General features: G+C 44.3%; 1 protein-coding gene across 1 annotated transcript; it reads left to right on the top strand.

The window, feature by feature from the left end:
- The first annotated feature begins 39,875 nt into the window (after positions 1-39,875).
- ETV4 (ETS variant transcription factor 4) lies at positions 39,876-117,008 on the top strand. Its single transcript, XM_082271379.1, has 13 exons — positions 39,876-40,070; positions 40,348-40,437; positions 40,523-40,613; positions 42,549-42,596; positions 77,849-77,902; positions 94,181-94,307; positions 95,531-95,689; positions 96,619-96,872; positions 107,372-107,428; positions 109,798-109,866; positions 112,437-112,609; positions 114,609-114,710; positions 116,696-117,008. The coding sequence occupies exons 2-13, from the start codon at positions 40,381-40,383 to the stop codon at positions 116,915-116,917; spliced, it is 1,413 nt and encodes a 470-aa protein (XP_082127505.1). The 5' UTR covers positions 39,876-40,070; positions 40,348-40,380; the 3' UTR covers positions 116,918-117,008.
- The last annotated feature ends 27,171 nt before the right edge of the window (positions 117,009-144,179 follow it).

Raw genomic sequence — 144,179 nt, forward strand, 5'->3', positions numbered from 1 at the left:
CCCGTTTTCATCTTTGATATGGATCCACCAGGTCTGGCCTGATCGATCTGGGCGGCGAACCTCCACTCGGTCCAGGTAGATGGACCGTCCATAGTTCCACTGAGTCTTGACCGATGAGAAGTTCTTCCAGAAATCTATCCTGGTGGAATTTCTGTGGGGCTTAGGGACAAACAGGAAGTCCCATATGGCTTCATCACACCAGGACTCTCTTTTTGCTTCAATCTCCAACATGACCTCCTGAGGAGCATAAGGGTAATCATACCTGTATTCCATAGCAACTTTTCTTTGCAGCCACCGCTGCATCCTTGCGAACCTGGGAAGGGCTTTTTGATTCCCTCTCCCAGCTGAAGAAATGGGGGTCTCTTCGCGCCTGATGGGAGAATCATAGGCCTCATTTTGGTCCAGAGCCCGGACATAGATCTTGGGTGGGGTTAAATCCGGAAACCGAGTGGCATAGGCCTCACAGAACCCCAGACTCTTGGCACACTCTCCCCGCACCACAGAGTCCCTAGTCTCTTCATCTGGCATTTCTAACACATCAGGACAAGGTGGACTGCTCTGTTCCTCAGACCCCCAGTCCCACTCATTTTTATCTTCTGATTTCCAGACATCAATACCTTCTTCTAAGGACCCAAATCTATTCTAGAAACTAGGAGACCCCAGATCGATGACCCCGGCTTCTTCCTCACTTCTTACGCTCACTTTAGCAGCCCTGGTCACCTCTGGCCATCTTTTCTCCTCAAGTTAAATGGGAGCAGACTTTGCTTCTACTGCTGCAGTTTTCAATGCATCAGGTGGCCACTCCCCGGCCTGCACTACCTGCATGCACCCTGGCTCTGACATTCGGGTCTCCTTCCACAAGCACACTGGACCACTGTCAGGTTGCATGGCCTCCAGCTGCATCATTACTCTGAACACTCCTCTCCCACAACCCTGGAGAGGCCCCAATTCCAAAGCTGACAAGGCCCTAGTGACTCCGGTCTCCCACGACATTCACAACCTTCTGGGCCGACCTTCACTCCTCTCTGCCCGCAGCAGCAGATGGCCAAAATGCCCACACTGGCTCCACGCTTTCACCCGCATAGTCACACTCAAACACTGGGGACATACCAGGCCTAAGTGCTCCACACCTCCTCCGGTGCCTAATGCAAGTCTTCCATCGGGCACCATCCGCACTCCTGTATCCCACAGGATGAATGTCTTTGGCTCTCCGGTCTACTCCCGGGTCTGCCCAGCAGGTTCTCCACCAACAGGTGAAGACATCGCTGGTGCCCTCTGACTCTCTCTCAATTAGCTGGGACTGCTGAATAACTGAATGCGGCAAGGCCACTATTTCACCTTGAATATGCAGTGAAGAAGTATTAGATAAGCTGTACTGTACTGTAGAACACTCTTCAGGGCCCTTCCTGGTACCCCCTTTGTCCCTATTTTTCAGGGTTCTCTACACAGCACCCCCTTTACTATTACTCTCTGTGTGAGCTGGCTCCCTGATCCCCTATCTTCATTGGAGTGGTCCCCCTTCCTGGGCAGACCCTTCGGCAAATCTCCTGGTACTCACGGACACTGTTTTTCCCGAGAGACTCTGCCAGCAGCTCCACCATCAGCTTCACTGGAACCTCTGCAGCTCAGCTCCACACCTGGTTCACTAGGCCGACTGCCTTAAACCACCTTCCTCATACTCAGCAGGAGGAGAGACAGCCGTCAGCCTCCTCCTGGGACTCTGCTTCACACCAAAAACGCCCTGTCACATGTCCCCACAGCTTTTATGAACAATCCCAGGATGTATTGCAAGAATGCTCTCCCACTGGGACTCCCACAAAAGCCAATGTGTCACTGGCTGGGTTTCCTCCACTGTCCAACAAGCTCCCCCATTGGATGCAGTGGGGACACTCCCTCAGACCCTAGTGAATTACACCTGGAAACATGTAACAGGCAACCTAATAGATTAGGCTCCCCTGATAAGCAGAAGGAGCAATCAATGCATTTACCTAGCACCTACCTACCTAGGAGGGTGCTACATATATATAAGTTAGGGATGGGAGAAGGAAATAGTGGGATACTCCAGATTAACTATGCACAAGACGTTGGAGGACATCAATCTCTTGATACAGCCAGGCTGTTGATCCACTTTGCCACTTAGGTGGATTTAGGGTTAAGTCTCTTTCCAGATGACTTGATGAACTAAAGTTATCTTCAGGACACTCTCCTAGTATCCTTTTTTGACCATTGACACCAGTGCACTGACTATCCTACTCTGGAGTGGCCCCCCTCAGGTCAGGCCCCTTGACATGATCCCCTGTACTCACGATACTGTTTTTCTAGGGTCTCCAGTGTCTCCCCCTCAGTCAGCTTTTTACTGGACCTCTGGGTTAAGCTCCGTTCCTCTGGCCCTCAGCATGACCTCCTGATGCTACCTGCCACTGCTACAGAGGAGGAGGCAGCCGCCACCCTCCCTCCGGTACTCTACTCACCAGCCAAAGACCCCACAGCACATGTGCTCCTGGCTTTTATACAGTATCCCAGAATGCACTGAGACAGCCTGTCCTTGCCAATCACCAGGACTGTATCAAAGCCTATGTATCCATTGGTCAGGTTTCCTCCCACTGTCCAACATGCCTCCCTATTAGACCAGTGTGAAACACACTCTAGACATAATGAATCACATACTGAGCACACTGAGCAGACCTCACTCACAGATCCTGCTCTCTGGTAGGCAGAAAGCAATATAGATTAATTTGCCTGCTGCTCCTCTGATAGGCAGACAGAGCCAAAAACTATACTCTCTCACTAGCACCTACCTAGGAGGGTGCTACATTTACAAAAGGTGAACTTTAACCCCCCACAGTCAAGAAAGTAGTGAGAGTGTCCTGACTGCTTAGGATTGTGTACCTGGTTATGACAGCCCCTTGTGATTAGCCTCTGCATTGTTTGTAAATAGGATTCTTTTTCTAATGCCTCGTACACACGCAACGATTATCGGCCGACCGATCCGCCGTCTTTTGTCCAGTGTTGTTGTGTTGAAATGTGCTCTAGACTGCACACAAATTTTATCGGCCAACAAAAACCAACTTCAGAAGTGATGTCATGTTCTGGTTTACTTTCCGTGTGTTTTTTCTACTCTGAGCATGCCCAGTCTTGCTCATCAGATTTTTGTCTGCCGAAATCTGTACTGACTGACGGAAAATCGGCCGTTCTGTTGACGGCCAACAAAAATTTTATAGCATGCACACAAGATTTTGTTCGGCCGAAAAGTCGCAGTCGGTTGTCGGGAAGCATCATACTAACAAGCCGAAAATTCACGGCCAACTATCGATGCGTGTTTACGAGGCATCATTATTAAATGCCTTATCACCACTATCTAGTGCATTTTGCTGTTTTTCTTTAACTGCTAGCCGACCGCCCCACGCAGATATACTGCAGCAGGCTAGCTTGGCTGCTCCTAATACCCTCATTAGGCAGCGGGGAAGCCGATCCACAGGACCGGTGGCCTTGATTGCTGCCGGGCACCCGCGATCGTTCCCCGTGGAGATAGAACGAACAGCAGACTGTTGTTCTCTCTGCAATGAACACAGAACCCCTGTGTTCCTCCTATTTAGGATCACAGGTCTCTGTGTTGTTTGCACAAGACCATCCCCACATACAGTTAGTAAACGCTCCTCTAGGCTACACTTAACCCTTTGATCATCCCTGAGTTAACCCCTTTCCTTGCCAGTGTGATTATTACAATAACGGTGCATATTTTTAGCACTGATTACTGTAGTAATGTCACTGGTCCCTCCAAAAGTGTCAAAAATTTCAGTTAGGGGTCCGATCTGTCCACCGCAATGTCGCAGTCCCGCTACAAATTGCAGATTGCCGCCATTACTAGTAAAAAATGTAAAAATAAATAAAAAGGACATAAATCTTTCCCCTGGTTTGTAGACGCAATAACTTTTGCGCAAACCAATTAAAATCCGCTTATTGGGATTTTTTTTTTTATTAGCAAAAAAATGTAGCAGAATACAAATTGGCTTAGAAGGATGAAAAAATTTGATTTTTAAATATTCTTTTTGACAATGTTATATAGCAGAAAGTGAAAAATATTGTTGTTTTTTATTTTGTTTTGTTTTTCAGAATTGTTGCTGTTTTTTTTTGTTTGTTTTTTTTTTAAGGCAATAAAAATAAATCGCACAGGTGATCAAATACCACCAAAAAGCTCTATTTGTGGGAAAAAAAGACATCAACTTTATTAGAGTACAGCGTCGCACACCGCACAATTGTCTGTTAAAGTAACGCAGTGCCGAATCAAAAAAATTGCCTGGTAATTAAGGGGGCAAATCCTTCTGGGGCTAAAGTGGTTAAGTTGCAAAAAAATAAATATATATATATATATATATATATATATATATATATATATATATATATATATATTAAACAAAAAGGGGGGGGGGGGTTACAGTGCAGTAAGCATATCTTATATCGAAGAATTCAGTAACCTCAGGCATCCCTGCCCTTGTTGATTACAAACCTGCACTACAAAGTGGAGATTGAGATATTCTAAATAGCTCCCATATCTACAACATCTGAGATACTAAAGAGGTGCAGGCACTTATTAACCCTTACCTATAGGGTTCTTAGTGCGTATATATTGCCATACATATTCCTGCTGGCCAGGTTATTAATAAAAAAGGACATGGATGCCTGAAGTTACAGTATTTTCTGCTCACTGTGCTTTAACCCCCTTGTATTTTATTTATTTAGGCGTCTTGTTTGGGAACACACCTGGTTGCATGCACAGATGGTTTATGGTGCTATCTACCCTCACAGACTTTGTGTATTTTCCCATTATCGATGTGTAACTCTGGATTTTGATCAATAGCTCATTTCATCTCCAACTTTCTCTGTTTGCCCCATTTTGGCACTATATGTGCAAACTCTTAAGGCCCCTTTCACACATGGGAGTCCGTCGGCGGACTCAGTTTTTCTCAGCGGGGGATCGATCCGCCGATCCCCCGCTGAGCAGGCGGATGGCAGCTCTGTCTCAGCGCTGTGTGCAGAGACAGAGCTGTCAGGTCCCCGCTCTTCTCTATGGGGGAATCGGATGAGAATGGACCGCCTGTCCATTCTCATCCGATCCGCTGGACGGATGGAAAATAGGGTTTCCATCCGTCCAGATTTGACGGACCGGATCGGATGTCAGCGGACATGTCTCCACTGACATACAATGCCCCATAGAGATGCATGGGGCATCGGTTCAGATCCGCCTGAAAAACTGACAGGCAGATCTGAATGGTCTGCTAGTGTGAAAGGGGCCTACAGTGGGGTACACACTAGTAGAAAATCTGCCGAAAATTCACGTCCGAGGTAAAATCGTACGATTTTCGGCTAGTGTGTAAACAACTTTCAGCAACCGATGCCGACATTTTCAACGAAAAACAACGGAAGGACAAACACCAAAATTTTTATCGTCTGTCCCCAGACGACCAATTTTCGTTTAACCACCTGCCGCCCGCGCTATAGCCGATAGACGGCTACAGCGCGGACTCGAATTTCCGGGAGGCCATCTTTAAACGGCCTCCCAGTGACACGCTCCCGCGAGCGCGCATCGGGGAAAATCTGTGTCGGCCGTGTCCCATGATCAGATCGTGGTGAATGGCCAATCACAGCGGCCATTTACCACGTGATCGGACCGTGCAATGAGAGATGATCTCATATGTAAACATATGAGATCATCTCTCATCGCCAGCTCTCCTTCCTCACACAGAGACTGCAGTGTGAGGAAGAGGAGAGCAGATCGGCGGTAAGGGGACACAGAGGAATGTAATCAGGGCACTGATCACCAGTGCCCTGATTACACAAGAGAAAAAAAAAATGCCATTACTGCCCACAGTGCCCGCCATCAGTGCCCCCCATCAGTGCCCACACTCAGTGCCCATAGTGCTGCCAGTCAGTGCCCATCAGTGCCTACTCACTATGGGCACTGAGTGTGGGCACTGATGGTGCTGCCCATCAGTGCTCATCAGTACCACCTGTCAGTAACCATCAGTGCCACCCATCAGTGTCCATCAGTGCCGCCTCCCAGTGCCCATCAGTGCCGCCTCTCAGTGCCCATCAGTGCCGCCCGTCAGTGCCGCCTCTCAGTGACCAGCAGTGCCACCTCTCAGTGCCCAGCAGTGCCACCTCTCAGTGCTCATCAGTGCCGCCTATCAGTGCCACCTATCAGTGCTCATCAGTGCGGCATATTAGTACCTCCTCATCAGTGCCACCTCATCAGTGCCCATAAGTGCCACCTCATCAGTGCCCATCAGTGCAGCCTATCAGTGCCCATCAGTGCCGCCTCATCAGTGCACATCAGTGAAGGAGAAAAATGTATTTATTTTCAAAATTTACTCACAGAAAATAAGAAAAAACGTTTTTTTTTTTTCAAAATTTTCTGTCTTTTTTCTTTTTTTTAGTAATAAATAAAAAACCCAGAGATGATTAAATACCACCAAAAGAAAGCTCTATTTGTGTGAAAATAAATGATAAAAATTTCATATGGGTACAGTGTAGCATGACCGCGCAATTGTCATTCAAAGTGTGAGAGCGCTGAAAGCTGAAAATTGGCCTGGGCAGGAAGGGGGTATAAGTGCCCAGTAGGCAAGTGGTTAATGTGTATGCAGTACATCCGCGAAAAATCGGATACGAAAGACCGCGCATGATCTAAAGTTACTGATGACCCAGAAGTCTAGGAACAAATGTCCCAAAAAAAAAAATAAAAAAATATTGGACGAGAAATTTTGTGAACATTATGCACTGTCAACTAAAAACGGTTATGACCACTGAGCAGGAGAGAGAAAAATTGGAGGATATTTTGTCCGATTTTCGTCAAGTGTGTATGAGCCTTAAGAGCCGGTTCACACTTATACGGCTGCGGCGATCGCATGTAATGTCGGAGCGCACTGCTCCTTCATTACATGCGATCGGCTGTGCGGTGCGAGTTTAGCCATACACTTTGTATGGCTAAATTCGCACCGCACCCGCAGCAAACACGCACAGGACCCTTTTTGGCAGCCGCATCAGGATCGGATCGCACAGCGGTTCACACTTGTGCGATCCGATCCTGTGCGACTGTAAAGATAGCACTGCGATATGCGATCAAACTGGGGGTGTCATTAAGATTACATTGACACCCCCAGCGTATCGCATATGGCAGTGTGAACTGCCGGGGGTGCGTTTGCGATGAGGGAACAGGCTGCAGATTCGCAGCCTTCCCGCATCACATAAGTGTGAACCGGGGCTAAGAGTGCACTATAAAACCACATAAGACGTTGTAAAACATGCAAGATAGAGTAGGGACTGGCCAAAGAGAGATCAATTTGATGCAGTTGGCCAGCTGGAACATGTATTGCAATATACACAAACAAAGAATTCCTATTTTATAGAGTAGAGTTTGCTATAGGTAAAGATTAATATGTGGCTACACCTCTTTAGTATCTCAGGTGTTATATATATGGAACTTATTTAGGACTTAAGCACACATCTCTATTTCCACCCTCCTGTACTTTGTAAAACCCAAATTTGTTTTATTTGAAAGCCTGGCATGCTTTGTAAACCGAGTAATATATTAGATATTTGTAACTGCAGCTACTGTTATTTTTGACTTCCTCCTCCTCCCACCCTGGCCTTTTCACCTAGTCTAAGGCCCCTTTCACACACTGTTTTTCTCAGCGGGGGATCGATCCACCGATCCCCCCCGCTGAGCACGAAAATAACAGCTGTTCTCCGCGCTGTGTGCGGAGACACAGCTGTCAGTTCCCCATGCATCTCTATGGGGGAAATCGGATGGGAACGGACCGTCGGTCCGTTCTCATCCGATCCCATGCGATCCGATTAGCTGGACAGATGGAAAATAGGGTTTCCATCCGTCCAGATTTGACGGATCGGATGTCAGCGGACATGTCTCCGCTGACATCTGATCCCCCATAGAGATGCATGGGGGGACCGTTCAGATCTGCCGAAAAAACGGACAGGTGGATCTGAACGGTCCGCCTGTGTGAAAGAGCCCTTAGGGCTCATATACACTTCTGGTTGGAAGGTGGGTAAAAACTCATGATTGAGACATGTTTTTACTGCCTCCCTACTGTTTCTCCTTTAGCTGCAGAGGGTGGAGGTATACACATGCCAAAAAGTATCCCCCCCCCCCCCCCCATCACATTTTGCAGGCAGTACTGCAAACTATTCAACTGCACATGGTGCTACAGGTTTTTAGGGGACATAACCAGCAGTAAAGACAGGCAACATAATGCTGGCTCACTGCTTATCAAATGCCTGCTGAAAAATGATCCACGATGGATTACTCTTCAGTGGGTGCTACCTGTATAAACTTCTATGCTCACCTGTCCCTATTCCTTTCCCAGGATTTCAAACTCTCTTTAGGATTAAATTGGGATTGCAGCCTGAGTCCAGCAGCTGTAGAATATTAAAGAGACCTCACAGCTTATATCTCACTCAACTGTGAAAAGGTGAGTATAGGACTGAGGGCCAAAACTAGGGTGAGGTTTTGAACCTTAAATTTATACTACAGTTTTAGCTGAGCTATGCAGATTCAGTACCATGTAGCTTAGGGTATCCAATCGTGCGGAAAAAATTTGTCATACTGTGTTGACTTTTTTTTACAGGCAAATTACTTGTTGTGTGTATTGTCAGTGTTTCAATATCTTGTTTATTCTTTTTAATTATCGATTGTCTTAGAGTCCATTCACACTAGCGTGACTTGTCAGGCGACCAAGTCGCCTGGCAAGTCGCGATGGGTCGCTCGCCATTGATTAGCACAGGACCCGTTCTAATAGGAGCGACACAAGTCTCTCCGACTTAGAAAAAGGGTCCTGTACTACTTTGGGGCGACCTGGAGGCGACTTGCATTGACTTCAATTATATGAAGTCCGTGCATGTCGCGCCGAGGTCGCGGTGCACGCTATGCACCGTGACTTCACAGGTCGCCCCACAAAATCGTGTCTCGCCAGTCTGAATGGGCGCTTAGTTTTTATTAGTTCTGTCTTTTTTTTTTTTTTTTTTTTTTTTTTTTTTTGTCAGTAAAACATGCAGCCGGAGGTTGGTAACCCTGATGTAGCCCCTCTAGTGATCTCGTCTCCCTCCGTACCCCCCTTGCTAGTCTTTGTGGTTTTGTACATTACACTAACTTTGCAATGAAAGCCTCCACTGACTCTCCAACCAAGTGAATACTTCTAGGCCTCATGCACACTGGACGTTTTTACAGTGGCTTTTTTTTGGCGGTGATGGTTTTTTTTTTTTTTTTTTTCTACAGCCAGTGAACTCAACAGGTTATCCTATATCTCCAACCACACATAGGCTGTTATCAGCTGTTTTTGGCAGTGGCGTTTTCTAGCTGGAAACCCCCCCCCCCCCCCCAAAACTAGTGGGTTTTAGGAGGAGTTTTTCAGCTTTAAAAATAAAGGCTGAAAAACGTGGCTATTCAAGGTTTTTGAGCCATAAGATTTTGTGGGAATATAGTTTTGCTAATAATATAATAAAAAAAATAAAAAAAAAAGCTGCAGCTGAAAAAAAGCTAAAAAAAAAAAAAAAATTATGAAAACCGCTACTGCAAAAAAAGCTGAAAAACCCTTTTCTACTGATGTTTTGATAACATCCAGTGTGCATGAGAACTTTTTTGTTAACCTTTTTAGGACCAGAGGAAATTAAAACCTTTGTGACCATCATTTTGGTATGCAGCCGTTTCCTCAATGATGCATTTTAATTGCATTGCATACCAAAATGATTTGCACACATTGTTTTAATTGCATACGGTCCTTTATCTGGTAACTTTGTTTTTAAAAATGCCCTACATATGGTTTCATAATAAGCAGAGAAAAAGCCAGACAAAAATCCAGATATTTTTACTAAATCCCTGTGTTTTTTTTTTTTTTTTTTTTTTTTTTATTGATTTATTTTTCTGAAATACAGGAACCCTTCTTATGTAAGCTCTAAAGCTGGATACACACTATCCAACGTTTGTGGTTAGATTTCCTTCAGATTTACCTTTTCTATGTAGTGCAAGGGCTGCCAGATTGCATAGAAATTGAAAGTGTTTAGGTTTGACCTCATATTATATGGCTTTGGTAAATCTAAAGGAAAAAAGTCTTCAGGACATCTTATAGTGTGTATGGCCCTTAAGGAGCATTTTCCATGGATTCCTCCTGTATTGAATGGTAATGCCTTGTACACACAATCAGATAATTGGACGACTTATTGTTCGCATTTTGTTGCATGATACTAGTGTCGAATTCAACAATGCGTACCAAATGTATTATTTTTTTTCTTTTTCTGGAAATGCTTCCTGGTTGCGTAGCTATGTATCGGATAGTGCAAAACAAACCATGGCAGCCAGGCTTTTTCCAGGTTATTTTCCTGTTTCTGAACATGCGTGGGCTTTGTCTATCAATTTTAGCGGACGCATACTGTACTGATTACGATTGTTCACTAGGCTATCTTACGACAAAAGGCCTGGAGACAATGGGCTGCATTAGGCGGAAGGCAGGATAGGATGGGAACAATCGCAGGATTACTAAAAGTTGGTATAAGTTCAGGTTATTTGATTGGATTTAGGAAGGGTGGGGCAAGGTGGAGTCACTGGGTTAGTTCAGGGGGTGGTACTAGAGTCCTGGAAGCCAGTTAGAGGCCAGGACAGCTTCTCGTTTGTCTGTTTACATCCGTTTTTCGTCAGTTGTTGTTCGTTTTTCATCCGTTGTCCTCCGTTTTTTTTCGTCCGATCCCTTTTTTTGACGAATGAAAAATAGGTCATTCATCCGTTCCAAAAAACGGACATTGACGGAAGCGGATGAAAATGGATGTTAACTGATGATCATCCGTTATCCGTTTTTACATAGAGATGCACTGATATCCATGTAAAAACGAATGACAACAGATGATCATCCGTTAACATCTGTTTTCATCCGCTTCCGTCAATGTACGTTTTTTGGAACGCATGAATTCCCTTTTTTTTTCATCTGTCAAAAAAAACAGATCAGACAAAAAAGGTCAGTTTCTCATCCGTTTTTGCATTGGTAGTGGATGTAAAAAAAAATTGATACATCTTGATGTAACTGAACTGATGAACTGAACGGACTGTGTGTGAAAGGGGCCTAAGGCCCCTTTCACACTATCTGTCCGTCGGACGCATTCCGTTTTTCTCAGTGGGGGATCGAGCCACCGATCCCCCGCTGAGCAGGAGGATTACAGCTGTGTGCGGAGACACAGCTGTCAGTTCCCCATGCATCTCTATGGGGCAAATCGGATGGGAACGGACCGTCGGTCCATTCTCATCCGATCCGCTGGACGGATGGAAAATAGGGTTTGACGGATCGGATGTCAGCGGACATGTCTCCGCTGACATCCAATCCCCCATAGAGATGCATGGGGAGACCTTTCAGATGCGCCAAAAAAACAGACAGGCGGATCTGAACGGTCCGCTGTGTGAAAGGGGCCTTAGGCCCCTTTCGCACATGCTGTCCGTTTGTCCGTTTTTCATCCATCCGTTGACGAATGAAAAACGGACATCAATGTATCTCTATGTAAAAACGGATGACAACGGATGATCATCAGTTAACATCCGTTTTCATCCGCTTCCGTCAATGTCCGTTTTTTTTGAACGTATGAATGCCCTATTTTTTATCCGTCAAAAAAACGGATCGGATGAAAAACGGATGGAAAACTGATACATTTTGACGTGACTGAACTGATGAACTGAACGGACCGTATGTGTGAAGGGGGCCTTAGGATTACAGCTACAAATTAGTACAGATCCAACTGCAATTAACCCCTTCCCTGCCAGTGTCAGTACATATTTATAGCACTGATTACTGTAGTAATATCACCGGTTTCTACCACCCCCAACACCCCCCCCCCCCCCCACAAAAAATGTCAGGGGTCCAATCTGTCCGCCGCAATCCCGCTAAAAATCGCTGATCACCGCCATTACTAGTCAAAATAAATAAATATAAATAAAAATGACATCTTCCCCTTAGTTTGTAGACACTATAACTTTTGCGCAAACCAATCAAAATAGGCTTATTGGGTTGTTTTTTTTTTTTTTTTTTTTTTTTTTTTACCAAAAATATGTAGCATTATACAAGGAAATTGGGCGGAGAGTAATTTATCTATCAAAGAAAAATGCCGGTACAGTCCCCTGAGAATAAAATGGTAAAAGTAAACCAAGTCTTACAGGTGGACCCTGTGGATGAAGTGGATGGGGATTTTGGTGTGCCCAAGAGTATCACAAAGGAATCGGGGGGCTACACAAACTTCGCTTGTAAGGCCGAACTAAATAATACACCTCAGGAAGTGCCGCCATGGCTAACAGAGGATAGACTTAGAGCTAAACTAGAGAAACTTAACATAAATAAATCCCCGGGACCGGATGGCTTGCACCCAAGGGTTCTAAATGAGCTCAGTCAGGTGATTGCCAGACCATTATTCTTGATCTTTAAGGATAGTTTACAGACAGGTATGGTGCCAGCTGATTGGAAAAAAGCCAACGTGGTACCAATATTTAAAAAGGGGCCGAGATATATCCCGGGTAACTATAGGCCGGTCAGCCTAACATCAGTAGTCTGCAAAATTTTGGAGGGGATGATAAGGGACCACATACAAGACTTTAGTAATGAAAACGGTATTATAAGTAGTAATCAGCATGGATTCATGAAAAATCGTTCATGCCAAACCAATCTATTAACCTTCTATGATGAAGTGAGCTGCCACTTAGATAAAGGTAAGCCTGTGGATGTGGTGTATCTGGACTTTGCAAAGGCCTTTGACACCGTTCCCCACAAACGCTTACTGTACAAACTAAGGAAGGTAGGTATGGACCATAAGGTGAGTACCTGGATAGAGAACTGGCTCCAGGGGAGAGTACAGAGGGTGGTGATTAATGGGGAGTACTCGGATTGGGCGGGTGTGGAAAGTGGGGTCCCCCAGGGTTCTGTCCTGGGACCAATCCTGTTTAATTTATTCATAAATGATCTAGAGGAGGGGATATCTAGTACAATCTCAGTATTTGCAGATGATACTAAATTAGGCATGCCAATATCTTCTATGCAGGATGTGGAAATCTTGCAAGCAGACCTGAACAAAATAACGGGGTGGGCAACTACATGGCAGATGAGATTTAATGTAGAAAAATGTAAAGTAATGCACTTGGGGGCCAGAAACCGGAAAGCAAGCTACTCACTAGGGGGGGAACCTCTGGGTGAGTCTAGGATGGAAAGGGACCTGGGGGTACTGGTAGACAACAGGCTTGGAAGTGGCATGCAATGCCAAGCCGCTGCAAGCAAAGCCAACAGAATACTGGGTTGTATAAAAAAGGGGATTCACTCCAGAAATAAAGAGATTATTCTCCCTCTCTACAAGACTCTGGTCCGGCCACATCTGGAGTATGCTGTCCAGTTCTGGGCACCGGTCCTCAGGAAGGATGTGCTGGAACTGGAGAAAGTCCAGAGAAGGGCAACAAAAATAATTAGGGGAATGGAGGACAGCAGCTATGAGGAAAGACTACAAGCACTGAACCTATTCTCTCTGGAGAAGAGACGCTTGAGGGGGGATATGATATCAATGTACAAATACTGTACTGGTGACCCTAGCATAAGGAACAAACTATTCAGAGTAAGGGAATACAATAAGACACGTGGCCACTCACTAAAACTAGAGGAAAGGCGGTTTAACCTTAAAGTGCGTAAAGGGTTCTTCACTGTAAGAGCGGTAAGGATGTGGAATTCTCTTCCGCAAGCAGTCGTATCAGCGGGGAGCATTGATAGTTTCAAAAAACTATTGGATGGACACCTTAAAGACCACAACATACAGGGGTATAAAATGTACGGTTAAAAGCAAACACACACACATCATAGGTTGAACTGGATGGACTTGTGTCTTTTTTCAGCCTCACTAACTATGTAACTATGTAATTAGATAAAATACAGATTATAAAAATATACATTTTATTGCAAGCAAGATAGTTAAAACATCATACGAGAATGCAGAACTGTATCTAGAAGGTGTAATGCGATGGATCAGAATACAAATTGCCCTAAAATTATTTAAAAATAGATTTTTTTTTTTCTTTTTTTTTTTTTTTTGCGCACAAAATAAAAATCGCAGAGGTGATCAAATACCACCAAAAGTAAGCTCTATTGGAACATAAATTCTATTTGGGTACAGCTTCGCATGACCGCGCAATTGTCAGTTAAAATAACGCAGTGCCGAATCTCAAAAAATGGCCTGGTCATTAAGGGGGAAAGTCTCCCGGTTCAGAAGTGGTTAAATAACACTGTTAGGATAAAAAAAGTTAGATCTTGTCAAGAGGAAAAACCTATAGCAACTGTGGTGACTTCTGTGCAGGGTCAAGATCTAGGCATGGTTTAAAGGCAAAATAGAAAGAGTTTTATACCCTACCATTTGAAACACATTATCCTTTTCCCCCTTTTGTACCCACATTCCCTTGCTTCCTCCCCACTGCAAGCAGCATCTTAACTGATCTAAGCTCCAGTAGATGCTGGTTTTGAACCTAGGATGGGGAATAATGGCGTTTTTACACAGAGTAGGGACTGGCCGGAGATGGATCACTTAATGGCCAGCTTGAACATATATTGCAATATATGCGAAGCAGGAATCCCTGTTTTTATTCAAAGGCTCCACTGAAATATGAGGGGTGTATAGCAGTCTGCAGAGGGGTTATTTGAGAATCTTTCCTGCCACAGAGGTGCTGTGCTCATCTGCCATCATGCAATCTGCATACTTATTCCAGTTCTGTATAACATTAATAATGTAGCACTGCCCCCTAGAGAGCTGCTGAGAATTACTTCTTGGGTTTCCCTGGGTTACCATTAGCAATTGACAGTAGATACATGGCATTAAAAGTTCTTGGCTCAGACAATCGAGTCCAGGGGATTTGGTTTTTGTGTTTTATTTTTTATTTAGAACTGGGAAGGGAGAAGGGATGAGTGGGATACTCCCAACTATAAACTATACACAATTCTGAGGACAACTGACTGTAGAATGCGGCAAGGTCGTTGCTTCACCCTGCCACTGAAGTGAAGATAAATTGACTGTTCCTGTTTTAAGTATTCTCTTCAGGGTTAACAACTTGGTACCCCCTTTACTCTCACTGCCTGTGTGCTGACACCCGTCCACTGACTCTATCCACTGGAGTGGTCCCCTTCCTGGGCAGACCCGTTGGCAAGCTCCCTTGTACTCATGGACACTGTCTTTCCAGAGTTGCTCAGCCTTCACCTCCTCAGTCCACTTCACTGGACCTCAGGCCGACTGCCTGTGACCACCTTCAGAGACAGCCATCACCCTCCTTCTGGGACTTGGCTTCCCGCCCAAAGACCCCCTTGTCACAAGTGCCCTTGACTTTTATAACATATCCCAGAATGCACCACTGCTTGTGCCTAACCCACTGAGATAGTTACAAAAGCCCGTGTCACTGACTGGGTTTCCTCCACTGTCCAACAGGCTCCCTATTGGATGCAGTGGAGACACTCCCTCAGCCCAGATGAATCACACCCTGGACACATGCAACAGGCCTAACTATTTTTTTTGCAAATTTCTTTTATTGATCAAATGTAATACATTCATCACACAAAATATGCATTAGAACACAAGTCCAATATGTAGAGCACATGAAGCATTTGAGGTTAAAGTCAGCAACCACTTCATCAGACCAATAACCTATAATTAGAGCTCCATAACAACGACAAGGTATCAACAGGTGTAACAGTAAATCCCATGATATCAAACCATGGGGCAAATGACATGTAAAAGGAAGTAATGCACACGTATGCAATAGGGATAACCACTTCATAAGACCCAGACAAAAGATGATCAGGTAAAACCCAGAACGAGTAGTTCAGGTAAGGGGGGCGGGTGGGGCAAGGGGAGGGAGACGGGAGGGGGGGGGCACATGAAGGGGTGGGAGGTGTCAGAGGAGCAGAGGAGAGAATGGAGTAGACAGACACAGTAGTGGGTGGCGGTGAGGGGGAAGCTCGGCCAGTAGGAAACGGTTAGAGTCGTCCCGCGCAGGTGACAACAGCACAGATCAGTCCGTGGGTGAACCAGCGTCCCCGCCCAGAGCCATGCCCTCCGCAGACATAATAAGAGTTCCAGCATGCCCAGGTGTTGGGAGTATTGCTCCTTCCTACCTCGAGCCGTAAGAACCAGGTCCTCTAGCTCATTAAGCCATTTGACTCTACGCAGCCAGAGAGAAATCGTAGGGGGAGAAGTGCTCTTCCAACAGAGGGCTATACAGGATTTAGCTGCATCCGACAGGTGCCTGAGCACCGAGCGTTTGTATCGCTTAGGGGCAATGCCAGTGCAGTGCAGCAAGAAGAAGGCCTGGTCATCCGGGATGATGCGTTCCATCATCCTCTGGAGATCCTACGGACCTCCGACCAGAATCCCCGGATCAGGGGGCCGTGCCAGAAAACGTGGGATAGGGTGCCTCTGTCCTGCAGACAACGCCAGCACCTATCAGTCGCCTCCGGGAAGATGCGGCTCAGACAGGCCTAACTATTAATCAGGCTCTCCTGATAAGCAGACAGAGCAACTATACTTTCTCTGCCTAGTACCTACCTAGGAGGGTGCTACAATAATTTAATTGGATTAAAAATAACTGTCACATTTAAAAATAAAAAATTTGGATACTTATCCCAATGTGTAGCTTTGAGAATTGGGCCTTTTGTCTGTTACAACTAAACAGCTGCAGTTGAAGCAAACGTGAACTATTCTTGCAGTTAGACTGAGCCCTGGTTCACACTGGTGCGATTTGTCATGCGATTTGACAGTTTAAAACTGCTCCTGGTGTCAATCAGGACTTAGTGGTGCCAGTTGGTACAAAAGGCAACCTATAGTGAGAAAACACATAGGCTGCAATTGCTAAACTTTAGTTTTTAAAATGCTAGTTGTCTGACTTCTAATATTGATCCAAAGGCTTTAATGCTGACGGAATGCCTAGCTTTTACTGAAACTATGGTGATGGGGGGATGAATGGGAGGTGATTTGCACACTAGTTACCACGCAGCAATGTGGTGGTGTGCTGTATACAAAGGGATGTTTCAACATCTGTCTAACAGCAAGTGCATACGCTTTCCCTAACCAGCTCCAACATACACTGACAACATGGGAGCTGGGAGCCCATCCTTTCATATTGAAGGGACTAGTTTGTTCGTTCTTAGGTTTTTTTTTTTTTTTTTTTTCTCAGGCACCCATCTGCGAAAGGACCTTTACCACGTGGTCAGCTGATCACATGATGTAAACAGAAGGCGGTATCGACTTTATTTCCTCACGCTGTTAGAAACAAGCCGATTACCGGCTTCTGTAAAGGGGACATTGGTCCCACAGAGTGACCAGCAGTGCCCATCAGTGCAGCCTCATCCGCGCACATTAACCACTTGCCTACCGCTCACATGGAGCGTACTGCAGCAAAGTGGCTCGTTATCGTCCAGCGACGTAGGTCTACCACCGCTCTTCCACGATCATCGGCGATCGAGTGTGGAGATCCGCCTGCTTGTGTAAACAAAGCGGGCGGATCTCCTAAGTGACAGGCAGGGACAGATTGCAGGGTTCAGCATAGCTGAACCTTCGATCTGTCCCTGTGTCACTCAGTCACCTCCCCCCACACACGTTAGTAAGCACCAGGCATACATTAACCCCTTGATCACCAATAAAAGTTAACCCCTTCCCTGCCAGTGTCATTTTTACAGTAACAGTGCATATTTATAGCACTGATTACTGTAGTAATGTCACTGGTACCCCCAAAAGTGTCAAATGTCAGGGGTCCGATCTGTCCGCTGCAATGTCGTAGTCCCGCAAAAAAAAAAAAATCGCAGATCGCCGCCATTACTAGTTAAAAAAAAAAAAAACAATAATAAAAATGACATACATTTCCCGTAGTTAGTAGCTGCGATAACTTTTGCGCAAACCAATCAAAATACACTTATTGCGATATTTTTGGGGGAAAAAATAAATGTAGCAGAAAACAAATTGGCCTAAAATGTTAAATTTTGAATTTTACATTTTTTTTGGGGGGGAATTTCATATAAAAAAATGTGAAAAATATTGTTATTTTTTCAAAATTGTCGCTCTTCTTCTTTTTTTTTTTTTTTTTTTTTTATTTGGCAAAAAGTAAAAATCGCACAGGTGATCAAATGCCACCAAAAGAAAGCTCTGTTTGTGGGGAAAAAAAGGACATAAATTTAATTTGGGTACAGCATCGCACGACCGTGCAATTGTCAGTTAACGCAGTGCCGAATCACAAAATATGGCCTGGTCAGGAATGGGGTAAAATCTTCCGGTCTTAAAGCGGTTAGAAAAACGCTCATTGAGAGTTTTTTTTTTTTTTGTCAAAGACATGTAGCTAAATACATTTTGGCCTAAATAAATATATGACAAAAATTGAATATATTGGATATTTTTTAACGGTCAAAGTAGAAAAATATTGTTGTTTTTTTTTCAAAATTGTCGCTTTTTTTTTTTTTTTTTTTTTTTTTTTTTTTATGAGCGAAAAATGAAAAGCGCAGAGGTGATCAAATGCCACTAAAAGAAAGCTCTGTGGGGAAAAAAGGACGTAAATTTAGTATGGGTACGGCGTTGCATGATCGCGCAATTGTCAGTTAAAGTCGCACAATGCCGAATCGCAAAAAAGTGGCCTGGACGTAAAGCAGGAAAATCCTCTGGTCCTAAAGTGGTTAATGAAGGAGGAAAATGACCTGTTTGCAAATTTTATAACAAACTATTTAAACTTTTTTGAAAAAAAACAAAAAAAAAAACTTTTTTCTTTTTTTTGTTTACTAAAAAATAAACCCAGTGGTGATTAAATACCACCAAAAGGAAGCTCTATCTGTGTGGGGAAAATATGATAAAAATTGCATATGGATACAGTGTAGCATGACCACGCAATTGTCATTTAAAGAGTGACAGCACTGAAAATTGGCCTGAAGGGGTATATGTGCCCAGTAATCAAGTAGTTAAGATGCAAACTTGTAGTGATAAATTTGGACTTGCGCGAAACCATGAGATTCGCCTCAAACCCATGGTGGCTCCAAACATTTACGCTTTTCTAGGCACTAGGGTTAAGTTTTTTTTTTTTTTTTTTTTGTGTGAAAATTGGGGACAAAAAGTGGCATTGCGTCATCAAAACATTGGTGACTAGATCATAAAGCAGCTAAAGCTATTGTTACATAGTTACATAGTTACATAGTAGGTGAGGTTGAATAAAGACAATAGTCCATCCAGTTCAACCTGTGTAGGTGTGTGTGACTGTAATCATCTAACATGGCCCTCAATCTCCTGATCCTTGAGATGTAAGTCTAAGAGTCTTTTGAAAGTCACCATACTACCCGCAGAAACCACCTCTTGTGGTAGACAATTCCACAATCTTGTAGCCCTAACAGTAAAGAACCCCCCACGTTGCCTGAGGTTAAAACGCTTCTCCTCTAATCGCATTGTATGTCCTCGAGTCCTCATGCAATTCCTTCGAATGAACAGCTTTTCTTCTAAGCTGAGATCCCCATTAAGATATTTATAAATTGCTATCATGTCCCCTCTCAGACGTCTTTTCTCCAGGGAAAATAAATCGAGCGATTGCAGCCGCTCTTCATAGGTAAGGTCCTCCAACCCCCTAATCAGTTTAGTTGCCCTTCTCTGGACTTTCTCCAGCTCCAACACATCCCTCCTGAGGACTGGCAACCAGAACTGGACAGAATACTCCAGATGCGGTCGGACCAGAGTTTTATAAAGTGGAAGGATTATAGTCTTATCTCTGGAATACATCCCTTTCTTTATGCATGCTAATATTCTGTTGGCTTTGGAAGCTGCCGCTTGGCATTGCATGCTGTTGCCTAATCTATCATCAACTAAGACTCCCAGATCTTTCTCCATTTTTGATTCCCCCAAGGGTTCCCCTCCTAACGTGTATTGTGTTTTTATGTTTTTGGTCCCCAAGTGCAAAACCTTACACTTCTCCACATTAAACCTCATTTGCCATGTCGTTGCCCACTCCGTAATTTTGTCCAGGTCATTCTGTAGGATATCTGCTTCATGCTGTGCAGTTATTGCCCTGGCCAATTTTGTGTCATCTGCAAAAACTGATAACGAACTACTGATCCCTTCCTCAATGCTGTTTATGAATAAATTGAACAAGGTTGGTCCCAGGACTGAGCCCTGGGGCACCCCGCTTACTACCTCAGACCAGTCTGAGTATGCGCTGTTTATTACCACCCTTTGGACACGGCCTTTTAGCCAATTCCGTATCCAAGAGCAAACCCTGCTGTCGATACCTGCAGACCTTATTTTATAAATTAAGCGCTTGTGGGGAACTGTATCAAACGCCTTAGCGAAATCCAAGTACACCACATCCACTGGTCTCCCCCTATCTAGCTCACAGCTCACTTCCTCGTAGAATGCTAAGAGATTGGTTTGACAAGATCGCCCATTTGTAAACCCGTGCTGGTTACTACTGATGATGTTGTTGTCTTTAGCATACTCTACGATATAGTCCCTTATCATCCCCTCCAAAAGTTTACATATTATTGATGTCAGACTGACAGGCCTATAATTTCCCGGGATATGTCTCTGGCCCTTTTTGAATATCGGAATCACGTTAGCCTTCCTCCAATCCCCTGGTACATCTCCTGTCCTAATACTGTCAGCAAAGATCAGGAACAGTGGTCTAGATATAACCATACTGAGTTCCTTGAGCACTCTCGGATGTACGCCATCCGGGCCTGGTGATTTGTTTTTGTTAAGTTTGTCCAGTCTTTCCCTGATTTCCCCCTCTGTTAGCCATAGTGGCAAGTCCTGTGTATTACTACTAACCATACAGTCATGGTCAGTGTACCCTTCCTTTTCCTGCGTAAAGACTGACGAGAAAAAAGAATTCAGCACGGTTGCTTTTTCAGTGTCCTCTGTAACCATCCTCCCATCATCGCTAATTATGTGTGCAATATGCTCTGCCCTAGTTTTTTTGCTGTTGATATATTTAAAGAATTTCTTTGGGTTTTTTTTACTATCCTCCGCTATTTGTCTCTCAAAGTTGATTTTAGCCATCTTGATTTCGTGTTTACACTTCTTATTTTCCTCCTTGTATTGCTGGAAGGCCGATACGGTGCCCTCTGATTTATATTTCTTGAAGGCCAATTTTTTTCCCCTAATAAGTTTTTTAACGCTACGGTTTAGCCAGCCAGGTTTGGCTTTGTCTCTTCTAAATTTATTCCCCATAGGAATGCACTGCAAGATGCCTTTGCTTAATATTGTTCTAAAGCATTCCCATTTTTCCTCTGTGGTCAGTGATCCCAGGGTTTGGTCCCAGTTTACCCTTTCCATCAATGAGTACAATTTTGGAAAGTCTGCCCTTCTGAAGTTTAGGGTTCTTATGTTCCCCACTTGCCTTTTTATATTGTTATTTATACTAAATGTGATCATCCTGTGATCGCTAGAGCCCAGGTTGTCCTGGACTCCTACCTCCGAGATTGTCTGGGTCATTAGTGATCAATAGATCCAGGATAGCATTCTCTCTAGTAGGGGAATCCACCAACTGCGACATGTAGTTATCCTGTAAGGTTTCCGTGAATAGCCGGGCCTTATGCGAGTGTGCAGTCCCCTCTTCCCAGTCAATGTCGGGATAATTGAAGTCCCCCAATATGATGACTGATCCTAGTTTTGCCGCTTTACCTATTAGTGCTAAAAATTCCAGCTCTACCTCCTCCCCTTGGTTAGGTGGCCTATAGCAAACCCCCACAACTACTTTTCCCTTATCTTCTTCCCTATCGAGTTCAACCCACACAGATTCTAAATCCATGCTCATCCCATCCGTAATGTCACTCCTTTCTAGCACCTTTATATTGTTCTTGACATAGAGACATACCCCTCCCCCTCTTTTACCAACCCTGTCCTTCCGGTACACCGAATACCCTTGGATATTGGCCAGCCAGTCATGTGAGGGGTCGAACCAAGTCTCCGTTATTCCCACAAGGTCTATGTCCTCCTCATGTACTAACATGTCCAACTCATCCATCTTATTAGCTAGGCTCCTGGCATTAGCATATACCCCTCTTAGTTTTACGGAAGTTAAACGTGATTGGCGGTTTTGTTTATTTCTGTTTGGTCTGCTGTTCTCCCGCACAGACCCGCCAATTGATGTTGTTGACCTACTGTCGCTATTGACCCTACAACTGCCTTCAGTCCTCTGCTCCCTCCTGACTGATTCTATTTCTGAGCCCTCCCCCCCGTCTCCTAGTTTTGTTGGTACTCGTATCTGGACAGTTCTCTATAAAGCTACCTCTTTTTCATGTAGACTCCATTTTGTACCTTCATATTGTAGCACACTCCTAGGTAGATGCTAGAGAGTGAGTAAAGTTTTTGGCTCAGTCTGCATATCAGAAGAGCAGCAGGTAAATTCTATATTATCTCTGCTTAACAGGGAGCAGGATCTGTGAGTTGGGTCTGCTCAATGTGCTCAGTGTGTGATTCATGTGGTCTTAGGGAGTGTCCCCACTGATCCAATGGGGAGGCACATTGGATGGCCAATGGGTACATAGGCTTTAATATAGCCCCAGGGATTGGCACAGACTGCTGTCTCAGTGCATTGTGGGGTGTAGTATTAAAAGCCAGGAGCACATGTGCTCAAGGTCTTTGGCTGGTGAGCAGAGTCCCAGAAGGAGGGTGGCGGCTGCCTCCTCTTCTGCAGTGGGTGGTGCATGGTCACAGGCAGTTGGCCTGGTTAGCCAGAAGTGACGAGCTAAACTCAGAGGTCCAGGAGAGCTGACTAGGAAGAGTTGAGACACTGGAGAACCTGAAAAGCAGTATCGTGAGTACAGGGGGATCGTGCCTAAGGGCCTGACCAGGAAGGGGCCACTCCGGAGTAGAGTAATCAGAGGACGGGTGTCAGCTGGTGGATAGAAAGGGGGTACTAAGTGAGTGTCCTGAAGATAAGTGCTAAAGAACATTACTTCAAATTCATCTAGTGCCAGGATGAAGCTGCGGCCTTGCTGCATTCTCAGATAGAAGTGCTCAGCATTGTGAATAGTTCAAGTGTTGGAGTATCCCACTCATCCCCTCTCCCATCCCTATCTAAAATGAAATAACAAAAACAACAACCCCTAGACTGTTTATTGACTGAGCCAGAAAGTAAAGTGTTAGGATTCTGCATGCAGTTCCTATCGGTAATCCAGGGGCCCCGAAATCCAGACACCCTCAAGGGAGCAGGGCTACTATATATAAAATATGTATGTGTATATATATATATATATATATATTGCAGTGAACGGCCTACTGATATCAATGTGAATGATGTTTTCACTTTTCTTGGCTCATTAGAAATTGTATCACTGAGCAGTTATAAATCAGAAAATTGCTTGTGGTTGAAACCTAATTTATACATTGTGAGGCACTGGCTGGTAGGGTTGTGGACAATAGATATGACACCCAGGTTTCTCATACACATGGTCAGGAGTTCCAGGGTTGCAGTTGATAGAAAACACTTTTTTTTTTTTTTTTCTCAGAATTCCCAAAAGTTCTATTTGGATCCTGGAGTCCAAAAGCTTTTTAAAGTTTTAGGTGAAATAAAGCTTCTATTCCTAGGTTCACATCTTGCTCATTAGCCAGACTTTATTTGGACTAAGGTCCAAGTTGCAGGAAATCCGAGGCAATTGGCACCTATATACGGAATAGATGCAAGTTTCTTAACACCATAATCTTCCTTTTTGCTTTTGTTTTTGGAAGTGGATATGTACCAAAAAATCACTTACTGACTTTGGTCTACTATAGGCAATTTGTGGTTAGGGTTTTAAAATCCATCAAAGTAGCTGTTAAGCCTCAAAGTTTTTCACCTTAATGCATTAGAGTGAAAAACCTTCTGCGCTGCAGCCTCCCCCCCCCCCCCCCAGACCCCCCTCTTTCTTACCTGACCTCCATTCGATTCAGCGATGTGCACGAGCGCAGCGGCTCCAGCTGCTGTCTCCTCATTGGAAAGATTGATAGCAGCGGGAGCCAATGTAAATCAAATTCAGTGACGTGGGGGGTGGGGCCAAGTCCTGTCTATCAATGGAGCCCGCACAGGTGCTCCCAAGGAAATTTACTTTCCGCGGTGGCACACGATGAAGAGGAAGGGCCTAGAGTGCCAGTGGGGGACAGCAGAAGAGGATCAGGGCTGCTCTGTGCAAAACAATTGCACAGAGCAGGCAAGTATACGCACATTTGTTTTTATTTTATTTTTTTTACAAAGAGGGTTTACAACCCCTTTTGTAATGCCAATGTTTTATTTTGCATAATGGATATATAGTGCTGGATTCTGTGTGTGGGTTTTGGGTATGTGTGTGAATACATGATTATAGAGTGGATGTGTAGTGCTGGACACTGTGTGTGCGTCTTTAGATGTGTAATAAATGTTTGTTTGTTGTATTTTTAGATATGTAGTGCTGGATCATGCATGTGCATGGATATGTTGTGCTGGATTGTGCATGTTTAATCATGGACATGTAGTGTTGAATTTTATTTGTATGTGTGTATGAATGGCTAGGTGCTGTAAGTGTGTGTGTGTGTGCATGAATATGCAGGATTATGTATGCAATATTTTGTGCTGGATTGTATGTGTACCTGGCTGTTAGCATGTAGTTATGTGGTGCTGTACTGTTTGTATGAGAATATATAGGTGTGTGTGTTCTGTGTGAATATATAGTACAGGAGAACTAGAGACCGCAGATGCAGACGTCAACTCTTTACTTCTATGGCAGCTTTTGGAAGTTGGGAGGGATATATTTATTTTTAAATACATAAAACCACACTCGTACCTCCCGACTTTGGAATGTCATAAAAAGGGACACCTTGGGACCGAGGACGTGGCTTGCTCCCCGCAGCATGCAGACAATGAGCAGGCTAAATTGCACTGGATTTTGGGTGTGGCTTAAAATGGTTAAATGTTTTTACTAAAATTGGAAAATCTGGTGCAGCTCTGCATAGAAACCAATCTGCGTCCAATTTTTTTTGTCAGGTTATTTGAACAAGCTGAAGTTAGAAGCTGATTGGCTGCCATGCACAGCTGTACCAGATTTTGCACTCAGTTTTAGTAAATCTACACCAGTGGGCTAACTTTAGGGTCTATGTATAAAAAAATTTCCTTTGTGAATGTATCAGCATTTGCACAAAAATCAAAAATGCCCATGTAGCAGGTGCCTCCCATCTCCCGCACCATGCCAAACTGACCGAGGCTCTCACTGAGGGGGAGAATGCTTGTCAGCCCATGCGGTGGGATTTCTCCCCACCCCTCCTTCTCATTGACACTGGCTCTGTTTGTTCTGCTTCCTCCCCTGCATCCTCGTTGGCAGGGATAAGAGAGCCAATCAGCAGGTAGCATCTGGGTTGTCCCAAATACTATAGGGATCATCACACAGTGTTTAAAACCATATGTGAAAGTTCTTTATGGAAAAAAAACATATAATCTTTAACGAAAAAGAAAAAGGGGCTTGTTCACTGAACTGACTGGCAGTTCGTGAAACACCCAATTTGGGACTTTTAAGGTGAATGGGGTTGGCGCAGACAGATAAGACTCATTTGTATAAAAACATATTTATTGAATTAGGAATAAAATAGGTGCAAACATGTACATTGTAAAGTTGAATGCATACATAGTACATTGAGGAGATAATATCTCGTGAACAGAAGAGGAATGTGTAAACAGTGGGGTCCTACATGTTTCGCCAGATAACTAGCTTCTTCAGGGACCACATGATGTTTCACCTCTTAACACAATTCTATGCATTAACAGAAAAAAAGGGGAGATATTAGTTTGCGACCATAACATACATATAAACAGATTAATTTCAGTTTGAGTTCAACGTATGTACGTATTAAAGTGCTTAACACTTACCAACATACAGAAGTTGGGAGTAAACATTCAACTGTGTTGCACCATAGGTCATGTATACCCAGGAGGTGCTAAGCCATCCTTGGGGTCTCCGGGGGACACTGAGCACAAAATGTCATGGGAAGCCAAGCCAATACTGGACCGGACCAAGACCGAAAGTAATTAAGCAGATATAACTGATCCAGGTATTTGACAAAGAAAACGTCCCAGCCTCTAAAAAGAGAACATGGAGGAATGCTGCTAAATCTGGGTAATATAAACAATAATTGGAAGAGGTGAGGGAGTGAAAAAGCCATGTGAAACCCAAGAAAAATGGGTGGGTGTTTAACCAGGGGAGACCGTTTGGCCATAATATATAACCTGTGCCCAATAAAAAGAAAAGAAAAAAAGAAAAAATGGGGTGACGTGAATTAAAGCTCAGAAAGAAAGGGGTCAGAATGCACCAATTGAGGGAATAAGTTAATAAGTGAATAAGAGCACCAAAAGAAAGAAGATGTATAGTGCCGAGTCCTATAGAGAAAAGGACATATAATCTTTAACGGTTGTGAAAGCATATAGAGACCTCCAATTTATTCAGATAATCTCAAATGGCCAAAGACCAAGCTTCCATCAATATTGGATCTTCAATCTTGCTAATCTTAGACCAATATGTGACGGTGAAATAGAAGAAATAGCCTCTTACCAGATAACACTAAAAAGTGAGCCTTATTGGTGAATAGGCACTTTCCACACGTGAACAAATAAAATCAAGCAAGTGAGGTGACACCTCGGTGGTAGTGCAAACTTCTTACCAGAAGTATGTAGAGGGTAGGCATGAACCACTGTTTATATGGATGCACCAGGTATAGGGATCCAATGGCGGCTTCAATGTGTGGGCTGAATGTTTCTCCACCATAGCCAACTCACCGATGTGGTTGGCGATACTGTACTATGGCAAGTGGAAGGAACTGAGCATAAACAATGGTTCCAAGTGTACTGAACGTGACTGCCTTCAGTGCGGAACACGTGGCGTGACGGCATGGCTGCTCCCCGACGCGTTTCTCCTTATCTGGCTTCAGCTGGGACTGGAGCACTGCAGGCCGTCATGTTTGGTACACTTGGAACCATTGTTTATGCTCCGTTCCTTCCACTTGCAATAGTACAGTATCGCCAACCACATCGGTGAGTTGGATATGGTGGAGTGGAAAAACATTCAGCCCACACATTGAAGCCGCCATTGGATCCCTATACCTGGTGCATCCGTATAAACAACGTGGTTCATGCCTACCCTCTACATACTTCTGGTAAGAAGTTTGCACTACCACCGAGGTGGATTTTATTTGTTCACCTGTGGAAAGTGCCTATTCACCAATAAGGCTCACTGTTTAGTGTCTTATCTGGTAAGAGGCTATTTCTAATCTGGTAAGAGGCTATTTCTACTATTTCACCCTCGCATATCGGTCGAAGATTAGCAGGATTGAAGATCCACTATTGATGGAAGCTTGATCTTTGGCTATTTGAGATTATCTGGATCAATTGGAGGACTTTATATTTTCTCACAACTGTTAAAGATTTTTTTTTTTTTTCATAAAGAACATTCACATATGGTTTTAAACACTGTATGATGATCACTATAGTATTTGGCACAACCCAGATGCTACATGTTTACAATTTATGATTGTGTTGAGCGCACTATATCTTTTATCACAATTATTTTCCCCATTTTCAGTGCTGCTGCACAATTGTATGGTTAGCGCACCCAATTTCTTTTCACAATCTGCAAAGCATTTGGGGCATGTAGTCTTCACCAAAAACGGCTCCATACCCTTATGAGAACAGAACGACACACTCCAGGATTCTCTGGCAAGAGGAGCAAAGGCATCGATCTTGTCTGTTAAAAAGACACACACTGACCCAAGTCAGTGAATCAGCGCTCACTGGACCACTCTGGAGGGGACCACATGACCAGTGGTGCCACAGATGAAATTTCAAATTAAATGTAAATAACATTAAATGGATAAATTAATAAATTAAATAAAAAAAAAAAAAAAGAATGAATTGAGTGACAATGGAAATATTACAGGGCAAACAAGATACAAGAACCTCAAATGTATAGAAGTCCTATTCAATCATGCAATGATCCCGAGTGGATGGATCCTTGCTGATGAAAGAGTACAAAAAGTCCAAATCAGAGTACTGGGGTGACGATTAGACAGGCAGCTCCTCAAGAGGTAGGGATATCCTCCAAATGTGTAACAAAGAAAAAGAACAAGGGCGCCAAGTCATAAAGGTAGATGAACAGCTGTATAATTTAATGTAGTAACTTGCATGTTAAAAACATGTATTCCAATAAGACAGCATGCATGGTGCAAAAGGACAGTCCCCACAGTGGATCCGATGGAAGATGCAAGATGAAGGATAATCGCATCTGGGTCCTGTATAAGGGTGAAGGCAGTCCTGGATACCGGCAATACCGGGTGATGCTGCAAATGGCGTGGGCAGCCTCACCGCAATCCGCCGTTTTTTTTTTCCATCAGTAAGTACAGATTTCGACAGACAAAAATCAGATGAGCAAGACTGGGCATGCTCGGAGAAGAAAAAACACACGGAAAGTTAACCAGCACATGACATCACTTCTGAAGTTGGATGAAATGTGCTCCAGACAGCACACAAATTTTCTCGGCCAACAACAACCAACACGACAACACTGGACAAAAGACGGCCGATCGGTCGGCCAACAATCGTTGCGTGTGTATGAGGCTTAACCTAAAAAATGTTGAGGACAGGCTGGTAATGCGCACTGTTTCAGGGTTCTTGGCAAAGGTGTCCTTGCGATTCCACAGGGCACACAAGATTGTCTTGCCTTCATGCATCTCCCAAAAATCCTAAAAAAGCAGAATTCAACAAATAGAGGTAAGCACTTGTGTTTACCTTATTTGGAGTTGTCAGAAGACATTAGAAAATATAATGCCCTATTTTACATTCTGGTAATAAGCTCTGAAAAACACGATCGCCCGTTGGTTTAAACAGGCAATTATGGAAGCTTACAAAAGATTGAAGGAGTGTCCTTTTTTCCCCAATGGCTCATTCTACGTGGGCGCTTTCAGCTTCCTGGGCGGAGCAAGCTCAAGCAACACCAGAACAAATTTTTCAAGCAGCAACGTGGTCAAGCTACTTTGATTAAGCATTACAGGTTGGACCTTCTCTCAGTGCAGGATCAGGCTTTTGGGAGAGTTTCCTTCAGGTGGTAGTACCTCGGTTTCCAGGAGTCGTCCAGGACGGCAGGGATTCCCTCCCTATATGCTGTTAAACACACACTCGTCCAAGGTTTTAGTTTCAGAGACCGTTCTGGAGAGGTACTCGGGTGGAAGGCTGAGGAAGGGGGATTGGCAGCTGCCCTTTAACCACTTTACCACCGGAGGATTTTGCTGTCTTACGTCCAGGCCACTTTTTGCGATTCGGCACTGTGCGACTTAAACTGACAATTGCGCGGTCGTGCGCCGCCGTACCCAAACGAAATTTACGTCCTTTTTCTTTTTTTTTTTCCCACAAACAGAGCTTTCTTTTGGTGGTATTTGATCACCTGTGTGGTTTTTTTTTTTTTTTTTTTTTTGTGCTATAAACAAAGAGCGTAAATTTTGAAAAAATAACAATATTTTTCACTTTTTTTTTTTTTTTTTTTTTTTTTTTTTTTTTTTATGAAATTCCCCCCAAAAAATGTAAAAATCAAAAATTTTTTTTGGCCAATTTGTTTTCTGCTACCTATGTTTTGGTAAAAAAAAAAAAAATCACAATAAGCTTATTTTGATTGGTTTGCGCAAAAGTTATTGCGTTTACTAACTAAGGGAAAGATTTCTGTCATTTTTGGTGTGGTGTTTTTTTTTTTTTTTTTTCTTTTGCGGGACTGCGACATTGCGGCGGACAGATCGGACCCTTGACTGACATTTTTGATACTTTTGGGGGGGAACCAGTGACATTACTACAGTAATCAGTGTTATACATATGCACTGTTACTGTAAAAATTACACTGGCAGGGAAGGGGTTAATTTTTATTGATCACCGCCGCTCCTCCCCTGGCCCGACTCCCGCTGTGACTGAATACAGCGGGAGCGAGTCTCCGGCGGCACGCGCACGCCGCCCACAATGGGAAGAGTCCAGCGACGTAGGTCTACTTCGCTGGAAGATGACTAACCACTTTGCCGCAGTACAGTCAACGTGACTGGTCGGCGAGTGGTTAAAGACACAAAGGGGTTGTAAACCGCTAATTTTTTTTTTTTTTTGCAAGGTAAAGCCATAATGTGCCATTATGTATGGCATGTTATGTGAAACTTGCCTGCAAATGAAGCATTCCAGCGATGCGATGTCATCGCTGGGGGCCGCTTCCATCTTCACCCGTCTTGCTTCCGGGTTTGTGGACTCCCGCACATGTGCACAGGAGCCGCTGTTTACGGCACAGGGCTCTGAATGGAATGGCCACCTGTGCCGTTCCTTCAGAACGCATGCGCCAGTGATGTCACTGGCTGCATGTACAGTAAATATCTCCTAAACGGTGCATGTTTAGGAGATATTTACCTATAGGAAAGCCTTATTATAAGCTTGTCTATGGGTAAAATGTAATGTTGGAAGTTTACTTCCTATTTAATTCTTTGTGTTTTCTGCCTCCAGAGGTGGAGCCTGTCTCTTCTGTGCTGTCCAGGATGACTCCTTGAAACTGAGTTACTGGTAAGTTTCTCTGGTTTTCATGCAGGAGCCTCTACAATCAGTAGTTGATGGCTGCAATATTGATTCCAGCTGACATGTCCCCTGGACTTTAGCCCATACCTACAGTATGTATGGGCTTTCTCTTTAAAGCCAGTGGACTAGGAGAGCATGCATCAGTGCCCCTGCAGCCCCATGAAACTATTCACCTATAAAGGTGACTATACAACCTCCAAGTGACACTATAAAACAAATATAGGTGCAGCGCTAATGGTATTATAAAACAAAACAAAAATTAAATAAGTTAGTGTATATCCACAGTCCAATAGGTAGATGCTTAATCCATTTGTGATGTATATAGAGTGACAGAACACTCACCAAACGTTTATAAGAAGAATTAGCCGTGAATGTACAAACAATGGAACACCTCGTGTGTTGTAAACAATTCCTGCAGTGTGCTCTCCCTTCACTATACAGATGCACTCACTAAATGCTATGTTGAATCAAGCCTTGCGACATATCCAACCGGAAATGCTACAATTCGCACAAGCTCACCAAAATTGGACAATGGATGATTGGAAAAAACGTTGCTTAGTCTGGTGAGTTTCGATTTCAGCAGCGATATTCAGATGGTAGGGTCAGATTTTGGTTTAACATAAAATCCATGGATCCATCCTGCCTTGTATTAACGGTTCAGGCTGGTGGTGGTAGTGTAATGGTGTGGGGGATATTTTCTTGGTACACTTTGGGCCCCTTAGTACCAATTGAGCATCGTTTAAATGCCACGGCCTACCTGAGTATGGTTGCTGACCATGTCCATCCCTTTATGACTACAGTGTCCCCATCTTCTGATGGCTCCTTCCAGCAGAATAATTCACTATCTCACAAAGCTCAGGTCATCTCACCACTGGTTTCTTGAAAATGACAATGAGGTCACTGTACTCCAATGGCCTCCACAGTCACCAGATCTCATCCAATAGAGCACCTTTGGGATGTGGTGAAATGGGTGATTCACATCACGGATGTGCAGCTGACAAATCTTCAGCAACTGAATGATGCTATCATGTTAATATGGACCAAATCTCTGAGGAATCTTTCCAACACTTTGTTGAATCTATACCATGACGAATTAATATATAATTAAAGGCAAATTTTATTTTTTTGGATAAAGTAGAGGGGGGATAAGAATGGCTGTCAATTTTTATTTGCTGTCTGTTCACTTGTTAAGGAGATTCACCCTCTTTTTGTCCTGTTTACTGTTATCATTGAACGTAAAATGAAAAACCCACATTTTGGGTTGTCCCCAGAAATGTAATAGAGAGGAAATCTTCCAATGGTAGCCTAGGCAAAAAAAGAAAATCTGACAGGGGTTGTAACCCTTGTTCTATCCAAATTGAAAAACAAGTTTTGCCTATAGTTCTACTTTAAGGCAGTTCTGAAGGCAAAAGGAATCCAACCCTGTACTAGGAAGATGTACCTAATAAAGCAGCCGGTGAGTGTATATTTTCTGAAAGCAGACACCCTAGAGAACAAAATAGTGGTAGTTACACTTTTTTGTGTCACACGATATTACCGCAAAGGTTTTTTTTTCGGGGTAAAATTTAAAAGATGAGGATGCACCAAGTAAATAATAATAATACATAGTTATGTTAAGGCTTAAGTTTGCATGCACCTGTGAAATGGCAACAAACCTCAGTACCCAAATTTACTATAGGCGGCGGCAAAAAAATACCCCTGTAGGTCATCCGTTTATTGTTAGAGGAGGTCTGGTGCTAGAAATATTGCTCTCCCTCCAGTGCACGTGGCGATGTGTAATGCAAATAATGTTTTCTCTGTCGCTCATTGACAGACGCAGTCCTCTTGATTAATATCAAATCGGGTTATACTGCCCTCTACAGGAGTAGGACACTAGGCAGAAGGAAAACGTTCTGGCCACACCTTAGGGGCAGTCCCAGAGGGTATATCCTCTCACTTCCTGCTACAGGATGTCAGTTTTTTTCTGTCTAGTTAGGAGTAAGGACCTAAGTTTCTTGCTGGGATCTTTGGTCCTGGCAAGATTTTTTTAGAAATATATTTTTTAAGGCAGCTTTTTTCTCCAGTTGTTCCTGTGAGATCTTCAAGCAAGTATGCTGAAACTGGGCGACGGGCTGGATGTTAGGATCCAGTGGTCACCCCAGTCAGCCTACGAGCGCGTGCAGGCCCTAGCTCTGCGCTGGGTCGGCCGCGACATAGTCCCACTGGATGGGGACTGACCCTGCGAGTTAAACGTCTCGCCTGGACGCCGACGACCAGTTGGAAACTGAGTCACGGCATCCGTATTGGTCCACAGCCCCCCCACCTCGGTGGAGAGGGGTTCTGTCAGGAGTTGGCGCCCGCCTGTTCCGGTATGGTGAGTAAAATGTTCCCCCTGTCGGGTTTGTGGGTGGACGCGGGCCCCTCCCTGGGATGACCGGACCTTTATAATCCTGGATCCCCCCTCTATCCTATAACAGGTGTCGCAGATCCCCCTCTTGAGGGTGATTTAGTGAATAGGAACCAGAAGGCTTGGTTTGGGAGCTGACTATCGGAAGTCCCTGTATGAGGGGCACTGTAAGGGACCATGACTGAAGTCAGTGGCTGGCATTACTATTAGGATGACCATGTAAGAGGGTGATAGCATCTTACCTGATACATAAGGTGCAATACAGGCCAATGCCTGTGCCTGGACTACCGCCATCTGCAGGCCGCCATCCTCCCACAGGCCGTACACCTCCCGCAGGCCGCACAGGCCGATAACTACCTCCCGCAGGCCGCTGCCATCCTCCACAGGCCGCCGCCATTTTCCCGCAGGTCGCGCGGGGCCGCCATCTTGGCGTAGCCTCGTGTCTCCAGCATGGGGGCGGCCATGTTTGAGATGACCAAACACCTCGAGGAGTAATTGGAAGGCGTGTGAAGAGGCGGAGCCGCCTCCTTTACCCAAGAAAGCAAGCCAAAGACTTCCTGTCTGTAACAGACAGTGCTGGGAGCAGGTTGGTAGAAACTTCTGTGCATCAGGTGGTGACCCTTGGGGTCTCTCTCTCTCTCTCTCTCTGGGGTCCAAGCAGGTAACACTGAGGGGCGCTATTGCGCTGGGGGACTAGGAAAAAAAAAATGTTTTTTTCTTTGCAATTATTTTTTTGTTTGCTGGCAAGTGTCTTGTATAATCATGGACCCTGCCACACATGTATCCCCACCTGATCCCCTCGAGGTGGCCGCAGGACCCTCTAGTACCCCACTTGTGATTGATGCATTATCAGCAGTTTTGGAGTCTTTGGTATCCTGGGTGGAGGTAGCCTGTCAGGGACGGGGGTCACGAAAGCGACCCCCGCCTACCCCTATTTCATCTGATACTTCCGATACGGATTCTGAGCTGGTCACTGCAGCCGCAGGTCCCTTTTCTGGGGCTGTTGTCTCAGGTACGGTCTCCTCAGACAGTGAGGAGGACGCTTCTGCCTCCGCCATAGCACAAGAAGCTATCCGTTTGAGGAATCCCTCATTAAAAAGATGGACGGTACCACCAGTGGTGGACTCACCGATTTCCAGACTAAATAAAGCCACTGTTATCCCGTTGGAGGACGCTCCGTCTTTTAGGGATCCGGTGGATCAAAAAGTGGAAGCGGAATTCCGCTCCATTTTTTCCCTGATAGGGTCAACCCTTAGGCCAGTGGTTGCCATTGGTTTAGTTTCACAAACATTGACAGGATGGGTTGGCTAATCTCCCTTTTCAAGGGGATCGCCGGTTTGGGTGAGATTATAAGGATCTCACTGGGGGCAAGAGCACTTTCTTGCCACAGACTGCTAAGGGTAAAGGACCTCATAACAGACGAGGACCTTCCTTTTCTCCTCATAAGAAGTTTTTTTTTTCGTTCCGCTGGGGCGGGTGATTAGGCGAAGCCCTCCAAAGCCCCTTCAGGGGGTCTCAAAAGACGCTGGGCGGGTAAACAAAAGTCCGGCTCAGCCAAGCCTGAAGAGAAGTCCAATACAGCCTGGAGGTGCGCCCCCACCCATCTCTGGGGTGGGGGGACGTCTTCACCGGTTTCCGGATCCATGGCTTTCCAGAATCCCGGACAAAGGGGTTCGCGAGGTCATACGGTCGGGATACAAGATCGAGTTTCGATCACTTCCACCGGTGCGATTCTTCCCTTCCAATATTCGACTATCCCCGGATCGCTTAAAAAGCTTTGCGGGGGGGCAGTAATGGACTTGATGCAACAAGGAGTGGTAGTTCCCGTTCCTTGGACAGTTTCAGGGGTTCTATTCGAACCTGTTCACAATGCCCAGGAAAGAGGGCAAGGTGCGTCCAATTCTGGTCTTGGGAGAGATGGAGTCCATCCGAACAGTAGTGGCCTCCCTGCATTAGGGGGATTTCCTGGCGTCCATAGACATCTAGGATGCCTATCTTCAGATCCCCATCTTCGCAGGACATCAGCGTTTTCTTCGCTTTTCCCAAAGATCATCCCTGGTTCCCACCAGGAGACTGAACTATCTGGGCCTAAAGTTGGATACATCCTTGGCAAGAGTGTTTCTCCCTGCGGAGAAACTCCAGAAGATTCAGTCAACGATTCGGATGTTGCTGTCCGTCAACTGGCTGGGACTGATGGTGGCCTCCTCAGAGGCAGTACCGTTCGCCCAGTCTCATACCCAAATTCTCCAAGAGGAGATTCTTCTCAAATGGAATCGGAATTCCGATTCCCTGGATAATCGGATCCGGTTAAGCGAGCGGACCAGGGAGTCTCTGGTCTGGTGGCTTCGGTCTCCGATGCTCAGCCAGAGGAAGTAATTTCTTCTGATAAACTCCAGGTTACCGATAAATGTGTGGGAATTGAGAGCGATCAGACTTTGTCTGAATTACTGGACCGAGCAGCTCCAGGGCAGCCCGGTTCGGATCCAATCGGACAATGACACGGTCGTGGCTTATGTCAATCACCAAGGGGCACCAAGAGTGCCCTGGTGGCCATAGAAGTGGCCAGCATTCTTCATTGGGCGGAACAGTTGTTCCAGCTCTCTCCGCGGTATTCATTCTGGGGGTGGAAAATTGGCAGGCAGATTATCTCATCCGTCAGATTCTGGATCAAGAGGAATAGTCTCTTCATCCAGAGGTATTTCACCAGCTGTGCCTCCATTGGGGCACCCCAGATGTGGATCTGTTGGCATCTTGGCTCAACAGGAAGGTGCGGAGGTTTGTAGCTTGCGCCCGCGATCCTCTAGCGGACGCAGCAGACGCGCTGATCGCCCCGTGGGGGCAGTATCAGCTACGGTATGCCTTCCATCCTCTCAAATTACTGCCGAAACTTCTTCGCAGGATAGAGATGGAGGGAATTCCAGTTATCCTGGTAACTCCGGACTGACCTCGTCGAGCCTGGTCCGCCGACTTGGTCAGGCTGGTCGCGGACGCTCCTTGGAGACTTCAGCTCAGGAAGGTCTTCCATCTTGCTTTACAATCACTGGCTTTAACGGCCTGGCTATTGAGACTCAGGTGCTGAAGGACAAGGGATTGTCAACTTCAGTTATTCCTACTTTAATTAAAGCAAGGAAAGCGACTTCTAGAAAAGTCTATCATCACACATGGAGGTCTTATATTGCGTGGTGTGAATCCTTTGGATTTCCTCCACGGGCCTATTCGGTGACCCGTATCTTTGCTTTTCTGCAACAAGGAGTTGAGCAGAAGCTGGCCTTGAGTACTATCAAGGGTCAGGTTTCAGCATTAGCAATTTTCTTTCAGAAACCTTTGGCTACCCATTCCTTGGTGCGGAACTTCATCCAGTGCGCGCGCCCTTACCGCCCTGGGATCTTAATTTGGTGTTGCCGGTTCTTCAGAAACCTCCCTTTGAAAATATCAGCGAGATTCCCTTGCTTACTTTATCCCAGAAGGTGGCCTTCTTGGTGGCCATTACTTCTGCACGCAGGGTGTCAGAACTGGCCGCATTATCTTGTCGTTCCCCATATCTGGTGGTTCATAGGGATAAGGTTGCCTGCATCTGCCGCGACTATCTCCAAATGGATCAGACAGACGGTGGTACAGGCTTATTCTATTAAGGGTCGGAATCCTCCGTTCCCTGTTAAGGCGCACTCCACTCGGGCGCTTAGTGCTTCCTGGGCCTTCCGCCATCAGGCGTCAGTGGTCCAGGTTTGCAAGGCGGCTACCTGGTCGTTGGTTCAAACCTTTACAAAATTTTATAAGGTTGATGTGATGGCATCGGTGGATGCCTCTTTTGGCCGCAAGGTTCTGCAGGCCGCAATTTGAGGAGACCGTTGGTCTACCTCGAGGGTTTTTCCTGTTGGGAGTCTCATCTGTTTGACTGATGAGCCTTTAAGACTTCTAGTCGGCACCAGTTGGGCCTTCTTGATTGGTTTTTGATTTCTGTTATCCCACCCCTCATTTGTGGCACTGCTTTGGGACGTCCCGATTTGATATTAATCAAGAGGACTGCGTCTGTCAATGAGCGACAGAGAAAAATGGATTTTTGTAAAATCTTACCGTAAAATCCTTTTCTCTTAAGCTCATTGACAGACGCAGTACCCGCCCCTCTCTGACACTGCTTTGTGACATAACTGACATCCTGTAGCAGGAAGTGAGAGGATATACCCTCTGGGACTGCCCCTAAGGTGTGGCCAGAACATTTTCCTTCTGCCTAGTGTCCTACTCCTGTAAAGGGCAGTATAACCCGATTTGATATTAATCAAGAGGACTGCGTCTGTCAATGAGCTTAAGAGAAAAGGATTTTACGGTAAGATTTTACAAAAATCCATTTTTATGTGTAGCCACCCACAATGAGAGAGTGTGTGTGTGTGTGTGTGTGTGTGTGTGTGTGTGTGTGTGTGTGTGTGTGTGTGTGGGAGCTCAATTTTCCTCCCAAAAAAATTTTTTTTTTTATATATTTGGGTATAACTTCAATTTTTTTTATAATTATTTTTTTTTTTTTTTTTTTTTTTTTTTTAAATGTTTTTTTTTTATTTATTTATTTAGTTAGTTAGTTATTTTTGACAGGTTCTCTTTAATGAGACCCCTAGGGTCTGAAAGATCCCCGGATGTCTCCTCTGTGCTCCACTGAAAGTAATGCAATGCAAATTTCACTGCATTCTTCTCGTCCATACTGGCTGGAGGTAAACTGACAGAGGAACCCGGAAGTAAAGAGTTCACGTTGGCAACAAAAAGGGGAGCAGAGTGGACGTGTGTCAGCTCTGCTCCCTCCCCTCTACCCGGCAGCACCCGCTGTGCTAGTACGGGGCCTGCAAGTGGAGCCCAGGGCTGTAGGTGTGGGGCGGTTGCCAATTACTGGTCGGAGGAAGTATGAAAGCAGTCCGTCACTGGACTGCTTTCCTTGGGCAGTTCTAAACCGGCTTGTCAGACTTTCATACCAGGATTGTGTAACCCCTTTCCGTATGGGGTACGGACCTGGCAGTGAAAGGGTTAAACAGCATGTCGCATTTGGCAGGTGTACTGTGTGCAATGCATGTGACTGTGGTAGTGCAGCATATACAGGGTTAAATCGGGTGGTAGGGAGCTGATGTAACGCCTCCTCCCCACTCAGAGGGCACTGCATGTGTGAATGGGCTCTTAAGGGTCGGCGGGGATAGGGGGGGACGGTGCGGGGATAGTGGGGACGGTGCGGGTCGGCGGGGATAGTGGGGACTGTTCTGTGTGTGTGTGTGTGTGTGTGGCGATTTAAATACTACCAAAAGATCGCTTTATTTATTTGAAGAAGAAAAAAAATTTTCAGTGAAAATTGTATTTTTAACCACTTGCCGACCGCCGCACGACTATATACTGCGGCGGTCAGCCCCTCACAGGCAGAGTGACGTATCAGTACGTCACTAGCCTGGGAGGGTCTGGGGAGCGAGCGCCGCCGCGGACCCCCCCCCCCCCCCCGCGCGTGTGAACGGCGGACCCGATGTCCGCTGGTCACTCGGCGGGCGATCGGCGGGGGAGAGGGAGAAAGTTCTCCCTGTGTAGAAACACTTATCATACGGTTTTACTATGTAGAACCATTGATCAGTGTAACTACACCTCAAGCCACAGCCAATCACAGTTAGAATCACGCCCCTAGGGACACACACAGCCCCTCCCTCTCAAAGTTAACCCCTTCACTGCCAGTGTATTTTTACAGTAACAGTGCATATATATATATAATATAGCATTGATTACTGTAGAAATGTCACTGGTAACCCCAAAAATGTCAGTCAAGGGTCCAATCTGTCCACCGCAATGTCGCAGTACCGCAAAAAAAATCGCAGATCGCCGCCATTACGCGTTAAAAAAAAAAAAAACAACAAAAGTGACAAAAATCTTTCCCTTTGTTAGTAAACGCGATAACTTTTGCGCAAACCAATCAAAATACGCTTTTTGCGATTTTTTTTTTTTTTTTTTTTTTTTTTTTTTTTTTTTTTTTTTTTTTTTTTTTTTTTTTTTTTTTACCAAATAGGCCGAAAATTTTGATTTTTACTTTTTTTTGGGGGGGGGGAATTTCATATAAAAAAAATGTGAAAAATATTATTTTTGCAAAATTGACGCTCTTTTTTTGTTTATAGCGCGTGATCAAAAAATCGCACAGGTGATCAAATACCACCAAGAGAAAGCTCTGTTTGTGGGAAAAAAAGGACGTCAAATTCGTTTAGGTACAGCGTCACACGACCGCGCAATTGTCCGTTAAAGTCACGCAGTGCCGAATCGCAAAATACCCCCTGGTCAGGAAGGGGGTAAAATCTTCCGGGGCTTAAGTGGTTAAGCGTTTTTTTTTTTTGGTAGTGTTGCATGAACGGCCAGTTGTCATTCAAAGTGTGACCGTGCTGAAAGTGGGCCTGGGCAGGAAAGGGGGTAAAAGTAGCTGATATTGAGGGGGTTAGACACCCAAGTGCATATAAAAATGAAGGAAAGGGCCTTTAGAGGGCAGACTGGGAGTGTTGTCCCCATAGAAGAGGCAATCAGCTGAGTGTCCCTTTTGGAGAAGGGTGGGTGGGGGATGGGTGTGATGTAGTGACCCTGTAGAGGTAAGTACCCCGTCCCTCCAGTGTGGTGTACTTTGTTCCTCTCATACACTCCCGGCCATGTCTGAAGTTTGTGCTGAGAGAGAGCCGTGTCTGTATCCTCCTCCCCCCTTTCCCTCCTCCCCTCCTCCCCTCCTCCTCCATGAATGAAGTCCGCTCTGTTCTCTCCTCCGATTTATGAATGGGTGCCAGACTTCTCAATGAAACCTTGTCCAGCCCCGCCCCTGATTGGCCGCCGTGCCCTCCCCTCCTCCTTCCGCTGGCGGGGCGTGGCCCGAGCTCCCCTATTGGACGGGACGGCCCAGCCTGGCTTTCATTCACAAAAAAAGTCAATGAAACAAAAGGGAGAGAAGGGGGAAATGTGAGAGCATGAGAGAGGAAAGCCTCCAATCACAGCGAGAAAAACAAGTCTGTCCGAACCGGGGGCTCCCCCCTCCTTCTCCTCCTCCCTCCACCCCCTCCCCGGGAATATCGCTCCGCTCTCACAGCGCTCATAGCCGCCGAGGTGAGGGGACTCCACTGCTCCGGTACCGGGGGAGGGGGGAGGGGGATTCACCACACCATATGTCTCCGGAGAGTCTGCATTCTATGCAACTAACTTTCCATAACTTGCAGCAACTCCTCACCTGGGACATGGAGTGTGCTGGAGCCTTCCAGTCCTGGGACACCCCCCCCCTCCTCCTTCTCTCCCCCTCCCCCCTCTGCATTTTTCTCAATGGGCCTCATTATGTATGCATGTTTGTGCTCTCCATTCATCTCCCCCCCCTTTCCTGTCCTTACAGACCAGTCCTCCATGACAACACACACTTTACCAAATGGAGCATAGGATGAGAGGTTACCTGGACCAGCAAGTGCCCTACACCCTGACTAATGTGAGTCCCCCACCCCCACCCCCATATCTCCATCCCTCTCATATCTGCACTTTATACTCACATTTCTACTTTGATTTCTCCTTAGAACCCTCAGAGGAATGGAGACGTAGAGCGATACTACATGGGAGGCAAGAGGAAATTCATGGACGCAGATCTACCGCCGCAAGAATCCGAAGGTAACACCGTAACCCACTTACCTCTACAAGGGTAACGTGATGGGTTCTGTGTGTATGGATCACAAAATGTGTGTGCATACATTTTTATTTTATTTTTTATTAGGTGTGTGTGTATATGTATGTGCGTGCATTTATATGCATGCATACATATTGTTACAGCACAGTGAGCATATGCTTTACTTTTCTATAATCATGTATTTTGTCTGAGAACACGCATGGTTGGCGGTGCTGTCCACCCTCCTAGACTTTGTATGTGTGTGTATAGAGCGAGAAATCATTATATAGAATTTTTATATACATATTGTTACAGCAGAGTGAGCATATGCTTTAGTTTTCTATAATCTTGTATTTTGGGTGTTTTTAGATCACGCATGGTTGGTGGTGCTCTCCACCCTCCTAGACTTTGTGTGTGTATATAGAGAGGGAGATAAATATCTACAATTCTTTTTATGGTGTTGTATTAATTCATACTCTAAAATAAACACAAAAGGGGGTTTTATTTTTTATTTTTTTTCCCTTGCTTTTTGGAAGTCTATTATTTGAACAACCTCTAGGAATGTACCTGTAAACCTGTTTGTACACAAAGCATCAGACATGTATTTAAGCTTAAAATGTAATACAATTCTAGCTGCATGTGATGTGTGTGTTTTGTATAGTGGCTGCCGCTTTGCATTGGAAATGGTACTTTTTAAATATAAATTTCCTTTAATTGATCAGAGCAAGCATACAAAGGGACATAGTAGAGTCAATTTGTAGCAATACATGCCGTGAACTGGACCTTTTTGGTCACGGGGAAGGATCCAGGATGGGTAGCATGGATTTTTAGTTCCCATGGTAAAGGATCCAGAATGGGGGTGCATGGATTTTTAGTTCCCATGGTAAAGGATCCAGAATGGGGTGCATGGATTTTTAGTTCCCATGGTAAAGGATCCAGAATGGGGTGCATGGATTTTTAGTTCCCATGGTAAAGGATCCAGAATGGGGTGCATTGATTTTTAGTTCCCTTGGTAAAGGATCCTGAGTGGGGTGCATGGATTTTTAGTTCCCATGGTAAAGGATCCAGAATGGGGTGCATGGATTTTTAGTTCCCATGGTAAAGGATCCAGAATGGGGTGCATGGATTTTTAGTTCCCTTGGTAAAGGGTCCAGAATGGGGTGCATTGATTTTTAGTTCCCTTGGTAAAGGATCCAGAATGGGGTGCATGGATTTTAGTTCCCATGGTAAAGGGTCCAGAATGGGGGTGCAATGGATTTTTAGTTCCCATGGTAAAGGATCCATAATGGGGTGCATGGATTTTTAGTTCCCATGGTAAAGGATCCATAATGGGGTGCATGGATGTTTAGTTCCCATGGTAATGGGGTGCATGGATTTTTAGTTCCCATGGTAATGGGGTGCATGGATTTTTAGTTCCCATGGTAATGGGGTGCATTGATTTTTAGTTCCCATGGTAAAGGGTCCAAAATGGGGGTGCATGGATTTTTAGTTCCCATGGTAAAGGATCCAGAATGGGGTGCATGGATTTTTAGTTCCCATGGTAAAGGATCCAGAATGGGGTGCATGGATTTTTAGGTCCCATGGTAAAGGATCCAGAGTGGGGTACATTGATTGATTGGATTTCACAGCTCCACCTGCACAGTGACAATTCTTCTATTCATTACTGTTCAGGGGATACAGAGTGACTAGGGAGTTGAGACATTTTGTTTGTCCATACAACTATACACGATCAGAGCTGTTTGCAGGATGGTGCCTACCTCTGTACTGTAGTAGTTCCTAGGGATATTTTTCCTGCCTAATAGAGTTGTACAGAATGTGAGCTGGTTGCATTTTGTGTAGTAGCTCCAAATCTACAAATGCGACCTACAAGATATATTGATAAAATAAATCTGTAGTCTTTGAGTAATGAGCTATAGATTCATGGTCTTCTCTTCTTTCAGATCTCTTCCAGGATTTAAGCCAATTCCAGGAAGCCTGGTTAACAGAAGGTAAGCTTTAACCCCCAATTATTTCGCCCCCCCCCCCCCCTCCCCACTACCACCCCAAGCACACTATGGTCGGCACATCTGTATTTATTTCTCCTCTCTCCGTATTTATTTTAGCCCTTTCCACAGATGAGCAATATTTTTCTTTTCTGCCAACATTTTGCGACTTGTTTAACTTGGGGATTATGAATAAAACAATTGTGCTGTGTATTTGCTTATGAAAAAGATCTGGCTCTGGGCCCACTCCCCTCCCCCCACTTTTTTAAATAGTATATATATAATTTTTTTTTTTTTCTCTTCCTTCATGCATCGATGTTTAGCAGCTACGTACTAGTTATACAAGTGTTGTGTAGCTATTACTACTTCTTTTATGTTGGAGCATTGTGAATTTTTGAATGCAGTTTTTATGTTGTGTATCTTGATTTTTCTTTTCCTTTCCCCTAACATTAGTTTGAAAGGGAAGTCAATTCCTTGGAGCCTAATTAGCTAGAAGCAAATGGCATGTTAGATGTAGTTTTGTGCAGTCTGTAAGGTTATTTTCTTGCTGGCTTGAGAGGAATTATCATTTATTCATATAGCACTAACTCATCCTGCAACACTGCAAAAATTGCAGTACTTGGTAATGGCTGGAAGTCCTGTTTTTAAAGCTCTTCCAATCCAGAAAGGTTAAGGAGTGCTGGGGGCCGTGTTCTGATACAGATGGCTCCTGTTTTTCTTGAATTTGATGCATTTCTGTTATGCGGGGGTTGATGGTAAACGGTTATCAAAAGCCTGGGAGTGGTCCCATTAACATATAGTAGATTTTTCATGACTCAAGCGTGCAGCTAAAGATTTGTAAGATGACTTCCAATGCTTCATGTTGGTACGCAATGTGTTTTTTCCAGCTTGTTGATAGTACATATCTGACTATAATCCTGCACAATAACATATGGTATACATTAGCACAGGAAACGACCAAAAGGGGTTTCATGCCCATTGAAAATGTTCTTCATTGCTATTGGAAGATGGGCTGTGATTTGTGCTTTGTGTTATTGGTCACCTCCCGTGTTTAATGTTGTTGTGTGGTTTCTTTTGTGGTGTTTTTTCTTTCTTTTTTTAAATTTTCCTTCTTTTTTTTTTTTTTTTTTTCCCAGATGTTAATCTTGAGTAAATCGCCTAAATGCTTGCTTTTCTTATTGCATCATTACTGCTGTGGCTAATTCTAAAGTGTTCTACTCTTGGTCAGTGTAGTATTATCATTAATAATATTTTATTAATATATATATATATATATATATATATATTTATTTTCCATGGATTTATTTTATTGATTTTCTATGAAAGGTAACTGTATTGAACAGCAATGTTACTTTGAAGATTAAAAAATGTGAGCTATTAAGGTGACACAGTGTACTCCGGTATTCAGCAAGGCCTTGATTAGTTTGTAGTGTTTGGCCGTGGACTTTGGTTGTATGTTTGACTTCTGCATATTTGAAATATTTGACTATTTTGACTTTAGATTTCTACTATTAAATACTAAATACGATGCTTTATCGTCATAGATTTAGTTTATGGTTGTGCCCTTCTGTTCAGTGTCGTGTAATGTATGCTATATATGGAAATGGCCATCTGAGCGAGGTCAGGTGGATGTGCAGTTAAAAGTAGAATCTGCTTACCTTAGAGGGAAATATAAGATTTGTTGTTCAAATATTCTGTAAGTGCAAAATTATTTGTATGTAAACCAACAATCTATATTTTAAGTATGTTTGACATCATCATGCCTCGCTGTATACAGATTTCTTACCTAAGCTGATGGCAGAAGGATGCTGCCTTGCACGTAAAGGGCAGCATTGGCAGTCTGCAATGCCTGCTCTGGGGGGACACTGATGGGGATTCTGATGTAAGGGGGAACCTTGAAGGCGATCCTTGTATATTCCGGTCATTGTCATCGGAGGCTCTGGTCTAAGGAGATTCTGATGTAAGGGGAACATTTGAGGATCCTGATGTCAAGGAGGAGTCTTGATGGGGATCTTTTTGTAATTGAGGACTCTAGTGTAAGGGGAAACCCTGATAGGGATCCTGAAGCAAGGGGAAATCTAAAGGGGGGTTTGATTTTGTGTTTTGGTTATTTTGAGCTTCCTATCAAGTCTGTGCTTGCCTCGTTCAGGCAGCCCATCTGCAAACTCAAGGAATGTACAAGACATGCTGACAATGGTGCTGCTCTCTGCAAGGCAGCAGCTTAGTGTTGTTGGCCCAAACAGGAAGTGATGTTACTGGCAGGATCTCCAGGAAAGAAACTTTGCAACCAAGTCACAAAAATGTTTGCTTAAAGCAAACCTTTCCTCAAAATGTAATTTTGCCTTACCTTGGCTTACACTCCTCTCAACCCTCAGTCACATATAATAAGTGTGTGTATATGTGTGTGTGAACATGTATAATGATATATATACACACACCATTTATTATATGTGAGTGAGGGTTGGTAGTGTGTGTGTGTGTGTGTGTGTGTGTATATGTATATGTATGTGTATATATATATATATATATATATATATATATATATATATATATATATATATATATATATATATATATATATATATATATATATATATATATATATATATATATATATATATATATATATAATTAGTGCATTGCAAAAGTATTCAGCCCCCTTGAACTTTTCGACCTTTTGCCACATTTCAGGCTTTAAACATAAAGATATAAAACTTTATTTTTTTTTTTTTGTGAAGAATCAACAAGTGGGACACAATCATGAAGTGGAACGAAATTTATTGGATATTTCAAACTTTTTTTAACAAATAAACAGAAAAATTGGGCGTGCAAAATTATTCAGCCCCCTTAAGTTAATACTTTGTAGCGCCACCTTTTGCTGCGATTACAGCTGTAAGTCGCTTGGGGTATGTCTCTATCAGTTTTGCACATCGAGAGACTGAAATTTTTGCCCATTCCTCCTTGCAAAACAGCTCGAGCTCAGTGAGGTTGGATGGAGAGCATTTGTGAACAGCAGTCTTCAGTTCTTTCCACAGATTCTCGATTGGATTCAGGTCTGGACTTTGACTTGGCCATTCTAACACCTGGATATGTTTATTTGTGAACCATTCCATTGTAGATTTTGCTTTGTTTTGGATCATTGTCTTGTTGGAAGACAAATCTCTGTCCCAGTCTCGGGTCTTTTGCAGACTCCATCAGGTTTTCTTGCAGAATGGTCCTGTATTTGGCTCCATCAATTTTAACCATCTTCCCTGTCCCTGCTGAAGAAAAGCAGGCCCAAACCATGATGCTGCCACCACCATGTTTGACAGTGGGGATGGTGTGTTCAGGGTGATGAGCTGTGTTGATTTTACGCCAAATATAATGTTTTGCATTGTTGCCAAAAAGTTAGATTTTTGGTTTCATCTGACCACTTTTTATGGATATCTTTAAGAAATGGCTTTCTTTTTGCCACTCTTCCATAAAAGCCAGATTTGTGCAGTATACGACTGATTGTTGTCCTATGGACAGAGTCTCCCACCTCAGCTGTAGATCTCTGCAGTTCATCCAGAGTGATCATGGGCCTCTTGGCTGCATCTCTGATCAGTCTTCTCCTTGTATGAGCTGAAAGTTTAGAGGGAAGGCCAGTTCTTCGTAGATTTGCAGTGGTCTGATACTCCTTCCATTTCAATATTATCACTTGCACAGTGCGCCTTGGGATGTTTAAAGCTTGGGAAATCTTTTTGTATCCAAATCCGGCTTTAAACTTCTCCAACAGTATCTCGGACCTCCCGGTGTGTTCCTTGTTCTTCATGATGCTCTCTGCGCTTTAAACGGACCTCTGAGACTATCACAGTGCAGGTGCATTTATACGGAGACTTGATTACACACAGGTGGATTCTATTTATCATTAGTCATTTAGGTCAACATTGGATCATTCAGAGATCCTCACTGAACTTCTGGAGAGAGTTTGCTGCACTGAAAGTAAAGGGGCTGAATAATTTTGCACGCCCAATTTTTCAGTTTATTTGTTAAAGTTTGAAGTATCCAATAAATTTTGTTCCACTTCATGATTGTGTCCCACTTGTTGTTGATTCTTCACAAAAAATTACAGTTTTATATCTTTATGTTTGAAGCCTGAAATGTGGCAAAAGGTTGAAAAGTTTAAGGGGGCCGAATACTTTCGCAATGCACTGTATATATATGTGTGTGTGTGTGTGTGTGTGTGTGTGTGTGTGTGTGTGTGTATGTGTGTATATATAATATAAATTTTACTTTTTTTTTTTTTTTTCTAAGCAGCATTTCTCCATTCCTCACCTGGGTAAAAATTGTTGTTCAACACCCCCCCATATTCCAGGTTCTGCCATGTGTCGCAGGGCCTTGCGGCTCATCGTTGCATGCTCCAGGTTTTTTTTGTTTTTTTTTTACTGAATTTCTCACTGTGCATTTTCTTGAATGAGGTATTGGAGAAGCCAGTCATTATCCAGTTGCAGCTTGGCCAAGTGGATGGATCTCTATTTCCATGTATTTGAAGCACATGAAAATGCATGATAATGTTCTCCAATTGACTTCCACAATGCACACTGATGGATGGAAAAGAAAAAATGTACCTGAAAGAAATATCTTCCATAATGCAATGGCTATATGTGAACCAGACACACTGAAAACTATGGGATGCCAAATAACATACATAAAGTGTGTTACAACAGATCAAACTCAAGTGTTAATAGGGCCTTATCAAATACCATAACCTAAGTACCAAAGAAATAATCTATTTCGCATAAAATTTTGTGGTTTCCCCATTGATTTTTGCAATATGCGGATGGGGTTTTTTTTTCCCCCATTTCGTTTCTATTCCCCCCCCCCCCCCCCTCACTGGTATGAGAGATTCACCCTCTCTATTTGTACTGGTGATCATTGTCACTGAAAGGGGGGGGAACATTAATTTTGGGTTGTCACAGAACCGTAATAGATGAGTTCTTCCATTGGGTTCACTAGTTTTGGTGATTCTGGTGGAGTCTCACTTTCAAGGGAGGAATGTGGGTGCACTCCAAGCCAGGCTTCATAGATGCATGGTGCCAGTAAGCCACACCCCCTCCGCTCCCTTTTGACAAGAATTTGACTGGAAGCAGCAGGAGCCAAGAGCTTCCACTGCTGCCAGTGTCTCCTGTGAGACCAGAAAGAGGAGAGCAGAGCTGTAGCCAGGACTGCGCTGGATCAGTGAGAAGTGCCAGGTGAGTGTTTAAGGGTTGGGGGGGGGGGGGGGACAGAAGCTGGGAGTGTTTTTGCCTTAATGCAGAGAATGCATTAGGATAACAACATTTTTTTGACTTTAGAACCAGTTTAAGTTGGCATTACAAAGATCGCTCTCTCCTTAACACTTTCTCTATATAGTGTGTGCCATGTAGCTGTACATTCCATAGTTAAGCACTGCAGTAAAACACAAGCTGTGAAATGTAATTCTTACATTAAGCTTATCAGTCTTCTTGGACTATTTTATTTTCCTTCTAATCTATGGCTGATTGAATGGGCACAAGACTGCTATCAGCTCTGCACAGATTACAAAGTCCAAACAGGCATGTATGGATAGAAAACACAAGGAAAATATACTGAGCCAAGAGTAAAAACTATGGAGAGGGATTGAATAGTATGGACTGTTCCAGGGGTCAGACTGGAGGGATAGGCACAAAAGTAGCTTGGAGGGGATTGGGTTGAAAGGCCAAATCTTGGAGGAAGGGGAGGGGGGGTTGGCGGGCATGGCCAGGTTATCTATTACCTGTATACACTGCTTGCACATGCTACAGTCCTTGTCGCACAAGTGACCATGTCACAAACACAAACTGCAGGCATAGGATAATTCTACACAAAAAATGAAATGCCTCCTCTTACCTATGCTTTTCTGTGTGCAGAAAGCTAACGCTTTGTTTTGCAGGAACACACTTAATAAAGCCGGGAACTGTTAAACTATAAAAATTGTAGTCAGGGCATAGTGTAAAAAAATTATGTATACAGTGTTGCCAGGAATATGTAGTGTAGTGTGCAGTGGCCATGAGTATGTAGTGTACAACCAAATTTGCAATTAGTGCAGGGCTCGGGACTCTAATGCATGGCATTGCTTGCAGTGTAATGTCAACCGAATGTGCCCCATAAATGGTGGTGGTCAGTGGTGTGTCTATTCCCCCTAAGGTGTTGGTGGTCAGTGGGGTGTGTGTGGCCCTGTTACTACAGCACACGGTAACCTAAGGATCAGCAAGGGGGACTATAAGGTGCAGTGGGAAACCAGGTACTTGACTGACCAGTGTGTTCAATACAGAGGAGTGTTGGCAGTTGTTTAGAGCAGGATCGGTGATGCAGGCAGCTGGACATGTAATTGTACACTGTTCTTTTACAAGCAGGACTTTTAATGTTAGAGTACTGCTCAGTGCTTTTTTTTTTTTTTTTTCCCCCTCAAGTAGCTTACAGTCTAAGGTTCCAATTTGCATTCATGCATACGCATACTAGGGCTAATTTAGACCGGAGCCAATAAACCTAGCAGCATGGGAGGAAACCCACACAGGGAGAATATGCTAACTGCAGACGGGTAGTGCCGTGGTTGGGATTCATAAGAGTTCTAATAGAAGTGTGGAGAACTCAGAGGTATTAGAAGTAAAAGTGTAAGGGTGAAGAGTTCAGGTAGGGATATGAATGTGTAGTAGAAGAGTTCAGGTTAAGACATTCAAAGTTATAGTGAAAGACTAGAGGGCCCCGCTTGAGATATAAGCAGTTATAGTGGAAGAGTAGAGGGTTCAGGCAGAGATGTCGGAAGTGGTTGTGGTGCCAATTTTTTTAGGGGCTCAAACAGGCATTAAGGAGGTGACGTAATGCTTGCTCAACACCTCTCAAACATCCTCTGAAGATCAATCAAGCAGGGGCAACAGATTTAAACTTGCCCTTAGACAGCTGTCACTGTAACAAATGCCCTAACTGGCAGATTTAACCCCACCTCCTGTTCTGGTGTCCACTGGAAAATTTGGCTGTCCAGAACAAATTGAGTGTATCTACCCAGGTAAGATAGCAATAAAGCGATAGCAAAGGTTTAGTAAAAACAAAATTTCAGTTAAAAAAAAAAAAAAAAACATGGTAAAACTTAATTTTAGGGGGCATCAAAAAATGCAATAAACTACCCAAATTTTTTGGTAAAATATGAAAGCCGAGGTTGCACCAAGTAAATAGATACTCAACATGTTTAACCTTAAACATGTCACTACCCTATATTTTCCATGGATGACACTTTAAAAGCTCTCCTTTTGTTTGGCGTTATGAAGGAGTCTGGTGCTAGAATTATTGCTTGCATTCCGGCGATATGTAACATGTATTGCAATGGGCGATTTTAAGGTTTATGCGTCCCGCTGTGTGAATTTACGTTTTGTATGTGCATATATGTGGGGGGGCCACCAACTTAAATTTTTCTACAATTAAAATGTATTTCAGGGTTTTTTTTTTTTTTTTTTTTTTTTTTTTTTTTTTTTTTTTGGGTAACAGGCTCTCTAATAGGACATCCAAAAAACATGTTTCTCAACTCCATCCTTAAGTACCCTCAACAGGTCATTTTTTCAGAATTTCCCTCTGATGAAACCGCTATGGTAATTACGAAGCAGTGCAACTGATCAAATCACCTGTGCAAAATAATAAAAAGCTTGGAAAAAAATGACATGATGGGGGTACTTGAGGACTGGAGTTGATAAACAATGGTCTAAAACAGTGGTCCTCAACCCTGGTCCTCAGGGCCCACTAACAGGCCAGGTTTGCAAGATAACTGAAATCCATCCCAGGTAATATAATTTGCTGCTCAGTAATTGCAGTACTCTAGTCTGCATCTCCCCAAGGAAATACTTAAACTCTGGCCCGTTAGTGGGCCCTGAGGACCGGAGTTGAGGACCACTGGTCTAAAAGACCCTGCATGTATCCTCTGTGCTCCAGAATGTAATGCAATGCACATCGTACTGCTTTTACATTCTTTCCCAGGCCTTGATGAACGGAGACCCGGCAGTGACGTTGCATGTCTCTCCCAGGTCAACAACTAGAAGGGACCTCTCTTCCCTCCCTTCTTCTGGGCAGCACCCTCTATGCCGATTCCTGGCCTGCAGATGGGAAAGTAGATTTTGCTTTTTAATATAGTATACCTATGATCCATAAATTTGATGTAACCATTTTGTGGATTAAATATTTGTGAGAGCAAGGCTCTCTTTTTATACCAATGCAACAACCTATTAAAACTACATTTTTGAAATCTGAAATATTAATTCTACTGCTGTAGCTCTACTCGTTTCATTTTATTTTTAAATCTTTTTAAGGATAAAGGCAATTGGGGGACATATTAACCAGTAGATCTCATTATACACATTAACATAATTAAGTTATCTTTTTATGGTTTCCTATTCATTCGTAATGTTCCACCTACAGTTTCTAATTTATTTCTTCAACATAAGAAGAACATCTTTGCTGTCCTGTGATTTATAGTACTGCTACAGATTTTGAAACCTTTTATTTAAAATGTTGACAACAGATCAGCTGTTAGAAGTGAAAATGTAAATTGGCCAAGATTTAATTTTTCTTTCATGGAAGAATACTCCATATCCCTAAAGGACTGAGTGCATTTATTCCTGTTCGGTGTCAGATTTCTATATTTGTGTCTAACTTTAGAGTTGACTGAATCCATAAAAATGCATCCATGCTGCAAAAAAAAAAAATCCCATTTCTTTTTATAATAACTTATTTTATTATTTTATAATTATTATTATTATTATTATATTATTATCTTCTATATCATTGTGAAAATGCATGGCTTAGCCTTAAGGCTACATTCAGACCTGAGCGTAGCGTTTTTCGCGCGTTTTTTTACCGCGATTTTACCGCGATTTTTGCGGCGATTTTTACCTCGATTTTTACCGCGATTTTTGTGCAGGCGTTTTTAGATTGAATAGAGATCAATGGAAAACGCCTGTAATCTGCCCAAAAAGAAGCTCATGTACTTTTTTGAGTGTTGGGCGTTTTGTATACAGCTTCAAAACGCTCAGATGTGAACAGGGGCCATTGAAATGAATAGGATTTGTCTTGTTGGGCGTTTTGAGAGCTGATCCTAGAGCAGAAAAACGCCCCAAAACGCCTACATGTGAACGGAGCCTAATAGATCTGTGTGAAAATCATTGCTGTGTGTTGTGGTTTTCACCATATTGCATTTTTGAAGACCTCCATTCAGTAGACCTGATTGGGGAAAAATGGCAGTGAACACACTGCAGATTTGTGTGAATTGACTGTACAGGAGACGATGGATTTTCTTTTGTCGGTGCATTTTTCTTGCAGTGAAAAATCATAACTGTGCATCTGGTGAGAACAAGCCCTAAGAATTGTCTATAGAGGATTGAGAGTTAAGGTTTATCAATGCCAGTTGTATTTTTTGCACAATAGACCTTTACAAGTTTCCTGGTTGTGTTGCTCATACCGGCTACAGCTTGGTAGTCATTTCAAGAATATAGGAATTTTATTTTTGTCCGATGTCTTTTGGTACATACTTGGTGGTCGTCGTTTTTTTTTTTTTTTTCTGTAACAAAGTAAACATATAAAAACACAGTGTTTTAATTTCCTAAGCATCAGTGATGCAACTGTTGTGATATAAATAATCGTGTTGTGATATGGGTAGTGTCTGAACTGATAGTTGCCACAATGCATAGTTGTGGGATTTGCTTTTATGTGATTCCCCTTAATTACCAACACTTAATATCTAGAAGGAATGCAAGAATGGCATACATTCAATGAGCATTAAATGTATTATGTATTGTAAAGGGGTTTTTGAGAATGATGCCATAGGAATCAGCCAGATACCGAAACCAAGAGAAAAGGCTATTTCAAAATCATAGCAGCCAGAACCTTGTAGTTGCACGTTTGCTGTAGTTCTCTAATTTTGTCCTTTTTTTTTTTTTTTTTTTTCTGCATTACCTATTTTTCCTGAATCCCATAATGCTCTGCTTTCCAAAAGAGACCACTAAGAGGTTAAATAGACTAATGAACTTGGGAATTGCAGTTTAACAATTGGATCAGAGAAATGAGGGTGCCCATACTGTTGCTTGGCTATTGTACAGGCAGACATTGGACTGTCATTTCCAATGCAGGTGAGCATACGAGTCTCTGCACTACTTGCAATGATGGATATATTAAGAACCTGGATTGCCACTTTAAGTCCCTAACATTGCAATGTGAGCATTCTGTGTCTTTCTTCAAGGACCCTTCTGTTTTACCACTTGTAACTGGAACCATGCTTTTTAATTTCGGAATAGCAAAGTCAATCAGAACCCCGGTATCGATTTGGTTTGATATCACGGGTAGGTCTCTCTCTTGTATCTGTTGCTTCTGACATCACACTAAGGTTTCGATTTATGGTGGCACAATTTAACACTTTGGGTTTTCATTGTAGAATAGATCGAACTGTAGACTTGGTTGTAACATGTTTTGAGTGCTGATATTTTTGATTGTGGCTGTAATCCTAGATTACATTTTTGGGAATTTCTAATATTTGCAACGCTCTGCAGTATTTCCTTGTCTAATTTTCATAGAGGAGGTAAGCAAGTCATCTGAGCAAATGTAATTATTGCCCCTGAGAATAAATTATCTATATGGCTGTGGTTAGGATCTTAGCAAATACCATTTATAGGTTTATTTTAACTGGTATGATCAGTTTTGAAGCCAGTAGTGTAGTATCCATGCACCTTTTCTTTTTTTCTTCATGCATGTTCCTTAATTTCTCTGTATTAGGATAAAAATAGTCCTTTCAAACACTAAAAATGTGTCTATGTATAGAATGACAAGTTTTAAAAATGACTTTGCTGTGCATTACTTTTTAACGCCAAGCAAAGTGCCATGAATGCTTGCATGAAATCGAAGTCCTTTTTATTGTAGGTTCTTTCAACCTTGAAACACTTGCATATATCTTAACTTTAGCAGAATTTTGCAGTTGTACTGTTTTTTGTATCATTTCATCTGTGTCCTACATTGAGCACAATTATGAAATTAATCTAGTGGTTTAATCCATTGAAGCTTATTCTTTTCATCTATTTCTGATATTGGCAAGCCATTCTTTCTTCCCGGGTCAGGGCTCAAAGAGTTGTTTTTAATGAATGTAGTGGTCTAGCTCCAATTGTCCTTTTTTACATGATTTGTTCATTGCTTACGCTGGGATTGTTACCACTGAATACTTCAGATAATAAATAAATCAGATTAGTGAAACCCCTTACTTGACTATTGTGAATGAAGCAGTTTTGGGTTATTTGGATATTGGTAATAGAAAAATGTGAATCAATCTTTAAAGGAATTGGGTGTGAAATCATTCAAAAGCATGTTTTCTGCTTAGCCATGCTGGATTTGTGCAACTTGCTTTCTTAGAAATCCAAAAATGTGAAACAAGTTTGCTAAATGACCAGTTTTGTAAAATAATTTGTCAATCTTGTATTTGATGCAATATGTCTTTCTTTTAAATCGTGCTATTCTTCTCCATATTGATAATGTTGTGTCATAAAAGACTTCACTGCAGTCAATAAATGATTTGGTGTCCAGTTTACCAGCATTACAGTCACAATCCAATACAACAGGATATTTGAAAAAAATATACTTTTTTCTTTCCTCCATAGAATATATTTTATTTAGGAATGGAGTTAAACTTTAGCTTTTGCTTTTTGATTTAGAAGACATCCAACAGATTGAAACCAGGAGTGATGCAGGTTGCTAGTTACACATTTGTCTTGTCTTTCAGTAATTAAAAGACTCGGTTGTAAACCGTCTTGATAAGTATTATAGCGTCTACGATAGTTTTGAGCATTTGGTGTCTAATTGGAGCCTTTGATGTTCCAGTTCAGAAAATCTTCATCTCAGAAGTGTTTGTAGAGATATGGGAAGTGGCAAAGCTTGAGATTGTACTGTTGATTTAGGAGCGCTCTTATCTGCCTGGAAATCTGCATTACCCTTGCTGACATAGGAGGCACGTGATAGGTTATGAAATTGCTGGGATACCAATTTATAACAAATAACACATTTGCTGCTGAGCAGGGATCAAGGTGAACTGTACAAGAGCACATTACTGCTTGGTTTTATCTGAAAGGTCTGTGTTGCGTGTTTTGGTTGTGGGTTTTTTTTTTCCCCTTTTTGTGCGTTTTTTGCTAACCAGTGGAACAACCAAACTTCATGATCTCTTCAAGCTGCCTTGACAGATCTTCATATTTACTGGCTAATGCCTTTTTCTAAAGTTCATTTTAAGGGATAAAAAACCTACAAAAAGGTAAAAGCGATTATCAAGGAATTGTGTTGTTCCCAAGGAAGATACCCAATGGGTCCCAATGAAATGCATCTTTTAATAACTTATTTTGGCCCATAAAGAGTATCAAGTCTTCCTGCAAAACATGCATTACAAGTCTTAAGGGCTTTTTCATACTGTGTCCTTTGAGCAGAGATCTTCAGCACACCACCAATTGTTTTCTTTATGTCATGTTCACACCATAAATGTTTTTCAGTGTGCAGAAAAACGCAGCTCAACTGACATGGCGTGAAGAAGCCTTAAATGTTTAAAACCAAATGGTTTTCTGTCAATGGTGGTCTATTGTTCGTTTCCCCATATTTTTTTATTTTTTTTTTTGTTGTATAGAAACCACTTCAGCCCATTGATGCAGTATATGTACATTAGAGAATCGCAGGCAATTTGGGGACCAGCCAGTCCAAATTTACCCACAGAACCTAGCAGGCAGTTTTCATAGAAGTACAATTTTGTCTCGGTTTAGATTAGGTGGTCTACAGGTTGACACAACTGTTCATATCAAATAATCTTGTGTCACAAAGGTTTTGATACAGTGATGGAAATTAAGAGCCGGTTCACACAGGCGCGACCCGACTTTGCCGGGCGACCTGTGAAGTCGCGGTGCGCAGCTTGCACCGCGACCTCGGAGCGGCATGCACGGACTTCATATCATTGAAGTCAATGCAGGTCGCCCCAAAGTAGGTCAGGACCCTTTTTCTAAGTCGGAGCGACTTTTGTCGCTCCTATTAGAATGGGTCCTGTGCTAATCTATGGCAGGCAACCCGCGGCGACTTGTCAGACGACCAGGTTGCCTGACAAGTCGCCCCAGTGTGAACCGGCTCTTAAAGTGAATGGAATTTTGTTTTTGTTTTTTTGTGTGGAAGGGTCCGAACCCCTCTTTACTGATACCTGTGTCCCCACTGTGGAGATTTCTTCTTTCTCTCTTTATCCTTTGAGACCATTGTTACTGGAACTGAAAGTGAGGGGAAAACTACAAATTATACAAATTATGATGGGAAATCTGCCTAACGGAACACAGATGGAAATGAATTGATAGGGGCTATAACCATTTTGTACTGTATCCAAAAAGGGTGTTTTTGGTTTTAGATATGCTTTAAATAAATATTTGTCAGTGTTCCTCCGCTTTAAAAATGTATCAACTGACATCCTTTTGAACTGCTGTCTCAAAGCCTTTTGGTTGGGTCTTTAGCCTGAACAAGGGCTTGAGCAAACTAGAGCTCTAGTGGAGGTCTTAACAGGAAGAACTAGGTGATGAAGGTACAATAGCAGGCTTACCCTTTAGGCCTAGAAGTGCTGTTGCCTTTGATGTGCTAATATACGTGCTTACTCGGCCTTACTTCCTTAACGGCACCACTGCTATCATCATTGAAGCTAATCATGAATTTGATATGGCTAGTAGTGAAAGTAGACAAAAGTAACTGTTGTCTGTTGATCCGTGTAATACACTTTATTTGGATATCCGTTTGGTTAAATGCAGGCCAAGTTATCTAGGTAATGGTAGCTCTTTTAGGAATAGTGATCTTTTTGAAGGTATAAACCACATATAGTATAACATAGTGGGGCTCCAGGGTAATAATCTAGATCATATTTAATACAACTGGTAAGATGGTTATCAAAATGTTGAGTACAATAATAATACAAAGAAGTTCTAAGTTTCTACAGCTCATTCTTATCGTAAACATGTTGATCTAATTTTAATGGTTGTGTTGAATATGATCTATATTGGTACCCTGTCAAGTCTCTCTTATGGTATAATTTGAATGTGTTATGTAATAAAAGATCTTATCCGGGAAAATTGCCCCCATACAAATTTTTCTTTTTTAATGTGATCATTTTTGGAGGCATAACTAACTTTAGGAGGATGATTATATAATAATTCCCTATATTGGAAACTACTCTAATATAGAAAGTTTCCAGCCACAATCCATTCACCTGAAGATTTCATGCATGCAACAACTTATTCTTGTGGTACAGGCAGAGGAAGTACAGCAACACTTGTATCTTCTTTTTGGAGGTTGGTCTGAAGATCAGGCAAAAATCAAGCAATAGCCAACCTACCGTTGAGTATCTTCATGAATAAATACCAATGATCTACTTTTTATTGGGGTTGTAGGCAGCTTTCTAACTCCTTAGCAGCCCTTAGTAAGAATGTAAATTGGATTAGGGTCCAGCTGTTCTCCATTTTGGTAAAACAAAAAGTTACATTTTCTCATGTAATTTTTGAACTCTAAGTGCCTTAGGATGCCTTAGGAAATGTTTTAAGGTCCATTTTATCTGGAACAAAATGTTGAACATTTCAACTGTTAGTAAAATTTATGTCCGTAAAAAAAAAATTACGGTCCAAAGTGTTTAGTTTTTTTTCTTTCTGAAGCCGAATAAGTGTGGACTTCTGTAGACATATAAGGTAGCCCCTAAAAGAAGAAATCCAGTTGTTTTACCTATTACATGAGTTTGATATTCATACTCTGAATGGTGGTGTTTGTTATTGAAAATCAAGCCGTGTATAGCTGGATTTTGGAGCTGTTGGGGAATTCCTTGATAAGGTATCCAGAATAGAGTACAGAAACTTTTCTTTCCTATGCCATGTTTTATTTTTCTGAAAAGAGATCTAAAATAGAAATGGCTACATGTTTGTGGTCACTTGCTGGCAGCAGCCATAACTCTGTATTCTGAGTTCTGCCTCTTTTTATGTAATTATACTTTGGCACAGGCAAGTCTAGGATCCTCGGATTGCATCATCCTGCCTCCAAAACAGGGAACGTTTTCAGAACGCAAAGCACTCTCTCCTGTTTCAGAAAATGCTGAAAAGGCTTTTCTAGAAATCTGCATAAGGGACCGTTCCTTCCTTTCGGAGTAAAGCATAAAGGAAACTTGTGGGGGCTGCCATCCAGTCAAGGGACTGCAGTACTTCTCAAGTAAACCTTGGTAGCCCACCTATATGTAAAACTAAAATATACCAATCGGCAGTTTTTGCTCACGGACAGGAATAAGCAGAGGCAAATGAACAAATGTGTGTGTGTTTTTTTTTTTTTTTTTTTTAACCACAGAATGTGTGGTGCGTTGATCACCCTTTCTGCATATTTCTGGAGATGTTCATAAGGAATCCATGTGTGTTTACACTTGTAGACATTTAGGGTATGTAATTTACCTGTGTATACAAATACCTGCTGTACAAATCCTAAAATGTCGTCCTAAGTTTTTTTTTTTTTTTTTTAAATTTGGTTTTGATCATTTAAGATTTCTTATAAAGTTTGCCAGGGTTCATCAAGTGCATGATATATTTTCTATGGCTGCATTGCAGTTTTATGACTAGAGTAAACTATTGCACTTTTTCAGTGATTCAGGAGATTTTAATGTTAAACTGCATATTGACTGCAATGTATTATTACCAGAGTCCTTTTTGTAGGCACTGGGATGTGTATATACTCCTGACCCCTACATGTTGCATACTCCTGACCCCTGTACACTTGACTGTACATTACTTTTATTCCTGCTCACTGCACTCTGTGGCAGGTAGTGTGTGTTTTGGGGACACCAACAACCTTAAAACCTGAAAGGGTGTCTTACCCTATAGCACTATTAGTGCCTTACCCTATAGCACTATTAGGGTCTTACCCTATAGCACTATTAGGTTAAAGAGAAACCCCAGTCTGGCGAGGAGGGGAGATTAAAGTCAGCAGCTACAAATACTGTAGCTGCTGACTTAAAGGACACTTGCCTGTCCAGGAATCCCGAGATGCTGGTACCACAAGCTGATTTGTCAGTTAGCTTCGGGTGCAGGCACCAGCCTTGTAAGTAAGGGAAACAGGCAGTGAAGCCTTCAAGCTTCACAGCCGGTTTCCTGCTGTGCGTGCATGATGAGTCACACTTTGCTTTCTAAATGGTCCCTGTCTTCTGGGACCTGTGTGTCCCCCAGAAGACAGCTGGGAGAAGAAAGGGCCAGAAATGGTCGTAGATCACTGATCCTACCTGGAAGTGGGAGTGGGTACCTACTCCCACTCCCAACCAAAAAGTGGCAAATGTGGGGGGGGGGGGGGATTTTGCAAATAAGCAGAGCTTCCCCTTTTGGGTGGAGCTCAGCTTTGTTACCTTCTGTGCATTGCAGTTATGACTAAAGTGAGTTAATGCATTATTTTTTATTTTTTTTCTTCAGTTAAGGTGATTTATTGTTAAACTGTATAGTGGTGAAGTGTGTATTTACTCCCAGAGTCCTCTGTAAGCACATGGCTTAGTCCTGCATTTAGTGTCACCCTAGCTGGGCGGTAGCCCTGTTTCCACCATTCTGGTTCCAGCGTACACTGAAAGCACTGCAGGTGCTCCTATTTTAATACGCTTTTCTGAGGACCTTACCAGACGTTTATTCTTCAGTTTCCTATTTGGAAACATTGCAGTAATGGAAGTTTTTCGGGCAGGATTGCCTTGTTTATACTGCTTTACTTGTTAAAAAACGCACATCCAACATCAGCAGTTATAAGAAACAGGACCTATTAAGCTGTAGTTAATAGCAGAAGGGTTTCTGGCTTTTGCCTATGGAAAAATAAAGAATGTTAAGTAACTTTCTGCTCTCTCCTGACTCAATCTGCACACGATCTATGATTCTTTCCTTGTGCCTTTTATGAGCTCTCTGACAGTCTGAGGTTGGATTATCTTGGATAACTCCTCCATTGGGGTGTTGGGAGTCTGCTGATAGATTATTGAATATGAAACCAGCACTAAAATCTTTGAAGGGGGGGGGGGGGTTGGTTGAATATACTGGAGGTAGGTCTTTGTCTAGTGGTATACTGCTGTTTTATGTGTGTGTGTGTGTGTGTGTGTTTGTGTTTTTTTTTTTTTTTTTTTTTTTTTTTTTTTTTTATTAATATTTCGATTTATATATAGGATAATAACCTTAAAAATAAAGTGTGGTGTATAGCAGGGCTTGACAAACAGCGGGCGCCAAGTCGCATTGGTGACTAGAATTAGCGGTCTGGTGTCTTGTCGCCAGACATCCAAAGTCTCCTGCGAGGTGCAGGAGTCTCACGCATGCGGGCCGCGGCTCCCTGACACCCGCAAGTGCCGCGCTCGCATGTGGGAGACTTGGGATGTCTGGCGAAAGAATGTTGTCTGTCAGCTGTGACAGAATGGAGCCGATGCTTCCTATATAGTTCCAAGTCCATCCTGTCACAGGTGGAGTGATATCAAATGCACTCCGCCTGTGACAGGAGGGACACAGGGAGCATCGGATTTTCTCCAGCGCCACCATGTGATCTCCACCAGCATTTCCTGCCAGAAGTACCCACCAGCAGTAAGTCATATGTACTAGGGTTGCAAATTGCCCCAGCACATAACTGTAAATATCCCAGCATGTGCAGTGTTTCTGACTCCTACCACCATCACTACTTCAAATCACTGAAGTGGTTGGAGTGTTCCTATCTCTCAGAAGAAGTTACACAAAATACACACAGGTTGAATGCCGGGCAACATCAGCCGGTTCAATTAAAACTGTCCTCCATTGGGCCCGTGTGTAAGGCAGCCAGCCCGACAGAAGCTGGCCATGCTCAAAAAAAAAAAAAAAACTGGCTTCAAACTTTTTTAGCTGGCTCCTAGATTTCAAGGAAATTTGTCAAGCCCTGCTGTATAATTTAGTTAATATGTGAAGTTTTTTTTTTTTTTTTTTTTTTTTTTTTTTTAAAGCAATTTTATTCCTAAAATATATCTCTATGCAGTGGTAAATATAATTAGGGAGCGAAATCTCTAATCCACTCTGAGAATAACAGACAGAAGAGATATACTGTGTATATATTAGAGGTTGAAGCTGGTAAATAGCAGATTAAGAAAAAAAATAAAAAATTAGACTGATTTTCAGACAAAAGTGTAATATATTGGGTATGATGGACTCCCTTGGAATAGGAAGGTGGCTTGATACAATGTCTTCCTTCAAAAAAAATTAAAATTAAGAATTGTCAGGCAATGTATGTGGTTTCCGTTGAGAAATTACATTCATTTTAAAACTGAATGTTAAAAGCAAGTGAAATTTTCAAATGACATGCTTTCATTCTGCGAATGTACGAAGGATTTTTCATATGAATATTCTCATCCGAAAATTAATGTGTATGGCCAGCATAAGGCTCAGTTCAAAACAAACATGTTATACTTAACCTGGTTTTGCACAGAGCAGCCCTGAGTCTCCTCTTCTGGTGTCCCTCACTGAGGCTTCTGGCTCCTCCTGCCTTCAGAGTGCCCTAATAGCAAGCTGCAAAGTATAGTATAGATAGAGTGCCCCTATAGCAAAGTAAAAAAACTTCTGCCTTTTTAGAAACACTCACTTCCTGCCCAGGACTACATGTCCTATGAGGCATTGCTACTCACACATTCACAAGTTCTAAGTACGTACTGAGCTGTATGTGTGCTGCACTGTCTTCTGATATGTAACCAAATAATGCATTCTGTATGCAAACCAACTAATCTATTTATGAAAATTATTTGACAAACTATTTTCATAATTGATTAGTTGTCGCTCAATCGATTAGTTGTTTCGGCCCTAGTGGCATGGTAATAGTGCATGGAAAAAACACTTCTCAAAAGAGTTAGAACGGTGGGGTTTATTTACTGAAGCTGGAGAGGGTAAAATTTTAGGCTCAACTGCACAGAAACCAATCCGCTTCAAAAATTTTTTTGATCAAAATAAGGTTAGAAGCTGATTGGTTTCTATGCAGAAGTAAGCCTGATTTTGCACTCTCCTGCTTTAGTAAATAAACCCCACTCTGCTTGCCTTTTGCTCTGCACTTTTAAAGTGGCCGTAAACTTATCTATGCCCAGTAAAGTGACTGGCCTCAGGTGAAACACGGAGATGAAACCACAAATCCTCCTACATAAGTTTTGGCTGTTTATCTGCTGTCTTTTGCCTCGTTTCCACTGAGCGGTTCGGTACAGTACGCAATCTTTGCCGTTTCCATTGTCCAAAGTTGTGAATGGTACCCTAATTCTGAACGGTACCACTTTTTTGGGATCCTTTCGCTGGGGTACCAAGCACGTTAGTACCGTACCAACAGGGTTGAGCTACTGTTGGGGGTGGAAACGCAAGCCTGATTAAGGTGTAACGTTTCGAACCATACCGCTCATCGGAAACGAGGCATTTTATACATCTGTTCAAAGTGCTGAATTACAAAACTTGTGAGAGAGTTCAGACTAAAGGGGGCAGAGAGCTGAAGTTGCAGAGCTCAATGAGGAAAGCTCTAGAGCTGATTGGAGGGAAGGGATTTCAAGTGAAAACCTTCAGGAGGAACTATCAATTATAACATACAGTCATTTCAATAAAGATTACTTAGTGAATATTTGTTGGATCTGCACAAATTCTCTTTGGATAGTCCTCTAATACAGACATACAGTTGCAAATCTGAGGGGATTCACTAAGCATTAACCACTTTAAGACTGGAGGATTTGGCTGCTCAATTTTGCGATTCGGCACTGCGTTATATTAACGGACAATAGCGCGGTCGTGCAAAGCTGTAACCAAACAAAATTAACATCCTTTTTTTTTTTCCCACAAATAGAGCTTTCTTTTGGTGGTATTTGATCACCTGTGCAATTTTTTTATTTTTTGCGCTATAAACAAAAATAGAGCGACGGTTTTGAAAAAATAACAATATTATTCACATTCTTTTTTTATATGAAATTCTCAAAAAAAAAAATGTAATCAAAACTTTTAACATTTTAGGCCAATTTGTTTTTGGCTACTTATTTTTGGTAAAATCGCAATAAGTGTATTTTGATTGATTGGTTTGCGCAAAAGTTATTGCGTTGACTTACTATGGGAAAGATTTGTCATTTTTAGTGTGTGTGTGGGGTTTGTGTTTTTTTTTTTTTTTTTTTTTTTGTGGGACTGTGACATTGCGGCGGACAGATCTGGCCCCTAACTGACATTTTTTACACTTTTGGTGGTACCAGTGACATTATTACAATAATCAGTGCTAAAAATATGCACTGTTACTGTAAAAAATGACACTGGCAGGGAAGGAGTTAACTGTACTGGTGATCAAGGGGTTAAATGTGACCCTAGGGGCGTGATTCTAACTGTAGAGGGGCGTGGTTTGTGAGATCATCCCAGAGACATGCAATCCTAAATAGCAGGATCACATAGCCTCTGTGATCATCTAAGGGAGAATGACAGACGTCCGCAGCGGGAGATCGCGAGTGGCTGGCGGCCATCGGAGCCGCCGGTCACTCACACTGGCTCCCCGCGTTCGCCCCCCTAGAGTCTCGTGAGCGACCTAGTACTACGTCGCTTTGCCCAGGGGCGGCTGCCTGCCGCAGTAAAACGATGAGTGGTCGCTAAGTGGTTAATGTACAAAGTCTTTCCTTTCCTAGCTCAAACCGTTTAGGATGCTTCCTATTTCTCAGTGATTATTATTATTATTATTATTATTATTTTTTTCATATAGAAAACAAAAAACTGGAAGTTTCACAAGTGCAGGCTATAGCCTGGGGGGTTGCAGGTTGTGTCGGTCTGTTTTGTAAGCATTGGAATCTGTGTTGGTGCGCAGTGGTTTGATCAGGTCAGGGCACAATGGAAATGCATCCAAATTTCCATGTGAGTAGATAAAGGAAAGGCCATTTCCTACATACAAATGGAATATCTGTGTTAGGAAGTGGGAATAATTGGAATGACTGGGGGGTGGGGGGGTCACTCTGCTACCAAACAATAACCAGGTATTTTTTTTTTTCTCCTAAGTTTTGTGGAGGGTGACCTCTATTGTGTTTTCACTTTTCCACTCGCCCTTCTGTTAAATGTTAAAATGTAGCAAACAATTGTTTTGTTAGTTACATTTTAGGTATAGTTACTTTTTCTAGGCATGAAAATATGCCCCCTACCTGTAAGAACTTCTCTAATGGATATGTGCCCATACTAGGGAAGATAAGAATAGGTTTGTTCTTTAGCAACTTCCTGGTATGCCATTCTGCATCCCAGATAAATACCAACTACTGGTCATTTGCAACATGTGACCCTCCACGCAATGCAGCACATTGCCAACCAGTGTTCATTTTTATGTCAATTTTTTGATTTTAGTCTCTTCAGAGAAGCCTATTCTGCCCCTATATAACAACTGTACTTTTATTTTCTCCATCAGATCATCCCCCCACAACTATTACCTTTTTTGTATCCCTTGACCCTCCCTCCTAGATTTTAAGCTCTAATGAGCACGGTCCTCTTGATTCCTCCTGTATTGTATTGTAACTGTACTGTCTGCCCTCATGTAAAGCACTGCGCAATCTGTTGGTGTTTATATAAATCAATAATCATAACAATATTCCAAATCCTAGTTTGACTAAAATGCCAATTTAGAATGTCCTATATTAGTCAACTAAAATCTCCAGTACATTTTAGTCTACTAAAATCTAATGGGTTTCATTAAATTGTATTGCATTATTTAAGCATTTCTCTAGAATTGCCAAATGCGTTTTTTATAAACTCCTGGAGTAAAACTCTAATACCATGTAGTGGGGATGGGGAAGTAAATGGGAGTGAGGGAGTGCACAGGGCAGAGAACTGGTCTGGGGAGGCTGTTATTTTACACAATGCTACCTTGCTGGGAGGGGAAACGCTCAGCACGTGGTTTGAAGGGCATTGTTCCAGATCTCCCAGGCAGACAGAGGGAGCCTGTTTCTCTCAGCCAATATGGCTGGTCAGGGGGGCTGGGGCTTTAACACAGGCAGAGGTTCAGGTGGGTAAACATCCCTCCTTCACATTTTTATTCCATTTTAGCTCAATGATGAAAATTGGAGTTGGTTTTACAGCCCATTCAGACTAGCGCGACACGACTTTGGGGGGCGACCTGTGAAGTCGTGTGCAGCGCGACTTGCAGAGACTTCACATAATGGAAGTCTATGCAAGTCGCCTCCAGGTCACTCCAAAGTAGTACAGGACCCTTTTTCTAAGTCGGAGCGGCTTGTGTCACTCCTATTAGAACGGGTCCTGTGCTAATCGATGGACCACGACAAGTCGCGCTAATGTGAATGGGCTCTTAGTCAACTGACTGACTGACTAAATTGAATAAAAATAAATTGTTTTAGTCACTAAAAAAAACATGCAGCTGACAAATATTTTCTTTGAAGAAATTTGAACACACGTTTGGCGGCAGACCACCACTAGGCCCAATCACTGTAGGGTGAGACTAGAGGTGACCAACCTAACTTTTGTAAAGCTCACCATATATGTTGAGACCTGATTGTACAATTGCTTTGCTGCCAGCACCCCCTTCCCCGTATGCATATGCACATTTCTTCTGCAAATATGGGAGATGGGGGGGGGGGGGGGGCATGTGTGTATGTATATGTACATACATACATACATGCATGCATGCATGCATGCATACATACATACATACATACATACATACATACATAGTAACTTGGTTTAAGAGTGCTTTGCAAGACAAGCAAAATTTTCAAATAAATTTTGACTTGATATACAAGTAGCCTCAAGTCACAGCTGAGTATAAAAGAGAAGAGAGGCGCCTCTAAGTGTAGCAATATGGTTAAATTTAATGAAGGTACAACTCACATGGTTGATTGGAACAGGCACATCTAAGTATGCAGGCATCCAGACTAAAGCTGTCCACATAGACCATTCTCCGCACCACCCTCTACGTCATCCCTTCCATGCTGCCCCTCGCTTTCAGATCGCTTTACTGCAGGGTGGTCTTCCCAGTCAGGATTACAGACTGGCAGCCGGCGGTGCAGAAGATAGTCTATGTGGACAGATTTACCCCGGATGCCTGCATACTTAGATGTGCCTGTTTTATTCATCAACCATGTGAGTTGCTAAATGTTGAACCTTCATTAAATGGAACCATATTGCTACACTTAGAGGCACCTCTCTTCTCTTTGATACTCTGTATCTCCTGCTGGATTTTGCTTCTAATCCCCTTGTGGAAGCAGCTATTTGTGGATGGACATTTTATGGTTACATAACCTATCGCAATTCTATAATCTTTTTATATGGACTATAAACTGAAGGATTTATGAATAAATGGTTGTGGAACGAATCATCTGAGTTTCCATTATTTCTTATGGGGAAATTTGCTTTGATATAAGAGTGCTTTGGATTACAAGCATGTTTCCGGAACGAATTATGCTTGCAATCCAAGGTTTTACTGTATATGTCTGTGTGTGTGTGTGTGTGTGTGTATATGTGTATGTATGTATGTATGTGTGTGTGTATATATATATATATATATATATATATATATTAGAGAGAGGTGTATGTAAGTTTAAACTGTCATGTATGGGGGGTCCTTGCTTCCTGAGCAGTGTGTAAGGGAGATATGTCAGACCACTGGAGAGCCAGGCCAATGTGTGCAAAAGCAAGAATCTGACTATCCTAGGTGCTGCCAAGTGTACCTTAACCCTTTTGTTGCAACACTTGGCAACTAAAAAGAAAAGAGAATCGTATTTATTACAGTACATGCAGCCAGAAATAATTGCAATGATAAATCCATTCCCTGGCATTCATAATTTCATAGACGCATGTGAAGTCTATGTGCAACAACTGGTGCAGCTTGCAACAGATTTGTGTCCAATCTGTTTCAGAATTGCTTCAGACGGAATTTTTCTGCTATACGCAATGTACACATGCGAAACAATTTGACTCCCCCATGAAAGAGGTCTTTTTTTTTTTTTACCTCCACTTTTGTTATCCCAGATGTGCTGGTATATTTATTTAATTTGTTGCAGCCACAGCTTCAGAATGTAAAGGTGTTGCACATATTAAAGAACCTCGTCGCACGGCTTTCATAAATTTGGCGCAATGCTTCTTTTTTTTTCTCATACATGCCAGAAAAGTGTTGCAAATGCTTTGAGTTGCCCCCAGAGAATTTAATTGGGCTTTAATAGGGTAGCAGTAATTCATGGCAACTGATCTGAGATCACACAGACAGACACTTTGTATTCTTTCAGCTTCCCCCAGAGAGTTGGGAAATGAGCTAGTTTTTGTGTGTATACTAGAGCTGCTGTGCACTGTAAATCTTTAGCTCCGTTTTTTAAATGTAGAATATCTGAGTATTTTGTGATTAGCATGCCTTAAATTGTCACGCTAACCTTGGCCCAGCACATCTGAAGCCTTCTGCTCACTTAGCACAGATCCTTTACTTCCTATATCACCTTTCAGCACTTTGTGCCAACATGCCAATGCTTATAAATAGTTTGTGCTATCTGGGGATGGAATATTGGAATGCACCGGAAGTAACACTGCCAGTTTAGTGCTGGATCCTCGACTAATGTTACTCAGTCACCAGCAGACAATAATACTTCCTTCCCAAATGTCAGAGTGCAATCCCTAACCTATTAACTGAGGTGCTAAGTTTAGATGGCCTGTTTTGTGTTGCTTCTTATTTTTTCCGATTTAGGTAGTATTGACACAGCGCAGGTCTGCATAGCCTATGAATGTAATGATTGATGATTAACATGAGTGCAGCACAGGTGTGTGCCTGTCTTCCCTCGCTGATCCCAAAGAAAGTGACCATCCCACTGTAAATAGTGTGTGCATTGGATGACCTAAGGTGCTGACGTTTCTCGAGTTTGCAAAGGCACATGTTATTTATAATGCCCATTGCACACTGCAAGGGAAATAATTGGCAGACCTAAGAAATGGCTTTGCTTTTTTTTTTTTTTTTTTTTTTTTTTTTTTTGTAACAAACAACCTGGTTGTGTCTAAGAATGGTGCAAGTGCAACACAAAGGAGTACAGTTGGATATGTCCATGGCATGGGTACATTTATTTTAAGGTTTGAAGCAGGGATCGACCGATTATCGGCAACACCGTAAATCGGGGGCCGATATGCACTTTCCCCGATATTTCGGGAAAGTGCATGTGCCAGGGTGATGCCTGCAGCTAGAGGCATCACCCCGGTACCGGTGTCCATAGCCGACAGTCGGATGACTTGTATGCGGCTGTCCTCCCGCGGCTAGCCCGGGTCTCCTGTCCCTCTGGGAGACCCGGGCATCCTACCTCCACCGCCGCCCCTGCCAAAGAGAAGACTCTGGTCTCCATGTAAAAAAAAAAACCTGAAGTGATGTCATGACATCTTCCGGGCACTCAGTGCCGAATTAAAAAAACTGACCGCATTCAAAACAGCCAAACTTGACGTTTTGAATGCTTTTCCGTGCCAAGGAGGGGTTTGGAATCTTGAAGACCCCACAGCCCTCCACAAGGAGTACCTTTTAGGCCCCGTTCACATAGGGGCGACATAACATTGAAGTCTATGGCGGTCGCCCCAAAGAAGCTCCGGACCCTTTTTCTAGGTCGGAGCGACTTGTGTCGCTCCTATTAGAACGGGTCCGCAGCTTCCCTATGGGAGGCGACCTGTGAGACGACCAGGTCGCCTCACAGGTCGCCCTAGTGTGAACCGGGACTTAGAAAAAAAAAAATGTGTTTGAAAATATCGGCCGATACAGATGTCCGATGACCAAAATACGATTGGTATCGGCATTCAAAAAACGATCTCAGACGATCACTAGTTTGAAGTGTAAGAAATACCTGGATATGAGCAACTGCCAGAAGCAGTGTTGTGAAGTCACCTTTTCGTATGCAGTGTGACCATTTCATCAACTAATCACTATGGCAAAACCTTTTAGTAGAAGTCTTTGGTTTACATGATCTAAATCAGGACCTTGGCTACGTACTGTATCTGTGTCATGCTTGTATTGTCAATACTGATTTTGGATGGTTTCCTACCACAGTCCAGAAAAACAGCAGTAGACTGAGTGATGAAAATGGGGGGGACAAGTAATAGTAACACAGTACAAGAATGCTTAAAAGCACTTTTAGGCCTCATACAGACTGGACACTTTGGCCATTTCTCCTAGATGCCTTTTTCCTCCTGGCAGATGCTTTTTGACAGAAAAAAACCCTTGTAAATGCATTTAGGCGCATCAATTAATTTCATTGGCAAGAAAAATAATTCTGGCCATTGAAATTAATTCACGGTGAAGATCTAAACACGCCTAGCATTAACGTGCGTCTAGACGCGTCAGTTTTTCTTTTTTTTTTTTTTTTTTTCCTCCCCTGCAAAAACGCCACTGCACCTGAATGCTCTGGCAGACCCCCACTCCCCCCCCCCCTCCCCCTGCCTCTTTATGCCTCCTGTGTGCATGGAAACGTAGGCTAACATGTAAATTTAAAGTGTTGCGTTTAAAATACAAACCAGCCATATTCCCCCTTAACTCATTCTACATAAGACTTGAATAAAGTGCAAACCTTAATTAAAGAAGAGTCCAGTATTAGATGTGCATCATTCTAAACTCTTCATAGTTTTCAAGATGTGCCAGTAGCATCCACCACCACTGACGAAATGATAAAGGTGTGACCTTACCAGACTCCCAAGTGACCCCCTTGGTCAACATAAGGTCAATATTCACCAGTGACCGTGACATTTCTTCTCATGGAACACCAGGGTAGACCTCCAAACCCAGCACAGAGTATCTTCCTCCATAGTTGCATAGTTACATAGTTGGTGAGGTTGAATAAAGACAAAAGTCCATCCAGTTCAACCTGTGTAGGTGTGTGTGGCTGTAATCATCTTGCATACCCCTGAATGTTCTGATCCTTGAGATGTACGTCTAAGAGTCTTTTGAAAGCCACCATACTACCCGCAGAAACCACCTCATGTGGTAGAGAATTCCACAATCTTGTAGCCCTAACAGTAAAGAACCCCCCACGTTGCCTGAGGTTAAAACGCTTCTCCTCTAATCGCATTGTATGCCCCCGAGTTCTCATGCAATCCCTTCGACTGAACAGCTTTTTTTCTAAGCCTAGATCCCCATTTAGATATTTAAAGATCTCTATTGGCTCAAATCCATGTAGGAACAAACCGATAAATGCTCCTCACGGTGTAGTACATCTAAAATTGTATTAAAAAAACGTAGAAATGTATAAGGACAATGTGACAAAAAAAATAACACCCAGTAACTTTGGTTCACTTCTGGTACGTGATGACATCACTAGAAGGCTCTGCCCAACATGGGCTAACCTACACAGCCATTTTAGAGGTAGGGAAAAAAAATGCCAGACACCCCTAAGAACAGCATTAAAAATGTGTGCATGAGGTTGAAAGATAAAATACATTTTGGACAGCAACAGTAGTCCAGATGTGTCCTACCTGCTACAGAGTGCTAAAAATCGACTTCATGTGTTTTTGTTATGGCTACTTTTTTAGTGTGTATGAAAAATGTGTTCTTGAATGTTGCATTTTATTAAATATTAAAGGACAAGTTCACCTTTTGGGAACATGTTAAATTTTCCACCTGTTTTTAGGATTTAACGTTCCCACTGCTGCAGCCGCTCCCAACCTGCTGCCTGTAGTTACAGCGAGCTAGGGATCATGTCCCAGAGGACTGCAGGGAGGGGGGAGAGGAGAACTAGGTGATCCGAGCGGAAGCGGGTACCTGTCTAAACCTGTACCACTTCCCCCCCCCCAAAAAAAAATGACATGCTAAAAGTGGCGGGAGGGGGGAGAATTACTTAAAACTGAACTTTTCCTTTTGAGTGGAGCTCCACTTTGAGCTGGCCATAGACAGTGGGGCCGATATTCGCTTTTTTTTTTTTTTTTTTTGAAGCATCGGCCACAAACTTGCCGATATGACCGATTATCGCTTCAAGTGGTTGTACCAGAGTGATGCCTGCAGCTACAGGCATCACCCCGATACCCTTTTTTTTTTTTTTTTTTTTTTTTTTTTTTTTGTTCGGCTTTCTTGTATTAACCGTATTACAAGCAGCAGGAGGGGAGTCCCCCCCCCCCCCCCAACCAATGCCACTCCGAACAGTTCTCCCGTTCCACTGGGAGGCCAGAGCGTATGCCGGCTGGCTGAAGACCCAAACAAAGCCAGAGTCGGCTCTGATCGGGTCTCCGCTGTAGTAACCCAGAAGCGATGTCATGTGATCACTTCCGGTTACTGGAGCCTTAAAGGCGCCCAATTTAGTTATTTTTTTTTAACATTTTTTTATTCGAAACGGCCAAACTTGGAGGGGTTTGGAGTCTTATAGACCCCAGATCCCTCCATAAAGAGTACCTGTCACTTCCTATTACTGTCACAAGGGATGCTTACATTCCTTGTGACAGCAATAAAAGTGATTAAAAAAAAAAAGATAGTGTAAAAACTTTAAATGTACAGATTATCGTCCTGAAGGGTGGCCAAAATATCGGTATCAGCCCTAAAAAAAATGAGACTGGTCGATCCCAATTTCGGCTGGTTCTGCAGGAACTAGCCAAATTTTGATCCATCTACATGCAGGCTGGTTGTACTAGAGATGATTGATTGACACAACTGGTCTGCTGCTGTTTGTACAAAGAAAAAAAAAAAAATCAACTGCCATTGGCTATTGTCAGCAGCAGTAATCGTATTCTGACAGTGGAGAAACCTCTTGCCATCAGATACATGAGTGCAGAGGTAGGGATTCCCCCATCAACACGGTCTGTGTTTAATGGCAGAATCGAGCGATTTTTCTTTTCTTCATCCCCTGGTGCTGAGGGGGCAATTGGAGAAGAGAAGCAGAGAGTGCTGGGGGGGGGGGGGGACTCCTGGGGAGGAGTTAAGACTGCTCTGTGTAATCCCATTACTCATCCTGCAGGAGTGGGAAATAAGGTTAGGGGGAAGCATCACTGTAAGGGCAAGTTTTAAATTTTCCTGGAATTCAGATTGGGACCTCATGCACAGACATGGCTTTCGGGTATCCTACATAAACTGTGTGCATATTACGGTACCTCGGAGGGACTTCCACTCTAATGGCACTTTTCCACTGCAAGTACCGGCTCGGCCCTGCTTGGCCCAGTTTGGTTTTCCACTGCATGGTACCGCATGGTACGGTGTTGGAACGGTTTGGTATGGTTTGCTTTTCCACTAAAGTAGTACTAAAGTAAGTGGGTGGGATAACAATGATTCTCTGACCAATCAGTGGCTAGTAGTGACAAACAGTCAAGGCTGCATGCAAAGGATTGTGGGATATGGTACCGGTACGGCCCTGTTGGACCCACAACTGAGGTGGTACTGTTTAAGCGAGCCGTACCGTTTGGTTCCATGTAGTGGAAAAGCGCCGCCATACCGTACCGAACCATTCCTACACCGTACCATGCGGTAACAGCAGTGGAAAAGCACAAAAGCGAGCCGAACCGTTCGGTTCCATGCAGTGGAAAAGCACCAATAGTAATGAATAGCTGTATATAGTATGTTCTGCCTGTGTAAATGTGTGCATGCACATGGACAACACAAAACTAATATAATGTATAAAGACAAACCTATAACAATAAATTCTATCCGCTCGTATAGGCCTTTACATTATATAGCTGTTGGTACATTTAAAGGATGTTGTACAATCAGACTGTATAGTGTATGTAAACCCAATCCCTAAAATTTCATAAGTTTTTAACATGTTACTGTAATTTAATTAAAACAAAACCTGATTATCCTGCCATAAAGATCCTTTGAGCATTTGCTGTTATAGGGGGACTTCGCTCTGTCTCGTTGTGCGTTGTCACACACAGTCTCTATGGAGAAGACAAGCTGGTGAGCTCATGTGCCTTGCATGATCCACTGGTGTCACCAGCAGAAAGCCTCCCCTGACCTATGACCTGAAGCCATTGTTGGCGTGTGTGCACATAGATGGAACGTGGCTGCAGCACAACAAAGGGTGGAGAAAAATATGGAACAAGTACTGTATATTCTACGGAGAAAAATACATGGCAATGGATACAGTGCTTCAGCAAATAAAATGTCTTCCAGTCAGGCTTTCCATCTGTTTTAGAGATTACCAGGTTATTATAAATGGCTTCATATCTCCTATGGATTAGAATACTTTGGTAACTGTAACAAGTGTTTAAAGTAGAACTAAACCCCCCTCTCCTTTACAGCCAAGGAAGCTGCTTCTTAGCCTCTGGTGCCGCACATGTCATCAGGGACACCACCATCTGATGGCTTGACCGTTCGAATGACAACACAAGCCACTGTGACAGTTGGCATTTACACATGCCTCGACTTGGAACTCTTATAAGAGGGGGTTAAATGGATGGGTTTAGTTCTACTTTAACCAAATAGTGGTGTGGGGGTGTATTGCTGGCCATGTATAACGTTGTTCATTCACGGCAATGCCTGCAGCCAGCATGCTGTCACTTTCCTCAATGATCACCTGAGTGTTGTGCAATCCATTCACATAATACGGTGTGCTGCACTCTGTGACCTGGACTACAGATCTGGGATCGTGTTTTACTGCTGGAAAAATAAGGAAGACGGGCAGATCATCTTTCAGTGTTTTTGGCTGCGGGTTACTGCTGGCTTTAGTAGACCAATCAGGAGCGTCCCCCTAAATAAGAGGAAATAAAAAAAGCACTCGGTCTTCTGCAGCAAACACTCGGCTGTGGTTTGTATTTTTAGAGCAATTCTGTGCTAAACATCAAAACTAGCTCATGACTCAACCCTGCATGTTGTGTTTTTTTTTATTATGGTGGAGGTGGTCCGTAAATGCATTTATAGGAGTTTGGAACTTTATTGGAAACCTGACGACCACATCCAAACATTTTTTATTTTTTGTTCTAGGAAGTGGAATACTGTGAGAACCTTCGCTAGGTTTTTGTTGTTTGGTAATCCCAATACAGCCTACGTTTTCTATGTGACACCAAGACAATATGGTTTTGTTTACCATTTGAGGGTGGTAAAAAGTGGTTGAGCCAAGTTTTATTTTATCACCTTTAGCTGCAGAGGCAGCCGTTTGAAGGTATATGCAAGCCACAGATACAATGCTTTGCAAAAATGATCTCCCCTTTTTATGTTTGGAGAACCGTACCACCTGCTGAATGTGACCCACAATTCTGGATGTGCGAGGTGGTACGGCTATCCCTTAAGCTGCAAAGGCAGCATTCATGGGTGTACACATGCTGCGGCACTTTGTTCTGCAGCCGGGATAAGAATCAAAGCCCTTGAAGCGTTTGGCAAGCATTAATGCACATCAAATGCAACAATACGGATTAAATTATAATGGGGCCATGCTGCAAATATGTGCAATGGTACAGGCATTTAGGGGTTAAAGGGTGCGAGGAAGCAACATATTGTCAAACACCCTCTGAAAAGTGTTCCATTGCAGATCACTCTTCTGAGGGCAAAGTTTGTGTAGAGGAGCCCCATAAGTGAGAGGAACAAATATCTCTAGGAGGAGAAGACACAGGCAGCAATACAAACCCTGGGTTCTTGGCTTCTTTCATATGCGCAAGTCAGGGAGTGGTAAAAACGAACATTACATTTTTACCAACCCCCAACCACCCGCCTAAAAGTGGGCATGGTGCCACTGAGGTGAGTATCTAATACTCTTAAACACACTGTACTGGGTTTTACAGATGACATTATCTGTTGAACTCTCCCATGTAAGAGGCTATGACCGCAACTAAAAGCTAAATGCTTGGCTTGCAGTTTTTGTGCGGGCCTGCAATGCAGAATCACTTTTGGTAGTAAAAAAACTCATGAGGTGGTAGCAACATTTCCTCCTGAACACCTGAAAGCTACCTTTGAAAAGTGATCTGCTACGCATGACTTCTGCGGCTAGTGTGAAAGGAACCGAACCCACTCCTGCTTGATCCAACAAGTTTTTTTTTTTTTTTTGTGTCCCCATTGATCAGGTCATTTCTTGCCTCATAGAAAATGCTAGTTCCCTGGCTGTATAGCGCTTCAGTCCTAGTAATCACCGAGCTGGAACCAGTGTTCTGTAATTAGTGTCAGTTGTCATTGGGCAGGGGCTTAGAAAGTATGAAGGCCTTAGATTAGTATGACAGTCTCCCAGACAGAGAACCGCAGTGGCCTCCATGATTTTCCAGTGACAGGGGTTGTTTTTCACCAGAGCCATTGTCCTAAATTAGACAGGTAAAGGACTGTCACCAGTGTGTTGTCGTATGTTGGATTCAAGTAGAAATGAAGGCCAAACTTTTTTTGTTTCATACTGCTTTTATAAAGAGATGGGACGGAAATGTGGCTGGTTCAGCAAGGACTGTCTGAATTTTCATCCATGTATGAGAAGGGTGGCTGTACTGAGGTTGATCTTTTCATTGACTTCTGTACAACCAGCCTGCTGGACAATTTTTTTGCCTTATCCGTGCCACTGGTTTATATTCCAATGGCAGGGAATACAGAACACAATAGCTCAGCAGAGTGATTCCCCCATTCACATTGAATGTTTGTTTGGATGGGGGAATCTGTTAATTTTCTTTCATGACTAGGGTATAAAAAAAATGCTTGACCACCACTCCTCCACTAACCTTTTTTCAAGAATAACCACATGAGACTCCGGATGGAGTAGAATGGCCATAGCAGCCTTTTATTAACCAATAATAAATACCATATAAACAAACCTATGCAACATATGAACATCCAGTACATTCTGCCAAAAATAGGAGTCACAAGGTCCTTGTGGGCATCAATTACTTGTACCTGCATGACCACTAAAAAGGTTTAGGCCTCCAGCTACAACTAACACAGACTCTGAGACAACCACTACACACAGGTACCACCAACTATAATAATGGGAGCCGTACCCAGGACGGGTCCCTACCAATGTACACTTCCTTTATACTCAAACCCATAGCAGGACCTTGTACCCTGTCATAGGAGTCGCAAGGTCTTGGTAGGCATCAACTACTTGTACCTGCATGACCACTGACCTTTTTTAGGCCTCCAGCCGCAACATGCACCGACTCGGAGACAAACTTCACACAGGTACTACCAACCGTAATAATGGGAGCCTTACCCAAGACTGGTTTCTACCAATGTACATTTTCTTTATACTCAAAGAAAAAAAAAAAACCCATAACAGGACCTTGTTCCCTGTTGGCTACCATGACAATCTTCAAAAAAAAAATAAAAAAACTTTAATCCCCACTCCCCATTGAACTCGATTAGGGCGAGAGGGTGGGCTGTTGTCCTAAGCACTTTCTCCTCTGACTGATGACTTTCAAGACCCTCCTACAGATCCCCACCAATCACATAAGTACTTCTAAAAGACTGCTTCCTACTGACCAGAAGCCCTTTTCCTATGTCAATCCTTTTTAACCCTGTCATGCCAGCCCTTCATCCATGCTTTCTTTTTTTAACTCTGGGCCTATCTTTCAACCCACTGGTTGATTTTCCTCCTCTATTCTATTCTGGTGACAACCCAAAATTTGGAATTTTCTTTCTTGTTCGATGTTAACAGTAAACAGGACACATAGAGGGTAAATCTCCCTATTGGGACCCAGGTGGCAATAAAAACCTGACGGGTTCTAATCCATCTTCGCTTTGTCCAAAAGTAAAAAAGGTTTTCCCTTTTTATAATTGTGTTCATCTGCCGTGTGCCATCCCAGTCTGTTAAGATGGGGAAGGGTCTTCAAAAAACAGTTGTGACGGGAAGGGTCGCATTATTCATATACAGAACTGATGGGGTCTGACATTTTTTACCTTTTTGCCCAGGAAGTATGGCATGGATGATTTCAAGGCTACTGATAACCGTACAGTTAGGCCCTTGTTATGGACACCTTGCTGTGGAGGCAGTGATATTGATTTTTTTTTTTTGTTGGCCCTTTTTCTTTTTCCCTGTCTCTTCTTTTTTGGGGCTCATTGACACCATATCTGTTGAGCTGCGTTGATCAATTAAGGCGAAAAGGAAACAGTTGTTTGAGCCTTGATCACCATACAGGTGTGTTGTGGTGTGGTGCATGTCTGTACACAACACACACACACATGCTTGTGAACATGTCTATCAAATAGAAGAAAAAAAGTTGTTTGGCTTGATGCCAGTACAGAAGAAAAGCAGTTTGGTGTGCGTCACCAGCATACGTGTATGTGTATTGCATTGTGAATGAGCTCCTAATGCTTTTGTTTGCCTATTTGCTACAAGCACTCAAAGCTTTCCCTATCCTCATTACTGCACTTGTGTATAGTCACTTGTTTGAACAACTGTAATAAGATAACTGTATATTTATTGCATGCATTAAAAATGTTGCATAAAGTAATGCTAAACCATATCCTTATTCTCCAAAAACAATCCATATGCATCTACTGCTTAATGGCCCTCTAATCTATTTTTTATGAAATTGTTACTTACTGTTTTTCTGCCTCCTTGAAATATCCTCTCCTTTTCCCCCTCAATTCTGTTTGGAATGAGTACCTCTAGGCAAGACTAGCTACTTGCACCCCCCCAAAAAAATATAACTGTACACATTGCCCCCTTCCTGTACATAATGCCGCCCCTTTTAACCCCACTCTCTCCCTCCTGCACACACTGCCCCACCCTTCCTGCATACACCGCCCCCCTTTAACCCTACACCCCCCATCATATACACACTGCTTCTCTTTAACCCTACACTCCCCTTCAAATACACACTGCCCCCCTTTGACCCTACACCCCCCCTTCATATACACACTGCCCCCCTTTAACTCTACACATCCCTTCATAAGCAAAGTACCCCCCTTTAACCCTTCACACCTCTTCTTGTACACACTGCCCCTCGCCCCTTTCTGTACACACTGACCTTCTTTAATGCTACACCCCCTTCCTATACACACTGCTCCCCTTTAACCCTACATCCCCTTCATATACACACTGCCCCCCTTTAACCCTGCACACCTTCATATACAAAGTGCCCCCCTCTCTAGAGGTGACATCCATTGGGGATGAGGAGGTGACAGGAGAGGTATGTGGCACCGGCCATGGCTGCGCCCTAGGCAGCCGCCTAGTTTGCCTAGTGGTAGCACCGGCCCTGCTAACAGAGTCAGATAATGGCAGCAAAAAAAATAATACATTTGGAGGAAGCCGGGAGCAATAGACTGTGTATTCTTCAAAAAAAAAATTGTATAGAATTTCCTTTTTTTTAAATTCGGGTGTCACTTGAAGAGAAATCCTAGCTGGATGGAAGAAGAGTCCCTTGTAACGTTTTCTGTTCTTTTCTGTGTTTCTTTAGCTCAAGTTCCAGACAGTGACGAGCAATTTCTGCAGGACCTCCAGTCAGAGAACGGTAAGTAATTCTCCATGTTTCCTGTATACATTGCTATTGGGATGTGTTTTGAATGGTGGAGCCACACAGAACGTTCTCAGGAATGACAATCTTCAGGGCAGAAGAATGAGCGTGTTGCAGTGGAGAGCGTACGCTGATCTCCGTGGAATGTGATGTTTGCTAGTGACATTCTTTGTTCCAGGTTTTCATGTTGGGCTTTGTGTAGCATGATAGTTTTACACTGCAGACCTCAACCCTATTAAGCAGAATGGAGCAGGTGTCTGATTCATGTATTTTAGATGACTTCATTGTACAAGTGCAGCCCATCTGCCTTCATATGCCTTTAACTGCATCTGTCACCTGAACTTGTCAAAGGCAGAACACATCCAATTCATGCATTGAACTGCTCCAGTTAGTTTTCGGATGTGTGAAAAAATTGCAATTAAATAAAAAAGTGTGTGTGTGTGTGTGTGTGTGTATATGTATATGTGTGTGTGTGTGTGTATGTGTGTGTATATGTGTGTGTGTGTGTGTGTGTGTATATATATATATATATATATATATTGCAACACAAGTCATTATGTAATTGAATGTTGTTACCTTCATTTTCTATCTGCAGCTCTGGTAGGGTACAGAACACCCCCTAGTTATGTCCTTTCCTGCTTGTGTGATTGGCTCGCTGATTTTTAATTTTTTTTTTTTTCTGAGTCTACACCAAGATATAAATCTGATTTTGGGTATCCCCCTAGAACAAAAATGTCATTTTTGGTGAGATACTCCCAAAGGGAAATTTTACTTCTAAAGGGACGCAGACCCTGCTACTTCCCTCATTGGAGAGGTGCAGCAGCTGATTGATAATTAGAAAGCCAATCCCATACAGATTCACTTAGCACATGGACACAGACAAACAGCTATTCCTTCAGAATAACCAAAGATAGGAATCTACAACAAAGTTTAAAATCCTTGCAATGTTCATTCTTCACCTAGAAGGGAATGGTGTGTGTTTGTTTTTTTTTCTCCAAACTAAAGTAGAGTTAAGCTAGATACACACTATACAACTTTTGTGGTTAGATTTCCTTTAGATTTAGACCCCGTTCACACTGGGGCGACTTGTCAGGCGACCTGGTCGCCTGACAAGTCGCCGTGGGTCGCCTGCCATAGAGTAGCACAGGACCCGTTCCTAATAGGAGCGACACAAGTCGCTCCGACTTAGAAAAAGGGTCCTGAGCTTCTTTGGGGCGACCTGCATTGACTTCAATGATATGAAGTCCATGCCGGCCGCTCCGAGGTCGCGGTGCGAGCTGCGCACCGCGATTTCACAGGACGCCCCGGCAAGTCGGGTCGCGCCTGTGTGAACCGGCACTTACCTTAAACTATGTAGTGCAAGGGCCTACCTAACTGCATACAAATTAAGTGTTTAGATTTGACCTCCTATTATATGGTTTTGGTAAATCTAAATGAAAAAATCTAAAGACAATTGTATAGTGTGTATGGCCCATTACTCTTTAGGTCCCTTTTTACATGGGACAGATCTTTTTTGACTGACTCTGCTTGCTCAGCAGGGATCCCCGCTGAGCAGGCGGATGACAGGGCCATCTCCGCTCACTGTACAAAGACGGACCTGTCGGTCCTGCTCTCCTCTATGGGGAGATCAGATAAAAACGGACAGGCTGGACGATGGGTGGCCCAATCAGGTCCGCCTAAAATTTGGACAGGCTGACCTGATTTGATCGCATGAAAGGGGCCTAAAGGGAGATTTTTTTTTTTTTTTCTTTTATTCCCCCTTTAACAGTTAGGACCTCATAAGACCTTAGTTTGTGCTGCAATAACATGACACACATGCCATGCATTGCCTTGTGCTGTGTTGAAGAGAGCTTCTGCAGGTCCCCTTTTTGGTGCATTGAAAAAACTAATGGAATTTAAACCTGTTAAAGACCCCCCCATCCCCCCCAGGAGGTGTATGCCATAATGCTCTAGTATGTAGCGCATATTGGCAAATTATGTCGGACTTGCTGGCCAAGCAATCCCCCCTTCATCCCCCAGCACCTTCTTCTTCTTTTATTTTTTTTTTTTTTTATAGGTAATGATTTCATGGGGCATAGGAAAGGCCCCTATAGACTTTACTAAATGTCCATTATGAAGAGGTCCTTGTATAAAAATGTTGTGCAGAGGTTGGCGGAATCAACCAAGTGTCTTCTGCAAGCTCTGTCTGCATCCCTCCAAACTGTGGGGGAAAAAAGGAGGATGAAGTCATGTGACCCCAGGGAAAATAATGTAAAGAAGTGCTACTTTTTTATGCACCTGAGCTAAATGTTAAATCCTACCTGCATGATGCCCTTGGAAGCTGGAAATCACTGAAGTACACATAGTTACTCCAGTGTTCGCCACTTGTTTTTGGATCTTGTGCTGAGCAGCTGGTCTGATTCATTGTGAACACAGGAGGTTAGCCACTCGGCATGGGCACCATTCAGAGATTGTTATGCATTGTTTTAAATGAATGCAAAGCATGCTCTGATTGGATGAGGTGGAGAACCTGACATTACCATACTGCCTCATCCAATTAGAGAATGCTTTCCATGCATGCAAAATCATCTCTGAATGGCACCCATGGTGAGTGGCTGACCTCTTGTGTACACAATGCTTCAGACCAGCCACTCGGTGTGGGACCTGGGAGCAAGTGGAGATCAGTGGAGTAGCAGTTTTGTACTTCAGTGATTTCCAACTTCCAGAGAATTGGCAAGGTGTAATACATACATAGTTGCATTGGCTTAGACCAGTGCAACTCTGTATGACCTGATTCCTGGAATTCATCTTTAGCAGTGCCTCGTGTCAGTGTATGGTTTGTAAATGGTTTACATTCACATACAGAAGTCATAAACCGGCCCAGATAAACAGATTCCACGTGGCTATCGGGGATGTGAAGGGAAGAACATTGCACTTTCTTCCAGTCATTATCTTGGATATACAGTAGATAAAGGTCTCAGCACCACTTCCACCCGTGCAGCAAGCTCCTCCAGTTTGTGAAATGAAATGCAATATTCCATTAGAGGTCATTAGTGCTCCACTCTTGTAGTCTTCCAGTTCCTGTTTGTCACGTGCTAGACTCTGCATTGACTGGATACTGGACACCAGGCCCACTTTCTATTCCTCTGCAATCATGAGGCTAAGTGCACGCATTTCATAAAGGGAAGCGTCTGCACACAGATTACCCATACAACATCACCTATTGCAGCAGCTCGGGGAGGGGGGAGACGTTTTGGCACCTTCTATTTAGTCAGCCATTAAAATGCAGGGCAGAGGAATGATAAAGGAGTAAGCGGTTGTGTCTGTCTGCCTTTCCCCATGTTATGGCAGCAACATGCCAAGCCTTTGAAAAGATTGCATCCACAACAGATTGTGCCGAGCTGTTTCGGAAGTGTCTGGTCTGGCCTGTGGGTGTGTCACGTTCAGACTTGTCCCTGAACAATGTACAGTACAGGGCTTTGTGTGTCCTTACTTTAACCCCTGCAGGCTCCGGCTCCTGGCCTACTTCCCTGCACATTTCCTGCCTGCTCCCCCAGCAAAGGATTCAGGTACTAGCATAGGGGAGGATTCAGCATGTGTCCGCGTAGCACCCATCTCCCTTTACTGTATGTTAAATAACAAATCCCATACGGAGCGTGCCAGATTTCTGTTAAAGAGCCCAATAAACCACAAAAGTCTCCATAATATTAAAGAAGTGTGAAAAGGGGAAGGGAGCTGAAACCCTCAATTACCACTCTGCTCCGCTTTTAGAAGCCTGCAATGGCCAGAATACAGATTGGTTTGCTTTCTGTGGGTCATTGTGCTGTCATGCTGCATCTGAGTTAGATTACAGTATATTAGAAGTATTAAATTATAGCAGTTCTTCAAATATATATTTTAGCACTGAAGACAAGACACATGTTGCATTTTACATTCTAGCATGTGTGTTTTTTTTTTTTATGCAATACTTTTTTTCTAGAGGTTCCCCCCCCCCCCCCCCCCCCCAAGCTGGAGAGGCTGTGTCTATAAAGCTGGAAAGTTATAGGGAGTTATGGAAATTTTTTCCTTGGTTACAATAGTCCAGCTTGGACCGTTGTAAGTTTACATGTGCCATACCAGTGGGATCCCTGTGGAATCTGGAAATCATTGTTGTAGGCACCACTAATGTAGTAATCTTCACCCTCAGACTACAGAAGCAACAGTGGCCTAAGTGGGTCACAGAAACTGGTCATCAAGGCGCTTGGTACATTTTTAAGGAATGCAAAGCATTCTCTGATTGGGTGAGGTAAAGAGGCGAAGCAGTGATGTCACAATCTCCACCTTTTCCAAACAGAGAACACTTTTGCATTCATTGAGAAATTGCAAGGCCCATGCCAAGTGGGTGACCACCTGTGTTTAGTGCAGAAGAGCAGCCTCTCCGCACTGGAACCAGAAGCTAGTGGTGGTCTCTGTATTAGCAGTGCCTGCTATAGTGATTTTCAGTTTCCATTGGGATTTCGCAGGCATGGCACAAATTGCCTTACTCTTGGGGCTCTTTTACACTGATCTGTTTTCCTTTTTGTTTTTTTTTGCCTTCTCAAAAGTGGAAGAAAAATACATGACCATTACATCCTAAGGAACTCTTCACGCCAGTCAGTTGTAGGGTGCTTTTTGAAAATGCCTACATGCTGCATGTTTTGGTGTGGTAAAATGTCTGCACCAAAACCACACCTCCCCATGGAAATGAATGAAAAACGCATCCGCAGTTGCATTTTTTGGTGCGTTTTTTTTTTTTTTTTTTCGTGAAAATTCATTTTTGGTACGTCTTTGCAACGGAGCAGTGTGAAAGCAGCCTATAGCTGCACCAATGTAACTAAAGCTGAATTCTACTTTATGCAAGCATTGCCATACCTGGATCCAAACCAAAAATGTAAAATATTGCCACTTACTAGTCCTTGGCGAGGTGCCTGCTTTTTCTGGCTTTTTTTATTCTTTTTTTTTTTTAACCTGGTAATCCTACAAATAACACACTTCCTGTCCCTGGGTGACTACATCACTCCTCTATTGTATCTGAGGAAGCCATGGTTGTCACCCTAGGCTGCTTTCCTGATCTAGACTACAAATATATCCATTTCTCTTTCGTTCATTGATGGGCACAGCTCCTCATCATCTTGACTATGTGGGTTGACTGCCCCCTACAGGCGTAGGACACTAGGCAGAAAAAAAGCTTGACTACGCCTATGAGCAGTCCCAGTAGTAGGGACATAGTTCCTTGCTGGGATCTCTGGTCCTGTCAATTTTTCTTTTTCTATCTTTTTTTTTTTTTTTTTTTATTTTGTTCCTGTGCGAATCTAATATCAACTGCCGGACTGGGGGACAAACTAGATAATCTAGATCCAGAGGGTCTGGCTAGCGAGAGCGTGCAGGCCTCAGCTCAACACTAGGTCAGCCACAACATAGCCTCTCCCCCCCCCCCCCCCAGCCCTCTAAACATTTCAGTGGTCACTGTGGGTCTTCAGGCCCTTCTGGCTTTTGCCTCCTAAGGGGGGCTTGTTTGGAGTTGTTGCTGATCAAGTTTTTCCTGGTGCATTACAGGGGTTGATCAGGGTTCCCCTGCTACTCTGGGGATTGGTGACTAGGTTAGGGATGTCCTCTGGGCTCCCTGCTGCAGTTGTGTGGCTGGGGGAGCAGATGGTTTGGCATCCTCGGTCTGCGCCTCACGCGGCCGGATCCAGCCCCAAATATAGGCCGCAGCTTTGCGGCCTACTAGTCGGGAGCTATGTGGAGCAGCCCCAGTGACAGTGGCTCTATTTGGGCATCTGCCTTCACCCTTCGCTGCCCCTGGGTGGTCGACTCTGCACCCCCGGCATTGTGGGGGCTGTTTAATTTTTGATGGCAACCATGACGCCATTATTGTGAAGGGCACCCATCCCTTTTAGTGCTGCTGGACCATCAGGATACCCCGCGAGTCCCCCTACTGGGTCTGTATCCACAATGTTACCTCTGCTCCTCTACCCGTGAATGAAAAGGCACTGGTAGCTGCACTGATTGTGTCAGAGCATGACATTTTAAACATGGTGGAGATGCTGCGTCGGAGGCACTGCTCCCTTTTGGCACCACAGGTCATCCACTGTGGCGAGGGGTGTTCCCCCCCCCCCCCCCCTTTCTCGCTTACTTTGAGAACATTGTCACATATCAGTGGGATTGTCCAAAACACACCCTAAGAGTTTTGCTATGTGGTATCCTTATAAGGATTCCCTGCTTAAAAAGTGGAACGGTCCCACCTGTAGTTAAACAAAGCTACCTTACTTCCGGTTGAGGATTTCTTGGTCTTTAAAGATCCAGTTGATAGGAGAGCAGAGGCTCTGGTCTGCCATATGTTTCACTATGGCTGGTTAGGCTTAGGCTGGTATTTACTGTTGCCCTGGTGTCACAAACTGACGAGTGAACTAAACCTTTACGCCGGGACCTGGAGGGGAAACTACAAACCCCCCCCCTGCCTTTGCAGAGCTGGCGGATCAGTTGATCCAGGGGATACAGTTTATCTGTGATTCCTCTTTGGATGCAGCTCCTTTGATTTTTGGCTGTCTGTATCAGCAGTGGTCCTTCGGCATCTTATCTGGCTGACAATGCTGGTCTGCAGACCAGACTTTTAAGAAGGCCTTATCGGATCTCCCCTTTGTGGGGGGATCGCCTGTTTGGCGCTTCTTTTGGATGACATTAGTAGATGTGGACCATTCTTCTAAGCTCATAGGAGGCCTTTTTTGTCCCTCAAGGGATAAGGCCTTCAGGCCACCCCCTCCCCCCCAGAGGTTCCAAGAGGACCTGGTCTGGCAAGTCACAAGGGGCTCTTCCAGACCTGTGGAAAAGGTTTCCTCTGCATAAGGGGGCACCCTCACCCGTATCTGGGGTGGGGGGATGTCTTCGATGATTTCCGGATCCTCGGACCTCTTTGCTACAGATCAAGTGGGTCCACAAAGTCTTTCCGTCTTTTTTCTTCTGGAAGGTTCTTCCCTTCCAACCTGCACTTGTCCCCAGATCGCTTATGGGGTCACTTTGGGACAGTGCAAGACTTGTTCCGGCAGAATATTTTCAGGGGTTTTACGCAAACCTGTTTACAGTTCCCTGGAAGGAAGGCAAGGTACGTCCAGTTCTGGACCTCGAGGCGCTAAACTGCATTGTGTGGGTACAGAAGTTCGGAAAGGAGTCCATCTGCACGGTAGTGTCGTCCCTACATCTGGGGGATTTTCTCGCTTCTATCAACATCAAGGACACCTACCGTCACATTTCAATATGTGCCGATCACCAGCGCTTCTTCCGCTTTGCCGTGGGTGAGGATCATTATAAGTTTGTGGCGTTTACCTTTTGGTCTTGCCTCTGCTCCTTGGGTCTTCACAAAGTGTTGGCCAGTGTTGGTCATGTAACCTAAAAAAATTAATTGGTTATAGTTACTAGTTACGTCTCCCAAAAATTAACTGAGTTACATCAGTAAAAAAGTAACTAATTACCAGGGAAAGTAACTATTGTGTTACTTTAAAAAAAATACTCAAATATGCCAACTTGTATGCCCCTTGTATGCGTGGTATTTGCTGAGTGGTACCTGCTTGGTACACTGGTACGGTACCTGAGTGGTATTTGCTGAGTGGCAGTGGTGGTACCTGAGGGGTATTTGCTGAGTGGTGCTGGCTGCGTGATACACTGGTACCTGAGAGGTATTTGCTGAGAGTGGCACTTTGGTACCTGCATGGTACACTTCGGGTGTATAGGGTGGGTGGGTAGGTGTATTTGTGGGGGTCAGTGGGTGTATTTCGGGGTCAGTTAGTGTATAGGGTGTGTAGGTAGGTGTATAGGGTGGGTAGGTAGGTGTATATAGGGGTCAGTGGGTGTAAGGGTGGGTAGGTAATTGTATAGAGGGGTGAGCAGGTGTAAAGGGTGGGTATGTGTATTTGGGGGTCAGTGGGTGTATAGGGTGGGTAGGTAGATGTATATGGGGGGTTGGGGGATGTACAGGACAGGTGCAGTTCGGTATCGGTGGGGCTCTCATGGTTACCCTCGGCCGGTCCGCTTTCCCTCTCCGCTCTCCTCCATGTCACATGCCACTGCCAGTACCGCAGACAGCATCGGCAGGGTCATAGAGGAGTGAGGAGGAATTGCACTACTGCCATCTAGTGGCGGTAAATGTAATTGCGGTAACGCCACCTAAGTAATGGGAACGGCGTTGCCATGAGGGGAAAAGTAGTTGGATTACTAGTTACCCTCAAAAGTAACGATGTTAAGTAACGCCGTTTACTTTAACGCAGTTACTACCATCACTGGTGTTGGTCCCGGTGCTAGAATTGTTGCGTCAGCGGGGTATCGTGGTACTGGGGTACCTGGAAGATGTTCTTCTGCGAGCAGAGTCCCTGACCCTTCTGATGGACACCTTGGAGATTACTCTGCGATCTCTGAGGGAATTCGGTTGGATTCTGAACATTCAGAAGTCTGCTCTGGTTCCGTCCACAAATCTGCCTCAGCCAATGTTGCTTCCTCTGGGAAAAACTCCAGAAATTGCAGGAGGCAATTCAGCTTCTGTTGTCCAGACTCCAGCAGACAGTCATCCCTCCGGGCTGGCATGCATTTTCTGGGCCTGATGGTGTTTAGAGGTGACTTAGTTCTCTGGCACTTCAACAGGGAAATCCTTACATCTGTACTGGGCGGTTGTCACCACGGATGCCAGTCTGTCCGGGTGGGGAGGCGTCCTCGGCACAGTCTGTGCTCAGGCAGTCTGGACTTGGGAAGATCAGTCAATTTACTGGAACTCAGAGTGATCACTTTGTCTAGATCATTGGACATTTTGTCTTCAGGGATGTCCGGTATGAATTAAATTGGACAATGCCATGGCCGTAGCCTATGACAATCACCATGGTCGCACAAGAAGTGTCCTGGCAGATCGGGAAGTAGCCGGAATTCCAAGGTGGGCAGAACGATCGTTTAGACCTCTCTGCTGTGCACATTCCATGGAAGGTAATGCGGTTTGTGGCATGGTCTCGGGCTTCTCTGGCCAACACCGCAGACACATTAGTGGCTCCTTGGCTTCAGTATTGTCTGATTTATGCCTTTTCCCCTCTCAAACTTCTGCCAAGACTCCTTTGCAGGATCGAGGCAGCAAAGGATTCTGGTCTTTCTAGTGGCTCCAGACTGGCCTCGCCAATCTTGGTACGTTTGATCTGGTATGGCTGGTCACCAATGCTCCTTGGAGACTTCCTGATCAGGGAAGATCTGCTATCCCCAGAGCCAATCTTCCATCCTGCTTTACAGTCGCTGGTTTTAACTGCTTGGCTGTTGAAAGCCAGGTGCTGAAGGATAGAGGTTTGTCTGAATTAGTGATTCCTACGCTGTTAAAGGTTAGAAAATCTACCTCCTAAGAAGATCCACCATTGTACTTGGAAGACATGCGTTGCGTGGTGTGAGTCTTTTGGGGTTCTCCCTCGCTCCTTTTCGGTGGCTCGGATCTTATCTTTCCTCCAACATGGGGTTGAGCAACGCCTGGCCTTGAGTACCATCAAGGGCCAGGTTTCGGCCTTGGGAATTTTCTTTCAATGTCCATTGGCCACACATTGCTTGGTGCGTACCTTTTTTATCCAGGAAGCTCGACACTTGGTTCCTCCAGTGCAGTCTCCATTACCGCCATGGGTCCTCAAATTGGTGTTGGTCAGTTATCCCTTCGAAAAGATTGGGGGGTTTCCCTGCTTACGTTGTCCAAGAAGGTGGCCTTTTTGGTGACTATTACTTCTGCGTGCAGGGTGTCAGAGCTGGCGGCGTGGTCTTGTCCACCTTATCTGTCAGAGTTAAGGTGGTTCTTTGTTCCTTCCAAAGGTCATCTCTGATTTCCATTTGAATGAAGACATTGTGTTGCCTTCCCTATGTCCCAGGCCTAAACATCCTAAGGAAATTGCTCTGCATTCCCTGGATGTGGTTCGGGCAATCATTGTGTACCTGGCAGCTAGCTACTGGTCTTTTCGGAAGTCAGACTCACTATTTGTACTCGCGGATGAACCTCGCAAAGGGGTGGCTGCTTCTATAGCGACCATTTCCAGATGGATCAGACCGACTGTGGTTCAGGCCTTTTTCATTAAGGGTCAGGTTCCTCCTTACCCTGTTAAGGAACACTCTCTTCTCGGGCGCTTATTGCCTCCTGGGCCTTCATGCATCAGTGATGCGATTTTGCAAGGCGGCTACTTGGTCGTCTGTTTACACGTTCACAAAGGTTTTTTTTTTTTTTATAGGGTAAATGTGTTGCCATCTGCGGATGCTTCCTTCAGTCGCAAGGTTTAGCAGGCTGCTGTTTAGAGGACTTGGTCATCTTTGAGTTTTTTTTTTTTTTTTTTTCCTTGCGGTTCCCACCCCTCATGTTTGACACTGCTTTGGGACATTCCACGTAGTCAAGAAGAGGGGCTGTGTCCGTCAATGAACGAAAAAGGGATTTTTGACCTACCTTAAAATCCATTTCTCTGATGTAGGTTGATGGACACAGCACCCACCCCTCTATGGAGTTGGGTTTTTCTCTTCTGACATTGCTTGTAACAAAACAATACCTATAGCAGAAAGTGGGTGTATATCCCCTGGGACTGCCCATAGGCGTAGTCAAGCTTTTTCCTGCCTAGTGTCCTACTTCTGTAGGGGGCAGTATAACCCACGTAGTCATAAAGATGATCAGCTGTGTCCCTCAAGGAACATCCGAGAAATGGATTTTACGGTAAGTCAAAAAAATCCCATTATCTCCATCACTTGGGGGGGGGCAGGGAAAATGGTTGTTTACATTAGTGGGAAGGAGGATGTTCTTTGGAGAAGCTCTCAGGAAATGACAAGGTTAATGTATTTCTGTCAGGACCAACTGGTATTTACTAAAAATGTTCTTCCCTTTGGGGGGGGGAGGGGGGGGGGGGTGAACACAGACATCCACCACAAATGTGGCTAGGTTCACATTACTGTGACGCACTTTTGGTGGTATTTTTTATTTTTATTTTTTTTTTGTGCAAATATGAAGTGTGACTTTTGTGCAATTCCAGTGCAATTAATTTTTTTTTTTTTTTTTTTTTTTTTTTTTTTTTAGCGCCACAGAATATACAAACCACAGCTAAAGTATTTCAAAGTAGCTCAGGAACTTTTCCAATATTGCACTGCGCAGTCGCATTAAAGAACGGGCACCAATAAGTATTATGATTTTCCTTCTCATGCGATTCTGTGTGACTTAAGTCTTGTCAGAAATTGCAAAATAAATAATCCTATTACAATTTATTTTTTTATTTTTTTTTATTAACATTTTATTGAACTGTTACAAGTGAAATTGCAGAAGTTTTATTCACGCAGTTGTGTTGGGATTCAATGCTTTTTTTTTTTCCAGCACACATCACCACAACAGTGGTATGAACGGACACCATAGAAAACAAGGCAGATTCATGGTCTCTGCATTGGGAGTATGCCAGGCAACGCTGCCCAGCACATCCCTTTGCAAATGGTGTGAATGGGCTCTAAGGGCTGTAAAAATATTGCATTTTTTGTTCATGGGTATAGTTGTCCTTTTGCGCAAGATTACTACACAGAAAGCTGTATCTAAGAATTTTCTGAATAATACCACAATAGGAGATATAGGGGGTTTTACATGCTCCCCCTGTATGACAGCACAATGCCAACAGTATGAATCATTCTGACACGTGAATGGGGAAGAAGTTGGAATGTGTCAGCAGTCAGAACTGAAATGTTTACTCACACGGAGTCTCTCATTGACCAAGCTTTGGTGTTTAGAGCAGCTCTGATCTGTACACAATCTGCAGAGAAGGAAATGATGTCCCAAGTGCGACGCTTGCATCGATGTTACACCATCCCCTGACATTTGTCACATGGCTGCACTGGGACATCGCAAACAAGCTGGGTGTAGATGATGGCAGAACAGTGGCGGGAGAACAGATTAAATACGTCATTGCCTCTTCTCTAATTGCTGTTACAGAGCTTCTTTGGGTCTTGCCAGTGTCCCACTAGTCTCATGGGACAATGTGATGCAAACCCCTTTCTTTTACCTTGGCAATTACATTTGCCTTGTATTTATTAACATCCATCTAATAGATTTTAGTTTCAGATAATATTCATAGTCTTCATTGCTTTAGTCCTATATAAAGCTTAGATAGATTTGCTGATCAGTAGAAGGATACACATATATTGTATTGTATTGTATTATAAATTTTCCCATTCATTTTATTTTTATTTTTTTTACACCGCATGAAAGTTCAAGTCTGTAGGATATCTGAGAGTGGTGGACAAGTGTCTTGGGGTGCCTTTTAAATTGAGTGGCACTGCAACGCATTACATGGTCCTTGATGTGTTGTAGTAGACTGCGAATTATTGCAACACGCTGGTGTAAAAAAAGCCCTTGGCATAATAAAACCTCTGCATCATCGCTTAACCACTACATAAACAGATTGGAATATTTTTACCATGAGCATTTGTAACCTCAACAATCAGATGAGCTGCATTGCTTTCCTTGCAGCCGTGTCACACTTTAGTGGCCAGTAGCTCCCAATGAACACAATGCATTTAAGTGCATAGGGCTGCTCGATATGCAATTCACATGGTTGCAGTGTGGTGTTGTGGGCTCCTAGGGGTTAAAACAGACAATTATTTGGTGACCACACCTCCTCACCAACTGTGAATCGCTCTCTGAAGAGCATTTCATTGTGGATTGCTCTTCAGAGGGCTAACACTAGTGTAAACAAACTCCTAAAGCTGAACCTCAGCTAAGAGGATTAGACCCCTCCCACATGGGACAAACTCTGCCAGGTGTCCGCTGGTACAGCAGGGGATCTGTTTGCTGATTCCTGCTAAGCAGGCGGCTGGCTGGACCATGTCCCTTCCACTTATGCAGGGCAGACACAGCCCTCTCTCCTCTATGGGCGGTTGGATGTATATGGATCTCCTGTCAGTTTACACCTGACTGTCATCCGATCTGCCAGATTGCAGAGAAATGGATCCCCATCCGTCTGTTATCAGATTGTGGGTATAAATGGACACATGTCCGTTTACACCCGCTGCTCCATAGAGGGAAATGGAGGGTTGGATCAGGTCTGCCTGAAAAAACTGACAGACTGACCCAATCGGCTTGTGTGAAAGGGGTCTTAAAAGTGTTTAAAAGGGGTCATCATAAAAGTGCTTCCTTGTCTGGTTTACAAAATGCATTCCTTTTTTTGATGGTTGCTCCAGTTAATACAACTAGGCCGCACTCTCTTTTTCTCCCTATGGAGAGACGATTCCTGGTCACACAACCTCATGCAGATTACTAAAGGTAGTTGTGAAGTGTTGATGTCGCAACTTTCCCCTTTTGGATATGATCTCTGCAGCGCTTGGCCGTGACCCATCCACATCCATTGATTAGCAGGAGTAGCCTTGAGCACCACTGCCAAGTCTGCCCACCATGTCTGTGAGTTCCCATATTAAATGTAGCTAAGCTTGCCACATAGGAAACATGTCTGACGTGACATGCGCAGCTTATCCAGATCTTCCCCTAGTGCAAAGTCAATCTGAATGAAGGACCTGATGATGTTGCATGAACTAAATCATTTAAAGTGATTGTAATTCTATGCATTAAGATAAAAAAAAACACCTGCGTGCAAGCTGTTTAAGGAACAGCAGAAGAGGTCATCTACCACGTATTCCAGTCATACATAAGGCATGAGATCCCTATGTGCACCATATTCTTTGTTTGCCTGTATGCTAGACCACTTCCTAAAAATGGGTCTAAACTGCTATTCAGCCCAAAACCAAAAATACAAGATTTTGCAGCTTACCAACTAATAATGTGATGGCTTCATTAGTTTTCTGTTTTAAGGCTTTTTCCCCTCTATTTCCCCATGTGATCTGGCCAGTAACACGCCTCCTGTATTACATACACCAGTCTGGATGAAGGAGTACAGGGGCAGATTTGGACAGCAGCATTGTCAATCTGGGGAGTAGGAAGTGTTCGATGGAGTAGCAGATTTAAATACAGTAACAAATTGAAGCTGAACTCCAGCTAACCCTTTGCACAATTGGTTACAGCAAACATTTTTTTTTTTCTGTTTGGTATAATGGTTTTAGATAAAAGCTGACCATTTTTTAGGCACCCCTGCCAATGTTCTGGTGTGTCTCATCCCTGTAACTGCAAGAGAGCTTTTCTGTTGAAAAACAGACTTCCTAGCTAGATTACCAGATAAAAATAGAAGAAAGCCTAAAAAGAAAACTAATGAACCCATCGCACCTAAGAATTGGTAAGCACCGATATAATAAGTGTTTGCCTTTGGATTTAATGCTGCTGTAACTGCTTCTTCTCTGAGCCATGTTGCCTAAAGATTTTATATTGTAGATGGAAACAATCTCGGTAATCTTTCATACCAGTGGTAAATCTATTTCAGTTGCATTACCTGGAAGCACCTTGATATTTGCTCCAGGCCTATACTTTTAGATTTGGGTGGGGCCATTAAAAGGCAGGCCAACATGCTTAGAGGTGTTTATTTTTATTGCTAATTGCTATAGTCTGAAGAGCAGCTTACAAACGCCTAGATTTAAAACCTTGAACTCTGGTTATACATTAAATACTTGGCTTTAAAGCTGCAAATTAGAATTTTTTTTTTTTTTTTTTAACCTTGTACTAGATAAAATCTCAAATCCAGTTGCTATGGGCAGGAGATCCTTCTTTTTTTATGTTAGATGTTTATTAAGCAAACTAGTTACAGGATAATCCTTGGTGTGGCTTGCTACTTGCCCAGTGGGTTAGCTATAAGGACATAATGGTGCATTTGGAAGAGACTTTCAAGGTACCGGACAGCCTGTACCTGGCACTCTACAGCCTTTTACACCTGACAAAGTACACTGGTATCTGTAGTCAGGGCCGGTGCTAGACTATTTTACGCCCTAGGCAAGACCAGCTACTTGCGCCCCCCCAAAAAAGAGGAAAGGGGTTAAAAACTCCTCTATGTCATACCCATTGACCCTGATCTGATGATTCCTCCATGTTATGCTTTTATACCCAGTGACCCCCCATATTCCTCCATGTCACACCCGGGGACCCTAATGTCCCTCCTTGTCACACCCAGGGACTTTGATGTTTTCCCATGTCACACCCTTGGACCCCAATATTCCTCCATGTCATGCTGTCATACTCAGTGACCCCAATGTTCCTCTATGTCAGACCCTGATGTTTTTCCATGTCACAGTTGGGGACCCTGATGTTCCTCCATGTCAAACCTGGGGACCCTGATGTTCCTCCGTGTCACACTTGGGGACCCCAATCCCCCATGGCAGACCCAGGGACCCCAATTCCTCATGGCACACCTGGTGACCCTGAACTCCTATTACACCCGGTGACCCCTAACCTCCATGTCACACCTGGTGACTCTGATTCCCCATGGCACACCTGGTGTCCCCGATTCTCTTTCATACCAGGGATGCTCCATGTAACACCCAGGGACCCCGATCCTCTGTTCTGGGGACACTAACTGGGCGGTATGAAGAGAGTGGCCCCCTCCCTGCCCTCCTTCACAGTGATCCTGCTGATTCCTTCTCCCAGGACGCTTCTCTCCTGGACCACAGTGCTCACCACAGCTCCAACCGGCTCCTGGTGGAGGGAAAAGCAGCTGTCAGAGAGCTCCGCATGTCCTTCCATCACCAACCTCCTCAGACCATTCTGGTGCCTCGTCGCTTCTGCCCCAGTAAAGGTTCCGCCCTCCAGTGTAGAGCTTCGGCTCAGGTTCAGCTCTCCTCCGCTCCCTGCTTAATACCTACCCAGGGAAATGAACGGCTGCCCATCAGCTCAGTGCAGAGAGTCACTTCCTGCCTGGGGTTAAGGCCGTTCAGCTCCAGCTGAAGAGGATCATCCTGCAGGCAGAACTCTGGTGGGCTCCATTCCTGCCTCCTGGGGCCCCTCCAACAGTGGTGGAAAGCCAGGGCCTGATAGTTCCGCCACTGCCCAAGACACCTGGCATCTTTCTCTGTCCCTTCTTCCTCCCCTACCGCCACCTCTCCCCTCAGCTCACAATAATCATTCATGATGGAGAGAGATTGCCGACTCCTGGCTGCGCCCCCTAGGTGGCAATGCGCCCTAGGCGACTGCCTAGTGGAAGCACCGGCCCTGTCTGTAGTTCTTTTAGATGTAAGCAAACCGCAGCTTCTCCATTATTGTGGTTTTTATGGTTCTAGTGAGACTTTCACTATATGCTTCAAAAGGGAGAAGACCTCCTCTGTACATGGACTTTAGTGTCGAAGGTGTTTCATCCATATGGTGTTTAGTTTTTTTCTGTCATCTGTTTTCAGTTGCCTTTCACAGTCCACCGGTGAAAATAAAGAAGGAGCAGCCCAGTTCTTGTTCAGAGCCCAGTCTTTCCTGTAGCCAGAAACAACAGTTTGAATACCGTAATGGGGAGCAGTGCCTTTATGCTAGGTAAGTACGTTTTTTGTGTGTTTTTTTTTTTTTTTTTATTGTGTAGGTTTAACTTTACTTCCCTTGAAACAGAAGTTGTGTACATGGCATATCTTTCATCAATTAAGGGAAAGGATTTATTTCTTATTTAAAGCCCATATCCAGACAGAAATGATACACCCCTTGCTTTGTTGGATTAATGACAGAAGTGATGTCACTGCATTCTGTTTTAAGAAGTAATTGCTGCCATTTACAGTTTTGAAGCAGATGTTCTTCCTCCCTTTTTAATAATTAAAATGGATCTTCACTGCATCTGAGCACCACAAACTAAAAACCCAATTTTAATTCATTTTTAATATTCAAAGCAAACTCCCTTATCCATCCATGTCTCCATGGTTTATTTTGTTGGGAAATCCCTTCGAAAAACACCCCCTAGCATTTTTTGGCCATCTTGAATAAGGGCAAATGATTCATGTAGCATTTACTTCATGAAATCCATCTGCCCTTAGCTCAAGCTTGCATGCAGGAGTAAAAAGTTTAAAACCAGTAAATATGATGGAAAAGTACCGTATTTTTCGGACTATAAGGCGCACTGAAAATCCTAAAATTTTATCAAAAACCAGCAGTGCGCCTTATAATCCGGTGCACCTTTTTATATATAAACCTTGAGTATTGAAGGGATCTCAAAACAATTTCTGTTTCACATTGATTGATGAACTCCGATACGGAGGATGAAGAGTTCGAAGGTTTCATGGAAGATGAAAAGAGCCGACTGTAAAATAAAGCTGTTTAAAAGTTTAATAAAAGTGAGTGATTTTTTCTCTGTATTTTTTTTAGTGTTTTGATTCTTTTTAGGCTTCGTTTTTAAAGGCTACGCCGATCCATGAAAAATGTTTGCAAATTGAGCACCTGCCAGTAAACCCCGTGCGGATCAACGTTGCACAAAAAAGTGCGCCTTATAATCCGGTGCGCCTTGTATTTGAAAATAGTTTGAAAATTTACTGTTAACTGATACTGCGCCTTTATAATCCGGTGCGCCTTATGGTCCAAAAAATACGGTATATCTATTTACTAATGCTAGCAGCATGAGGATTAAAAATGTTGGTTGGGAGAGTAAAGTTCCGCTTTAACTTGACTGGATCTCCTGTTGGAAGGAACATGACTAGAATTTGAATGTTTTCTCCTATAGTTGGTTAATGGTTTTTGGGTTTTTGATTGTGAAATTTCCTCTTTTTTGTGAACAGTGTTTATGACCAAACATCCAGGCAAGCTGCTATTAAGTCTCAGAACCAAGGCGCTCAAGCGTCCCCCCTCCATCACTTTAATAGACAGGACCGAGGATTTGTCCCTCCACAGAGCTCATCACAGCCTGTTCAGTCTGGAGGATACCTTGTGGAACATGGGTAAGGGTCATTATTGAAAATGGCATGTCAAAAATGGTCTCCTGTCTCCTGTGGGAGCTGTGTATCATAAATTAGAAATAGCAAGATAACTATATCTACAATGTAAAAACACGCATGGCTTTTCAGACCCAGAAAGTGTAGGTTACTGTGACTGCATGAGCTTGGCGGTTTGTAAAGAACCATTTTTAATCGCCATATTGTAGCTCCCAAGAAAATCGCCTGCTCAGAAGCAATGCTGAATTGATGCCTGATCCGAAGGGAGTCCCAAGCTGCCACTATAAAGAGGTGTCAAAGGAACTAGGATAGAAGCACAGGTGCACATTCGCAATTCTCCTCCATAGAAATCTTAATGAAAGAATGTTACCCCAACATTTTGTATGCTTTAGGTGTCTGTTTTTGCCCTGTACTTTTATTAAAAAGTATCCTGTTCTTTGTATTTTTTCCTTTTGTGTAAAATCCCTGTTGAGCCTACCAGTTCCCCTGCTTTCCACTTTCAATCTGACCACATTAGACATGAGAATACCTCCACCTCAGCATGGTCGGTTTTCTGGCTGTGCTGGGAGAACAGCCTGCTTGTCCTCCAATGATCAGAGTTGTGCTTACACATCCCCACCCTGCACAGCCATTCACTGGGAACATTAGTGTACTTCTGTTTCTCCACCCCAGTCCCTTTATGCAGCTGGGGAACAGGGTATGTAATCACTTGTAAAACAAAAAACAACCCATTCAGTTAAAAATCGAAAATGAAAATTATATTTATCAATACCTTTTTTTTTTTTTTTTTTTTTTTTTTATAAGGTGAAAGTTCACATGTACTTTGCCATTATTCTCAAAACACATTGCCAGTGTCCTAAAGGTTAAACAGATTGTAGATGGTGATAATGTATGTAGTAGCAAACGTATAAATATCACATTTTTTGCATTCCTAGCTCCAGGTACCCACAACAGATGCCAGAGATGTGCCACTCCTTTCCATCAGCACAGAACATGAGCAGGGAGTCTCCTGCCAACTACCAACGGCAATTGTCAGAGCCATGTCTTCCATACCCACAGCAGGGCTTCAAGCAAGAGTATCATGACCCCATGTATGACCAGGCAAACCATATTGGTCCAAGCAGAGCTCATCGATATCCTTCCAGTGTTGTAATCAAACAGGAGCAGACAGACTATTCATATGATTCAGGTAAGAGACCTGCTGTTTTGATCCCATAGTGTCTCCCAATGAAATTCCCAACTGAAAATTTAAGCTTTTTCAGTACAGAGCAATTCTTAAATGGTTGGGAGATTGTTTGAAGGTCTTTGTCTGCCAATATTATAGCAATATTTACCCCATCCAGATGGCAGTCGCTTTCATTAAAAAAATTTAGAATGGTTGTACATGTAATGCCTCGTACACACGCAACGATTGTTGGCCGTGAATTTTCAGATCGGCCGATTGTCGGCTTGTTAGTATGATGCTTCCGACAACCGACTCGGACTTTTCGGCCGAACAAATCTGGTGTGCATGCTATAAAATTTGTGTTGGCCGTCAACAGAACGGCCGATTTTGCATCAGTCAGTACAGATTTCTGCAGACAAAAATCAGATGAGCAAGACTGGGCATGCTCAGAGAAGAAAAAACACACGGAAAGTAAACAATCACATGACATCACTTCTGAAGTTGGTTTTTGTTGGCCAACAAAAGTCCAGTGCAAGTCTAGAGCACATTTCAAACACTGGACAAAAGACGGCCGATCGGTCGGCCGATAATCATTGCGTGTGTACGAGGCTTAAATCTGACTGCCAGAACCATGTTCATGACTAACTTGAGATGGCCATGAAAACACATTTTTGGTCCCTGTTTTAGTGCCTTAAGGCTACAAATGGCGCTTTTCCACTGCGTGGAACTGAACAGTTCGGCTCGCTTTTGCGCGTTTCCACTGCATGGTACGGTGTTGGAACGGTTCGGTACGGTACAGCGGCGCTTTTCCACTACATGGAACCGAACGGTACGGCTCGCTTAAACAGTACCACCTCGGTTGTGGTTCCACGAGGGCCGTACCGGTATCATATCCCACAATCATTTGCATTCAGCCTTAAATGTTTGTCACTACTAGCCACTGATTGGTCAGAGAATCGTTGTTATCCCACCCACTTTACTTTAGTGGAAAAGCAAACCGTACCGAACCGTTCCAACACCATACCATGCGGTACCATGCAATGGAAAACCGAGCCAAGCAGGGCCGAGTGGAGCCGAGCCGGTACTTGCAGTGGAAAAGTGCCAAAAATGGGGCGATTTAAAACGTTGTTCTGAACCTCCAATGCACTTGTAGCATGTTGGAAATTCTGCTGGCCAACTGCTCACAGCTCACAACTGCTCAGAGAAAACCAGAGAGAAATGTGTTAATCCTGTGTGTGCCTGCTGTTTACCAGGTTAGTCAGTGAGAAACCGTACTAGGTCTTGCCTCTCTAGTTCACCAGCAGATGGTTTCCCACCCATTATACTTGGAAAGACATTGTCTAATCTTTGGCTAGCCTTGGCCTAGAAAAGGTACCAGTTGGGAAGTTTTTTTAAATAGTGGAACTAAACTAAAATCTATTTTTCTATCTCAAAAATAGGTCTGCTGGTTTAACCCCTTAGCGCTGAGGGAACGCAAATATGCAGCCTTGGCTTTAGGGGGTTGTACCTGGGCGATGCCTGCAGCTAGAGGCGTCCCCCCTCGGTACCATTGTTTTGAGCCAACGATCAGCTTGGACCATCATAGCCTTGATCATCATCGAATCAATTGTAGAACTCATTACTGCTCAGTTTTTCCAGCTTGTTGCAAAAATTGTATGCAATCTGACCAATCCTCTGTTCTCCTCCTCTTTAGAAGTTTGTTCGCAGTGAATTTGTAGAAAGTTTAAAGGGTTAGTTCGCCTTTACAAAAAACTCTCTGTAAATAAAAAACAAACTGCAGCTTTGATGTTTATTAATTGTGGATAGAGAAAGCTGGCGCTCCAGTGCAATGGCTATAAGTGAATGCTCTTAAAGTTTGTGTAGTACAGTCCTGTAGAAATTTAACGCGTTTCAGCCATGATTAAGGCCCAGCGACCGAGACATGTTGGATTTCTACATGACTGTACCACATGAACTTTAAAGAGGAAGTAAACCCTCACAAAAAAGAGAAAAAAAAAAAACCTGTAAAGACAGACATAATGAGCTAGTATGCATCGCATACTAGCTCATTATGAAATACTTGCCTTAAAACGAAGCCCCCGCAGTGTCGCCCGCTCAGCGACAGGACGGCCGACATGTTCGGGCGTCCTGCTTCCTTGTTCACGTCCTCTGGCCATCTGATTGGCCGGAGGTGCCGTTCACTGCATAGGGCTCTGAAGGAACGGCACGGGTGGCCGTTCCTTCAGAGCGCATGCGCCGATGACGTCATCGGCTGCATGCACTGTAAATCTCTCCCAAACGGTGCAAGTTTAGGAGATATTTATAGCACCTATAAGTAAGCCCTAATATAGGCTTACCTATAGGTAAAAGACTTTAAAGTGGGTTTACAACCCCTTTAATAAAGAGCATTTGATTATAGCCGTTGCACTGGAGCACCAGCTTTGTGTATATATTTTGTAAAGATCAAGCTGGAAGCCCATGCTTGCAAGCTGTGGATGATTAAGGAGGTAGCCGCTCTGTTTCACCTGTCTTAAAAAGTTGAATTCAGTATAGGCCATTTACGAACCAAAAGCCTGGCCAAAAAACTCATATGCCTCGTACACACGCATCGATTATTGGCCGGGAATTTTCGTCCAACGTCCGATCGGCTGATTTTCTGCTTGTTGGTATGATGCTTTCGACAACCGACTCTGACTTTTCGGCCGTATAAAATCTGGTGTGCAGGCTATAAAATTTTTGTTGGCCGTCAACACAACGGCCGATTTTCCGTCAGTCAGTACAGATTTCGGCGGACAAAAATCTGATGAGCAAGACTGGGCATGCTCAGAGAAGAAAAAACACACGGAAAGTAAACCAGCACATGACATCACTTCTGAAGTAGAATTTTGTTGGCCGAGAAAATTCGTGTGCAGTCTAGGCACATTCCAACCAACAAAACACAACTCTGGACAAAAGTCGGACGATCGGTCGGCCGATAATCGTTGCGTGTGTACGAGGCATGAGAAATGGCAATCCCACATCCAGCCTTGTTTCTAGGGTGCTGCGAAGACCCTCCCAATCGCTGCTCACCCCCACTATTCGTGGAATAAGCCTTTTCTCTGTTTTAAATCCCCTCAAATGTGCCTCCCACGTTGCAGTAGCTTTGTGCTCAGCAATCTTGTGACAGAGCATATAGTGAAACACGGCCAGGGATTTGAACGCTCACTCCAGTCATGTTGGGGGTGAGCAGTAACAGCTGGGACTGCCTTAGAAATGTCCTAGCTACAAGGCAGGATGGGCGGATGCCATCTCTGGGATTCCCACAGATTCTTTGGAAGATTTGTAAATGGTCTACACCTAGAGCAAGGGTAATATCCAACTTTAGTCAAAGCTGCTCAGTTTCTGTGCTCTTTAACTGCATAGGCAGTTTTTTGGTAAAGGTGAACTAACCCTTTATTGGCTAACTTAAGTTATTAAAGGCTCCATTTCTCTTTCATTCATTGACTGACACAGCTCCTGATTCTTCTTAACCATTGGGTTATGCTGCCCCCTACAGGAGTAGGACACTAGGCAGGAAAAAAACTTGACTACGCCAATGGGGCAGTCCCAGGGGGGTATACTCCCACTTCCTGCAATGGTGCTCAGGTTTTTTCTGCCTAGTCCGGAGTAAGGACCTCGTTCCTTGCTGGGATCTCTGGTCCTGGCATTTTTTTCATTTTTAAATGGAGTTTTCTCTTTCGTTCATTGATGGCCACAGCTCCAGATCCTCTTGACCCTTGGGTATATGCTGCCCCCTACAGAAGTAGGACACAAGGCGGAAAAATGACTACACCCATAGGGCAGTCCCCGGGGGTATACTCTCACTTCCTGCTAGAGGTCTTCAGTTTTTTTCTGCCTAGTTCCTTGCTGGGACCTCTGGTCCTAGCATTTTTTCCTTTTTTAAACTGATTTTTTTTATTTTCTTCTGTTCCTGTGAGAACTACAATCACCTGCTGGGCTGGGTGATGATCTAGATATCCTGGATGCTTTCAGTCTTCCCAATCGGGCCAGCAAGCGCGACCTGACCTTAGCTCCGTGCTAGGTTGGCCGCGACATATAGCCCCACTGGACTGGGACTGGCCGGCGAGTTAAATGCATTGCGAGGACGCATAGCCCTGGTCACCAACTCGAAGCGTGCCTCTGGCCTGCAGCACCCTCATTCCAAGATGGTGCGGTGGTCTGCCTGGAGCATTGCCCGTCCGGTTTCAAGGTGTGGTGAGTAATGTCCCTCCTCCCTTCTGGTGGTTTTTCGGGGTGGACGTGGTCCCCTCCCTTTGGTTGGGCCCCCAAGTGCCCTTCCTTCCCTCATGACTCCCCCCTCAACATCAGAGTTCCTCTGCAGACCCCCCCCCCCATTCACCAATGTTAAGCACCCCCCCCCCCCGAGTGGTCATGCCTGTTGTTCCTGTTTGGGGGTGTCAGGTGGGGGCCAGGGAGGGGGGGGGTTTGGTGCTCCACCGGCTGCGCAAAATGCGGTTTTTGGGGGGATGGTCCTGGTGGGGGTCCCCCTTACTGTCCAAGTGTACCTGGGGGTCCCTGGGCGCCACATGTAGCTGCAATTTTGCTGTGGATGCCTGCATATATAATCAGCAACCAGGTTTGTGTAATCTGGTGGCCAATTTCTTGTAGTTTCCCATTGCTATCATGCCATGGCCATGGTTTTTAAGCTTATGGAGCAGTGGTGGGCCTCTAGTGGCAGTTCCTGTTCTTCCTCTTTCTCCTTGATTTCTGCACGGCGTGCAGCCTGGCTCTCTGGCTCTGCATCTGAGGAGGGGGTGGTGAATCCTGTGGGTGATAAATGGCTCCCACTTTCTGTTATAGGCATTTGGTGCAATGGTGGGAATATTTGACAGCAATTTTTAAGTTTTTTTTTTTGCTGGCGGTCCTCAGGTTAACCATGGAGTCCCTGGAGCACGTGTCACCACCTGACCCCCTTTGAGGCTGCAGGGCCCATGGGGTCCCAGTCCGCCTTGTCTGCTATGACGGCGGTCCTGCAGTCACTCGTGTCCAAAGTAGATATGGCCCTCCAAAATAGGATGAGCAAAAAGTGTCCTCTGCCGATGTCAAGGATTCTTACCTTCATATCCCAATATATGTGGGGCATCAGCGTTTCCTTTGCTTTGCCATAGTTGAGGAGCACTATCCGTTCGTGGCATTACCCTTTTGGTCTCGCCTCAGCTCCTTAGGTGTTCACAAAAGTTTTGGCCCTGGTGTTAGCATTGCTAAGGCAGAACGGGATTGCAGTACTGGACTACTTGGACGATCTCCTTCTGCGAGCAGAGTCTCTGAATGCCTTAACAGATAGTCTGGACATTTTGGTGCGAACTCTGCAAGAGTTCAGATGGAAACCGACTCTCCAAAAATCTGTTTTGGTCCAGTCCACCAAGCTGGACTATCTTGGCCTGACCCTGGACACGGCCTCAGCCTGGGTGTTGCTACCGGAGTTGAAACTCCAGAAGTTGCAGGATGCGATACGGCTCCTGTTGTCCAGCCGGCGGTCATCTCTCAGGACTTGTATGCAAGTGCTGGGCTTGATGGTCTCCACTTTCAAGGCGGTTCCATTTGTTCAGTTCCATACCAGATCTCTGCAAAAGGAGATTCTTGCCAATTGTAACAAGAACCTACAGTCTCTAGACAATCTGATCCAGTTTGAGCCAGGGTACGAGGGGATCCCTGATTTGGTGGCTCCGCTCTCTGGTGTTTCGACAGGGGAAACTCCTTTCTCCTCCTGTACTGGACAGTGGTCACCACCGATGCCAGCCTGTCTGGCTGGGGAGGTGTCTTGGGCACGGATTGTGCTCAGGGGGTTTGGACTCTGAAAGAGTCCAGCCTACAGATCAATATCCTGGAAATTCTGGCGATCAGGCTTTGCCTGACCCAATGGACTGATCGTCTGCATGGGTGCCCGGTAATGATTCAATTGGACAATGCCGTGGCATATGTCTGTAGCACTGCCCCCTAGAGGACTGCTGAGAATTGCACTTTCTGGATTCCCCTGGGTTACCCGTAGCAACAGTCTGTGGAAACTTATCACTTTAAATGCTTGGCTCAGACACTTTCGGTCACTTTGGGTCTTTCAGGCATGTCAGGTGCCGCCGTTGGGGGGGCGGCCCAGTGCGTGTAGCTGAAGCCGCTACTCTTTCTTTGGGCACCTGCCGGGCTGAGGCTCTTTGCAGTTGCAGCTGGGCCCCCATAAAAAATTAAGGCCTGCTGGGCCATATGGTCAGCTTGGCACCTCCCTTGGACAAGGAGGTGCTGTGGGGGTGCTTCATTTTTAATGACAGTATTGTCCTCATTACTGTGTGGGGCACCTGCCTTGTTTTAGCGCTGGTATCCTGCCTGCTTGTCTGTCACAGCGGGTGTCCCACTTTGAAGGGGGGGGCTATGTCCTATTATGTCCTCTATGGAGGGCTCAGAGGGTGAACCCCTTGTTTTTTGCGGGGTCCAATAGGTGGTCCATTTGCGGACCCTTGGCTGGTATCCCTTTTGCGGGTTCCCGGTCGACAGCTTCCCTGGATTTTGTTTTTGGGGTCAGCTCGGTATATAGCGACCCTTCTGGGTCTGTCCATGTACCCTGAGTGCTCACATAGTATGGATGAGTCCCCTGCTCCTCTCGCGGCCCTTAAATAGGTGCTAGTGGATGCACTGTTTGTGTCAGTCATGAAACTTTATAAAAATGGAAGTTGCGGCTGATGCTGCGTTGGAGGCATCAGTTCCTTTTTGAACCCACAGGCTCTCCAAAGTGGCGAGGGTGTTCCTCTTACTGCTTACCTTGACAACATTGTCACAAAACAATGGTGTTGTCCAAAACACAGTACAGAATTCAGGCAGAAGAGATTCCGGTCATTCTAGTGGCTCCAGACTGGCCTCGCTGGTCTTGGTATGCCGATCTGGTACAGCTGGTTGCCGGCGCTCCTTGGACTTCCTCTCTGCAACGATCTGCTGTCCCAAGGACCAATCTTCCACCCTGCTTTAGAGTCGCTGGCTTTAACAGCTTGGCTGTTGAATGCTAGATGCTGAAGGATGGGGATTTGTTTGAATCAGTGATTCCTATGCTGTTAAAAGCTAGGAAATCTGCCTCTAGGAAGATCTACCATCGTACATGAAAGACGTACATTGCGTGGTGTGAGTCTCTTTAGGTTCATCCTCGCTCCCTCTCGTGGATCAGATCTTAGGAGCTGTCTGTCAATGAACATCAGAGAAATGGATTTTGCGATCAGTCAAAAATCACATTATTTTAGGATCCTTGGTTTTCTTAGTCAAGTTTTATACATTAGGGTAGGCTTGAGATCCTACAGTGAGCCCAGTAAAGATTTATAACTGGGACTTTTTATATCTCCATCTGACACTAGTCTCTACCCTCACGTTTTTATAACTAGAGGGAGAATCAGTTTTTGGTGCTTTTTAAGTACATGTCTGTCCATGTCTGTGTGGTTTCCGATCTGCTGTCTGTCTGCATTGCTTGTGAGTGAACGTCTTTTCCATGCAACTTGGTGCCACCATATAAAATGAAATTTAAATGAAATGGCTTGTTTGAGGTACCAGTACGCATGAACTAAAGAGGATTTAACCAAAAAAACTATCAGTAATGGTTGGCAGTGGAATTACATGGCTGGACCTGTCAGGGGCCTGATTTGTATTAATTATGAAATTTAAACTTTGGGTTCCTTTTAGCCTCTGTTTAGCATATAAATAAATTAACCGTTCTGTCTTTAGTTATCATTGCTTCTTGTGGCACATCATGCAGGGAGGAGACTGCATTCTTAGTGTGTACTATAACCTTGCAATTTCCAGCTACAACATTTCATTAATAGGATTGCATTATGACCTTGATTTCTAACTCCCTCCCACCTGCCTGCCAGTCACAGACACACATACACTCTGAATGGAGTCAAAGGAATTTCACTCACAAAATGGAGGACGAGCGAAAGACAAGAAGTCCCCATAGGGCTACTCTGGTGCCGGCTTACACAGCTGGGCTGCCTTTTCATAGGCAGCTGACATCATAGCAGAAATATGGGCTGTCTTGTGGTAACACTATCTGTTACTGTATTTCTGCCCAAGGCTATTAAGGCTTTGGGAGGAAAAAAAACCTCTGTGCTAATGACGTTACAATACAGGATGGATAGTACCAAACTTCCAATCTTAACATTGAGCAGGTTTTTTATAGATAGACATGTGAAAGAAATCAGCTTGATTTAAACCATCCTATCAACACGTGTAACAAAAAAAAAGCCCCGTTTGTAATGTATGTAGCCATTTTTATCCTCTTACCTCACTGCTGAGTGATGATAGACATTGCAGATATGACTCGGGGAACAGAAGCTTATGGATAGATGAACATTGGTGGCGTTTTTTTAGTTTTGCTTTCTTGCCCACTCGAAATGAGCAACCTTAGCAACTTCAAAATTCTTTGTACTTGTAGAGCAATAAAGCTTGTGGTGGTTTACTAACCTTCTAAATGTATAAGTGAATCTAAGCCAAAAACGTAGCTGGTTGGTTTCTCTGCAGAGCTGCACCAAATTTTGCACTCTGGCTTTAGTAAATCAACCCCATAGTGGCAATTTATTTATTTTTTCTCAAAAAGAAAGTAATCCAACTGAAAATGCTGTGCCCAATAGAAGAAGCTTCCCTCTAATTTCAGGCAAAGAGTCAGCTGTAAGATTGTGGTGCAGTGGGGGTTCTTGTCTTTTAACCATGGAAAGGAAAATTGACGGTATTGCCTTTTTAGCTAGTAATCAGATTCTAATGCCTAGTACACACTTAACGAATATCCGCCGACCTGTCGTCCGTCTTTTGTCCAGAGTTGTGTTTTGTTGGTTGGAATGTGCTCTAGACTGCACTGGACTTTTGTCGACCAACAGAATTCTACTTCAGAAGTGATGTCATGTGTTGGTTTGCTTTCTTTGTGTTCTTTCATCTCTGAGCATGCCCAGTCTTGCTCATAAGATTCTTCCCTGTCGAAATCTGTACTGATTGCACGAAAATCGGACGTGTTTTGACTGTGGACAAAGATTTTATAGCCTGCACACCAGATTTTTTTCGGCCGAAAAGTCGGAGTCGGTTGTCGGAAGCATCATACTAACAAGCAGAAAATCGGCAGTTCGGTCGTCGGACGAAAATTCCCTGCCGATTTTCGACGCGTGTGTACGAGGCTTAACTGTCAGTTCTCTAAAGTTGGTTTGAGAATGGAATAAGCTGGTTACTTTGGTTGCTATCAATAGCATATGTTGTAGTTTTTTTGCAAGTTTTTGCTTAATGCTCCTAGAAGAGTGCATGTTCTTAAGCTAGGTTTACCAATGTCCAGATTAAACTTTTTTACTGTCAGTTTTTACTACAACCCGTTGCTCCATTTACCAGGGATCTCACAAATTACATTTATTTAACTAGAAAAGAAAGGAGGGAAGTCTCCAGATAAGTGGGGAAAAAAACCTTTTTAGTAGAGTTTTTTTTTTTTTTTTTTTTTTTTTTTTTTTTTTTCTGTATCCATAATACAAATGTGTATGGACTTGTTTGGTGAAACTATTGTCAATGGGGCAGTAAGAGGAGAAATTCCCATATAACAGTAAAGTAGTTGTAAATGTATTTTTCCTAAAATTAAAAAAGTTATACTTGTTTGCTCTGTGCAGTGGTAATGCAGAGCACCCTCGATCCCCCTCCTCTTTGGAGTGCCCCCCATAGCAATTCACTTGCGATGACGGCACTCTTGCGGGCGTGCTCCCAAACCAGCTTGTGTGTGTCCATAGGCACACTCAGCGTGGCTTGCCCCCAGTTCCACTTCACAGGATTTAATTGACGGCAAGAGCCACTGACTCCTGCTGCTGTCAAAACCTCCTCAGAATAAAGGAAAAGTGGAGAGTTAATGCAGACAGGACAGTGCTGCATTGAGAGAAGACTCTGGAAACTGTTTAAGGGAGTAGGGGAGCATTAAAATGCATTATGGTAAAAAAAGTTATCTTTAGAACCTGTTCAAATTCAGCGGTGATTCCATCACTAAAATGAGGAAAATTGTTTTTTGTTGGAAATACATTATAAAATAACATTTTACATTCACACTGTATTCTATTTTGGAATGTCAATGGGAGTTTAGGCCAAGTTACGTTGTGCAGTGGCTATTTTCATCGAAGTGAACCCAAAAAGGCAGCCCTTGTATAATGACCCATCACAATCCTTTCAGAGTTATGTCAGAATGATCAGTTCAATATTTATTTTGTTTTTGTAATGAAACAAATTTTGGCGCCTGGGTCAGCAGGATAAACTCTGAAGGTAACGAACGGAAATATCACAAGCTTTGTCAGATGTGTTTATAATACACTGTTACATTGATTTTGTCTAATATAAACAGATATAGCACATCTGGTTAATTGCTTGGTCACCGTGCACAGTTTTTAAGATCGCTTCCTAAACTTTTTTCCAAGCCATCTTTAGCAGAGTTTAGTTTGCGGTTTGTTGGACTTTGCATTTGTTGTTGGACTCTACATTGTTACAAACAAATTGTGTTGAAATTTTTTTCCCTTTTTCTGCAGATGTTCCTGGGTGTCAGTCAATGTACAGAAACATGGAAGGCTACTCAAACATGGATGGTAAGTATTTATTTTTATCTGAAATCCGCACGTAATGTGATTAGGGGCGGGGAGTAGTGCAGGTGCCATGCTTGAACCACTCTACTAAGCCTAAAGAAAGGAGCAAATACTGCCCCTAATTAACAAAAGGAGGCACAAGCAAGTAGTTCTATCTGACAGCCAGCACCAATATTTGGAGCTACATGCTCTAAATCTCACTGCAGTCCCTGCATCCTCCGGTCAGATTAGAGTGGGAGGGGGAACCCTGCAGACTCTGCTCGTGTAGTGTGATCATTGCACCGACCAAGAGAGGAATGGAAGTTGCCTTCTGATAACTCGCATCCAATGCAACAAGGTTGCACTTGGCAGAAATCTGCCATTTTTCTGTATGGAAAACTGTTGCATTTCCTCTAATAATTGGGGGCAGACCTGCACTAGTTTCTGTATCACTCTAAAGTAGAAACTGGCGTGGTTGGTGCAGACAGGCCTGAAACAGGTCAGTCTGCTCAGTTTAATGTGGCATGGACCACTCCAGACAGGTTCCTACTCCAGGCGAAGGAAGCTTCGTTATTCCTCCAGTTTGAGTCTAGTTTTTTACTTCAAGCTGAACTTCAGGAATTGGGACAAAATAAAACCTTGCAGTGGGGCCCCTTATATTACAAGGGTTAAATGCTTGTTTAGTCTAGGGGTGCAAGGTAAAGGTGTATTACATACCCTATTCCTCTGTCCCACAAGCTCCCAGGTGGTCCTCGGCATCAAGCCTAGTACACACGAGCTGAATGTCGGGTGGCATCAGCTGGTTCATAGAAACTGGCCGACGTTCGGCCCGTGTGTACGGCAGCTGGTCCCACAGAAGCTAGCTGTTCAGCCAGGCTCTGACCATGGGGCACAATCAAAAAAGGTCTGCTGATCAGCGCTCTCAGCCAGTGGATAAAAGCGCTGAACTGGGTGTTCTGTCGGGGGGGGGGGGGGGGAGAGACACAGTAGCACAGCAGGGGAGATCGCTGTACTAACATTGCATAGTTAGTACAGACACTCCTCCTAAACTGTTAGTTGTTTAGTAGATTTTTTTTCATTAAACCCAGCTGGGCTGAATTTAAAAAAAAAACCTTTGTACCAGGCTTTATTGTGCATAGTGCAGGACTTAAGTCTGCATTTTACGTGAAGGAGGCAAGTATGCAAATGCACTTAGAGGTGGCATTGATTGAAGGAAGACTGCTGGAGCCAAGAGGAAGTTATTACCTTTTTACTGCACCCCTAGTTTAGACGAGGACTTTAACCCTTGCGTGGGACTAGGGTGCACTGCAAGGGTAGATTTTGTCTGATTCCTAGAGTTTAGCTTGTATTGTTTGAGGTTACTTCAGCTTCTTTGATTAGGGTTGATTTACTAAACTGGAGTGCAAGATCTGGTGCAGCTGTGCATAGTAGCCAATCGGCTTCTAACTTTAGCTAGTTCAATTAGGCATTCACAAAAAACCCGAAAACTGATTGGTTTGTATGCAGAGCTGCACCAGATCTTGCACTCTCTAGTTTTAGTAAATCAACCACACTATTTTACTTCTTGCACCCAATTTATTTTTGGCATTTTTTTATAGCACTGACAATTTACACAGATATTTACATGTATAGTAAATACACATCAGTCCCTACCCTCAAAGAGCTTACAATCTAAGGTCCTTAACTCATTCACATTCTAGGACCAATTTAGACCAGCACTAATAAACTACTAGCACGTCTTTGGCTTGTGGAAGGAAACCAAAGCACCCAAAGGAAACCCACAGGCACAAGGAGAACATGTAAACTCCATGTAGATAGTCCACTATGCTACTGTGTTGCCCACTTGTTAAAGAAAACGAAAAAAAAAAAAAATTAACTACAGGCTAAAAAAACATTTTTGCATTAAGTGTTGATTGATGCATCGTAAAGTGTTTTTTTTTCAAAAGCTATTGGTGCAAGAACATGAATTTATATCAACCTTTTAGGAGTTCCCTGTACAGCAGAGCTCAGATTGGGATAGAGAAACAGCTGATTAAGTAAATCAGTTGTGTTTTTAGTGCTACCAAGGAACATGCTGATGGGAGGAAAGAGCAGAGTTAGGCAGGTCATACACACTTAGAATCTTGGATGGTTCAGCAGGAACTGGCCGAGATTTGAACCCTGTATGGGCAGGCTGAATATATCAAGTTGATCAACTTGGTAAAACCCAGCTTGCTGGTTGTTCCTATGAGGCTGATTTACTAAAATGGTTGAGAATCTTTACACAATATATTGTGAATATTCCACTCAATTATTCACTTAAGTAGTCATAAAATGTATTTTGTTAAGATTTTCAGCTATTTTTAATAAATTCTTTGTCCTCTAGTTTGAATAAGGTCTTTCCTGTCTTGCAGGTTATAGCTATGAGAAGCCAATGCGACCCTTCACCGATGATGCCTGTGTTGTGCCAGAAAAGTTTGAAGGTAAATATTTAACTGTGCCCACTTAAGTTACACAAGGTTATAAATTTGGATTCCTTCAAATATTAATGTCTTTCAAACTGGCACCTGGTGGAGGTAAAAACGAGTAGCTGAGCCATGGTGTTACCACCCACCAAATTGTAACAATACAGCCAGACAGGGCTGCACACATGTCACAGCTGTGATGCTTTTCTGCAGCAGCATTTTTAAAGTGGTTGTAAATGTCAGACCTGAAATGTGAACAAAGCATATACCTCTTTAGTGTGTACTTGTCTCAATCCAGAGCAATAGGTGTCATTTCTGTCTGTTGCTTTACTCCTCCTCTATCCGCATGAATTACTTCTGACAGGTTTTCCAGACACCAAGAGAAAACAGGTGACGGGAGGGGACTCCAGTATGAGCTCTGTTCCTGTGTGTTGTGTGAGGGGGGGTGTATCCCTTCCCTTAAATCGGCTCTCAGGGTTCTTCTCACTGAGCTCTCCAGAGTGTAACTTCAGCTCTCCACCCCCTTTTTTCTGAACTCTTAGACAAGCTTTAAAAATTTTGCACTTTGAACAGATGAAGAGAAGACTGCAGATAAACGGGTACAACTTGTGTTAGATTAAACAAATCCTCCGAAGCCAGTCACTTCCCTAGGTATATGTAAGGGTTTACAACTACTTTAACTCTGGGTGCAGAGTTAGGCAGATGGCACTGTCTGTCAAACTTGCCTATTGAGTTCAATCATACTGTACTGCAATTGCAAGCCAAATGCACGGTTCACATTTGCAGTTTAATCCTGCTTTGTAAAACTGCTGTTCGTCAATTTTAAAAATAAAAGCAGACATTCAGGAAGTGGCAGAGGCGCCTTCTTAACACCTGTCAGCTGCTGCTATACTGTCCTCTGAAAAGGGATCCACTGCAGATTGCTTTTCAGAGGGTGGAAAGAAGTACTGCAAGTTTGAAAGAAACCTAAGACAAAATATTTCATGTATTAGAAGTGATCTTTACTAATCCTTACTGACTAGCGAGATTGATTTTCACAACAGCTGTATCTATGCATGTTTTGATAGAGGCCCTTTAAGTTAGTAGTAGTGCCTCTACTACATACCAGTGTCTGTGTGTGTGTGTGTGTGTGTGTGTATGTATGTATATATATGTATGTGTATATATATATAAATATAATATAATTTTTATTTTGCTTTGGTGTTTATTTTAGCCCGTCTTGGCTCATCCCCAGTAGTTTTATGTATTTACAGTACATGAGTTTGCTTTGTGCACATTGTATGTTACACAGGTAAGGTCTATACATATCCTATAGATGGAGACTGGGACAATTGATTCAGACCAATGAACTCTGATGGGAGATGAACTTTGTGATCATGTACCGCAGGGCTCAAAATTTCAAGTCCTGAGCTACTAGCCAGGCCTTAAGGGTTACTCGCCACTACTTGCCCCACCTAACCCCTACCCTGCCCCGCCCCTAAATGCGCCCTCAAAAAATTATTTTATAAAATTACACTGTTAAATGTTTTTGCATGACTGCAGAAGTTGCACAAATAAATATTAATAACAACAGTGTGATTGTATGTGCGTTTTACCTGGATTTTAGGTGCACTTCTATTGAATTCTATTACACAGTGCGTTTTCTGAAGCCGCATCAAAGATGCAGCATGCAGGACTTTAAAGCGCTTTCATGAAAACGCACTTTGTAATAGAAATTCAATAGAAATGCACCTAAAATCCAGGTAAAACGCACATACAATTACACTGGCCAAACCACAGTTCACCAGTTATTAGGGATAAGAGAGTGAATAGGGGGGGCTGGGTTGTAATAATATATGTTAATGAAGAGCAGAGTGAAGGGCTGTAGAGAAAGTGCTTAGGCTGTATTTTGGGATAGGACAGGGTCAGTTAAATGGCTGCTTGGAATGCTCAGAGCTGGGACCAGAGGCTGCAGGACATACAGTACAGATTTATGGAGAGGACAGCTGAAAGATAGAAGTAGATGAAGGGTTAATGTGAACAGAGGAGTACAAGAATCGCTGCTGACTTACCATTGTGCAGGGAAGATAAAGACAAGTGAGAGGAGACGGACAAAGTGAAAGTAACCTGGCCACTAACCTGGCCGAGTAGAACAAACCAACAGGGGAGGGGGGGAGCTTGGAAGGAGAGAAGTGATTAACGGCTGCAGGAGAGATAAGTGGCTGGAACGGAGGAGTCCAGAAATCATGCATTGTGCTGCTGCAATAACAGGAGGGAGAATGACATTCACTCCTGTCAGGCAGGTGAAGACAGAAGCTCCTAGTGCGCCCCCCCTCATCACAGATATGGACACTGCCCACCCCTGCACGTCCAGACAGTGCTCTGTTTCTTCCTCTCCTTGCTCGCATTCAATCATTTTTCACTCGCAAAATGCGAGCAGGCGAGTGAAAAATTTGAGGGCTGATGTACCGGACTGTGTTATCAAGAGACCCTTCTTCTTTTTTTTTTTTTTTTTTTTTTTTTTTTTTTTCTGTGGTCATTTGAAAGCGGTGCCGTTTTAAGTATTTGCCACAATGTCTGTCTAATTTGACCCCATGTTGGATTTGCAGCAGGTGATATCAAACAGGAAGTTGGAGCCTACAGAGATGGACCACCCTACCAAAGAAGAGGATCATTACAATTGTGGCAGTTCCTGGTGGCTCTTCTGGATGATCCTTCTAACTCCCACTTCATTGCCTGGACTGGCAGAGGCATGGAATTTAAACTGATCGAGCCAGAAGAGGTATGTTTTTAGAAACTAATCTCACTCCTAGTATACACCTTAGGCCAAAACATTTCAATTACAGGATCTGTCATAGTACTGTTGTTGAAACCAAGTCCGAAGTAGATTTTTTTTAAATTTTTATTTCATCGGACTAATGGTTAAAGTCTGCCATCCCATTAGTGTTCCATACATGAAAACAATACTCCTTGAACAAGCAAGCTTTATACATTAAAATACATCAAAAGCTAAGAATACAATGTAACCTATTGCAGCTTGCATGCAGTGGCTGCATTAGCTTTTCAAATTTCATGTCCTGGGGTGACGATGCTCAATAAGTATACTGTGTATGTATGGAGAATCAGTGTTGTCCTCCAGCTGCCCTTCTTTCAGACTACAAACTCCCTCCCTCCTCTATTACATAAGTGTGGAAGGTGTAGCTGGGAAGGCCAATAACACGGTTTAGTTTTCAGTTTAGTACACAGGACGTAACGGGGACCCACAATTTCTGGAAGGATCATCTGGTATCTTTCTGAAAGTTACCTAACTGACCAGTTGATAAATATTTGTATACACCAAGATTTCCAGGCCTTTTTTTTTTTTTGAAGATGTTCGCCAATGATTTCTAAAATTCCTTCAGAGTATGAGCTTTAATTACCTTATCAGAATTAATATCCATGTCTGTTTTTATATCCTGTAGATCCAATCTGAAAGTCCTTAGTTTCTGTTGTGGCTTAGCATATCTAAGCCAATATCTCTTAAAGTGGAAGTCCAGGATAGAACTAACTGAACCTAACTACTTCCTGACCATAGGCCATCCATTGATGTCATTGGATTGAAGTGGCTCTACCAGGATTATGCCTGGAGCTTCTTCTTCTTCTTTTTTTATTTTTTTTTTTTTTTCCTTCCGACAGTGTTTCTCCTTTTCGTAAATGGCCATCCTAACGGTGACTGGTGGACTGCTTTTACAGGCAGCTGGAGGGGAGACGCCCACCCTTCCGGTGCATCTCTGGGCTTTCCAATGTGATCGGAGAGCCCAGTGTGCAATTCAACTGTTCTGCCGGGTTACCATAGAGTCGGCCGTGGACCAGATGGTCCTCGCCCATCTCCATGGTCCTGGGAGGCCAGAAGCGATGCCGCTTCGGTTCTGGCAGATGTAAACACTGCTATTTTTGTATGGAAAGCAAAGATCAAGATGTTTTTTTTTTTTTTTTTTTTTTTTTTTTTTTTGTTTTTCATGCTTTTCAGGGTAGAGGAGTTATAAAGAGGACCTGTCATCTCTTATTTCTATTACAAGAGAAGTTTCAATTTCTTTTGATAGGAATAAATGGTAATAATCTAAAAAATTTAAAGCGCCCCCTGTCTCCTCGTGTTCGCCTACTGTGTGACACACGAAACCCATACTACATGGTGAGTGTTACAATTTTGAGTAGTTTTCTAGCAATAAAAATCAAAGTTTTGAAGCACCACTGTCAGCATGACATACAGCTAGGTGAGAAGTCATTATCCGTCATGTTTTTTCTAACGCCCTCAGGGCCACTTTCCTTTAGTTCCAGACCTTTTTACAAATGTAGTGTTTTCAAACCGAATATATTGCAAATCTTTTTTGGAGACGACAAACTGTTTTGATATACGTACTGTATTGGTAATAAGTGGACTTTATATACAGTGTTTTTTTTTTTTGCTTGATGTGTAAATATAGAACTATATTTACAGTATGGATAGCTGACTCACATCTTGCACTCGTCTACACAATATATTTACTAGTCTGTGTGACTCCACCTTGTCCAACTCATTTCACACATATTGGACTTAATTTATTTTTTATTTTTTTTGTTTTCTATATGTCACAGCTGGATGAGCTTGTATAGCATCAAGAAGGGCAAAATGTATTTTTTGCCTAAAGGCACGTTAGCCCTTTCAAACTTAAAAGGACAAAACATACCGTAGTTTCTGCAGAGTTAACCTGTTAACTCCTCCTTATGTTTGACAGTGTTTTGACGCGGATATGTTTTTGTAGGTCGCCAGACTGTGGGGCATGCAGAAAAACCGGCCGGCAATGAATTACGACAAGTTGAGCCGGTCTCTGAGGTACTACTATGAAAAAGGAATCATGCAGAAAGTAAGTAAATTTAAAAATCTAACCTATATCATCTCAAAATCCAAGATTGTTGCACTTGGCTTTATTAACAAATAGGAAATAAAAATGAAAGACCCAAATGTTCCATATAAGCAACAGTTTAGGGAAAAGTTACAAACTCCCTTTGTTAGGCAGGAACTTTAATCTGAATATACATCACTTCAAGACCTATAAAACAAAACATAAATTGGGAAACCATTTTATAATTATATTAAATTCAATACACATGATCAATATAATTACACAATGAATGTAAAGCTGGTGGTTAGTGAAAATATACAGTCTTTCTTTCATATGGTTTACTATTGTGATGCTATTTGACAGCCAGTCCTATTAGTTAGAAATCGAATCTTTAGAGCAGAAGTACCATCATTTTTGGTAGTTGGGAAAATTGTATCAAATACTTACTGTAATTTTTTTTGTAAATATTTTTTTACAATGCGGACGGGGGGTCTTTAGTGAGATATCAGGGGTCTAAACAGTGAAAACTGAAGTTTCACTTTTGAGACCAGGAAAGGGACGGAGGACAGAGAATCTCCAGTTAGGAATTAGTGGCTTGATCTAGGGGGCTCTGAAGGAGGAAGTGGGGCTGAAAGGAGGGCTTGTTCAGATGTGCAGTGGTCATTGCTAGTATTTGACCAGGGAGTGATATGCCACCTCCTTACTGCAGGCTTCAGCCCTGAAAATGCTGAGACACTGCACCACAACCATGTGCATTACATATGGCCGCAAAGCAGTTATGGTGCTGTCCCATTCATGGCGATGTGCTATTAATTTTTGCCATGCGTACAGCCCTGAGAGATGGGTTATCGGGGTGGTAAAGCCATGGCTCAACTGCCTGCTTTTACCAGCCTCATTTAAACTTGTGGTTGTGTGGGTGGTAAAAAAAAAAAAGGCGGTTAGGACATGATTTTACTTACCCAATCCCAGTGTTGCATTCAGTGGGCAGTACTGCCTGTTACATACAACTTTATAGGTGGATTAAAGAGCTGCAGTCGATGTGCTAGGCTGCAGGACAGGTGAAGTGAGCTTTGATGGAAAGGGTGCATGGCAGATGGATGTGTGGAATTCCCAGAGCTTAGACCAGAGGCTGCAGCTTTGTTTTTAGTGCAGATTTATGGAGGAGAGTAGACAGGGGAGTTAACAGAAGAGAGGGGGAGGAGTATCGGATTGATGTAAAAGCGTCTGACTTACTGCATGTGTAGACAGAGGGAGAAGAAATTAAGCAGAGGGTCAGCCGGTGTGGAAAGAATAGGTGAAAGTAATTCACCAGGAAAGGGTGGAGTGAATTTTGAAAAAGGAAGTGGGGAGGGCTCCATGAGGAAGTGGGGAGGGCTCCATGAGGAAGTGGGGAGGGCTCCATGAGGAAGTGGGGGGATTAACATATTGCAATCAGTAGAGGAGATATAGCCAAGTTGGAGAGAAGCTACCTGTGCCCCAACAGCAACAACTGACTGGGGTGCCGGAACTTTACAGTGAGTGTCAGAAGACACGGCTGCATATTGCATAATCACTCTGCAGACCAACTGCACAATTAAGTTCCTGACTAACCATCAGCCAGCTGCCTAATGTTTAAGCTAGGATTTGAGGAAAACATTTAATTTAGACTTGACATGGTGGTTGCTGATTGGGGGTACTAGCAGCACTTTTGGGGGGGGGGGGTGATTAAGTACCCCCATGCACCCCAGAATGGCAGCCCCCCCCTTCAATGTGGTACCCGGGGGCACGTGGAAGTTCAGTAATGAATGGCAACCAGATTTCACTTTATATTCACACCTAAAACCTAGTTTGTACCCTTTTTAACGCTTCCATGACTTGGACATTGGCCATGTCTAGCCAGTGACCACTTGTAGTTATTGGCCAAATTTTTTATTTTTTTTTTCCCAAGTGAAAAGTTTAGTGTATGATTTTTAAAGAAAACTCTGTACTGGTCATTTTAAATAACTATACAAATCTTCCCTCTACAGGTTGCTGGCGAGCGTTACGTCTACAAGTTTGTGTGTGAACCCGAGGCGCTGTTTTCTTTGGCTTTTCCTGACAATCAACGTCCTGCCTTAAAGTCCGAGTTTGACCGACAGGTCAGTGAAGAAGACACAGTCCCCTTGTCGCACCTGGATGAAGGAGCCATGTATCTTCAGGAAGTAGGGACTGTCCCTTCCCAAAATTACAAAAGTGGCTACAATTACTAGACTCTGCCACCATGTAATCGTGTATATATGGGTACATTTCGTTAGCATTCATATGAGTGTAGATGCTTGTTTGTTTTTGTTTGTTTTTTTTTTTTTGTTTTTGTTTGTTTTTTTTTTCTTGCAAGAACCTGTTTAACAAATCGGACTCTAGTTGGTAGTGCAGAAGGCCCAGTGTTTTAAGACCCAGGTTGTATTTGGGCATTTATAAACACTCCTTGGCTGTGATGCACTTGAGTATCAGGTTTTAGGTTTTCTCTTGACGCAGCTAAGCTTATAAATGGTTGATTGTTTCAGGGAATGCATGTTCTCCAGCATCAAGCATTGAGGACTTTTATTCTTTCCTTCAGACTTCATTTTATTTTGATTTTTAAAGAAACCTTTTCAGTGGCATTTTTTTGTAGGAAAGGATTTTGTTGAGTTAATTTCAACAAAAAGTTCAGTGCAATAATCTTGAAATCTAACAATGCTATTATTTTCTGCCTTTTTGAAATTAAAACCGTTTGAAGGACATTTGATATTCCTTGTTTCCTGTGTGGTTTTTATTTGTTTTGTTTTTTTTAATGACTTTGAATATTTTGTTACCACCTTTTCAGTTCCTTAGTTCTGCTGCTACGCTTTCTAGCAATTGAATTGCAAATAATAAAGGTCAAGTTCACCTTTTAGGGAAAAATAATAAATGCACATATTTCTGCAGAACAAAAATGCATTTTTTTTCCTGCAGGAGCCTGGAAAGCAATGCACCTGTGATCAGTAGATATGAGTGTAATGTCAGGCTCCTGCAGACTCTCAGTAGATCTGTCTGCCTGTACTTCCCGCACAGGCAAACAGTAACTGAAGAAGAGAAAGATCTATGAACTACAAGCTGTCTGCTGTAGTAGCAGGCAGTAGTTGAAGTTCACTCATTCACAGAACTGTGAATAAATGACGTGGATGTATAGGCAGAGTGAACTGTGATAGTGGGTGCGGGGAGAGCATCCCCTGCCCACTCACACACCCTAAATCCGGGAGTATAGCATGCTCCCAAAAATGAATTTATACTTTTAGACCCGGTCCACACTAGCGTGACTTGTCAGCCTGACAAGTCTCGCTCCCTCGCGGTCCATTGACCGCTACAGAACCCGTTCTAATAGGAGCGACACAAGTCGCTCCGACTTTGAAAAAGGGTCCTGTACTACTTCGGGGCGCCCTCGGAGCGACTTGCATAGACTTCCATTATGTGAAGTCCATGCAAGTCGCTCCGAAGTCGTGGTGCATGGCAATGCACAAGTCGCCCCCCAAGTAGTACAGAGTCGTGTCGCCTTGGTGTGAACCGACTCTTAAAGGGTGATTGCTACACAGAATAAAAACATGTTTAAAGGATGTTTGTTTAAATGACATTTGAATGAATACTGCCAGGGTCTGGAACTTATTTCAGACCTGTTGGAGCATTGTGCGATTAATCCTTAGCGATTTTTGTGGTGTGAGGAAGAGAGGAAAGATCCCTGGTGCCGCACATCCATGGAGTCCTATGGTGGTATGAGAGAGAGAGAGACCACGTCAGCCTGAGCTCCCATCAAACCATGCCTCCAACGCGTGACTGGGGTGCTAGGAATCAAAAGTATACCCCTTACCAAAATAGCACTGGCATGAATTGTAAATTTAAATATAGATAATCCGGTTCAAGGGCAAAATGCTGGTCACATAAACACAGAATCAAACCTCACATGGAAACACAAGTTGAAAAATGGTATACCATAATTTACATGTATTCAAAAAAAGGAAAGCTAAATTATAGGCAGATATAAAAGACAAATGCGTGCTGCTGTGTGTTCATTAATACTTCTTTGAAGCTGGACTCCAGGAAGACAGAAAAGACACCTGTTTAATGTAATTAATGAAACAGAGCTGCATTAATTGAAAGAGTATAAGTACCTATATTGGTATCGGCCTGTTTCAGTCCCTGTACAGTAGGGCTCAGATTGGGAGAGTGAGATTCAGCACAAGGAGCAAATCTGTGATGTTGCAGTACTCATGTTTTACCAAAGGAATGCGCTGACAGGAGGAGACCGTAGAGTGAACAAGAGATAATATAATCAGTCTGCTGCTGCTCCTTTCACTATCTAGTCAAGGGCTGGGTTCAGGAATAAAACTTGGAAATGTACTTAATCAGCTTTTTCCCCAGTGAGTGGCTGGGGTTTGACAGTTCTGAACCTGGAAGTGCTCAGAGCTTAGTACTTCTGGGTTCATATTTCACCATTTCACAGGGGAGGTAAGAACAGGTGTTAAAATGATTGGACAGCTTTAGAATCACTTCTACAAGAAGGCTGTAAGCCTGCAGGGAAAAGGTACACACACTCCTTAGCCTGAATGGATGGTATAGCATGGCACTTATAATTGATTTGATTGACACAGTCCTTAGCAGTCAGGAATTTTGTTTACATACCGCTGCTGCCATCAACCTAAAAGTTGCATCAAAGCCAATGAAAGTAGCAAAAAAAGCCTCTTCAGTTCCATTTCAGGATGGTAAACATCAGTTTTAATTAGGTGCTGATTGTCATTTTATACCAGCAGTTAGCAGGCCTTCGCACTACGTGAAACGTGTTGAAATGATATAATTTCTTCTGCTATGAACTTTTAGTTTGAAAGTAATAATTTCCCTGTGTCTGCAGCTACACTGGTTGTTTGAAAAATAATTTACAGCTAAAAGTAGTACTCCAGTATAAAATTATAATAGCTTTTTGCTGCAGTATTCAATTCTCTCGGTTTACATATATGCAAATCGGATGCTTTTTCAATGGCATCCAATTCGCATAACCTATGAACCGGCAGCCTTCTCAATGCAGCTGGTTCACACGTGCGGTGCGGTTTTAAATAGTCCTGTACAATTTTTGGGTCCAGTCCAGGTGCAATATTAGGTAAAAATTTGCACCTGAACCTGTGAACAGAACTGCACTGAAACCGCGGCCGCATATGTGTGAACCCAACCTTTTAAGTGGTTCTAAAGGTTTTTTTGCCTTCTGTGTGCAGCTCTCCCCTCCAGTTCCCCTTAATACTTACCTGACCCGATCTCCATCCAACAATGTGCACAAGAGCAGCTGCTCTCTTGCTCTCCCTCATTGGTTCAGACATAGCAGCAGGGGCTATTAGCTGTCAATCACAGCCAGTGAGAGTGAGCAGGGGTGGGACTGAGCCCTGATCTGTCTGTCAATGGACAGACCGAACACAGAACCGTTTCAGAATTGAGCATGCACAACTGCCCCCATAGCAAGCGGAAGGGGGGAGGAGTTCAGAGTGTCGGTGAGCAACCTGAGAAGAGAAGGATCGGGGCTACTTTGTGCAAAAGCATTGCACAGATCATGTAAGTAACATTTAAAACCTATTTAAGGTATTTGTTTAATATTTTTTTTTCCTTTTAGGTATCCCTTTCATGGCTACCTGCATTACGGGTGCCATTTAGAATTTCTGCCTGCATTCAGGAACACTGGTGTGAATGCAGGGACACAGGACATTAAAGTGGAGTTCCACCCATTTTTGGAACTTTAGATCTTTGTAATCCCCTTTAAAATGGCTTTTACCAATGGAAACTTTTTTTTTTTTTTTTTGCTAGTAAATACCTTAATTTCGGATTTATTCCTCCTCTCCTCACTTCCTGGTCCGATCGGCGATGACGTCATTCGGCGATCCGCAGTGTCTGCTGGGATGTATTCTATTCCAGAAATCTCAGTAACTGTAGCTGTACTGAGCCGTGCCTGCCCCGCCTCCGCCCCGCCTCCTCTCAATGAATTGCATTGTATGAATGTATTAAGGCTGTTCTCTGCCCAGCCTCCGCCCCGCCTCCTCTCAATACAACTCAATGAGAGGAGGCGGGGTGGAGGCGGGGCAGAGAACGGCCTTAATACATTCATACAATGCAACTGAATGAGAGGAGGCGGGGCAGGCACGGCTCAGTACAGATACAGCTACTGAGATTTCTGGAATAGAATACATCCCAGCAGACACTGCGGATCGCCGAATGACGTCATCGCCGATCGGACCAGGAAGTGAGGAGAGGAGGAATAAATCTGAAATTAAGGTATTTACTAGCAAAAAAAAAAAAAAAAAGTTTCCATTGGTAAAAGCCGTTTTAAAGGGGATTACAAAGATCTATGTATTCCAACCTATTAAAAATGGGTGGAACTCCGCTTTAACCTCTTGACAAATAAAGCAAATACCACCAAATACCCTAAGCAGTAAGGAAACTGGATATTTCTCTGTCGCTCATTGACAGACGTAGTCCTCGTTGATTAATAACAACTCGGGTTATACTGCCCTCTACAGGAGTAGGACTAGACAGGAAAGAAAACGTTCTGGCCACACCCTAGGGGCAGTCCCAGAGGGTATATCCTCTCACTTCCTGCTACAGCAAATCAGTTTTTTTCTGTCTAGTTAGGAGTAAGGACCTAGATTCCTTGCTAGGATCTTCGGTCCTGGCAGGATTTTTTTCTTAGAAAGATTTTTTAGACAGCTTTTTTTCTCCAGTTTCCTGTGAGATCTTCAAGCAAGTAAGCTGGAACTGGGCGACGGGCTGGATGTTGAGATCCAGTGGTCACCCCAGTTCAGCCTACGAGCGCGTGCAGGCCATAGCTCCGCGCTGGGTCGGCCGCGACATAGTCCCACTGGATGGGGACTGACCCTGCGAGTTAAACATCTCGCCTGGACGCCAATGACCAACAGAGTCACGGCGTCCGTATTGGTCGACAGCCCCCCCCCACCCCGGTGGAGAGGGGTTCTGTCAGGAGTTGGCGCCCGCCTGGTTCCGGTATGGTGAGTAGTATGTTCCCCCTCTCCCCCTGTCGGGTTTGTGGTGGACGCGGGCCCCTCTCTGGGATGGTAGGATGGATCTCCCCTCTATCCTATAATAAGTCACAGATCCCCCAATTTGAGTGTGATTTTTGTGAAAAATAACCAGGAGGCTTGGTTTGGGAGCTGACGATCATCTAAAGTCATTGTAAGTCTGTAAGGATGACTGAAGTCAGTGGCAGCACTAAAAGGGGCGTTACTATTGAAGTAAGAGGTATCCTACCTGTCAGAGGTACACAGGCTGATGCCTATGCCTGAGTACTGCAGTCCAGATCGCCATTCCTCCAGCTTCCACGGGCTGCACAGCACTGTTTTGTGGCATCTCCCGACGACCCACGGACCGCATGCGGCCTGCCAGGGTCCTGTACCGTCGGCCAGAGTTATCACCATCCAGGGTGAAGTTTGTGGGGCCGATGCATTCCCGCAGGCCGCTAGGCCGATTCCAGCATCCCGCAGGCCGCTGCTAGCCGCCGCTATCCTAACAGGCCGCCGCCATTGTCTTGCAGATCACACGAGGCCGCCATATTGGCGTAGCCTCGTGTCTCCAGCATGGGGGCGGCCATGTTTGAGGTGACCAAACACCTCGTGGAGCCAGGGAGAGGTGCCGGAAGGCGTGTTAAGGGGCGGAGCCGCCTCCTTTACCCAGGAAAAAGGGCCAAAGACTTCCTGTCTGTAACAGGACAGCACTGAGCAGGCTGATAGAAAACTTCTGTGCATCAGGGATGAGCCTTGGGGTCTCTCTCTCTCTGTGGGGTCCAAAAAGGCAGGTAACACTGAGGGGCGCTGTTGCGCTGGGGGATTACATAAAAAAAAAAAAAATTTTTTACTTTATCATTTTTTTTTTTTTTTTTTTGTCGCTGGAAAATGTCTTGTATAATCATTGACCCTGCCGCATATGTATCCCCACCTGATCCCCTCAAGGTGGCCGCAGGACCCTCCAGTACCCCACTTGTTTTAATGAATTTTCGGCAGTTTTGGAGTCTTTGGTATCCCGGGTGGAGGTGGCCTGTCTACCCCTATTTTTTATCTGATACTTCAGATACGGATTCGGAGCTGGTCAATGCAGCTGCAGGTCCCTCTTATGGGGCTGTTGTCTCAGGTAATGTCTCCTCAGCAGTGAGGAGAATGTTTCTGCCTCCGCCATAGCACAAGAGTGGTGGATGCACTAGTTGTGTCCGTCCGGGAAACCTTTAGTCTTGAGGTTACACCGGCAGAGGTAGCTGAGACTGAGATTCCTTTTTGGTACTTGTTAGCCTACCAAAAAGGGCGAAGGATTTTCCTTTACCCAAATGGGGTTGTTTTGAAACGAACCCCTGCTATTTCCAAACGCATGGCTAGGCGCTATCCGTTTGAGGAATCCCTCTTTAAAAGAATAGACGGTACCACCTGTAGTGGACTCACCAATTTCCAAATAAAGCCACCGTTATCCCGTTGGAGGACGCTGCGTCCTTTAGGGATCCGGTGGATCGAAAAAGTGGAAGCGGAATCCCGCGTCATTTTTTCCCTGATAGGGTCAACCCTTAGGCCAGTGGTTGCCATTTAGTTTGGTTGAGATTATAAAGGATCTCACTAGGGGCAAGAGCACGGTCTTGCCACAGACTGTTAGGATAAAAGGACCTCGTAACTAACGAGGACCTTCCTTTTCTACTCATAAAGAGTTTGTTCGTTCCGCGAGGGCGGGCGATAAGGCGAAACCCTCCAAACCCCCTTCAGAGGGTTTTCAAAGGGCGCTGGTCGGCTAAACAAAAAGTCCGGCTCAGCCAAGCCTGAAGAATACAGCCTGATGCGCCCCTACCCATCTCTGGGGTAGGGGGATGGCTTCACCGGTTTCCGGATCCATGGCTTGCCAGAACCCCGGACTAAGGGGTTCGCGAGGTCATACGGTCAGGATACAGGATCGAGTTTTCGATCACTTCCACCGGTGCGATTCTTCCCTTCTAACATTGAACGGTTTCAGGGGGTTCTATTCGAACCTGTTCACAATGCCCAGGAAAGAGGGCAAGGTGCGTCCAATTTCTGGACTTGGGGAAAGATGGAGTCCATCCGAACAGTGGTGGCCTCCCTGCATCAGGGGGATGTCCTGGCGTCCATAGACATTTAGGATGCCTATCTTTATATCCCCATCATCGCAGGACATCAGCGTTTTTTCTTCGCTTTCCCAAAGATCATCCCTGGTTCCCACCAGGAGACTGAACTATCTGGGCCTAATGTTGGATACATCCTGGGCAAGAGTTTCTCCTTGCGGAGAAACTCCAGAAGGTTCAGTCAACGATTCGGATGTTGCTGTCCGTCAATTGGCTGGGACTGATGGTGGCCTTCTTAGAGGCAGTACCGTATACCCAGTCTCATACCCGAATTCTCCTGAAGGAGATTCTTTTCTAATGGAATCAGAATTCCGATTCCCTGGACAATCGGATCCGGTTGAGCGAGCGGACCAGGGAGTCTCCGATGCTCAACCAGGGGAAGTCATTCCTTCCGATAGTATCCAGGTTACCAATAAGGGTATCGGAACTGAGAGCGATCAGATTTTGTCTGATTTACTGGACCGAGCAGCTCTAGAGCAGCCCGATTCGGATCCAATCGCACAATGCCACGGTCGTGACTTATGTCAAGAAAGGGGCACTTAGAGTGTCCTGGTGGCCATCGAAACGACTAGCATCTTTCGTTGGACGGAACGGTTTGTTCCAGATCTCCCCGCAGTGTTCACTCCGGGGGTGGGAAATCGGCAGGCAGATTATTTCAGCCGTCAGATTCTGGATCAAGGGGTATGGCCTCTTCATCCAGAGGTTTTTCACTAGCTGTCCCTTCATTGGGGAACCCCGGATGTCGATCTGTTTGTACCTTGGCTCAACGGGATGGTGCGGAAGTTTGTAGCTTGCACCCGTGGTCCTCTAGCGGACGCAGCAGAAACGCTGATCGCCCCGTGGGGGCAGTATCAGCTACGGCATGCCTTCCATCCTCTCAAGTTACTGCAGGAACTTCTTCGCAGGATAGAGATGGAGGGAATTCCAGTTATTCTGGAAATTCCGGACTGACCTCGTCGAGCCTGGTACGCCGACTTGGTGAGGCTAGTCGCGGACGCTCCTTGGAGACTTCTCTCAGGGAGGATTTGCGGTCTCAGGGACCGATCTTCCATCTTGCTTTACAATCGCTGGCTTAATGGCCTGGCCATTGAGACCCAGGTAATGAAGGACAAGGGAGTGTCAGCTTCAGTTATTCCTACCTCTAGTTAAAGTTAGGAAAGCGACTTCCAGCACATGGAAGTCTTATATTGCGTGGTGTGAATCTCTTGGATTTCCCCCACATACCTATTCGGTGACCCGAATCTTGGCCTGTCTGCAACAAGGGGTTGAGCAGAAACTGTCCTTGAGCACTATCAAGGGTCAGGTTTCAGCATTAGCAGTCTTCTTTCAGAAACCTTTGGCTAATCATTCCTTGGTGCGGAATTTCATCCAGGGGGTGCGACATCTGGCTCCGCCAGTGCGTGCACCCTTACCGCCTGGAATCTTAATTTAGTGTGGTCGGTTCTTCAGAAACTTATCTTTGAAGATATTAGGGAGATTTCCTTGCTTACATTATCCCAGAAGGTGGCCTTCTTGGTGGCCATTACTTCTGCACGCAGGGTGTCAGAACTGGCCGCATTATCTTGTCGTTCCCCATATCTGGTGGTTCATAGGGATAAGGTGGTTCTTCTTCCGAATCCATCCTTCCTTCCTAAAGTGGTTTTCAGAGTTTTCATCTGAATAAAAATAGTGTTACCTTCCCAGTGTCCTAAGACTAGCCATCCTTGGGAGTTTGCCTTACACTCCTTGGATGGGGTTCAGACAATCAGGGTACACTTGACTACTACGAACTTGTTTCGTAAGACGGACTCACTTTTTGTGATCACGGATAGCCCTAGAAGGGGGTTGCCTGTGTCTTCCGCGACCATATCTAGATGGACCAGTCAGACGGTGGTACAGGCTTATTCTATTAAGGGTCGGAATCCTCCGTTCCCTGTTAAGGCGCACTCTACTCGGGCGCCTAGTGTTTCCTGGGTCTTCCGCCATCAGGCGTCAGCGATCCAGGTTTTCAAGGCGATGACTTGATCGTCGGTTCATACCTTTACATCATTTTATAAAGTTGATGTGATGGCATCGTCAGATGCCTCTTTTGGCCACAAGGTTCTGCAGGCCGCAATCTGAGGAGACTGTTGGTCTACCTCAAGGGTTTGTTGGGTTTTTCACTTAGGTCTCATCTTTTTGCTCGATGAGTCCTTGATGCTTCTGGTTGGCTCCGGTTGGGCCTTCTGGATTTTGATTTCTGTTATCCCACCCCTCATTTGTGGTACTGCTTTGGGACGTCCTGAGTTGTTATTAATCAACGAGGACTACGTCTGTCAATGAGCGACAGAGAAAAATGGATTTTTGTAAAATCTTACCGTAAAATCCTTTTCTCTTAAGCTCATTGACAGACGTAGTACCCGCCCCTCTGTTTTTGAGTTGGGTTGGGTTAAATTCTCTAAACACTGCTTTGTGACATAACTGATTTGCTGTAGCAGGAAGTGAGAGGATATACCCTCTGGGACTGCCCCTAGGGTGTGGCCAGAACGTTTTCTTTCCTGTCTAGTCCTACTCCTGTAGAGAGCAGTATAACCCGAGTTGTTATTAATCAACGAGGACTACGTCTGTCAATGAGCTTAAGAGAAAAGGATTTCACGGTAAGATTTTACAAAAATCCATTTTTTTTTTGTGATAGAATGAAGCTTCATATTCTTATACATATTGAACACACAAGACTCGTTCCCTAAGAAGTCAGTGCGCGTGACAGGCGGACCCCATGTCCGCCGGTCACTTGCGATCGTTCGCCGGGAAGGGAGAAAGGCAGGCGGCTAATGTAAACAAGCCGCCTGTCATTCTCCCCTGTGTAAAAATGGAGATCAGACGGTTCTACTATGTAGGACCGTTGATCTGTTTTTACACTAGTAGCCATGTCCCATCACAGTTAGAAGCACGCCCCTAGGACACACTTAACCCCTCCCTCTCCAATACAGTTGACCCCTTCCCTGCCAGTGTCATTTTTACAGTAACAGTGCATATGTATAGCACTGATTACTACAGTAATGTCACTGGTAACCCCAAAAATGTCAGTCAAGGGTCCGATCTGTCCGCCGCAATGTCGCAGTCCCGCAATGACAATCTTTCCCTTTGTTAGTAAACGTGATAACTTTTGCGCAAACCAATCAAAATACGCTTTTTGCGTTTTTTTTTTTTTTTACCAAACATATGTAGCATAAAACAAATTGGCCGAATTTTGAGTTTTAAAATTTTTTTTTTGGGGAATTTCATATAAAAAAAAAATGTGAAAAATATTGTTATTTTTGCAAAATTTACGCTCTTTTTTTTTACTTATAGCGCATGATAAAAAAAATTGCACAGGTGATCAAATACCACCAAAAGAAAGCTCTGTTTGTGGGAAAAAAAGGACGTTAAATTAGTTTAGGTACAGCGTCGCACGACTGCGCAATTGTCCAGTAAAAAGTCACGCAGTAAAAAAAATCGCAAAAAAAAACCCTGGTCAGGAAGGGGGTAAAATCTTCCGGGGCTTAAGTGGTGGTTAAAGTTTCAGCACTTCTTTTTTTTTTTTTTTTTTTTTTACTTTTTTGATCAAAAAGTTTCCAAGCTTTTTTTTTTTTTTTTTAAAGACCCCTTGTTTTAAAAAAAATCCTCTTGTTGAACTGAGTGACACTCTTCTCTACAACTTTTATTAGAACCAATTTAAGATGGCAGCCATGAGCTAGGCCCAGGGGTTTACTAGGCTTCCTGTGACCCAATCCTAGGGAAAACATGAGAACATGATTTAAAAAAAATTAGAGACTCTCCCATGGTGACTTCATGATGTACAATTTTGCTAACCGGTTAACAGATAAACCAAAAAATACCAGTCCAACTGTCATCTGCCATGCCATTCCACAAAGGGATAGCACTGCTCTCAGAAGGGCAATGATCTCATATCATCTCTTGACTGCCATCTTATAGATTTGCTCAACCTTCATTTCAGGAGATTGTTTACAGCCATCTATAGCAGGGATTCCCAAACTATGGCCCTGCAGCTGTTGCAGAACTACACATCCTATGAGGCATTGTAAAACTCTGACATTCACATACATGACTAGGCATGATGTGAATTGTTCCTGAACAACTGCAGGCCCGTAGTGTGATGATCTAGAGGTTACGAAGAGCCAGTTCACACTGGTGCGATGTGGGAATCCTGCAAATCCACTGCGGGTTCCCACATCTCACCTGTCTCGCAGGCAGTTTATACTGCCATATGCGAACTTCTGGTAGTGTCAATGCAAAGCTAACGACATCCCCAGATTAGTTTGCATATCGCAGTGCGAACTGTCAGGTTGGACAGGAATCATATTACATAGGTGTGAACAGCCATGCGATCCGATTCTGGTGCGGACCAAAAAAAGGGTCCTGCACGAGTTTGTATGGCTGAATTCGCAATGCATTCAGGACCAATCTGTATGGCTGAATTTGCAACGCGCAGACATCGCATGTGATTTGCACAGCAGTGCGGTGCAAATCACATGCAATGTATAACATCGCTTCAGTGTGAACCGGCCGTAACGTAGAAAAGAATACTTGGAGGGGAATCTGTTTGGTTCAGCCAGTTTTGTTTGAAAAAAGTAGCTCAGAGGCAATACTTGCTTAAGTATCTGGGAAGAGCAATTGGCCACAGTATGAACAATGGTAGGTCCAGGTCCAATGGCTTGTTGGTTTAGCCATGGAGGAAGCATTAGCCTCAGCAGATACTATGTCTGCAGGGTCTCATGACAAATAAGACATGGCTTATATAGCCAGGCTTTCCTTCTAAGTTTTTTGGTTGCCTCCTCAGACTCCCGCATCAATAACTCAAAGGGAATATTAAATATGCATGCATTGATTTCAAAGGAAAACCAAAGTGGCCAAGAAGCTACAGGGTTTATCAATCCTCTTTGTCCCCTATGTGATGAAAAAAAAAAAAAAGTTAAGCATAAAATATTTTTTTAATTGCAAAAAAAGTTACACCCAAGGAGTAGCAATAATTCTAGCACAATACCGCCTCTGTTACACTAAACTGATGACCTATAGGGGCTTCTGATGCGGTATAGGTTACTGAAGTTTGTCACCATTTCACGGCCCACACAAATTTAAGGTTTGGTATGTTTGGTATCTACTTGGTGCAAACTCGTCTTTTATTTTTTAACTAAAATTCACTTTTTAATGTGTGTTTTACTGAAATCTTGAGTTTCCTATACCTTTACGGTAATATCGTGTTAGGTAAAAATTGGAACTACCACTATTTATTTATTTTTTGTCTGCTTTCAGAAAATATGTTTTGGGGGTTTTGTGTAATCTTCAGACCTAAAATTATTTTTTTAAAACTAGTATAAAAAATGTAAAAATGGCTCTGACAATGAAAAGGTTATAAAAAATGTAAAAATGGCTCTGACAATGAAAAGGTTAAAGAGTTGACCCCCCTGTTATTTTAACGGCATGGTTCTAATTTTTAGAGACTCGTATGGTAACAATGAATTGGTGCAAGGCCAAGATGGTGCCTATATTTATAAAGTGATCAAAGTCTACCAAATAACTACAGACCTATAGGTCCAACTCCTATAGTCCGGAAGATATTTTAGAGTTTGATAGAAAACCATATTATAAGCAGTAGACAGCATTGATTAACCACTTTGTATCTGGAAAACCATATTGTACGCAATAAACAGCATGGATTAACCACTTTGTATCTGGGCCAATTCTGACAATTCACTCCTACATACAAAAATGAAGAAATGCTAGAAAAATACTTAGACTCCCCAAACATATATATATATATATATATATATATATATATATATATATAATTTTTTTTTTTTATAATAATGGAGGCCCTTTAGAATAAAATGATTGGTGTTGCAATTTTTTATGTCACACAGTATTGCGCAAAAAGAAAAAAAAACACTTTAATGAATGTAAAAAAAAAAAAGTTACATTTTTGTATATTGTAAATGATGATCTTACGCCAAGTAAATGGATACCCAACATGTCACACTTTCAAATTGCGTCTGCTCGTAGAATGGGGGACAAGCAACGGTGGGTAAAATTTTCCATGGGCGTCGCTTTGAAATGCCTCTACACAGGAGTTCTGGTGCTAGGATTATTGCTTTCGCTCTGACGTTTGCGACAATACCTTACATGTGTGATGCTATCACCGTTTTACATGGGTGCAGGAGTAATGTATGCTTTTGCATTTATGCGTAAGCACAGGGCGATGGGGGGTGGTTTTAATTTTTTATTATTACAAAACGTTATATTTTACACTTTTTTTTTTTTAATTAACTTTATTGCTATCCCAAGAGATGAACAACATCCCTTGTGATAGCATAGGCCGTGCCAGGTCCTCTTTAAGGGGAGATCTGGGGTCTATTAGACTCCAAATCTCTCCTCTGGACTTCGATGCAGCTGATCAGACACAGATCGGTCAAATTGGCTGCTTTCCTGGCTGCTAACGGCCAGGAAAAACAAAGCGGCAGAACCGGAAGTGATGAAATCTTGTCACTCTTGATTTCCGGGGGCACAGAGAGAGGAACAATGTCTGTTTCTCTCTCTCTCTCTGTTCTGTGCAGCCGATACCACCGGTTGCATCGCTCCTGGGCTCCGCAATTGTATGTGTAGCGGGGTTAAACATGCCTAAAGACACTGTTTGATATGTGGGAAGGAACTAGGCTCCCTCTAGTGGTAGCTGCATGGAATTTCCCGGGCTGTGACTTCCTTTTCACAAGATGAAGAAACTACATCTCCCAGGCTGCTTTGCAAGATCCAGGGTGCACGGCTGCACCGCACGGCACTATGGGGGAGGTTATTTAAAGGAGAGAGAAGCGCGCGAAGGGGGGCCTTTCTGCGCTGGACTCTGAGGAACCAGCGAGCGAGAGTGAAGGACTGACACTGGATATTGGGCCAGAGCCTTTTAGCCTGGAGGGACGACGTGGAACCGTCCCATCTCAAGCACGAGGCACATTCCTGGAGGTCATACTGCTGTTTGCCGAGACCGGAAGTCATCCGCCAGAAGGACCCCGCGCGGCTGGCATATAGCCAAAGGACTGAGACCGCAGTGGAAGCGCGCGAAGGAGAAACTTCTGTTGGTGAGAGGGCACATGCCCAATAACTGACTTTATCTGCTGAAGAGACAGTTTTATCTACAGATAGCGGTAGCGCAGCAGGAGGTGATAAAACCCCGGGGTTTATCACCATACTCTCTCAGGAGACTCATAGACAAACAATAAGGTCTGTAAAGGAGTCGCCAGAGGCTTATCTCTCTCGCAGAAGTTATTGCTCAGTTACGCAGACACCCTGCGGTGACAACTAACAGCTCGTTGTTTTCTCTCTCTTGATCTTTATTCCTAATCTGGATTACAAATGAGCTCTATTCAATAACCTTGCTAGCGAAGATCAACAAGAAAGAAGAGAACTCTGGGGGAGGGACTCAGATAGGCCCACCTACCTGGTACTGTGTCTAGCCTTAATGCAGGAGGAGTGTGGGGGTATTCTTTTACCTTTTTAAAGCTGTTTTAAATAACCTTTTATGGACTTGTATTGTATTGTATTGTATCTCCCCTATTCAATTTGATATATAGTAAACTAAGTTTGGTTAATTACAATCTTGTGCGTTGTTCCATTGTGTCACCCAGAAGGACTACTATTCAAGAAGGTAACAAGGTATTGTTGCATAGTGAAGTATTGTATTCCAACCTGTGTATCTATTTGATAGTCCAGTCCTATTCTGGGTCAGTTGTGCCTGAGGAGGGATCGAGCCAATTTGATTGGGTTGTTAGGCAGGGTGTAGACCCAATAATATAATCAGCAGCTCCTGCGGGGGTGGTGCTACACGTGGGGGCTCGTCCGGGATTTCTACAGTCCTGCAACACAACCCTCTCAGCCCCAGAATCCCCTCCCACGCAGAAATGGATCCTGTCGCTGCTGCTGAGTGGTGCAAGGAAGAGAATGTCATAGTGGAAAATGGCCTGGTGGTTGAAATCAAGGGAGAAGCCTGGACTGAAGAAAAGCTCCTCCCTGTTTTAAGGGCACTATCCACAGACAGGAAATTCTGGGTGATTGACATAAAAACTGACACCACTGCCCCACACACGTATGCACTGTGTGAGTGGAGGAAAGGGGTCCCTGATTATTTCAATGGAAACAGTGTAAAAACTATTGACCAAACAGAACTTTTCCTGATACATCCAGGAGTTCCTACTGCGGGTCCCTCATCCACCACCCCTGGGGTATCCAGCCAAGAAAAAGGTGTCCAAGAAGGGCATCCTGAGTCATCACCTTTGTCGACTTTTAGCTCAGAACTGTGTGCTGTTCTTGGGGAGATTGTGGAAAAATGTAGCAGGGACTCCTCGAGCTATCTGATGACTGGATATAGGAAGCTCCGGACATTCTCTGGGAAACAGCCTGTGCCTTCAGCAGAAGATGGGTTCGAAGAGTGGCTAGATACCGCCACTCAGGCTTTGGAGGAATGGGAGGTACCAGAACAGCACAAGAAGCAGAGGATCACAGAGAGTTTAAGGGGACCTGCATTAGAGGCTGTACGTAATCTAAAGCTTAGCAAGAAGAACTGCACTGCACAGGATTATTTGGACATTCTGCAAGATGTGTTTGGTCGGACGGAGAACGCGGCTGAACTTCTCTACCAGTTGGACCACTGTTATCAAGAAGAGGGGGAGAAGTTGTCCGAATTCATTAAACGTCTGGATAGGATTATCCACCAGATTCTGTTAAAGAAAGGAATAGACCCCCGGAAAATAGATGAGACTCGTGCACGACAGGTTCTGAAAGGGGCTCAACCTTTAGATCCCATTGCCATACTGTTACGAACTCGTCGAGATGGCGGCATTCTAGAATACCCCGATCTGATTCGAATGGTCAGAGAGGAAGAGGTCATGTTGGACAACAAGAAGAAAAGTCGGCAGTTTGACTCAACTGCCCGGGTTGGAGTGATAAGTGTGGAAGAGGGTGACTCTCAAGTTGAACTCCTAAAGACCCAAGTGTCTCAGTTGATAGAAATGGTGTCCATCCTGACTGGTCAGGTATCCACTCTACCCAAGGGGAGTATATCGGAGAGGCCAGATGAACCTGTTAGTCTCAGCACAGATCCAGAGCCACGGCCTGCAAGATTGTTAACTTGTTTCAACTGCGGGGGAGTTGGGCATGTTAGAAGGGTATGTCCCAGCTCAGGAAATGCTGCCGCGAAACCTCGCGAGCCAGCGGGAAACTTCAGAGGACACCGGTGAAGGAGTCAACCGGGTGTCCGCCAGTCTTAAGGGACTCCAGAAGTGGTGCAGGATCAGGGAAACTGAGTCAGGGGGTCAGACCCAAATATAACACCCCCAGTTCTAGACTCCGGGTTACTGAGGGAAGGAAAGTCAATGCACACCGGATTCGGCGGGGGCCTAGATCAAGGAAGAAAAAGGAGAAGAGGGCCAGGGTACAGAGAACTGAATCAGATAACAAGGCTACATCAAGAGAATTCCCAACTAACTTGGTCGGGCCCTCCCCAGTGGTCTCGGTTCAGGTGGAAGGAATTTACACAAGAGCCCTCCTTGACACAGGGGCCCAGGTGACTCTTTTGTATAGAGACTTCTATGATAAATATCTTACCCATCTACCTTTGCAGAAGTTGGAAGATCTGGAGATATGGGGTATTGGGACCCAAAGTTTTCCCTATGACGGGTATCTGCCAATCAAGTTGACCTTTGATCCATCAGTGGCTGGTGAAGCGGAAACCTTCGACACCTTAGCGGTGGTCTGTCCTCGTCCACCAGGGGCCAACAAAAGCTCTCTCATCGTAGGAACAAACACTGACCTGGTAAGGCGCCTACTGATACAACTGGTCCAGGGACAAGATGCTCAGGCGCCAAGGATCCATCCCATGCTACGGCAGGCCTACCAACGATTAGTGTTGGAGCAAGAGACCCCCGCAGAAGGAGTTGGACGACTCTGGAAGCTGGATAGAGCAGAAAAGGTCTTACAGCCAGGAGAGGTGGCCTGTTTTAAGGCTTCTGTTAAACTCACATGGCAACAGCCGGGTCCCTTCATTATCTTTGAATCAGGTCAAAAGGAGAGACAGAGAGGGATAGAAGTGATCCCTGAGGTGATCCCTTTGAAGGTGTTACAGGAAAACCGTGGAAGGGTTTTAGTGAGTGTCAGAAACACCTCTATTACACCAGTGAAGGTACCGGCCAGAGTGCTCCTGGGCCAAGTCAACCCGGCTACCCCAGTTGCCCCCATTGATTTCAAAGAAAAGGAACAGGGTGAAGCGGTTATAGAGGAGCTTTGCTCTGGAAACGCTGCCCTCCCGCCGGAATGGGTGAAGAGGGCCAAGGCACAACTTGCTCGATGGAGGGAAATATTCTCTAAGGACGAGTTTGACGTGGGATGTGCCAGGAGCGCCACTCATAAGATCCGCCTGAGTGAGGACAAGCCTTTCAGGGAGAGAGTCCGGCGAGTCCCCTTAGGTGACTTAGAAGATCTACGTCAACAGCTGGCAGAGCTCAAAAAGATCGGGATTATCCGAGAATCCAGGAGCCCGTATGCTTCCCCGATAGTGGTAGTCCGGAAGAAAAATGGATCTTTGAGGCTTTGTATCGACTACCGAACGCTGAACAGAAGAACCATCCCAGACCAGTATACCACTCCTCGAATCGAAGATGCCCTACAGAGTCTGTCAGGGGCGAAGTGGTTCAGTGTGATGGACTTAAAGAGTGGGTATTATCAGATCCCCATGCACCCTGAAGATCGGGAGAAAACAGCCTTCATCACCCCTGTGGGGTTCTTTGAGTTCAATCGCATGCCTCAGGGGTTGTCTGGGGCCCCTGCTACCTTCCAAAGGCTGATGGAGAGGACCGTTGGAGATATGAATTTGATAGAGGTACTGGTATACTTGGATGATGTTATCGTGTTTGGCAGAACTTTAGAAGAACATGAGGAGAGGTTGGAAAAGGTCTTGAAGAGGCTACATGAAGAAGGTCTGAAACTTTCTCCTGAGAAGTGCCAATTCTATCAGTCTTCGGTCCATTACCTGGGCCATATCGTGTCTGAAGAAGGGGTGGCCACTGACCCGGACAAGCTGGATGCTGTTGCTTCCTGGCCGAGACCCACAAATGTGACCGAACTCCGGTCATTCTTGGGCTTTTGCTCCTATTACAGGAGGTTTGTGGAGGGGTTCGCCCAGATTGCCCGACCCCTAAATGAGCTCCTGAAGAATGAAGAAGATGATGTCCCTGAGTTGGTAAAGCCGGCGAAGTCCACCATAGGCCCCCGGAAGGCTAAGGAATCCATCCAGGATCAGTGGACCCCGGAATGCGAAGGGGCCTTTGTCCAGCTGAAGGAAACCCTAACCACTGCCCCTGTGTTGGCCTATGCGGACCCCACAAAACCATATGAACTGCATGTTGATGCCAGCCGAGATGGGCTGGGGGGGGTACTTTATCAGGAGCATGAGGGTCATCTGCGACCTGTTGCCTATGTGAGCAGAAGCCTACTGCCTGCTGAAAGGAATTATCCTACTAACAAACTTGAATTCTTGGCCTTGAAGTGGGCAGTGGTTGACAAATTGAAAGACTACCTGTACGGAGCTGAATTCATTGTCAAGACAGATAATAATCCCCTCACCTATCTGTTGACTACGGCCAAGCTGGATGCAACAGGACATCGATGGTTGGCTGCCCTCTCTAGCTTCAATTTTAGCCTGAAGTATCGGCCAGGAATCGGAAATAGGGATGCAGATGCCCTATCCAGAAGGTTGCATGTTCCACAGGAACCTGCGGAAGAATGGACTCATTTGGCTCCAGAAGGGGTGCGTGCCCTATATCAGGGAACTGAATTTCGATCCCGAGGAGGGTCAAGAGCAGAAGAGATTGGGGTTTCGGCTATCGGAGTACCCAAATGCTACTGCCAGGTGACCCAAGTTGAAGGGGAGGGTTTGCCCCGGCTGTCCAAAAGGGACTTGCGGAAGGAGCAGTTGGAAGACCCTTTGGGAAAACTTCTCTTGGAAGCCCTGGAGATCCAGAGCCCTGAGTTGCTTCTAACTGACTCCCCTCAGGGGGCCCGTCTGTTGCATAGAGAGTGGACCCGGTTACAGATCAGAGAAGGAGTGGCCTACCGGAGAGGTCCATCTGAAGATCTGGAGGAGAAGTGGCAACTGTTCTTACCAGCTAAATACAGAGAGGGAGTTCTGGCCGCTCTTCATGATAATCATGGCCATCTGGGGCCCGAAAGAACCTTTCAGCTTGTCAGGGACAGGTTCTACTGGCCTTGTATGAGGGCCGAAGTTGAAGGATACTGTCATTCTTGTGTCCGGTGTATACAGAGGAAGACTCTGCCACGTCAAGCAGCCCCAATGGGCCATCTACAAAGTCAGGGACCCATGGAGCTGGTGTGCATTGATTTCCTTTGCTTAGAGCCTGATCTGAGTGGCCAGGGGAATGTCCTTGTGGTAACAGACCATTTTACCAGATATGCTCAAGCATTCCCAACAAGGGATCAGAAGGCCTCAACGGTAGCCAAAGTTCTTGTAGAGAAGTTCTTTGTACATTATGGGTTACCACAGCGCCTCCATTCTGATCAGGGAAGGGACTTTGAAAGCAGACTGATCAAGAGACTGTTAGATATGTTAGGCATTCAAAAGACTAGAACCACTCCCTACCATCCACAGGGGGATGCCCAGCCTGAACGATTTAACAGGACTCTTTTGGATATGTTGGGGACTTTGAGCTCAGAGAAGAAACAGCATTGGGGCAGGCACGTAGCTGCCATTGTGCATGCCTACAACAGCACTGTCAGTGATGCTACTGGATATTCCCCTTATCGGCTGATGTTTGGAAGGGAGGCTCGGTTGCCAGTGGATTTGGCCTTTGGCATTTCGCCTGATCATACCTCTTCAGCATCGCATAGAGGATATGTGGACCGACTGCGGAAGAGTCTGAAAGCGGCCTATGACAAGGCTCAGGCCACATCTGATCAACGTGGACTGCGGAATAAAAAAAATTTCGACCTAAAAGTTCGGATCCATGACCTGCAACCAGGGGACAGGGTTTTGTTGAGAAACTTGGGTGTCCCGGGAAAACACAAGTTGGCAGACCGCTGGAAGTCCCAACCTTATGTTATCTGTAAGCAACTGCCAAACCTTCCTGTGTACCAAATTCGGCCTGAGGGAAGTGTGGGTCCATTGAAGGCTTGGCATCGGAACCATTTGCTGCCTCTCTCTGAAGCGGTTCGTATGCCCCCTGTGGAAGACTTGTCAGCGGCCCCTTCGACTTCTCGCCGGTCCAGACCAGTTACCAGATCTCAGACGATGCTCCCAGATGAGGGAGAGGGAAGTTCTCCATCTGAAGATTTGGAAGATGAAGAGGAGGTACCCGACTGGTTGTGGTCATCTCAGTTGCCAGAACCCACACCTGCCTCCCTGTCTTCGTCTGACTTGGCTGATAGAGGAGCCCTTCGGGCAGAAGCCCCTGAATTCATACCCTTTCATATGCTTCCAGAAGAAGCAGCTGAGGATGAAGATCCTGAGGAGGAGGTTGCACCCTTCTCTGAAGAAGAACTGACCTCTCTTGAACCATCAGGTGCCTCTGTGTTGGAACATGAGGAGGGGGACATGGAAGAATCCTCAGAAGTGCCTGATCCTAGTACCTCTGAGAGCATGCCTCCACGGGAACAGAGGGAAAGGAGAGTCATTCACCCACCTAAGAGACTGACCTATGATCAATTGGGTGAATGTTCGGAAGAAGCTGTTTTTATCTCCAAAAGGTCTCCTGACCAGCCTAGTTCCTCCACTGTAGATTTGGTGGGGGACAACCCTAGCTCACCCCCAGGCACAACTGTACAAGCCACCCAAGTTTTGGGGGGTCTGTGAGAGATCATGAGAACAAAGTATTGAAGTAGAAAACGTTTGCATTTAAGTTTGTACATAAGGATATTGGGTTTGGCCATTATAATAAGCACAGTTTTTGATGTTCACAATTTGGTTTACTTTGTGAGTTAATGTTTGCGCACATTTTGTTGCTCTGACCTCACTATATGTTTTTTTCTCTTTCTCACCTTTTGATGTTTTTTTTTCAACACAAACTTTAAGATGTAAGTGTTTAAGAAATTGCAAAGGCACATGTGCTTTTTAAAGGAGCACTATATAAAAGCACTAGAAATCAGCACTATATTAACACTGTAGAAATCACTTATTTGCTTATTAATTGCACTTTATCGTTTTACTGTTGCACTGCTATTAGAATACAAAATTGGATGTATTCAGATTGACTTATTTCAGCAAAATGTTAATGTTTTTGTTGTATAATGCCAACCTATGCACTAGGGTACATACTGTTGACCTCTTTGGGGACCAAAGTTTCTCAAGTGGGGGGAGTGTGTAGCGGGGTTAAACATGCCTAAAGACACTGTTTGATATGTGGGAAGGAACTAGGCTCCCTCTAGTGGTAGCTGCATGGAATTTCCCGGGCTGTGACTTCCTTTTCACAAGATGAAGAAACTACATCTCCCAGGCTGCTTTGCAAGATCCAGGGTGCACGGCTGCACCGCACGGCACTATGGGGGAGGTTATTTAAAGGAGAGAGAAGCGCGCGAAGGGGGGCCTTTCTGCGCTGGACTCTGAGGAACCAGCGAGCGAGAGTGAAGGACTGACACTGGATATTGGGCCAGAGCCTTTTAGCCTGGAGGGACGACGTGGAACCGTCCCATCTCAAGCACGAGGCACATTCCTGGAGGTCATACTGCTGTTTGCCGAGACCGGAAGTCATCCGCCAGAAGGACCCCGCGCGGCTGGCATATAGCCAAAGGACTGAGACCGCAGTGGAAGCGCGCGAAGGAGAAACTTCTGTTGGTGAGAGGGCACATGCCCAATAACTGACTTTATCTGCTGAAGAGACAGTTTTATCTACAGATAGCGGTAGCGCAGCAGGAGGTGATAAAACCCCGGGGTTTATCACCATACTCTCTCAGGAGACTCATAGACAAACAATAAGGTCTGTAAAGGAGTCGCCAGAGGCTTATCTCTCTCGCAGAAGTTATTGCTCAGTTACGCAGACACCCTGCGGTGACAACTAACAGCTCGTTGTTTTCTCTCTCTTGATCTTTATTCCTAATCTGGATTACAAATGAGCTCTATTCAATAACCTTGCTAGCGAAGATCAACAAGAAAGAAGAGAACTCTGGGGGAGGGACTCAGATAGGCCCACCTACCTGGTACTGTGTCTAGCCTTAATGCAGGAGGAGTGTGGGGGTATTCTTTTACCTTTTTAAAGCTGTTTTAAATAACCTTTTATGGACTTGTATTGTATTGTATTGTATCTCCCCTATTCAATTTGATATATAGTAAACTAAGTTTGGTTAATTACAATCTTGTGCGTTGTTCCATTGTGTCACCCAGAAGGACTACTATTCAAGAAGGTAACAAGGTATTGTTGCATAGTGAAGTATTGTATTCCAACCTGTGTATCTATTTGATAGTCCAGTCCTATTCTGGGTCAGTTGTGCCTGAGGAGGGATCGAGCCAATTTGATTGGGTTGTTAGGCAGGGTGTAGACCCAATAATATAATCAGCAGCTCCTGCGGGGGTGGTGCTACATATGGAAGAGCCCGGGAGAGTTGGTGGGAGGAGGGTGGGACACCCTTCCACCACCCACAGAAGTGATCGAGTGACTATTTAGCTGCTCAAATCACTTCTGCTAGAAAGGGAATGAATTGCCAGCTAAAAAATGTCATACTGGGATGATACCTGTAGGTGTAGGCATCATCCTGGTATAACTAGTGAAACCTGAGGATGTCCGAGGACAGGTAAAGGCATATAAGTTTATTTTTCCTCAACCTTTTACTGCCACTTTTGCTGGACAGCCTTGTCTTTTTAAAGGAAGTTAAAAAAAAAAAAACAGACTTTCTCTTACGTCCTCCGACAGTCGCCGCCTCTTCATATTCGTCACATATGGGGTATTAGACTTTGCTCCGAAGGAGTAGCTAGGCAACAGAATATGTTAACATTAAAGCTTTTAACATATCCCACCCTCAAGGGGTGGTCCCCTCAGTCAATACCCTCCTACTTCCTGCAACCATATCTCAGTTTCAATGTCTAGCTTGTCAGGAGTGGCTGGCTCTCTCTGTGCTGGGGCTTTGTGCCCCAGACTCTTTCTTCTTTTTTGATTTTTTGTTTGAGTTTTCTCTCTACCTTTACTTAGCTGTTCTTTTTGTCAGCATTAGTTAGTTCTTCTGATGAAGAGGATCATGCGGGCTGGGTCTCGGGCTGATCCCCCTGGTCGCAGGTCGTGGGTCAGTGGCTTCCCAGCCTGCCATCGAGCGTTCAGCCAGGTAACGCTCCTGGCACAGTGAACGACCCATCCCTGTTCGGTGCAGGGATGATTGGTGAGGTGGCTACCTCACTGGACGCTGTGCGGTTTCTTCACCCCCATTCTGTGCGTCTTGTATGCGACTCTCCCTCATGTGCAGCGGCTTGTTTGCCTGTGCGGGTCCCCCACGCCATTGTGAGGTAAGTGTATCTATGTGGGGACCTGTCTGTCTGGGGGGGTGTCAGTCTGGGACTGTGTAACCTGCCTCTGTTCACACTGTTTGTCTCCCTATCACTCGGCTGCATGCTGTGGGCTGCAAGGGGGGGGGGAGAGCTGTGAGACACTGTGTGTGTCAGCCTTGTCAGTGTGAGAAGCTGTGGGGCATGTTTTGGGCACTATACAGCGATCGCTGCGGCGATCTGACATGTTTTTTTATACATGGATGACATGTGTGCATTACTGTACTGTGGAGCGGCGGTTTCGGCGCCAAACGGCGCCATTTTGCCTACACTCGCTCCGGCCGCATGTTCTACATGCATGGCGGCCATTTTCTTGTAGCCTCCCATAGGCTTTCATAGAGCGCCCTGGCAGCACACTTCCTCTTCTCCAGGAACACCGATCGAGGCAGCAGCAGCGGCGAGGGTCTCCTCAGGTTATATCCTTCTTATCCATTGCCTGTGTCAGTTTTATTGTCCCTGTGGGGGTCTCATTGTGCTTGTGTGTGGTGCGGTGGGCTGCGCTCGCCGCGCTTGTTAAAGGGGCAGTTAACCCTTTATTATCCGGCATTTGTAATAGGGGCAATGGATTCTCAGGAGGGCAAATTTCCTACCGCCTTGGTGGAAAGCCAGGGGACCGCTGTTTCCCCCCCAGGGGGGGATTTAGCCACTATTGTGGCTGGCCTTGCTGCTCAGGTGCAGATGCTGGTGGCTGCTCAATCTTTCCTCTGATTCTGAGGGTGAAGGTGATGGGGCTGTTATGGCGGGGGCCTCCTTATCGGGGTCCCGCTCCTCCCTGGATCTAGTGGGGTCCGAGGTGGAGGCTGAAGTTGAAGGGGTTGATAATTCTCCCCCTGGCTCGCCTGAAGAGCTTGCAATCATGGATGAATTGATTGCTTCCATTAAACAAACGCTGCGTTTGCAGGATGAAGTGTGTCCCCCCCGCTGCCTTGGCGGCTTATGGGACGCAGAGAAAACGCAGGACGCCGCAGGTTTTTCCCTGCAATGATGATTTTCAGCGCGCTGTTAAGGAACAATGGCGCAATCTGCGCAAACCTTTTGCTGTACCAAGTAGGTTCAAGCTGAGTTATCCTTTCTCGCCTTCCACTGATGAAAGGTGGTGTGTGCCACCCCCAGTGGATCACGCAATTGCGGTTTTAAACAAATCCACTGCGATTCCTCCAGAGGATTCCCCTGTGTTCCGTGATGCCACGGATAGGAGATTGGAGTCTCTTGCCCGTCATACTTATTCTGTTACAGGTTCTATGCTTAAGGCTCTGTTTGCCTCTCTCATGGCGGCCCAGGCGGTCGCAAGTTGGACGCAGATGCTTAGGCGCGTCCTAGTGGCCGATTCGGCCTTGCCGGCGACCCTGGATATGGTGGATCAAATCCACCAGGGTGTCATGTATCTGTGTGATGCGGACTTGGACCTAGTCCCGTTGGCTGCACGTGTGCACAGCGTGGTGGTGTTGTCTCGCCGCCTGGTTTGGTTGAAATGTTGGTCGGTGGACCAGTCTTCACGTAAGACCTTAGCCAATCTGCCTTATGATGGGTCTCGCCTTTTTGGGGAGTCCTTGGATGTGTTGATTAAGGGGATCACCGGGGGTAAGAGCACTCTCTTGCCCCATTTCCCCAAGGCTAAGGGGGCTTCTGGGAAGAAGCATGCTAATTTTCGGCCCCCTCAGGGGTCCTTTCGTGCCTTTCGGTCGCACTACAAGGGCAAACCGTTCAAAGGTCAAGGCTCTCAGAAGAAGCCCTGGTCTGGAAAACAGAAGTCCGGTCAATCCGGATCCGCAGCCCATAACAGTGTGGCCTGAAGGGGCGCCCTCACCCAGTTTTGGGGTGGGGGGACGCTTGCTCGGTTTTCTTCAGCCCTGGTTGGCCCGCGTGCGGGACAGATGGGTTCAGGAGATCGTTCGATCTGGTTACAAGATCGAGTTTCTCTCTCGGCCGGAGAGCAGATTTTTTCCCTCAAATCTTCAACTGTCTCCAGAGCGTTTACGGGACCTGCACCTGGCGGTGCGGGACCTGAGGGCTCAGGGAGTGGTAGTTCCGGTGCCTCATCGGGACAGATTTCGGGGGTTTTATTCCAATCTGTTCATTGTGCCCAGAAAGGAGGGAAAGGTTCGTCCAATTCTGGACTTGAAGGCTCTGAACCGCTCTGTGCGGGTTCGCAAGTTCCGCATGGAATCCCTACGGTCGGTGGTGGCTGCCCTGGTTCCGGGGGAATTCATGGCCTCCATCGATTTGAAGGATGCGTATCTTCACATCCCCATTTTCGAGGGTCACCAGAGGTACCTTCGATTTGCCATTGCGGAGGATCACTACCAGTTCGTGGCGTTGCCTTTTGGTCTCGCCTCGGCTCCGCGGGTCTTCACCAAGGTGCTTGCACCGGTTCTGGCATTATTGAGGGCCCAGGGCATTTCTGTCCTGGGGTATCTGGACGACATTCTGGTTCGGTCTGCGACCAGCCAGGGTCTGGAGAAGGACCTGTCTGTCACGATGCAAACTCTGCAGGAGTTTGGTTGGACGATAAATTTTCCAAAGTCGACACTGAGTCCGTCGGTTCGTCTTCCCTACCTGGGAATGATTCTGGACTCGGTGCAGGCAAAGGTCTTCCTGCCGGAAGACAAACTCAGAACTCTTCAGGAGGAAGTCAGGTCCCTCAGGGACGTTCCGCGCTCGTCTCTGCGGACGTGCATGAGATGTCTGGGATTGATGGTCTCGGCTTTCGAGGCGATTCCCTTCGCCCAGTTTCTCACGCGGGGTCTCCAGGCGGAGATCCTGTCCATGTGGGACGGGCGACCTCAATCTCTGGATCTTCAAATCTCGTTGAGTCATCGCACCAGAAGAGACCTTCTGTGGTGGCTCCAGTCCCCGATGGTGTCCGGGGGCAAGTCGTTTCGTCCTATCTCGTGGACGGTAATCACCACGGATGCCAGCCTGTCGGGCTGGGGTGGTGTTCTGGGCGTTCTGTCCGCCCAGGGGACTTGGTCAGAGGGGGAGTCCTCCCTTCCGATCAACATTCTGGAATTGCGTGCGATAAATCTCTGTCTTCATCGCTGGACGGACCGGCTGCAGGGCTGCCCGGTTCGGGTGCAGACGGACAATGCCACGGCGGTGGCCTACATCAACCACCAAGGGGGCACCAGGAGTGCCCGAGCGGCTCGAGAAGTGGCCGACATTCTGTCTTGGGCCGAGACTCATGTCCCGGCGATAACGGCGGTTCACATTCCGGGGGGGGAGAACTGGCAGGCGGACTATCTGAGTCGCCAGACCCTGGATCAGGGGGAATGGTCTCTCCACCCGGCTGTCTTCCAGATGTTGTGCGCAAAGTGGGGTCTTCCAGATGTGGACCTGTTCGCGTCTCGTCTCAACAACAAGGTGAGAAGGTTCGTGGCAAGGACGCGCGACCCTCGGGCAGACGCGTCGGACGCGTTAGTGGCCCCGTGGCATCAGTACAGGCTGATGTACGCTTTTCCACCGATTCAGTTGCTGTCCAGGTTCCTTCGCAGGTTACACTCGGAACGCAGCACGGTGATTCTTGTGGCACCGGACTGGCCTCGCCGGTCCTGGTACGCAGACCTCGTGAATCTGGCGGTCGACGCCCCGTGGCGTCTGCCTCTTCGAGACGATCTTCTGTCTCAAGGACCGATATACCATCCTGCTTTACAGTCGCTGGCTTTGACGGCCTGGCTGTTGAGACCGAGGTCCTGAAGGAGAAGGGTCTCTCCCCAGAGGTCGTTCATACCTTGATCAACGCGAGGAAGTCTTCCTCGGGGAAGGTTTATTACCGTACTTGGAAGGCGTATTTTGCCTGGTGTGAGTCCAGGGGGTTTTCACCCCGCAC

The sequence above is a fragment of the Pelophylax lessonae genome (genome assembly GCF_965119305.1).
Source record: "Pelophylax lessonae genome assembly, chromosome: 11".
NCBI lineage: Eukaryota > Metazoa > Chordata > Amphibia > Anura > Ranidae > Pelophylax > Pelophylax lessonae.

Excerpts from the sequence above, each read along its gene's own strand:
- ETV4 (XM_082271379.1), top strand. The coding sequence starts at position 40,381 with ATGGAGCATAGGATGAGAGGTTACCTGGACCAGCAAGTGCCCTACACC. Across the intron at positions 96,873-107,371 it reads AGACTATTCATATGATTCAG|ATGTTCCTGGGTGTCAGTCA; the intron begins GTAAGAGACCTG and ends CTTTTTCTGCAG. Across the intron at positions 107,429-109,797 it reads AGGCTACTCAAACATGGATG|GTTATAGCTATGAGAAGCCA; the intron begins GTAAGTATTTAT and ends CCTGTCTTGCAG.